Genomic DNA, 121,869 nt, shown 5'->3' on the forward strand with positions numbered 1-121,869 from the left:
GTAAAACTCCGCTAACCGAAAATAAATAATTTTAGGAGTATGTTGGGCTGAGTAACCGGGTGGGGTGCTTGGGTTGTCATCTCTCTTCGCGTCAAAAGGTTTAATATATTCCTAAGTAAATAAATAATAATAAAATTTAAAAAAATCAAAAAATCAAAAAAGGAAAAAAAAAGAAGAAAAAAATAAGTACTAATAAAGTTGCACTTCGGGGACTAAAGGAGGAAATAATTAAGGTGTCTTAGTAGGTTTGGTAATTTACCTAAATGGCATAACTCAAGTCGATCTTAATTTTTGTGTGAAATAATTGGAATACTTTTTCTGTTTTACTTAAAGCAAGCTTAGAGGTCTCTTTATTTTTCATATGCGTTTTTAACTAATTTTTATGCAACTTTGGAGTGATATTTCTTTTATGGCAGAATCTAGCTTTCACAGTCGATAGGAACCATACTTGAGGGCAAGCATGGGCTAAGTAGGGGGAATTTAATAATACTCTAAAATGACGTGTTTTTATATATTAATCATGTGTTTATTTTGAGCTTGAGCCTACTAATTTGAGCTATTTATGTCTTTTTATCTTTTAGGGACTAAATTGGAGGTGAAAAGTAAATTCAAGGGAAAAAGCGTCAATTTGGAGATTAAATGGTCCAATATGCAACGTGGGACAAATATGGTGCCAAAAGTCCGAACATGGAAGGCACAAGGACTTAAAAGCAAATAGAAGAGATTTTATTTTGGAAGACTCTATTTTCTTTTATTCTATTAGGATAATTAATATTAAGATAATTATTAGGATTATTCAAATTTAGGATTTTATTTTAATTATCTTTGTTTATCTTTAATTAAATGTATTTATCTTTTTAGAATTTAAGTTCAATTAGACTATCTCCCTAGCACTATAAATAGGGGGTGAAGTGACTCTATTAGGAGGATCTTTTTCTGAAAACATTCTCCCCCAAAAGTCTTTTGTTCTTTCATATTTCTTTTCAATAAAATTTCTTTTTCCATATTTTTATTTATTTTCTTTCCCACAATTATCATGAGCCACTAAAATCCTTCTAGCCAAAAGTTGTCAATATTTCCCCAAAAAAGGTTCTTGAGGCCTAGAATCCGTACTTAGCCTTCTCGCCAAGTATTCATCGTTTCTCCGCACTACGGGCTGACGCTTCCGTCCATGGCCCTTAAGAAGTAAGCTTTTCAGCATATGCAAAGGCGGCCGCTTTGTATGTTTTGGAAGGATTGCATAGTCGGTTCGTTAACTTACTGCGTCAGAGGTTGGCGAGCCAAAGAGACAAAATGGCGTGGGATTCGCCATTGAGAAGCGTTGATCTAGCATAGATTACTGGCTAGAGTCAGGTTCCCTAAAAATCATAAGTCTAATCTTTGGAGCTGGTGGTCGTAAGCGTCCTCTTCCACTATAACTGGCTTACTCGAGTCGAGAAGGATCATCCGAAAGCCAAGGATTGAGCCCAAGGCAGAATGAGACAACCGGAGGTTGGAACTTTCCCATAAGAATTTCTTTTCACTTAAAACTCTCTTTATTATTTTTATTATTTTCGTAATCATAATTTCAGTAAACTTTAAAATCTGTTTTAATTTTATTTTCGCTTCCAAAATCAATTCTTAAAATCTTTTTATTTTTATTTTTTCCAGGAACGCAGGTTTTCTTGGCACAATTTTGCCCAGGATTTCGAGAAACAAGCATTCGTATAATCCGGTCCCTGAGGATTCGACCCTACTTTCCTTTTACTATTCTTTTTCTATTTTTATTATTTTACAGGGAATAGGTTATTTTTGGTGCTCTCAACGACCGCATCAAAACATCATATAATTCAACATATAACTCAATTAAAGCTTAACTAAGTTCATAAAGTTAACAAAATGATCAAGATTCATTAAGAATTTTCTCTAGAAATCTTGTACACATACTTTGTTTTAACCTATGTACATGCCATAACCTATACTCTCTTCCAAGCTTTGGAATGTGATGTGATGAGTTGATGTAATATCTTCACTCTAAAGCTTCAATTTGAGTCTCTACCTACGTGTTGAAAAAAATAACACGTTAAACTTATAAAAGTTTAGTAAGTACATCAAAAATTAAACTTACCATTGAAAGCAACTGTGGGGTGTGCCTTGTATTTTTTCTCCCAATTAAACTCTGTTATATTTTCCCATTTAAACTCTGATTATTCCAGGGATATTTTAGTATGATTAGAACTCTAATCTTAGCCTATTTAAAGGGGCCTTCTATCCCTGTTTCAAGATGCCTGTAACAACCCGATTTAGACCCTAATTGGAACGGTGGTTTCAGGACCACGAATTTGAGTTATAAAAATATTTAAATATTATTTTTTGTGTTTATTATATGTGAATTTTCATGTGTGAAAGTTTCGTATGAAAATTTGATTGTTTGTGTGCTTAATTTAATAAAATGACTTAATCGCGTAAAATGAAAATTTAGTGGTTATTTGTGAAAGGGCCGAATAGTGGTTGTTCTTTTAATATGGAGGCTTTAAGTTGCAATTTTCCCTTGATATAATATGATGGACGGTAAAATACAACCATTATATGGTTTTCTAATTATATTATAAAGGTTAAATTAGTAAAATGTAAAATAATATGTATTATAATAAAACATAAAATAAAACATCCATGCATTTGTTCATCCATTTGACCGAATATAACAAAGAAAAAGATAAAGAAAGAGTTTTCAAAGTTCGACCCTTGTGTTCTTCAAATTAGGTATGTAATTTGTTCGATTTTTGATAATTTTTATGTTTTTCAGATCGTTGCTTCGAATACTATCCGACCCATGCTATAATTTCTGATTTTGATGAATGTTTTGAGTTATTCCATTGATGAACATTTGTGTTTTGTGATGTTTGATGATGAAATATTAAAGATATGTTTTAGATTAACATGTTTTGTATTGGAGTTTTTGATGATTTTGAGTAATTAGGATTAAATTGTAAAAATAATAAATTGAGGGAATAAAATGTGAAATAAATGAAATATATGTACTAGTATGAGTATAAGGAATATTCGGCCAAACTATGTTGTTGTGAGATTTTGCATATTTTGTGTTTTATGCAATTTGGATTAAATTGTGAAAAATGTGAAATATCAGGGGTAAAAGTGTAATTTGCTCGTTTGTATGTTTTTGGATGAATTTGGTTGAATATTTGATTTAATAAATTTAATTTATATTAATTTAGATCAAGAAAAGAGAAAATCAAATTTAGATCGGGAGAAAAGTAAAGTTGTCTACTAGCTGATCCGTATCGGTTTTTCATCGTCCGAGGTAAGTCTTTAAGAAATTAAACATCGTTAATTTTGAATGTAACTTAGTTTAATATGCTGAATTGGAATTAATGGATTTATAGTTGAGTTAGCCGTATGTAATAAAGTATAGAAATAACGTATTTAAGTTTAACTCGATTGAGTTATAACATTTGAAAGTCCGTATGAATTATATGCAATATCTGAAATGTTCGATATATGAATTGTTTATGAGACAGCTTTATAATGGAGATATTCGGGCTTTGAGCCTGCAAGCCTTGTGCTGGTGAATTAAATCGGGCTTTATGCCTAGCAGGCTTATTACTGGTGTATAAAATCAGACTTTGAGTCTAGCAGGCCTCATGCCGGTGTGTGATACGGGCTTTATGCCTAGCAGGCTTTATGCCGGTGAATTACTATAAGCTTATGCCTAAATTATTTTATGCTGATGTGGTAATTGAATACGTTAAACGAGCTAAACATTCAGGTATGAGTTAGTTTGTTGTTTACTTAAAACAAGGTAAGTGTATTAGACCTTAAGATTATCATTGATATGAAACTTAGTAATATGCGTGCATGATTACATGTATTCTATTTCATATCTAATATATGAATATGAAACTATGCTGTAACACACAAGCTTATATGTTTATGAGCATTCGGTCAAGGTGATTATTTGAGAATGAAGGTAAATACAAATATATATATAATATGAACTTCATACGTTTGGACTTAATGTGTTATGATATTATAATTTGGCTTGGTTTAATTAAGTTGATAATATTATTGGAATGTTCATTTGCTTATGACTTACTGAGCTAAGTTAGCTTACTCTGTGTGTTATGTTTGTTCTGTTTTATAAATTTTGGGTTCATATTACAAGCTCGGGGATCATCAGCAAAGTTCATCACACTATCTACAGCTTTGGTATTTAAATTTTTTAACTTGAACTATGGCATGTATAGGCTAGAAAGTGTTTTGGAAATGTTTGATTTTGGTTTGTATAATAGCCATGCGAAAATAGCTTGATGTTAAATTCAGTTATGTTAAGTTTGGTCCGTGTTCACCCTAATTATGTAGTTATGTGCCTTGTATGTGTAATGTTGTGTTAGGGACTGTAACACCCCTCATCCGTATCTAACGTCTGGACAGGGTTTGAGATGTTACCAGACTTCAACATTCACAACATGCAAAATTGGGCCACAAAATTTTTCGCCTAAAATTAAAACATCTCAAACACATGCATATCGTCCCTTATATAGGCCTTCGAAGCCTATAACATACATCGGAGTGGTTCAGGATTAAACCGAGAACTTTGAAAATCTTTAGGCAACTTAACCAAATTTTCTTTCTTTGTAGAGTCACACGCTCGTGTAGGTTGGGCCGTGTGGTCACACACGTCTGTGTGGCTTGGGACACACCCGTGTCTTCAGCCCGTGTAACTCTCTATTTGTGACATTAACAACCATTTAAAGGCACACGACCAAGGTACACGCTCGTGGTGAGAGGCCGTGTCCTCCATACGGATGAGATAAACAGCCGTGTCTCTACCCGTGTGGTCAAAACTTAGGTTAATTTTCAAGCCTTTTTGTCATTTTCACATGCGCACACATACTTTTGACCTTTTTATCTTATTAATCACTTATACCATTATATTATGGTTATTAACTTATACATCGACATCCATGTTCAGGGCACTAATAACTTATTACCATATCACACAATCATTCTATGACCATGACCGCCTCGAACGGTCTTAAGGCCTTCATCGTGTACATATGCCATATACTCCTCATACATAGTGAACGAGCACAATCACAAGACATTAACACTTATCATAGATAAATAGGCTTACAAGCCAAAATCATTATAAGCCACATATCATGACTATAAATAACAAATCAATATAAGCCAATACCTTTGGCTAATCACAACAATATTCATCATAGAAAAACTAGGTCCCTATACATGCCACTCACTTGAAAATATTTAACTTACGCATGTCAATACTCCAAGGGTAATGGCTCGATAGTGTGATACTGCCTCCGACGATCTCCAACCCGAAGCTAACCTGAAAAAACTAAAAGAAATAGAAAGGAGTGAGTAAGCTTTACGCTTATTAAGCTCACATGAAAATAATAAGCAATATGATAACATGTTATTTTCAAATTCTTTCTATTTATTCAAATTCCAGCTCAACCATTTTCTCGAGTCACAGTCATTAAATTATTTATATCTGGAGTTATGAGACTCCAAATCAAGATACGTTAACTTCACCAGAAACGAGACTCATATAGCTTATTACCATAAAATTTTCAGAATTTATGGCCTAGCCAATAAATACATTTTATTATTAAAATTCTCCCTTGTTTTGCTATTTGACAGCTTCGACCTTTCTTCACTAAAGTTTATTTATCTTATAGTACGACACTCGGATAATGTTCCTGTCTCTTTATACTAAAAGTAGACTCATTAAATATTTCGTTCATATGATTCCTATCTCATAATTATTTCTGTACAATTTCTAATGATTTTCCCAAGTCAGAACAGGGGATTCTGAACTCATTCTGACTCTGTCTCACAAGAATTCAAATATATCTTAATACAAAATTCTTTTGCTTGCACCATTTCCTTTATTTGAAACTAGACTCATTAAGCTTTAACTGCATATCTTATTCAGCCTCTAACTCAATTTCCAATATTTTTAGTGGATTTTCAAATTCAAACCACTGCTAATGTCCTAATCTGTCTGAGTGCAACATAATGATAACCATCACAAGTTTGTCATAGAAATTATTTTCATAAATATCACTCATTCATTTGCACTCTTATCACAAGTCCATTTCACTTCCCATGTCAAACACATACTCATGAGTTGCGAGTACGTACCTATGCTATCTCTTAGCATAACTATTCATCCAAACAGAACAATCATATGCATCATACAAAAATCAACTAAGCATAGATGAGTTTATCATGCCACTTTTCTTTATATCACTATATATGTCATTACCGTTGAATTATTGAATTTCTGATGGACCTTTCCTTTTCCAGTTGTACACTCGAGGTGTACGTTTCTTTCTGAGTGGTACATACAAAGTATACCTTTCCTTTTCTAGTGGTATACACAAAGTATACCTAACCTTTCCAAGTGTACACACAAAGTGTACATAACCTTTTCAAATGGTATACACAAAGTATACCTTTCCTTTTCTAGTGGTATGCACAAAGTATACCTTTCCTTTTCACATTTGATAACTGAAACTATCCCTTTTCACATTCAATAGCCGAAGCTATCCCTTTTCACATTCGATAGCTGAAGGTATCCCTTTTCACATTCAATAGCCGAAGCTATCCCTTTTTATATTCGATAGCTGAAGCTATCCCTTTTCACATTCGATAGCCGAAGCTATCCCTTTTCACATTTGATAGCCGAAGCTATCCCTTTTCACATTGTACACACAAGGTGTGCATTTCCTTTTCATAATAAGATAAAAGGATTACCCTTCGGGACAACCTTTTTGCAACACATGCAGGACCTCATTTACACGGTAACCAATCATTTCATTTAAAATATCATATTCCACCAAATTTCTATTTACATCAAATTCAATACAATTATAAAAATATATATTTCATGTATAACAATAATAACGTGAATAATAGCCTTATTAAATCACGCGAACTTACCTCGGATCCAGAAACGACAATTTACCATTTTAGATTTAAGCCTGAATCTCAATTTCCTTGATCTATAATATCACATTTAGCCTAATAATTAGTCACATTATTCACATGGGTCTAAAAATCATACTTTTACAAATTTTCATTTTGACCTCTAAACTTTCATATATTTGCACTTTTTCCCCAATGCTCGTAAAATGATTTTTATTCAATTTCCTTACATCTTAAGTCTAGATGAATCATTTTAATAACTATGGTAGCCTCCAATTCCCACTAAATCACCCTTTTATGATCAATTTTACAACTTTTACAAAAAGGTCCTTTCGGACGATTTCATCGAAAATCGCTTAGTAAAAGTCGTTTATTACACGCTGAGCCTTCATATTCTACCATTAAACATAAAAATACATGCATATCATTCATGGGTAAATTTTTAAACACAAACCCTAGCTCAAATAAATGGAGGAAATAGTTAGAACATGTTACTGAGACTTCAAAAATGCATAGAACGTTAAAAATAGAGCTCGGAATCACTTACTATTGAGCTTGGTAGCTTGGCCAAACCCTAACCATGGCTGCTCTTGGTATATTCTCCTGAAGCAAGAAGAAAAAGACACATTTGGGTTTTAAAATTTGTCTTTTAATTCATTTTACCCCTAAATGACCAAAATGTCCTTTTTACTATTCTTTCAAATTTTACCCAACCAAGGCCATTTTTGTCCAAAAAGTTATAAAATGGTATAATTACCATTTAAGCCCCCCATTTAAAATTTCATAACATTTAGACACCTCTAACATGTAGAACTCAACTTTTGCACTTTTTACAATTTAGTCCTTTTGACCAAATTGAGTGCCCAAACGTCGAAATTTTCAAACGAAATTTTCACAAAATCATTCCGTGAAATTTTAGACCATAAAAATATAGTAAAAAAATGAAAATTTCCTCATCTGATTTGTGGTCCTGAAACCACTGTTCCGACTAGACCCAAAATCGGGATGTTACAGGGACCATGTGCTTTGAAAATGGTTTGCTTATTATGCTAAAATTTAGTATTATATGATCTTAGTTAAAATGTTTAATGAGTTATGTTTTGGTAATTCGATGATGGGAATTTTGAATGTATGTGTGGTTTTAAGTAACATGATTCGGTTATGAAAGTTAATAAGTATAATATGTATTTAGTATAATAGATGTTAATGATGGGATTATGAAATGTGATATAATTAAAGTGATGGATGGTTGTTAAATGGTAAGTAATTAATGTGTTCCATGATTATTTTGGTTGATTGTTTTAGTTTGTATTCAAATGTTAAGTTTGGCCTTTAGCTTTAGGGTAGGTTACGTACTATATATATATATATATATGAAATATTAGTATATTTGGCCATGTTATAGTGTGCTCAAGTTCTATGTGTAATTGTATATTAAATTATGCAATATGATTTCATTTGGTTTTAATATGAGTTTGTGCAGATGTTGATAATTGATTTGCCTGATACACAAATAACGAAATGGAAATTGACATATAATTGATGTATGCAGTGATGTGCTATGATGGAATATGATTTATTTATAAAAATGGCATCAAGGTGATTGATATAGAGAAACGAACTTTGAGAATTTTTAAATATGTGAACATGCTTTTATATATATATAAATACAAGTTTTGGTTCAAAATTGATAATTATGGAACATGATCATTTAAGTTTTGATATTGTTTGAATTGAATTAGTTGAAATTTTGAATGTGCTTATTTGCAATATCCGTTCAGCAAAGTATGATCATTTCTGCATGGGAATTATGATTAATGTATTTTAAATTGTAAATAGTAAATTGCGGTAATTTGAGTTTGATAAGTTTTTAATGCTTTGATATAGAAAAGCCAGTTTAATTTGTATTTATTTGGTAATGCCTCGTAACCCCATTTTGGCGACGAATATGGGTTAGGTGTGTTACATTTTATTGGTATCAGAGCTACAGTTTAGTCGATTCTAGGACTAACGTAGTATGTGTGAATCTAGCTATACATGCCATAATATTTACTGCGATAGTGTGATGACTTCTGACATTTGAAAATGTGTTTTTGTATAGTAAATGGATCCGACAGAGCTGTAGCTGATGATGTAAAGAGTGTAGCGCTTGCTTCCGCGCATGGGACAACGCCAGTTGAATCTCGGCCGATCTCGAGTAGTTATGAGGGGGAGGCTAAACAAGCCTTCTATCAAATGGTGAATGAGTGGTTCACTCAATATATCTGAACTAACCTGGCTAGACAACAACCTCCACCCTGAATAATCCATCCCTGATACCTGTGGTACCTCCGATGATTGATCCGATGAGATTTAGCAAGCCTCCTGTTGATAAAATCAGAAAACACGAGGCTAAAGAATTCAGAACAACTAATGATGATGATGCTGATGAGTTATCTTGTATCCTGGATGAGTGCTTCAAATGTGCTATATCCTTGCTACGAGACACTGCAGATCACTGGTGGAATACACTAGTATCAGTGGTTCCGAAGGAGCGAATGACCTGGGTATTCTTTCAGACTGAGTTCTGTAAGAAATATATCAGTTAGAGATTCAATGACTAGAAATGCAAGGAATTTCTCAAACTAAAACAGGGTCGTATGATTGTGACAAAATACGAGCGAAAATTTGTGAGGCTCAGTCGATATGCCCGTGAGTGTGTTTCAACTGAAGCTATCATGTGTAAAAGATTCGAAGACGGTTTGAACAAATACATTAAATTGCTGGTTGGCATACTTGAAATCAAAGAGTTCGCGGTACTTGTCGAGTAAGCTTGCAAAGCTGAAGAGCTCGGGAAAGAAAAAAGTAAAGCTGATTTTGAAGCTAGAGATTCCCGTAAAAGATCATCGGGTAAGACTTTTCACTCAACATTGAAGAAGTTCAGAGATGATTCCAGTCGATCTAGTGATACTGCGGGGTTTTCTAGACGAGATCGAGACCGACCCTTTGTGAGTTCACGAACCACTTCGATAGCTAGTGTTGGCAATGTTCGACAGAATAGAGTCGAGTGCAAGCATTGTGGTAAATGGCATTCTGGAGATTGTAGATTGCATGATCGGTCTTGTTTTAAGTGTAGATCGATGGATCACTTTATCCGAAATTGTCCGATGTTAGCCGAACAAAACACTGTTCAGAATGCAAGACCGAGTAATATGTTAGCGCGAGGTAGACCACCCAGGCATTCGGGTAATGTAGGTGGTAGTCAGAGAGGGAAGAAAGATACAACAGTTCGATTTGAGGCTCGAGCACCTGCCAGAGCATATGCTATACGCACTCGTGAGGATATTTCTTCCCCTGATGTTATTACCGATACTTTCACTCTTTATGATACTAGTGTTATTGCATTGATTGATCCTGGTTTGACTCATTCTTATTTGTGTGAAACATTAGTATCCAGTAAGACTTTGCCCGTTGAATCTACTGAGTTTGTGATTCGAGTATCAAATCCCCTGGGCCAGTGTGTTCTGGTTGATAAAGTATGTAAAAATTTCCCGTTGATAATTCGAGATTTATGCTTTCTGACCGGTTTGATGTTTTTACCTTTCGACAAGTTCGATATAATTCACGGTATGGATTGGTTAACTTTACACGATGCTGTTGTTAATTGCAAAAGATAGGCCATTGATTTGAGATGTCAGAACAACGAGATTATTCGAATTGAATCTAATGATTTGAGTGGTTTACCAGCAGTAATATCTTCGATGTTAGCTCGGAAGTATGTGAGAAAAGGTTGTGAAGCTTACTTTGCTTATGTGCTTGATAGTAAAGTAACTGAAAAGAAGATTGAATCCGTACCAGTTGTGTGCGAGTATCCGGATGTGTTTCTTGAAGAATTGTCGGGTTTGCCACGTATCCGAGAGGTAGAATTTGGTATTGAGTTAGTACCGGGAATGACTCCGATTTCAATAGCTCCATGTCGGATGGCACGTACTGAATTAAAAGAGTTGAAAGCACAGTTTCAAGAGTTAATAGATAGAGGTTTTGTACGATCGAGTTTCTCTCACTAAGGTGCGCCAGTTCTATTTGTGAAAAAGAAAGACGGAACTATGAGAATGTGTATTGATTACCAACAACTAAATAAGGTGACTATAAAGAATAAATACTCATTGCCACGGATTGACGATCTGTTTGATCAGTTGAAAGGGCCTTCAGTGTTTTCGAAGATAGATTTAAGATCGGGTTATTATCAGTTACAAGTCAGAGACTCCGATGTGCCAAAAACTATTTTTCGAAAGAGGTACGAACATTATGAGTTTTTGGTTATGCCGTTCAGACTTACTAATGCACCTTCTGTTTTTATGGATTTGATGAATCAGATCTTCAGGCAGTATTTAGATCGATTTGTGGTTGTGTTCATTGATGATATATTGATTTACTCCCGTGATGAAACCGAACATGCTGAGCATTTGAGACTTGTGTTACAGAATTTGCGAGAAAAATAATTGTATGTGAAGTTTAGTAAATATGAGTTCTGGTAACATGAAGTTAGCTTTCTGGGACATGTTGTTTCAGCATCAGGTATTCGGGTTGATCCGAGCAAAATTTCAGCAATACTTGACTGGAAACCTCCAAGAAACGTTTCTAAAGTCCGAAGTTTTCTAGGACTTGCTAGTTATTATAAACGATTTATGAAAGGGTTTTCGATGATTACAACCTCGATGACCAAACTATTGCAAAAAGATGTTAAGTTTGAGTGGTCAGAAATGTGCCAGAAAAGCTTTGATCAGTTGAAAGCCCTTTTAACGGAAGCTCCAGTGCTAGTTTAGCCAGAATCGGGGTAAAGATTTTGTTATCTATAGTGATGCATCTTTAAATGGTTTGGGTTGTGTATTGATGCAGGAGGGAAAAGTTATAGCTTATGCCTCGAGACAGTTAAAGCCACATGAAAAGAACTATTTGACACACGACCTAGAGTTGGCAGCTATTGTATTTGCATTGAAAATTTGGCGTCACTATCTGTTTGGTGAAAAATGTCATATTTATTATTATCACAAAAGCCTAAAATACTTGATGACTCAGAAAGATCTGAATCTGAGACAACGCCGATGGTTAGAATTATTAAAAAACTACGAGCTTATAATTGACTATCATCCGAGAAAGGATAATGTTGTTGTTGATGCTCTAAGTCAAAAATCCCTATTTGCTTTGCGTGCAATGAATGTGCATATGGCTATGTCTGATGATGGTTCGATAATAGCTGAATTGAAAGCAAGACCGCTATTTGTTCAACAAACTTGTGATGCCCAGAGGGTTTATAACGAGTTGATAGCAAAACGAGCTCAGTGTGATTCAAATGCGGATTCAGAGTTTCGAGTTGATGCAGATGACTGTTTGAGATTTAGAAACTAAATATGTGTTCCGATGAGTTCAGAATTGATCCAAAAGATTTTGAACGAAGCTAATAACAGTCCGCTATCTTTTCACCTGGGTAGTACGAAGATGTATAATAATCTGAAACAACACTATTGGTGGCAAGCCGATCATGATACCTGAATGGAAATGGGACAGAGTTATGATGGATTTTGTATCTGGTTTACCTATGACATCGAGCAAGAAAGATGTAATCTGGGTTATTGTGGATAGATTGACTAAATCGGCTCACTTTGTTCCAATAGAGATTCGAGGTTTACATCGCGGTTTTGGAAGAAACTGCAAGATGCATTAGGTACCAAATTGAATTTTAGGACTGCTTTCCATCCCCAGACAGACGGTCAGTCTGAGCGAATCATTCAGATACTTGAGGATATGTTGAGATGTTGCATTCTCGAGTTTGAAGGTACATGGGAACGATACCTACCTTTGATTGAATTTGTGTATAATAACAGCTTTCACAGCTTTCAATCAAGTATCAAAATGGCACCTTATGAGGCTTTGTACGGTCGTAAATGTTGTAAACCATTGTACTGGACTGAGCTTAGTGAAAATAAGAGATACGAGGTCAATTTGATCAGAGAAACTGAAGGTGATCCGTGAAAGTCTGAAAGTAGCACCAGATCGTCAGAAGTCATATGCGGATTTGAAACGGAAAGATATAAAGTTTCAGATTGGAGATAAAGTCTTCTTGAAAGTCTCATTGTGGAAGAAAATACTCAGATTTGGTCGTAAAGGCAAATTGAGTCTGAGATTTATTGGGCCGTATGAGATTATCGAACGAATTGGGCCAGTTGCGTACAGATTGTTGTTGCCACCTGAGTTAGAAAAGATCCATAATGTAATTCATGTTTCGATGCTTCGGAGATATAGATCCGACCCCTCGCATGTGATTAGTCTATTAGAGATTGAGATTCAGTCAAATTTGACTTACGAGGAAGAACCGATTCGTATTCTGGCTCGCGAGATTAAAGAATTACGAAATAAGAAAATTCCGTTAGTGAAAGTGCTATGGCACAAACATGGGGTTGACGGAGCAACTTGGGAGTTAGAGGATACAATGAAAGAGTGTTACCCGAACCTATTCACTGGTAAGATTTTCGGGGACGAAAATTCCTAAGGAAGGAGAGTTGTAACAACCCGATTTAGACACTAATTGGAACAGTGGTTTCGGGACCATGAATCTGAGTCAGAAAAATATTTGAATATTATTTTTCGTGTTTATTATATGTGAATTTGTATGTGTGAAAGTTTCATACGAAAATTTAATTGTTTGTGTGTTTAATTTAATAAAAGGACTTAATCGCGTAAAATGAAAATTTAGTGGTTATTTGTGAAAGGGCTGAATAGTGGTTGTTCTTTTAATATGGAAGCTTTAAGTTGCAATTTTACCATGATATAATATGATGGACGGTAAAAGACAACTATTATATGGTTTTCTAATTGTATTATAAAGGTTAAATTAGTCAAATGTAAAATAATATGTATTATAATAAAACATAAAATAAAACATCCATGCATTTGTTCATCCATTTGACAGAATATAACAAAGAAAAAGATAAAGAAAGAGTTTTCAAAGTTCGGCCCTTGTGTTCTTCAAATTAGGTATGTAATTTGTTCAGTTTTTGATAATTTTTACGTTTTTGAGATCGTTGCTTCGAATACTATCCGACCCATGCTAGAATTTTTGATTTTGATGAATGTTTTGAGTTATGCCATAGATGAATATTTGTGTTTTGTGATGTTTGATGATGAAATATTAAAGATATGTTTTAGATTAACATGTTTTATATTGGAGTTTTTGATGATTTTGAGTAATTAGGACTAAATTGTAAAAATAATAAATTGAGGGACAAAAATGTGAAATAAATGAAATATATGGACTATTATGAGTATAAGGAATATTCGGCCTAACTATGTTGTTGTGAGATTTTGCATATTTTGTATTTTATGCAATTAGGATTAAATTGTGAAAAATGTGAAATATCAAGGGTAAAAGTGTAATTTACCCGTTTGTGTGTTTTTGGATGAATTTGGTTGAATATTTGATTTAATAAATTTAATTTATATTAATTTAGATCAAGAAAAGAGAAAATTAGATTTAGATCGGGGGAAAAGTAAAGTTGTCAATTAGCTGATCCGTACCGGTTTTTCATCGTCCGAGGTAAGTCTTTAAGCAATTAAACACCGTTAATTTTGAATGTAACTTAGTTTAATATGCTGATTTGGAATTAATGGATTTATGGTTGAGTTAGCCGTATGTAATAAAGTATAGAAATAACGTATTTGAGTTTAACTCGATTGAGTTATAACATTTGAAAGTCCGTATGAATTATATGCAATATTTGAAATGTTCGATATATGAATTGTTTATGAGACAGATTTATAATGGTGATATTCGGGCTTTGAGCCTAGCAAGGCTTGTGTTGGTGAATTAAATTGGGCTTAATGCCTAGCAGGCTTATTACGGATGTATAAAATCAGATTTTGAGTCTAGCAGGCCTCATGCTGGTGTGTGATACGGGCTTTATGCCTACCAGACTTTATGCCGGTGAATTGCTATAAGCTTATGCCTAAATGATTTTATGCTGATGTGGTAATTGAATACGTTAAACGAGCTAAACGTTCAAGTATGAGTTAGTTTGAAAATCTTTGAAAATCTTTAGGCAAATTAACAAAATTTTCTTGCTTTAAAAATCTTTGAAAATCTTTGAAAATCAGGGTGGTTCCGGATTAAACCGAGAACTTTGAAAATCTTTAGGCAACTTAACAAAATTTTCTTGCTTTTAAGAGTCACACGCCCGTGTGGGTTGGGCCGTGTGGTCACACACGTCAGTGTGGCTTGGGACATGCCCGTGTCCTCAGCCTGTGTGACTCTCTGTTTGTGAGATCAACAACCGTTTAAAGGCACATGACCAAGGTATACGCCCATGGCGAGAGGCCGTGTCCTCTACACGGATGAGACACACGGCCGTGTCTCTACTCGTGTGGTCAAAACTTAGGTTAATTTCCAAGCCTTTTTGTCATTTTCACATGCGCACACATACTTTTGACCTTTTTATCTTATTAATCACTTATACCATTATATTATGGTTATTAACTTATACATCGACATCCATGTTCAGGGCACTAATAACTTATTACCATATCACACAATCATTCTATGACCATGACCACCTCGAACGGTCCTAAGGCCTTCATCATGTACATATGCCATATACTCCTCATAAATAGTGAACGAGCACAATCACAAGACATTAACACATATCATGGATAAATAGGCTTACAAGCCAAAATCATTATAAGCCAAATCTCATGGCTATAAACAACAAATCAATATAAGCCAATACCTTTGGCTAATCATAATAATATTAATCATAGAAAAACTAAGTCCCTATACATGCCACTTACTTGAAAACATTTAACTTACGCATGTCAATACTCCAAGGGTAATGGCTCGATAGTGTGATGCTGCCTCCGACGATCTCCAACCCCGAGCTAACCTGAAAAAACTAAAAGAAATGGAAAGGAGTAAGCTTTACGCTTATTAAGCTCACATGAAAATAATAAGCAATATGATAACATGTTATTTTCAAATTCTTTCTATTTATTCAAATTTCAGCTAAGCTGTTTTCTCGAGTCATAGTCATTAAATTTTTTTATATCTAGAATTATGAGACTCCAAATCAAGATCCGTTAATTTTCCCTAAAACTAGACTTATATATATTATTACCATAAAATTTTAAGAATTTTGGCCTAGCCAATAAATACAGTTTATTATTCAAAATCTCCCATGTTTTGTTGCTTGACAGCTTCAACCTTTCTTCACTAAAATTTATTTATCACATAGTACGAGACTCGGATAATGTTTTCGTCTCTATATCCTGAAAGTAAACTCATTAATGATTTGATTCATATTATTTATAACTCATAATTATTTTTTTAAAATTTCTAGTGATTTTCCCAAGTCAAAACAGGGGATTCCGAGCTCATTCTGACTCTGTCTCACAAGAATTAAAATATCTCCTAATAACAAATTCTTTTGCATACACCTATTCCTTTATGTGAAACTAGACTCATTAAGCTTTAATTCCATATTTTATTCAGCCTCTAACTCAATTTCCAATATTTTTAGTGGATTTTCAAATTCATACCACTGCTATTGTCCTAATCTGTCTTAGTGCAACATAATGATAACCATCACAAGTTTGTCAAAGAAATTATTTTCATAAATATCAATCATTCATTTGCACTCTTAGCACAAGTCCATTTCACTTCACATGTTAAGCACATACTCATGAGTTACGAGTACGTACCTGTGCTATCTCTTAGCACAACTACTCATCCAAATAGGACAACCATATGCATCATACAAAAATCAACTAAGCATAGATGCGTTTATCATGCCATTTTTCTTTATATCACTATATATGTCATTACCGCTGAATTATTGAATTTCTGATGGACGTTTCCTTTTCCAGTTGTACACTCGAGGTGTACGTTTCTTTCCGAGTGGTACACACAAAGTATACCTTTTCTTTTCAAATGGTATACACAAAGTATACCTAACCTTTCCAAGTGTACATAACCTTTTTAAATGGTATACCAAAGTATACCTTTCCTTTTCTAGTGGTATACACAAAGTATAACTAACCTTTCCAAGTGTACACACAAAGTGTACATAACCTTTGCAAATGGTATATACAAAGTATACCTTTCCTTTTCTAGTGGTATACACAAAGTATACCTTTCCTTTTCACATTCGATAGCTGAAGGTATCCCTTTTCACATTCAATAGCCGAAGCTATCCCTTTTTATATTCGATAGCTGAAGCTATCCCTTTTCACATTCGATAGCCGAAGCTATCCCTTTTCACATTCGATAGCCGAAGCTATCCCTTTTCACATTGTACACACAAGGTGTTCATTTCCTTTTCATAAAGAGATAAAAGGATTACCCTTCGGGACAAGCTTTTTGCAACACATGCAGGACCTCATTCACACGGTAACCAATCATTTCATTTAAAATATCATATTCCACCAAATTTCTATTTCCATCAAATTCAATACAATTATAAAAATATATATTTCATGTATAACAATAATAACATGAATAATAGCCTTATTAAATCACGCGAACTTACCTCGGATCCAGAAACGGTAATTTACCATTTTAGTCCATAACCTTGTATTTTCTTGATTTAAGCCTGAATCTCAATTTCCTTGATCTATAATATCACATTTAGCCTAATAATTAGTCACATTATTCATATGGATCTAAAAATCATACTTTTGCAAATTTTCATTTTGACCCCTAAACTTTCACATATTTTCACTTTTTCCCCAATGCTCGTAAAATGATTTTATCCAATTTCCTTACATTTTAAGTCTAGATGAATCATTTTCATAACTATGGCATCCTCCAATTCCCACTAAATCACCCTTTTATGACCAATTTTACAACTTTTACAAAACGGTCCTTTCGGACGTTTTCATCGAAAATCGCTTAGTAAAAGTCATTTATTACATGCCGAGACTTCATATTCTACCATTAAACATCAAAATACATGCATATAATTCATGTTTAAATTTTTAAACACAAACCCTAGCTCAAATAAATGGTAGAAATAGCTAGAACATGTTACCGAGACTTCAAAAATGCATAGAACGTTAAAAACGGAGCTCAGAATCACTTACTATTGAGCTTGGTAGATTGGACAAAACCTATCCATGGCTGCTCTTGGTATATTATACTGAAGCAAGAAGAAAGGGACACATTTGGGTTTTAAAATTTGTCTTTTAATTCATTTTACCCCTAATTGACCAAAATGTATTTTTTACTATTCTTTCAAATTTTACCCAACCAAGGTCATTTTTGTACAAAAAGTTATAAAATGTTCTAATTACCATTTAAGGACATCCAATTTAAAATTTAATAACAATTAGACACCTCTAACATGTAGAACTCAACTTTTGCACTTTTTACAATTTAGTCCTTTTGACCAAATTGAGTGCCCAAACATTGAAATTTTTGAACGAAATTTTCATGAAATCATTTCGTGAAATTGTATACCATAAAAATATAGTCAAAATGAAATTTTCCTGATCGTATTTATGATCCCGAAACCACTGTTCCGACTAGGCCCAAAATCGGGATGTTACAGGTACCATGTGCTTTGAAAATGGTTTGCTTATTATGCTAAAATTTAGTCTTCTATGATCTTAGTTAAAATTTTTAATGAGTTATGTTTTGGAAATTCGGTGATGGGAATTTTGAATGTATGTGTAGTTTTAAGTAACATGATTTGGCTATGAAAGTTAATAAGTATAATATGTATTTAGTATAATATATGTTAATGATGGGATTATGAAATGTGATATAATTAAAGTGACGGATGGTTGTATATTAGTTTGATAAGTTCGATTGTTAAATGGTAAGTAATTAATGTGTTTCATGATTATTTTGGTTGATTGTTTTAGTTTGTATTCAAATGTTAAGTTTGGCCTTTAACTTTAAGGTAGGTTACATACTATATATATATATGAAATATCAGTATATTCAGCCATGTTATAGTGTGCTCAAGTTGGATGTGTAATTGTATATTAAATTATGCAATATGATTTCATTTGGTTTTAATATGAGTTTGTGCAGATGTTGATAATTGATTTGCTTGATACAAAAATAAAAAAAATAGAAATTGACATATAATTGATGTATGCAGTGATGTGTTATTATGAAATATAATTTATTTATAAAAATGGCATCAAGGTGATTGATATAGAGAAACAAACTTTGAGAATTTTTAAATATGTGAACATGGTTTTATATATATATATAAAAAATACAAGTTTTGGTTCGAAATTGATAATTATGGAACATGATCATGACAGCCCTAAATTGACCCTAGTCGAAAAGTGGTTTTGGGACCGCTAAACCGAGTCACCGAAGTATTTGAATATAATATTTATTGTAAAAAATATGTGAATATGAATGTGTGAAGGTTTTAAGCTTCGATTTAGTCGATTGCATGTGAATTTAGTTAATAGGACTTATGTGTGACACTTTTGAAATGTGATAGGTTAATCTATAAGGATCTATTAATGCATGTTAGAAAATGCTTGTACTTGCATGTCAAATTACCCAAAATGTTAGGTAGTGGCCGGCCATGCTATGGGCTAAAACATATTATAAACATTTTGTGTTAATATTTTGTGTTAGAAATAATAAAATAAAAGGTTAGTAATAAAGTAATGGAAATTGGGGGGTGATGAAAACAAAGGGAGAGTTTGGTTCTTCTTGGCCGAAAAACCAAGTAAAAGAAAGAAAGAAAGGTTTGAAGAAGTTCGGCCATGCTTGTAACTAGGTTGAGCTCAAGAGCAAAGGGGAACTAAATCTGATAAAGGAAAGGAAAAAGTAATTGAATAGCCGTTGAAGTCGTTCGACAACATTCGAGGTAAGTCTTCGAGTAATGGAACTTAGTTTATGATTTGATTAAGTCATGACATATAAGCATAACAAATAAACGGTGATATAATGATTCTACTTGAATTATATATTGAGGTAATTGGTTTATACTTATGACGGGCAGCCGAATGCGTATAGTGATCATGTTATAAAGCAAATCAAAATCATGCCCTTTGTATGTGTCTATTGAGCCGAAAATGGTAATGGTTGATAAGTGTCTTGTGTTTGAATTCTAGTAATGAAAATGAAATATAGATGTGTTATGATTTATTGATATATGTGCATGATTATTTGGGTGATAACCGGACTAATATCCGAAGGCATTTGTGCTAGTGACTATATCCGGGCTAAGTCCCGAAGGCATTTGTGCGAGTTACTATATCCGGGCTAAGTCCTGAAGGCATTTGTACGAGTTACTATATCCGAGCTAAGTCCCGAAGGCATTTGTGCGAGTTACTATATCCGGGCTAAGTCCCGAAGGCATTTGTGCGAGTTGTTATATCCGGCTAAATCCCGAAGGTACTTGGGTTTGGAAATGAGTGATCTTGCTATAATAATTTCAATTAATACGCTCATAAAATCCAAACGATAAGGTATGTTTCGTTTATGCATCGAAAAGTTGACTCCTTTTAAATAGTATTCGCTCAATTGATTAACAAACTTCCGGCCTTAGTTAGGTTTGATCCCCTGTGTATGAATGTACTGGTGGAAGCGTGAAGTAAGTATGATTTTGGGAACATGCGAATATGCAATTATTCATTTAGTCATATGAACGCTATACTTTAGTCGTAAATAATTTCATTACTTAAACTTACTAAGCATTAAGATGCTTATTTTGTTGCTTTGATTCTCTGTTTTATAGATTTTGTTCGTCAGCTATCGGACTCGGGAGTGTCAAAGTCGAAGTCGTCCACACTATCAAAGCCCTTTTGGTACTCTTTTAGTTGAACTTTGATAATGGCATGTATAGGACTGACCTTTGTTGTTAATCAAGTACCTTTTGGTAATGTATATATTCGGATAGCCATGCGAAAATGGCTTATATATATTTTGAGCATAGCATTATAATCATTTTGTATATTGTTCATTGAGTGGTATGGAAATGCTTGGTAATGATTAGCCATTGGAATGGTTAATCACGATCATTTTGGTGCTATGTATGACAAATGGCTAGTTGATTCATGGAAAACTATGAAATAGGTGAAATTTACCTTAAACTAGATGCTGACAGCAGCAGTGATGTGAGTTTTAAAATTCACTAAAAATAGTAGAAATGTAATTAAATAATGAATAAATTATGTAATCTAATCTTGATGAGTCTATTTTCATATGAAAGAAACGGAACTACCATATGAGCTGTAATTTATGAGATGTTTAAGTTTTCGTGAAACAGGGGCAGAGCGATTTCTGGATCCCCTGTTCTGACTTTGGAAATTCACTATAAATTAACCAGAGATAATTATAAGTCATGATTTATATGTAAAGATTCCTTTTTGAGTCTAGTTTCATTAGAAATAAATGGCATAAGTATTGAAGCCCTGTACAGGGAGATATCTAAGTCGTAATGCATGAAGGTCAGAGTAGTCGAACCCTGAAACAGGGGAGACTTTAACTAATAAACTGTACTAATTGGCCCGACCAAAAATTCTAGAAATTTTTTTTAGATGGATATATGAGTCTAGTTTCAGGAAAAATTTACGGAATCGGTTTTCGAGTTTTGGAACTCGAGACATGATTTTTAAAGTGACTGTGATGCAGTTAGTCGGCTTGTCTGGAAATTTTAAAATGAACTGTGTAAGCAAATGAATTAAGTCCGTTAACACCCCGTGTTCGACTCCGGTAACGGTCTCAGGTACGGGGCGTTACAATGATCATTTGAGTTTTGATATTGTTTGAATTGAATTAGTTGAAATTTTGAATGTGCTTATTTGCAATATCCATTCAGTAAAGTATGATCATTTCTATATGGGAATTATGATTAATGTATTTTAAATTGTAAATAGTAAATTGCGGTAATTTGAGTTTGATAAGTTTTTAATGCTTTGATATTCTTGATGATATGAAATGTAAGAAAAGTCAGTTTAATTTGTATTTATTTTGTAATGCCTCGTAACCTCATTCTGGTGATGGATATGGGTTAGGGGTGTTACAATGCCAATTAGGAAAAAATGATTTTTCTTTGAAGGTGATAAGATGTAGCCGCATATGAGTTTTGGTGAGAGTTTTGTGGTAATTATGGAGAGTATTTATACCCTTTTTGTGAATGCCTATGAGATTTAGGGTTTTGTTTACAAGTGTTCTCTTTGGGATTTTGAGCTTCGTATTCGAGGTTTTGGGTAATGTACATTTGGTACATTTATGTTAATTTTCTCCATATTTTACTCTCATTTGTTTGCTCATTTAGTTAAAAGCTGAAGCCTCCTTTACCTATGGTTTTTGTGAATGCCTATGAGATTTAGAGTTTTGTTTACCAGTTTTCTCTTTGGGATTTTGAGCTTCGTATTCGAGGTTTTAGGTAATGTACATTTAGTACATTTATGTTAATTTTCTCCTTATTTTACTCTCATTTGTTTGCTCATTTAGTTAAAAGCCGAAGCCTCCTTTACCTATGGTTTTTCCTTCTTTGAGGGTTTTTCACATAAAATATTTACGTTCGTTACTCTCGACTTTTTTTATCTCCTAATTTATACGAGTCGATTTCCAATAAATTGGTATAAGAGCTATAGTTTAGCTTTCGTAGATCGACTTGTTCGGTGGCACAACAATGTCTTTGGATATCGAGAAATTCGATGGACCACAAATTTTTAGTTTTTGGTAGTTTTAGATAATTACAGAGGTAGCTGATGTCGCAGAAGACAAGGGTGATGATTTGTTACTCTCCACATAATATGATTGAAGGTGGAGTCATGCCAAATGTTAAGCATGTGCCTGATTTAGAGAAAAATCTCATTCTTTTTTATTTTAAGGACCCAGATAGTTCGCAGAATGTTTTGACGCAATGTTGGTTGCAGAGGGTTACAGTTAAATGGTGAGAGTTGATGTTTTCTCTCTTGTTCAAGTATTATTGGCCCTTGTTGCATTATAAAACTTTTATTTGAAGACTAAGAGTCTTTCAGTTTCTAATTTCAAACACGATTTAGACTTGGTTGACATTATCCAAAATTTGAGTTAAGCTTATGACGGGGAATGAAAAAAGAGGCGTGATAAATAAGACTCAATGTGGAGATTTGTGGGGTGTGCCTCGTATTTTTCTCCCAATTAAACTCTACTATATTTTCCTAGTTAAACTCTAATTATTCTAATGATATTTTAGTATGATTAGAACCCTAATCTTAGCCTATTTAAAGGGGCCTTGTATCTATGTTTCAAGATGCCAATTAGAAAAAATTATTTTTCTTTGGAGGCGACAAGATGTAGCTGCATATAAGTTTTGATGAGAGTTTCGTTGTAATTGTGGAGAGTATTTTATACCTCTTTTGTGAGTGCCTATGAGATTTAGAGTTTTATTTACTGGTTTATTCTTTGGGATTTTGAGCTTTGTATTCGAGGTTTTAGGTAATATACGTTTAGTACATTTAGGTTAATTTGTTCCATATTGTAGTCTTGTTTGCTTGCGCATTTAGTGAAAAGCCGAAGCCTTCTTTGCCTATGGTTTTTCCCTCTTTGAAGGATTTCCAAGTAAAATATTTCTGTTCGTTATTCTCCACTTTTATTGTCTCATTGTTTATACGAGTCGATCCCCAATAACAACCAATGTTAACATATAAATTTATGAATTAATAATAACATACAATGAAGTTAAATAGAGAATAACAATAGTAAAATCTCGAACTAACATTTTATAAGTCACTTATTTCCTTATTAAGTCCACTTACCATTAAATTTTTAGCCCAATTGTAAGCTTAATAGACCACGTAGGATATGTGGAATGAACACTGAATCATTAGCACAAATGTACATATGTCATGGGGCTAGAACTTTATGGCCCGTGACACATACACTATCTTACACCGAAGTGTAGAGTTAATGAAATGTACTAAATGCCATTGTCACTAGCATCGAAGTACGGAATCACTGAATTGCACCAAAGTGCCACTATCACTAACGCGTATAAAAGATTCCTAATGATATGTCATTTATATTCAACTAGTTCACATCTTGCCTACATATGCAAAATATCACTTGACATTTAATTTATTATTGTTTAAAAATTCATTTAATTTTTATATCTAATTATTTTATTCCACTTACCTAACTTTTATGCACTTTTGAGTTTAGTCCTTTTTACTTCAAATACACTACACATAAGTTATTCACTTTGTTATTTAAATTCAACTTCTATCTCCTTTACTTTTAAATAAATTCCATAATAGCTATCAAAATTTTCTTATATAGATTAATCCCATAAGTATTACTATAACTATTTTAACAAATTTTTACTTAGGTTTTTTTTATAGGTACTGTAAAATTCTTGAAGTACTTACTATCAAGTGCTTAATTGCGTTTCTTTCTTCTTCTTCACTCTTTTGCTACTTCTTTCCCCTTATCAAGACCTTGTTGATCACCTTTCTTATCTTTCTCTTCATTAACATATCAGACATATACAAGATTTAATATCAAAACAATAATCACATATCACTTCCATGCATTTTTAATGAAATAAACTTGAAAATCTTAAGGATATCTTCTCATCCTTACCTTGAACTTTTCCCCAAATCCCTAACTTTGCTTTTCTCTCTTCTTCAATATGATTACTAGTTAACTTTACAAGAAACAAAACTTGCTATGAGATTGCGCTATTGATTTCATTAAAAATTCATAGAAAATTTTAAAGTTTTTAAAGTTGAGGTGCTTGGAAAAGGTGGAAAGGACTAAAATGAAATAAAATGAAATTTTGTTCAAATAAGAAACAAGGGTGACGTGAACATGGAGAGAAAAAAATTGTGATATTCTACATCCTTCTTTTGAATTATCTAATTAACTTAATAAATAAAATATTAAATGTTATATAAAAAATTCTATCCATCATCATTACAAGTTTAACAGCCCCAATTTATTCCAAATTTCCAACATCATTTAAAGGTTCATCATTTTCCGATAAATATAAGTATTTTTTCTTAGTTATCTATTATGAAAAGACCATTTTACCCCTTATCAATCTCTATGATTTTATCTTTGCTTCATGACACTTTTATGGTATAGTTACACTTCTAGTCCTTCTTCTTTCTCACTTTAATTTAATAATTCTTATTTTTAATGCTCAAACTTTTTCCCCAACACTTTTCACACTACTACAATTTAGGCTTCCTTTGGATTCATCGCGCACACAGTGCGTTGGAATCTTCCATATAATTTTGTCTTGGTTTTCAATCTCACTGCACCACAGTGATTTGGATGGCTGTTTGGGACACTTGCAGTGGCACAAACGTGCTATACTGGATAGAGATATCTTGACTAGTGCTAAAAGCTCCAGTCTACCTACTGGGGCAATAAGTATTTTTGGCAGACAAAAAATACCCATACTTTTATTTATTATTTTACCATTTTATCCTTGAAAGTTAAACTAATTTCTTTCCCAACCTTATTTGTTTTCAGATTTGAGAACAAAACAGCCGTTTTGTTTTTCATATTTGAGAACTAAAACAATGATTATTGCTGGTTTCTCCCCTCTTTTTTGCTTTGTTCTTGGTTGTGGCTGCTACATTTTATCCTTTACTTTTCTTAAAGACTGCTTTTTGAAGGTATTTTTCATTAATTTCTTGTCATAGACTTCTGCATAGAACATGCAAACAAAGCTCTAACGATGATTTCTTTGACAGCTGAATTCTGCTGATGTTACTGACGGTAATACAAAGAGTCAGGAAGGAAGGCGCCCTCAGAAAACCAATTATGTAATCTCTCATTCAATTTCGCTTCAAGCAGTACAACGATGGTTGCTTCTTGAATCTGCTAGTGATTCTTGTCTCTTCTTTATTTATCCTAATGTTTATTTATCCAATTATTTCCCCTTTTTGATTTTAATATCTGCAGCGACAAAAGCAGCTATCTAAATCCATCCAAAAGCAAGATGTAGTTTAATGTCTCTAAAAAAGCTTTTATTCATTTTGAAAAGATAGTCATAATCAATTATCCTTTCTATATCCTCGTTATTGTTTACCATGGATCTTTGAGAATTTTTTCTTTAATGTTCATCTTATGGCTTTTATCCATTCGTGATGTATTATTCTTATTTTTTATGAAACTATATTATTATATCTAATTATATATTTATGGTTTTATGTTGGTTGACATTTAAAATCAAAATAATAATAATAGATGGCAAAGACACGAAAATTTGTGGAGGGAGACAATGCCTTAGCAATAAAAGCTATTTGGGATGATGAGTTGACGTTGATATTTTGTGAAATTTGCGTGAATGAAGTCAATGCTGGTAATAGACCGACAACTCACCTAAACTCAAAAGGATGGGAAAATGTCATTGCTCTTTTTCAAGCAAAAACACAAAAAAATTATGGAAAACCTCAATTGAAAAATAAGTGGGATACATTAAAAAAGGAATGGAAATTATGGAGGGAGTTGCTTAAGGAATCTACAGGTATTGGATGGTGTCCATCTAAAAAGACGGTCGATGCTACTGAATAATGGTGGGATGAAAAAATATAGGTTAGTGTTAACTTTATCATTATTTTAATGCATAAAGTTTATTGAAATTAATAATTTACAATTTTAATGAAAAAATATATTTTAACATGTTATGTAGGAAAATCCTGATTTTAAAGGATTTAAGAATAAAGGAATTGAACCACGATTGAATGAGTTAACGTGGCAAATGTTTGGTGGCATTGTAGCCACTGGAGAGAATGCATGGGCACCTTCGTCTGGTGTTCTTCCAAGTAGGGTTCCTATGGGAGATGATACACCTAATGAGGGACCTAATAAGGTACCATCAAACGCTTCTTATGAAACTTCTAATCGAAGAAAGCAAACACTTGGGGTTGTACACGGTAAATGAAAAAAGCCAAGTTCAAGTAAAAAATCGCCAAGAAATACATTAACTACTCAAATTGAGAAATTGTGTAAGAGTATGCCTAGTCCAAGGAAGTCAGTGAATGAAATTATTTTTCCTCAATCTCAATATACTATTTCAAATGCAATGGATGCTTTGCGTGCTTTGGGAGATGAAATTCCAAAAAAAGATGAACTATACTATTTTGCCATCAAAATGTTCCAAATACCGGTGAAACGAGAAGTGTTTTTGAATTAGATCCAGATGTTAGGGTTTGGTGGCTTCGACGTGAGTATGCTGAACAAAATCCAATTGCATCATTTTCATCCTTGGTAGCAACATCCTCATTTCCTTTCCAACCATACCCTCAACCACCTCCACCATAAGTTCCTTAGAATTATTATTGTAATATAACTATACTACTTTTTTATATGTAAAACTAATGTATGATATTTTTTATGTTTGGTATTTTTATGCTATGCTTTTATTCAAGTTTCGGTGTTGTATAGAATGTCATAAAATATTAATTTATTTTCATTTGATTACTTTTTCAGGTTATGGATGAATTTAACAATACGTATAATAGTTTTGATATGAATTATGATACCCCTGAATTAAGTGAAAAAGCTCAACGAAGAATAGCCACAATTATTACCCAAGTTGAGCATAACAATTATCATGAAGAGGAAGAATATATGTTAAGCAGTGTATGGGTACACCATGAAACTTATTTCACTATACAACCACGTATGGATTCAAATTGTACAGGTCAAATGTGGGTGGACGAAGTATTCAATGGGCATGATGATCGTTGCATGAATAGTTTTAGGATGCGAAAAAATATATTTCACAGCTTGTTGCATGATTTGCAAATAAATTATGGCTTAAAGTATGGGAAAGTATCGGCGATGGAGAAGTTAGCATTATCATTGTACATTCTTGGAAATAGAGAATCAAATTCATATGCAACAGAGTGATTTCAACAATTTGGGAAAACTATTAGTCAAATTTTTACTGATATGTTGCATATATTTGCTCGAATGGGACTAGACACGATTAAACCCACTGAAGGTCAATTCGAGGAAGTACTGAACCATATTCGACATGATACAAGATATTGGCCTCATTTTAAGGTAAAATTTACACAATCTTTATATTTTTAAAATATAAATTATTTCTAACTTTTATCTCATTACTTGTATTTATTTTAAAGGATTGTATTGGGGCCATAGATGGAACACACATAAAAGCATGCATTTCACCTTCTTGTCAAATACTTTATATCGGACGGAAATGTGAACACACATAAAACCATTGCAACTAGTTTAATGAATCCATATTTATAAAAACATTTTGTATCATAACCAAATTTCTAGTAATAATGAAACTTGTTATGTTTTATGTTACTATATTTTTTTATTAAAAATCATCCTTTTAGATACTTCAAAATTTGATCCAAATATAATGTTACTATTTGTGAAAATAATTTTTGTCATTGTTATAAAATAATATTTAACTATAAAAAAATTAAAAAATTATCATTTTATCTAATAAATAATTTAAATTGATTATATAATTCATTAAAATATTTATAATAAAATATTAGAAGATACATTTTAATATTTTATTAAATGAATTTATAAATTCACATATTTTAATAATTTTAAAAATGTAAAATAATTTAAAAAACTTCTATTATATATCAATTCTAATTTGATGTCCTTAATAGTCATTTTTTTATTCTCACCTCACCGCTACAACTACGTTTGAATCCAAACACACACTCCACCATTGTTTCTAATATCACTCTACAGTATCTAATCTCACCGCTACAGTAACTAATCTCACCGCCACCGCTGTTTTTAACCTCACCGGAGGTAAACACACTGCCCATCCAAACTAGGTCTTAGTCAATAACTCAAATAATTTCTCTAAATGTAAAAGTCTTTTTAATTTCCTTACAGTATCGAACTACCTTCTCTACTAGCACCCATGATTCCTATATTTATTTACTTCGAAGATTCTAACATATGCAAATCTTGAAATAACAATATTCTCATCTCAAGGGGTGTTAGGGATGTTACAGAATCGAGCTAAAAAAACTAGTTGAACTAGTAGTTGAACCAATTATTATTTTTAAATATTGTGATGTTTGGTTTCTTTTATATATAATTTATTTACTTTGAACTGGTCAGATCATTTGTTCTAGGAACCAATTGGTTAGACTAGTTCAAATAGGTTCAATCGTCGGTTCAATCAAATTTTTAGTAGAATTTAGCCAGTCCATGCCAATTTGTGGGTCAATTGGTCTTTTACCTCTCATTGGACCGATACCCAACCAATTCTCAGTCCAATTGGCCAACCCGATTCGGTTTAAATAACATCAAATTTTAGAAATTTTTTTATATTTTAAAAATAGTTTTTATTTTTTAAATTTTAAAGAGTTATTTTTCATAATTTTTATTTTTAAAAATAAATTTTTATGTTTTTTATTTAAAATATAAAAAGAATTATTTTTAAAATATTTTATTGACTTTTGAAAGGTAATGACAAATTGACAAAAAACAGGAAATGTTGAGAGCTAAAAAATTTTGATTGATGAGAGATAATTTTCTATACATTTTAACCTACTAAATTACATAGTATATATTATAAATTATTTATACTAAATTAGATGATATTTATTATTAATTATTTATACTTAATCAATAACCAATAGATAATAACAAATAATACATGTTAAATGTAAAAGAGTGAATAACCTCACAAATATGTAATGCTAGAGTAACTCAATAAAATTGCATAGTATGTTTATTTTTCTTATTAGTTTTATTAGTAATCATATTGCATAATACTTTCTCCAACTATCGCATTATATAAGATGATTCGATTTTATGTTTTGTTACTTGGTTGGAGAATCTCTTTCTCGAGTATTATTGATAATTTTATAATAATTAGTGTTTGATAAATTACATCAAAGGTCCTTAGACTTTAAAATGTTTTAATTACATCCCTAAACTTTTAAAGTTATGTCAATTAAGTCATTCTATTATTGAAATTATTAAATTTACCGTTAAATAATATATCAAATCCTACATTACATAATTTAAAATTAGAAAAAGTAAAAAAAAGTCTTAATATATATATTTATATATAAAAGTAAAACAGCAAATTTTGCTAGTATAATTTCATATGCAATTATATTATAATTATGGATTTTGAGTTTTAGAGTATATCAATTGTGTGAGATCTAATATATTGACATTTGGGTTAAAATTTTAAAAAGTCTCAATTGCTTATTAGTTCCAACAAATGAGAACTTCGTATGAGCTTGCTTAAATCATGGCAGTGGACACTCTTTTTTTTTTTCTTTTTTACTTTTAACCATTTTTTATTTTAAAATTTCATTTTTTTAATTTCAAATTTAAATTATCCCACATACAAACTAATGTGTCACTAATGTAATGGCTTAATTGATATACTTTTAAAATTTTAAGAATGTAATTAAAATATTTTAAAATTTTAAGACCATTTTAAAATAAAAGTCATAATTTAAAAAATTATAATTTAAGATAAATTACACATATGATCAATAATTTTAAAAGTTTTTATTTTAAACACTTGAAATAAAAATATAATTTAAACACTCATATTAGTTGAATTATTTTTTTTATTTTCGTTAAAATTATAAACCAGAGAATTATCTGCTACCGCGCCGGTGGTGGTTTCTCCTCCTCCCCTGCTGTCATCCCAATTGCCCCTAACATCTCTTACTCCGCCGTCGCTGGTGGCGAACCAGCTTTTGCGCACTCTGGTCCGGCGGTTACAGCCTTCTCTGTTGTCTTTACCCGGTAAACGCCTCTACAATAACGATATCGTCCTCCTCCAATCCCTCTTTGTCAGCGACGAACTGATTTGCGCTACGGAGACGAACAATACACCGCCGGTAACCTGCTGGAGAACGGAGAATAGCACTGAAGAGTTACCCAACGATAATCTCAGAATGGGTAAAATCACATCCGAGTTCGGGTTTTCATGTGGGATTGTTGAGGAAGTAACTCAATGGTTGAAACCACAGAAAGACAATTTGGGAACTTTTCAATGGTGAACATCGAAGCTAGGGGAAACCATGTTAATGGGGTTAACTCAGATGGTGAGTTAGTTTACAGAGGAGATAGCATATCAACTTGATGTTTATACACTTAAAATTACAATATAACTACCATTTATAAATTAAACATGTTCAGTGGATGGTTTGTAAAGGGAAAATGTGTTTATATTTAGGGGAACTCACCACCATGAGACTATTTGATCATCTCCTTAGATTTGATGGGAATATATATTTAGATACATCCAACGGTTAATATCACACTTCAGCAGTACCCTCTCAAAGGCAAAAGTGCGGACAATCGCCACTGTTGAACGTTTGATTGTTGAAGAATAAGAATCTGGATAAGATTGATAGCACCTCTCTCATGCCAAACCATAAAAATCTATCCAACCCACCGTTTTTGGTTCTCAACACAAAGAAAAGGTTATGGCTACCACAATCAAATCAAAGAATTTTATTGTTTTATATTGTATAATATTCAAAATTTATATAAAAAAAAACTCAATTCAACCTCTCTCGTTATCTGCATGTGTCGCCAAAACCTCGTCGAGTTATATATAGCAGATACAAAGCGTATTCCGACTCAAAAACCAGAAATTAGTTAGCCAGCCAATACTTTTAAGGTTTAAAGGCCGACAGCTTGCAAAATTTAGAGGCTGTCTCCAACAAGGGAAAGTAGATCAAATTGTACATGGAGTTGGCTGGGGTGTACTGTTGTTGTTGGCCTTTTTTACTTTAATATATGTCTACACAGCCCTACCTACCTACCTACCTGCTGCCTGCCTCCACAGCCAATGAATGGTGCATGGACTCCCTCAACCCTGCACCTGCACGTATACGCTCATATATTTTTTAAGGTTAAAATGTGCCTATAGTCCCTGTATTTTTTGAAAATTAAGAATTTAGTTCCTATACTCGTATTTCTAATAATTGAGTCCCTCTTCTTTTTAGATTTTAAAATTCAAGTCCAACTGTTAACACTTCTTAAAAATAGAAGACCGAATTCCTAATCTTCAAAAATTACAAGGACTATAAGTATGTTATAACCATGTATGTTATAACCATATTTAATTTTACTTCGTAGTTGCACTGTTGCAGTTACATTTACTCAAAGATTGGGTTATTTCTTTAACCCACTTGATATTTAGAAAACTTTCACGATATGAGGCTGCTTTTAAACTATCTTAAATTACTTTCACATTTTCTTCAGTTTCACAAACTAAATCAACCCCGTGTATTTTTTTCTCACTGAGCTTTATCCAATACAATGGAGTTCTACATTTCCGGCCATACAAAGCTTCGTACGGTGTCATTTTAATGCTGGACTCTGTTATTATAAGAAAATTCAACAAAGGTAGATACTTTCCTAGTTACCTTCAAATTCAAGCACACAACACCGAAACATATCTTTTAAAATCTGTATAACACTTTCTGATTGTTCATCAGTCTGAGGATGGAATGCAGTACTGAAATGCAACTGTGTACCCAAAGCTTCTTGCAACTTATTCCAGAATCGGGATGTAAATCGAGGAACTCTATCTGAAATAATAGAAATTGGCATTCCATGCAATCTGATAATATTAGAAACATATAATTCAGCCAATCTATCCAAGAAAAAATCCATACGTACCGGAATAAAGTGTGTAGACTTTGTCAATCGGTCGGAAATTACCCAAATAACATCTTTCTTCTTTGGAGACAGGGGTAACCCTGATACAAAATCCATGGTAATTCTTTCCCATTTCCATTGGAGATCAAGAAAGTTGTGGATCTGCCTTTCACCCTGATACAAAATCCATGGTAATATATCGTTTCATTCCCGGCCACAAGTACATTTTTTTCATATCATTGTGCATTTTATTACTACTAGGATCAATAGACATATTACAATAATGAGCTTCAAGTAGAATCTTCTGTATCAGTTCTGAATTCTTAGATACACATATTCTGCCTCTGAATAATAAATAATCATCAGACCCAATCTGAAATTCTGAATCAGAAGTTGATTCACACTGTATCCGTTTTGCTTGTAACTTCCTATCATCTTTTCGAGCTTCACAAATCTATTGCAGAAATGTCGGTTTAGCTTTTAACTCAGCTATAACTGAACCATCATCAGATAAAGACAACCGGGTGTTAATCACTCGCAAAGAAAATAGGGATTTTCTAGTCAAAGTATCTGCAACCACATTAGCTTTTCCCGGATGATAGTCAATAACCAGATCATAATCTTTTAATAACTTAAGCCACATGCGCTGTCTCAAGTTCAAGTCTTTTTGTGACATTAGATATTTCAAACTTTTATGATCAATAAAGATGTGACATTTTTCACCAAACAGGTAATGCCGCCAAATTTTTAGTGCAAAAACAGTGGCTGTTAATTTAAAATCACGTATCGGGTAATTCTTTTCATGTGGTTTTAGTTGTCTTGATGCATAGGCTATTACTTTACCTTCTTGCATCAATACACAACCTAACCATTTAACGATGCATCACTGTAAATTATAAATTCTTTACCCGATTCAGGCTGAACTAACGCTGGTACTTCCGTCAATAAGACTTTCAATCTGTCAAAACTCTACTAACATTTATTAGACCACTCGAATTTCACATCTTTCTGCAACAATCGAGTAATCAGGGAAGCTATCATTGAGAATCCTTTAACAAATCTCCGATAATATCCAGTCAATCCCACGGAACTTCTAACAATAGCTGAAATTTTATTCAGATCCACTCGGATACCTTCTGCAAATACTATGTGTCCGAGGAAACCAACTTCCCTTAGTCAAAATTCACATTTACTAAATTTGGTATACAATTGCTTTTCACACAGAGTTTGCAACACTATTCTTAAATGATCAACATGTTCAATTTCATCTCGAGAATATACTAGAATATCATCAATAAATGCCACTACAAACCAGTCTAGATATGGTCTAAAAATTTTGTTCATCAGATCCATAAATACCGCAGGTGCATTTGTCAAACCAAACGGCATTACAAGAAACTCATAATGCCTATACCTAGTTTTGAAAGCTGTCTTTGGCACATTTGATTCCTTCACCCGTAGCTGATAATAGCCAGAACGAATATCAATTTTTGAAAATATAGTGGCACCTTTCAACTGATCAAATAGATCATTAATTTGAGGTAGTGGATACTTGTTCTTTATGGTGACTTTGTTAAGTTGTCTGTAATCTATACACAATATCAATAATCCATCTTTCTTCTTTACAAATAGAACCGGTGTATCCCAAGGTGAAAAACTGGGTCGAGCAAAGCCTCTGTCAATCAATTCTTGCAACCGTGCTTTCAACTTTTTCAATTCAGTAGGAGCCATTCTGTAAGGTGCTATAGATATCGGTGTTGTCCCCAGAAAAAAATCTAGTATTTAACACATATGCAAAATAAACATCATATCCCTTTTTGATATATTTTTTAGTCGATATAGCTGAAATCACATTAGATAACCCATCCAATTTATCAGAGTCAACATGGAGTAACTCACCATTCTAACACTTTAACACAATGTATTTCTGTTTACAATTTATCACTGCATCATGTTAGGTTAGCCAATCCATTCTCAAAATCACATCAAATTCATCAAATGGTAATAGCATCAAATCAACCAAGAAATAATAATCTTTTACCATCAACGGGCAATTTTTACAAACTTTATCCACCATAACATACTGGCCCAGGGGATTTGAAACTTTAACCACAAATTCAGTGAATTCAACAGGTAAATTTTTAACAGACACTAAGTTCATGCATATGTGTGAATGCGTTGAATCAGGATCAATCAAAGCAGTAATATCAGTATCAAGTAGAGAAAATGTACCAGTAATGACGTCTGGTGCAGAGGCATCCTCTCTTGCACGTATAGTATATGTCCTAGCCGGTGATCGTGCCTCAGATTTAACTGTTGAATCTTTTGTAGCACTTCGACTACCACTGACATTTCCAGGATATCGAGGAGGTCTACCTCTCGCACTAGGGTTGCTTGGCTTTAAAGTCTGATCAGTATCTTTTTCAATCCTTTCCGAACAATCTTTAAGAAAACGATCAAGAGAACCACATTTATAACATGCTCCAGTTCTCAAATAGCATTCCCTAAAATAAAATTTATTATAGTGTTTACACCTCAATTTGGGGTTACCGACACTTCCCATACTTGTTACAAATAGAGACCAAGATCTCGGGTTAGAACGTTGAGAGCTTCGCTTTTTCCCAAAATATCCCGTAAAGGTGGTAGAACGATCATGGTACTTCTTTGATTTCTTTGAAATAGATGATTGTGACTTTAACCACAAATTCAGTGAATTCAACAGGTAAATTTTTAACAGACACTAAGTTCATGCATATGTATGAATGCGTTGAATTAGGATCAATCAAAGTAGTAATATCAGTATCAAGTAGAGAAAATATACCAGTAATGACGTCTGGTGCAGAGGCATCCTCTCTTGCACGTATAGCATATGTCCTAGCCGGTGTTCGTGCCTCAGATTTAACTGTTGAATCTTTTGTAGCACTTCAACTATCACTGACATTTCCAGGATATCGAGGAGGTCTACCTCTCGCACTAGGGTTGCTTGGCTTTAAAGTCTGATCAGTATCTTTTTCAATCCTTTCCGAACAATCTTTAAGAAAATGATTAAGAGAACCACATTTATAACATGCTCCAGTTCTCAAACAGCATTCCCCAAAATAAAATTTATTGCAGTGTTTACACCTCAATTTGGGGTTACCGACACTTCTTACACTTGTTACAAATGGAGACGAAGATCTCGGGTTAGAACGTTGAGAGCCTCGCTTTTTCCCAAAATATCCCGTAAAGGTGGTAGAACGATCATGGTACTTCTTTGATTTCTTTGAAATAGATGATTGTGACTTATCCATAAATCTTTTACTAGAAATCCGGGCTTCTCTCTCTGCTTGTTTCTTTTCTTTCCTTAATTCTTCAGCTTTGTGTGCTCGATTATCTAGTACCAAAAATTCCATTAATTCAAGGATTCCAATCAACAACTTAATATCTTCATTTAATCCTTCTTCAAAATGTTTACAAATGTCAGCCTCGGTCGGAACCCATTCTCTAGCATACTTGCTCAATCTAATGAATTCTCATTCATATTCAGATACAATCATGTTTCCCTGTTTGAGCTCTAGAAATACTTTATTTTTCTGATCCAGAAATCTTTGACCAATGTACTTCTTTCTAAATTCAGTCTGGAAGAATTATCATGTAACATTTCTCTCGGTACAACTAAAATCAGGGTATTCCACCAATGATAGGCTGTGTCTTTTAATAAAAAAAAATTGCACATTTCAAACATTCAGCGAGTGTACATGATAATTCATCTAGAACCCTGATGGTATTTTCCAACCAAAACTCAGCCCTCTCTGGATCATCATTGGCAGTAGCCCTAAATTTTTCTGCCTCATACTTACGGATTTTATTTACAGGAGGCTTACTGATTCTAACAGGTTCAGCAGCCTGTGGCATCTCAGGAACCGGTTGAGGAGCAAGTGGGGGAGGTTGTTGTACAACAGGATTTCAAAGAAGGCTTCTTTTGTTTCCTCACCTCGGTCCTCAGATACGGGCCTTCTACTACTACTCGATACAGCTCGTTGAATGAAAGCTTAAGCAGTGCTCTCATCTTCCTCGGATTCAGCTCCAACTCGGTTGGATGATATTACTATATGAAAAACACATTTAAAAAATGGTCAGGAGATATCACACTATCAAAAATTATATAATGGCGTGTATAGCTAAGCTCATACCTACTACGTTAGTCCGAGAATTGACTAAATCGTAGCTCTGATATCAATAAATATAACACCCCTAACCCGTATCTGTCTCCAGAATAGGGTTACGGAGCATTACCAAATTTTATAGAATAATTTCATGTAATTCATGTCATTTACTATTCATATCCTAAACTAATCATATTGTCCTTTAAATAGACCCTCGAAGCCCAATTTAAAACATTAGAAACTAGTCGGGACTAAATCGGGATCTTAGAGAATTTTTCGCGAAATTTAAAATATTTTTATATACAGAGCACACACATCCGTGTAGTCAAGGCACCCACCCGTATGACCATAGGATACGTCCCTGCAGCAGGCCGTGTCTGACCCAGTGTAACTTTCTAACTTGTGCCACATAATCTGTCACATACCCGTGTGTTAGACCGTGTGATCAATTTAATTTTCACAAATTAGGTGCAAGTTTCACACGGCCAAAACACATGCCCGTGTTCTTGGCTATGTATCTCACACGGCTGAAACACATGCCTGTGTCTCTGCCTGTGTGCCCAATTCTGAACATTCTATTTCTAAAGTTTAGGTTGCACGGGACACACGACCAAACCACATGCCTATGTGCCAAGCTGTATGTCACATACAGTCAAGACACACGCCCGTGTGTCTACCCGTATGGACAAATTAAGTTCATTTCTTAGCCTTATTTCTCACCCAAAATTTACTTTAACCTACAATGACAATTGCATACATTTGTCAACCAATTCAAGTCATATAAATCAAGCAAACATCATTAACATATGTGAAATAATATCACATATTCATATTATCAAACTTACTTTCTTGTAATGACTTATATTTTACCCTAATTCAATATAACTAAACCACATACATTTAAGTTTATCATAATATATAACCTTATAATAATATATCGAAACAAACATTATTAGTCATTCCAATGGCTAAGTTACAAACAATTATTTATATGCCAAAATTGGCCAAGTTAACCTATACATGCCATTATACCAAAATAAGATAGCTTTTTATACCAAAATGACTTGGTGGATAGTGTGATGATACTCCGACCGATCTCCAACCTTTATGAGCTTTACAAGTACTATAAAACAGAGAAAATAAAACCTAGTAAGCATTTTATGCTTAGTAAATTCGTATAACATGAATTAAACTTACCAATCATACTTTTTTAAATAAGCATAATAATATCATGCTTTCAAACAAATTAACAAATTTACCTAATCGCATACACTCAAATAAGCAAGTTAGTTACATAATTCATATATACATCAAGTAAGCATAGATAAGCTCATCATGTTACAAACTTTCAGGTATTTCGGGAACATTTCAGAAATTTATCCGTTGAATTATTGAAATTTCGATAGATACTCAAGTAGTACACATAAGGTGTACAAAAATATAAGCCATCAATTCATAATCAAGGGTACCCATTTGGGCACTTAATCAGGGAGCACACTCTCAAGCTACATTTTAGGATGCTCATTTGAGCCATGTAACAGGACACTTATCCAAGCTAAACAGGAAACTTATAAGAGCTCTCAAGCTACATTTCAGGATGCTCATTTGAGCCATGTAACAGGACAAATAACTTCGAAGAGTTAATATCAGGGAGCACTGGATAAGGTACGAAGGAGTTCAAGTGAGCCATGTTAGGAAGCCCAAAAGAGCTTATATCAGGATGCTCACGTAGAGTTGCATTTGTGTCTGTATTATATGCTGGATCACAATCGATCGATTCTTGTAATAGGACATTCACACAGAGCTGCAGTAGTATGCAACACATGAAAAATCATTACCGATCAGGATACTCGCAAGAATTATAAAACAGGATGCTCGAAAGGGCTATATCAAGATTGCTCTCCGAGCTATGTTCTGTCCACAACATATGCAGAACCACATTTAATAAGGGGAATCACATAGATCCATCGAATTTCATTATTCAAACGGAACCTAACATCTTATGAAGATTTCCGAGTATGTGATCATTTCATGTATTTATAACATTCATATAATTCACATAAGTACATATCATACTCAATCCAAATATAACATTCATTCAATTGAAACATATTAACATGTATAATTAAGTTACACAAACTTACTCAACACTTATTTGTATATAAAAATCTACTAATTCGAAACTTTTTCTTTTCATCGATCTAGCTTCAAATTTGAGTTGTCCGGATCTATATAAATGAATTTAATCATCAATTTATCACATTTCATATTCAATTAGATTCAATTTACATCCTATAAAAATTACCATTTTGTCCCTAAACTTTTCATATATGACAATGTAACACCCCTAACCCATATCCGTCGTCGAAACAGAGCTACAAAGCATTACTAAAGTTTACAGAATAACTATAGATATTTCACATCATTTACTATTCATGTCCGATACTAATCACATTGTCCTTTGAACAGGCCCTTGAGGTCCAATATAAACATTAGAATCAAATCGGGACTTAATCAGGATCTCAGAAAATTTTTCATGAAATTTCAAAATTTTTCCTAGATGCAAGGCATGACCTTATGACACGCCCGTACAATAGGCCATGTCCTGCCCCGTGTAAGTCTCTGACTTACATCACACGACCAAGTCACACGCCCATGTGGTAAGCCGTGTGGACACGGCTGAGACACACGCCCGTGTCTCTACCCGTGTAGTCAATTGTGAGCATTCTTTTCCTAAAATTTAAGATGCAGGGGACACACGGCCAGACCACATGCCCATTTGCTAAGCTGTGTGTCACACACGGTCAAGACACACACTTGTGTCTACCCGTGTGGACAAAATAAAGCCATTTCTTAGCTTTATTTTTCACCCCTTTTAACCTGGCACCTACACCAATACTTATACACAATTTATTACATTCACCAACCACATTTTCATACCAAAATTTAAGTCTTATTCATGTCAATTTATACTCATATTTATCTAAATACCATGTTCACATTTGTGCATATTGTACCAAATTTGCTAATTTAATTTATTCATACATATCTCATTGTAATTTCTATTAATCAATCATTTTCAAACATATACCATGATATAGTCTTCTATACATAAACACCAAAACATGTTCGTAACTAACCATTCCAATAGCTAGTTATTAACAAATATTTACATGCCATTTCTTGGCCAATTTAACCTATACATGCCATTATAACCATAATTGTTTTACCTTATATATCAAATTGAGTCGATGGATAGTGTAAGTGATCTCTGTCGAGCTTCCAATCCAACGAGCTTCCGATTTATTATAGTACAGGGAAAAATAAAATAAAGTAAGCATATAATGCTTAGTAAGTCTGTATAACTTGGTAATTAACTTACCAACTATTCATATTAAAGATAAACATGTAAATCATAATCAACCATTCGGTCCCAAACCCTAACACATATTCTCATCACCCTTGTTAGTAACTTAATTCATATAACCATCAAGAAACATATATATGAGCTCAACAATATTCAGATTCTCATACACATATGTTTTCTACATCATGTATTCATATAACATATATACAAATTATTTCCATATTTTTCGGGTACATTCTATACTAATTCATCTCGAGTTTTAGTATATTTCATGTCAAAACTTTGCTCATTATTCAACTGAAATATTAATAATCACACAGATAATACACTATAGATGTACAAATCTATTCTCATAGATGAATGATTTCATCAAACAAATTTCCATGTTTGTATATCATAATTTCATACTTCCATATTTCATATAACATCATTTTCATGTACTTCAGGCAGATATATGTAAAAACTCATTTCTTTTCATGTCAGGATTTTACTAGTTGAATTATTGAAAATATCGATGGATACTCAGTTAGTACACACAAAGTTTACAAATTAGCAAATCCTTCAATTCATATTCAGGAATACTCATTAGGGCATTTAATCAGGAAACACACTCTCGAGCCACACATCATATAACAGGATTACCAATCCAGGCTAGATACTGTCTCCAACATATGCTCAGAAAAGCTCAATTGGGATTACTAGTCCAGGCTAAATCCTAATTGTAACATATGCTCGAGAGGGATTATATCAGGAAGACCCATCCGGGCTAAATCCTATCTGTAATAAGTTCAATAGGATTACTCGTCCGAGCTAAATCCCGTCAGCAATAAATGTAAGACCTCATTCATTTCTGGAAATCATATATCCATCGATTTTTTATTTATTCAAATGGAATTTGACATTTATTAGGAAATTGTCGTGTATGTGATCAATCTCATATATTTATACATTTATGCAATTCAAATGTTCACATTCAACTCAAGCATAAAAATAACATTTTTATCATTTATCACTTATCGGGTATTATCATTTATTTCAGGCACTTTCATTTATCGGGCTTTAACGAATATGTGATCATTTCAAATATTTATGGCATTTATACAATTTACATACACAACATTCAATTCAAGCATATAAACATATACAATTTAGTTATACGAACTTACCTCAATAAGTGTTCGTGTACATAAAGTCTACTAATCCAATATTTTCTCCTTTCCTTGTTCTAACTCCATATTCGGTTTATCTAGATCTATATGAGTAAATTCAACATCAATTTAATGTAATTCATACTCAATTTAGTCCAATTTATGCTTTAAGCAAAATTACCAATTTGCCCCTAAACTTTTAATAAATAACGATTTTGTCCCTAGACTTGGAAAATAAAATTCATGCAATTTAATCCTTATTCTAAGCCTAACTGAATTTTTCATGTAATATTTACAGCCCATATGTTTCATAAAAATCAAAATTTTTCCTTGGATTTCTCATTTTTTACAATTTAGTCCTTAAATCAAGTTTTCATCAAAATTCACTTTGTAAAAGTTGTTTATTTATCAACAACCTTTCATTTTCTACCATAAATTTCATAATTTCAGCATATTAATCGATGGTAAAAATTCTATACTTTGATATCGTTTCAAATTGATTCCCAAAATAAACAGATTAAGCTACCCCGATCTCAAAAATATAAAAATTACTAAAAATGGGGCTTGAATACTTACCTAATTTGACCAAGAAAGCTTGCTTTCTCTTTCCTAATGTTTCCATGCAAAATATTTGGGGAAGGTGATGATAAATGATGATATTTTCATCTTTTATTATTTATCACCTTTATTTTTTTTATTCCTCCAATTTTATCCTTTCTTTAATTTTATTTTCCATGGATGAATAATCATCCTTTATGACTAACCATTTTTAATTATCTAATTATCATATAAGGACCTTCAATTTAAATTTCTATAGCTATTTAATCCCTTTAGCTATTAGAACTCAACTTTTTGCACCTTGTGCAATTTAGCCCTTTATCGACTTAAGCATGTAATCGATAAAATTTATTTACGAACACAACATTATTATCATATTATAGACCATAAAATAATATTAAAATAAATTTTCTTTCAGGAATCGAATTTTTGGGTTGTTACAACTATTGTTCCAATTTCTCTAAAAATGGGTTGTTACAACTCTTTCCCCTTTAATGATTTTTGTCCACGAAAATATTACCAGGAAAGAGATTTGGGAACTAGTTTGTCATGGTATCCTCTGGTTCTCAGGTAGCTTCTTTTATTTCTCAGTTTTCTCACTTCACGTGCTAGAATTCTGATCAATTCTTCACTATAGCTTATGTCAAGCTGAATTTCAATATCCATTGGAGGAATAACTGATAATGTATCTGATTAATACCATCCGATAAGCAACACTTCCAACTCTTTCAGTAAATTCATGTAATTCAATAAATTAAGGGACTTAATTTGCCTTTATAGTCAAACTGGAAAACTTTCTTCCATGGCAAATTTTTCGAAACAATTTGTCACCAGCTTGAAACTCTATTTCTTTTCATTTAAAATTCATATAAAATCTCTGACAATCAGAAGCTGCTTTAAACCTATCTCGGATCTCTTCCACATTTTCTTCTATTTCACGAATCATGTTAACTCCATGTATCTTTTCTTAACAAGCTTAGTCCAATAATATGTAGTTTTGACTAACAGCAATTATTTATTTTTCGTTTGCCATCAAATTCTAAAATACAGCATCAAAACATATCTTCAAGAATCAGAATAACACACTCGGACTGACCATCAGTCTGAAAGTGAAATACGATATCAAAAATTTGTAACTGCTTACCCAGAGCTTATAATTTATTCCAAAATCAGGAGGTGAACCATAAACTGTGGATCCCTATCAAATATATTGAAGACTGACATTCTATATAACTTGACAATTTTTAGAAACTTATATCTCACTCAATCTATCAAGTAAATAATTCATTCATACTGAGATAAAATGTATGAACTTTGTCAAACAATTGGTGATTAGCCAAATAACATCTTTCTTTTTCTGAGACAGGGGTAATCCCGATATAAAATTCATAATAACTTTATCTTATTTTCGTTCCAGTATCATCACTAACTGTAACAATTCTAAAAGTATCAGTACCTGATATTCAGCTTTAATCTGCTGACATATTAAACATTTAAACATAATTTCAGAGACATTACATTTCATTTTGGTTTACCAATACATCTTTTTCAATTTATCATACTTCCCGAATGACAGATATATTACCATTGTGAGTTTCGTATAAAATTTTCTGTACAAGCTTTAAATTCTTCAGTACACAGGCTCTATTTCGGAATAATAGACAATCATCATATTCAAATCTGATATCCAGGATTAGTAATTATTTCACCCTATACTCATTTAACTTACATCTCATTATTACTTTTTTAGGCTTCACAGATCTATTGTAGAAACATCAACTTAGCTTCAAGCTCAACTAAAATTATCTTTCATCAGACAATAGCAATCAAGTATTTATTGCTCAAAAAGCAAACAAAGATTTTCTACTTAAAATATCAGCAACTATATTTACTTTTCCTGAATGATAATCAATTACCAAATCAGGGTCTTTCAATAATTCAAACCATCTACTTTGTTTTAGATTCAAATATTTCTATAGCATTGAGTGTTCTAAAGTTTTATGATCAATACATATATGATATTTTCACCATACAAATACTATTACCAAATTCTCAGTGCAAACACAATAATTGTGAATTCAAGATCATATATCAGGTAATTCTTTTCCTGTAGCTTTATCTGGCTGGAATTATAGACCATTACTTTTCCTTTCTTCATCAAAATATAGTCTAATCCATTCAATGAAGTATTACTGTAATAATAAATTCCTTACCGGATTCAGACTGAACAAGAACTGATGATTCAGTCATCAGGGCTTCCAACTGGTTAAAACTTTACTAACATTTATCAGTCCATTCAAATCTTACATCTTTCTGTAATATCCATATCATTGATGTAGCTATCATAGAAAACACTTTCACAAAAATTAAAATGGATATCGAAGCTTTAAATTATTCCGAGGCCACAATCATTAGATAGGTTAAAACCATAATAGTATAGTAGATCTGACGTTTCAACAATATAATTGGAACAATACCTCAACTTCAATAATATTTTTCCAATAGAAGAGGAAAACTGAGAGTGGATCCAATATCAACCAGTGCAATAATACAATTTCTATAATCTGTGATCCATATTACCAAATTCTCATGATCAAGTCAGAATTCATAATAGTAGTAAGTATAATTACCACTGACCAATGAACATCTTTTCAATCAGACCATAAAATAACAAGAAAACCGAGATAACAAAATCCAAATTGCAAAGCTATACTAAATTTATGAGAAGATAATCCATGTTGAATAATAAAAAAGATTGATGACATCTCAAAGAAAGTCCAGAAGAGTAATATTGCACATTCACACTATAAATAGTTATAATAGAGACAGTGTAATTTTCACATTTGCCATTCAGAACTTCAACCAACAAAAGTAGAAAATAGTATCATACGAATCTTATCATCAAGTCTTCTATCACCTATAATGGCTTGGAAAACCAAAGAAAAATAAAGCAATACCACTCATGAATTAATCAAACTTGCAATAATTTCCGTCTATTATCATGTTTAGCCAAACTTTCTATATAACAATTATGGCATCCGAACACGAACAGTTACATATATCTCTGAGAATAACAGTACATATAAAATACCTATATAAAATACCAGAAGAGATTGCTGTAAAATACCCGATTATAATAGCTATATTCAAATATTTTTACAATTTCATCACTAATCCACTAACATATAAAACCATCAATAATCTCACATCATTCAGTTCACTCACGAAGCTTACTTGGAAGAAATTTTCAGTTAACCCATTCTGTAGATACCATATCTGAATAAATCGATTTCTCATAAATAACTTCTTTTTTTAATAATGGCATTGCATATCCCAAATAATTTTCAGAAAAATCTAATATCTCTCTTCAGAACCCATCTTTATTTACTAACCCACTCTCAGTTTTAACTGCTTTATTTATCATTCAGCCACTGAACTCTTCAGTTCCGCACTTTTGAACTAAATCAATATAAATCTTATGAATTTCAATACATATAACTGTACTAATAAGGGGGTGGAGATCGTAAAGCCTCACAATTTAACTTTCAAGTATATAGTCATATAACAAAACATTTTTCATTCTCATGTACTACAAAACATTTATCCGTACCTTTTCAAAATTTGTTTCATCATAAGTAACATTTTACTCATGAGTATCTCTTTCAAAATTAGCTCGATTGGAAAACATCTCTCTCTATTTGTGAAACAATACTCATCAGAGTTGGGAGATATCACACTATCACAGGTTATATAATGGCGTGTATTTCTAAACTTCATATATGCTATGTTCAGTCCAAAAACCGTCTAAACCGTAGCTCTGATACCAATAAATTTAACACTCCTAACCTATATCCATCACTGGAACAGGGTTAGGGAGCATTACTAAAGTTTACAGAATAATTACAGATATTTCACATCATTTACTATTCATGTCTGATACTAATCATATTGCCCCTTGAATAGGCCATCAATGTCCAATATAAACATTAGAATCAAATCGAAACTTAATCGGGATCTCAAAAAAATTTTCATGAAATTTTAAAATTTCTCCTAAATACAGGGCTCACACGCCCGTGTGGCCAAGGGACACGCCCATGGGACTTATGACACGCCTGTACAACAGGCCGTGTCCTACCCGTGTAACTCTCTGACTTACATCACACGGCCAAGTCACATGCCCGTGCGCTAGGCCATGTTACCCACACAGTTGAGACACAAGCCCGTGTCTCTGCTCGTGTACTCAATTCTGAGCATACTGTTTCTAAAATTTACGGTGCAAGGGACAAACGGCTAGACCTCACGCCCGTGTGCTAAGCCGTGTGTCACACACGGTTAAGACACACGCTAGTGTCTACCCATATGGATAAAATAAAGCATTTCTTAGCTTTATTTTTCACCCCTTTTAGCCTTGTACCTACACCAATACTTATACACAATTTATAACATTAACCAACCACATTTTCATACCAAAATTTAAGTCTTATACATGTCAATTTATACTCATATTTATCTAGATACCATGTTCACATTTGTGCATAGTGTATCAAATATGCTAATTTAATTCATTCATACATATCTCATTGTAATTTCTATTAATCAATCATTTCCAAACATATACCATGATATAGTCCTCTATACATAAACACCAAAACATGTTCATAACTAACCATTCCAATAGCTAGTCATTAACAAATATTTACATGTCATTCCTTGGCCAATTTAACCTATACATGCCATTACAATCACAATTATTTTACCTTATATATCAAATTGAGTCGATGGATAGTGTGAGTGATCTCCATCGAGCTTTCAATCCAACGAGCTTTTGATTTACTATAGTACAGGGAAAAATAAAATAAAGTAAGCATATAATGCTTAGTAAGTCTATATAACTTGGTAATTAGCTTACCAACTATTCATATTAAAGATAAACATGTAAATCACAATCAATCATTTGATCCCAAGCCCTGACACATATTCTCATCACCCTTGTTAGTAACTTAATTCATATAAACATCAAGAAACACATATATGAGCTCAACAATATTTGGATTCTCATACACATATGTTTTCCACATCATGTATTCATATAACATATATACAAATTATTTCCATATTTTTCGAGTACATTCTATAATAATTTATCTCGAGTTTTAGTATATTTCATGTCAGAACTTTATTCATTATTCAACTGAAATATTAATAATCACACAGATAATACACTCGAGATGTACAAATCTATTCTCATAGGTAAATGATTTCATCAAACAAATTTCCATGTTCGTATTTCATAATTTCATACTTCCATATTTCATATAACATCATTTTGATGTACTTCAGGCAGATACATGTAAAAACCCATTTCTTTTCATGTCAGGATTTTACCTGTTGAATTATTGAAAATATCGATGGATACTCAGGTAGTACACACAAAGTGTAAAAATCAGTAAATCCGTCAATTCATATTCAGGAATACTCACTAGGGCATTTAATCAGGGAACACACTCTCGAACCACATATCAAATAACAGGATTACCAGTCCAGGCTAAATCCTGTCTCCAACATATGCTCACAAGAGCTTAATTAGGATTACCAATCCAAGCTGAATCCTTTCTGTAACATATGCTCAGAAAAGCTCAATTAGGATTACTAGTCCAGGCTAAATCCTAATTGTAGCATATGCTCGAGAGGGATTATATCAGGATTACCCATCCGAGCTAAATCCTATCTGCAATGAGGTCAATAGGATTACTCGTCCGAGCGAAATCCCATCAGCAATAAATGCAGGACCTCATTCATTTCTAGAAATCACATATCCATCGATTTTTCATTTATTCAAAAGGAATTTGACATTTATTAGGAAATTGTCATGTATGTGATCAATCTCATATATTTATACATTTATACAATTTAAATGTTCACATTCAACTCAAGCATAAAAATAACATTTTTATCATTTATCACTTATCGGGTATTATCATTTATTTCAGGCACTTTCATTTATCGGGCTTTAACGAATATGTGATCATTTCATATATTTATGGCATTTATACAATTTACAGACACAACATTCAATTCAAGCATATAAACATATACAATTTAGTTATACGAACTTACATCAATAAGTGTTCGTGTACATAAAGTCTACTAATCCAACATTTTCTCCTTTCCTCGTTCTAATTCCATATTCGGTTTATCTGGACCTATACGAGTAAATTTAACATCAATTTAATTTAATTCATACTCAATTTAGTCCAATTTACACTTTAAGCAAAATTACCAATTTGCCCCTAAACTTTTAATAAATGATGATTTCGTCCCTAGACTCGGAAAATAAAATTCATGCAATTTAATCCTCGTTCCAAGCCTAACTGAATTTTTCATGTAATATTTACAGCCCATATGTTTCATAACAATAGAATTTTTCCATGGATTTCTCATTTTTTACAATTTAGTCCCTAAATCAAGTTTTCATCAAAATTCACTTTGTAAAAGTTGTTTATTTATCAACAACCTTTCATTTTCTACCATAAATTTCATAATTTCAGCATATTAACCGATGGTAAAAATTATATACTTTGATATCTTTTCAAATTGATCCCCAAAATAAATAGATTAAGCTACCCCAATCTCAAAAATATAAAAATTACTAAAAACGAGGCTTGAATACTTACCTAATTTGACCAAGAAAAGTTGCTTTCTCTTTCCTAATGTTACCATGCAAAATATTTGAGGAAGATGATGATAAATGATGATATTTTTATCTTTTATTATTTATCACCTTTATTTTTTTATTTCTTCCAATTTTATCCTTTCTTTAATTTTATTTTCCATGGATGAATCATCATCCTTAATGACTAACCATTTTTAATTGTCTAATTACCATATAAGGACCTTCAGTTTAAAGTTCTATAGTTATTTAATCCCTTTAGCTATTAGAACTCAACTTTTACACCTTGTGCAATTTGGTCCTTTATCGATTTAAACATGTAATCGATAAAATTTATTTACAAAATTTTCACACAACATTATTATCATATTATAGACCATAAACTAATATTAAAATAAATTTTCTTTCCGGAATCAGATTTGTGGTCCCAAAACCACTGTTCTTAACGAATATGATAAATATTCGTTTTTTTATTTGTTTATTTTTTAACGAATTAAACATGTTTTTAACATAGTGAGTACAAACAAGTCTTAAGATCTCGTTCGCGCTCACGAAGATTACAACATCGCGAGATTAATAGGTTATTCACAGAATCTTTTCATGAATGGTTAAGCCAAATTGTATGCAACTCAACATTTGATTGACAAATAATAATGTTTTCTCATAACATTTACAATTACTCAATTTACTTTTGATTCAATAGGTTTGGAGTGGGAATGTCGTTAATGACGAAGTTAAATGGCTTTCCTAAGGTCCGAATCAAGTAGTAAAAAGATATAGTGGCTTCATCATGAATGGATTCAGATTTCATACCAAATATCGCGAGAGATTGAGGAGAACTCAAAATTGTGGAGTAGTTGTTAATTCTTTAATTACAAGTTACACTAGTGCTAGGGACAGTAATCCTGTCGAGGGAAATATGGAGTATTACGAACTTCTAATCGACATTATTGAGTTGGATAACTATGGAAAATGGAAAGTTGTCTTATTTCGATGTGATTGGGCTGATGCTAATACTGCTCGCGGAATTAAAAATGATCAATTTGGTTTTACAATGGTGAATTTCTCTCGATTAATTCACACTGGAGAACATTTGATGACGAGCCGTATGTATTTTCTTCTCAAGTTAAACAAGTTTTTTACTCGAAAGATCCATTGATGAGGGTTGGTACGTTGTACTCCGAAACATCCCTAGAGACTTGTTTGACATGGGGAATGGAAGTAGAGATGAAATCGTTGAAAGATCAGAAACTTTGCCTTTTCCAGAACAAAACTGAAATGAAAATATCCCTAATACTAGTACACAATTTCAATGGGTTCGTCAGGATGTTGACGAAGATATTTTCGATTTATGATGTAGTAAGATTTTGTGATTTTTTTATATGTAATGTTATAATTTTAACATTGGTCATGTTATATAATTTAACTATTTTATATTTACTATTGTTGTTATTTCTTACTAAAATTTTAACTATTTTATGTGTTGCAGGAAAAATGCCTAGAAGAAGATTAAGAGATCTTAGTATTGTACAGAATACTACAAATTCGGAAGAAGTAAGTACTGAACAGCAGACAGTTGTTGGATCTTCAAGCGTGCCGGAGACACTTGACGAGTCTGTGGAATTTCAAAGTAATGTTAAGTTTATTTTACAAATTGTATTAAATTTTATTACTGATTTATTTTTAAATTTCAATATAGTAATAATATATTATTTTTCAGCTAAAAATGGTGGGACGCGCAGAGGTCGAGGATGTACGCTCCTAACAGATTTATATAACTTAAATTCTGTCGAGCGTGTCCAAGTAACTAGAAATAGCCATGGTCAGCCTGTTGGACAAGAAGCTCGACTTTTAGCAGGCTATTTGGGCAGTATAGCACGAAATGCCAATATGTTGCCCATCAACTACGAATCATGGCATAACATGCCTGATAGCAATAAAAATCAAGCTCTCTCTAATATTAAGGTAACAAAACGTTAATGTAATTTATAATACTTTGGTTTAAGTTTCATTTATATTTAATTCCTAAACTTGTATTTTTTAGGAGAGGTTTGCTTTAAAGGTCTCTGATGCCTATATCAAGAAGGCATTAGGTAAAAAATGGAGAGACCATAAAAGCAGTTTGAAAAAAGAATATTTTAAAAAACCCATAAGCCTCGAAGAAAAATTGCAAAATGTCCCACCGAGAATGTTGAGGTACCAATGGGAAGATGCGGTTCGATTTTGGAATTCGAAGAAAGGAGAGGTATTATGTACTTGCAAACTCTTATAAATTTTTCGGTTTATAGTATTTACTATATACGTAATAATAATTTCATTATGTAGGACCGTGAGCGAGTTGGAACAAGCAGCAGGCAAAAACAAAAATTTACGCACACGGCAGGGTCGAGAAGTTTTGCTTGTGTAGCTCAGGCCGCAGTACTATGGATTTATTAATTCTATCAAGTATTAATGACTTTTTACTATTAAATAATATTTTTACTACTATATTGTAGGAAGCCTCGTCTGGTCAAAAAGTTGGACGCCTTCAGCTTTTTGACATTATGCATAGGAAAAAAGATGGAACTCCGATGACATCTGAGGCTGCAGAAATTATGGTATATTTACTTAATAAATTTGATTCATTATAAATATTTATAATATTTAATTATAATGTTTTAATTCATCGTTTTTATTAGTTTAATTTTAAATAATGCTATGTTGTATTCATTTTTATTGTATATTTTGTTTCTAACTCTTTGACTGATTTATTAGGAGAAACTAAAAGATAAGAAGGCAAAGTATGAAGCGACTGCTTCGATTGATAGTTTTGTTAATTTTGAGGATATTGATAACAGAATTATTAATGAAGTTTTGGGTCCTGAAAGGTATGGTCGGGTTAGATTTCAAGGATCTGGTGTTAACACGACCCAATATTTTGGATCCACCTCGCACCAATACATGCCTTCCAGGAGTAAAAGTCAAGCTGAAGTTCAGAAGCTAAAAGATCAGATAGTTCAGATACAAGTTAGCACAGATGAGCAAATTTCTCAACTTAGAGCGAAGGCAGCAGCGAGGGAGGCGGAGGCAGCAGAGAGGGAGGCGGAGCAGAACAGAAAATACAATGAACTCCAGCTACAGCTTCAGTCTATGATGACTATGTTCCAGCAATTTCAAAATCCGCCATCTTAGACATTTGTTCTCTTGTAACTTTTAACATTATTGTAAGAATATTTTGAATATTCATTTACAATTTATATAATATATTTCTCGTATAATTTTGTATTATTTAAATTTGCGGGTTTTGGTTGGATTTCATAGTATATTTGCTGTTTTTGGTTGAATTTCTTGCAGGAGGGTTGGATATAGGTGCAAAATACATATTGCAAAACTGGGCAAATTAGCGGCGTTTTTTATATAAGCGCCGCTATAAGTCCTGGTCTTTAGCGGCATTTTTTTCAACAAAACGCCGCTAATTTTAGTGGCGTTACATATAGCGACGTTTTTTGCGGCTCTTTGTAAAGCACCACTAAAAGTTTTAGCAACGCTTAAAAATGCCGCTAAAGGCAAAAAAAAAACGCCGCTAAAAGTCTATTTTCCTGTAGTGAGCTCGTGTGAGCAGGCATATTTCACATATTGTGTGAACATTGGTGTAAAGGAAAGGTTACGGTTATATGTAAAGGCACACTATGTATGAGCTTTTCTGAGTATTCGATGTAATTCTAGATGGTTCAATGGATAAGAAAATGAAATGAAATGGAAAGTATTCAAATGGAATGAATCATGATCTTATGAAAAGATTTATGAGCTAAATGATGTAGTTACATATGAAAATCTACATATCTTATGGTTGAATTCATTTGTATCATGAACAAGTGTATGTATAAGTTAATACTAACCTTATGGTATTGGTAATAATTTATGCCTAATCTATGAATTGTATTAATGAAATGGTAAGTTATGTTTAAAGTTTATACGAGCTTACTAAGCACTCGTTGCTTACATAGTTATTTTCCTTTATTTTTTAGATTATCAGAAGCTCGATTAGTTTGAAGCTCGTCGGAGACCTATCTCACTATCCAATAATCATTTCGGTAGATTTGGTGTATTTTGGCCAAGGTTAATAATGGCATGTATAGGATTTTTATAATGTATGTTTTGGTATGTTTAAGCTTTTGAGGTTATGCTGGTTTGGTGCACTTTAGTGCCTTGCCAAGTTATGTCATATTGGTAACTTTTAAATGCTTGTAATTAAGGTTCTTTTGGTATGTTTTGATAGCTTGCAAACGGTTGTGTATGGTAGTTAAGTGAACTAGGTTGTGTGTTTGAGATATGGTCAAATTTCTTTGGTTTGATTCATAATGTTTGATGCAAGTGTGGTGACTTAGGTGATTTAGGATGTGTGAAATGGTATGTTTATGTGTGTTTGAATGATGTTTGAATCCCTTGAATGTGTGCCCAAATGGTTTGAATGGTTAGGTATGAAGTAGACTTGAAATAGCTTGATTTTGGGTAAATTTTTGGGTCCACACAACCTAGGACACAGGCTGTCACATGGTCGTGTGATACACATAGCCTGGAGACACGGTCATGTGTCATTTGTAAAATTTTAATATTTCAAGTCAGTGAGTTACACAGCCTAGCACGCAGCCTGGAACACGACCGTGTGTGGCAACTCAGAGAGTTACACGGCTTACGACATGATTGTATGATCAGTGAGTTACATGGGTGAGGACACGAGCTGAGACACTGCCGTGTGTCCTTTGTTCTAATCTTACACAGCGTAGGCTATGTCACACGGTCGTGTGACCCTTCTTAAATTTTTATAGCTTTTTCTTAAAACTTTTATTTTGTTTCAATTTATTCCCAAATTACTTCTAAGCTATTTTTAGGGCCTTAAAGGCTCGATTTAGAGACAAAATGCATATAATTGAAAGGTTTATAATATGTTTAAGTTATTCAATGTTATGATGTTAAATGTTTTTTGATTGTACGGTAATGCTCCATAACCTTAATCTAGTGACAGAGACGGGTTAGGGGTGTTACACTAGGGACCTTGGGTGAGTACCATTTCATAGTCTTCCCTACTTTGGAATTTGACAAGGAAATAATTGTTCTCAACGTCCATGAGATGGAAAAAGTGCGAAGGTTTCCAAAGATTGAAGATCCGGTTTGAATCATGGAGTACGCTAAATTTCAACCCAACAATTTCATCGCCACCGTGGTCGCCATGTCCCTTACTGGGATCTTCTAAATCCTCTCAAAAAAATTAATCGCAGGGACACCATTAATAGTAGTCCTCGTGATGTCTCCCTCCAAGAATTCAAGATCCTCTTCACAACCAGAAATAAGAGATCCCCTCCCCAGAGCTTTAGCCTATCGTGACTCCACTTGTTTCTCCTTCACAGATAAGTCCATCTTGTTTGCATTTTTAACCTTGCCATCGTTCATTGCTGATTCATTGTAAGGACATAGATCTCGAAAGTGGCCATAACAACCACACGAGAAACAAACAGCCAGGACCGATTCATATTCAACTCGTTGCACTATACCATTAACCAAAATGTAAGGGACTAGTGGTCTATCTAAATTGATAAACACTGTTGTAAACAGGCCAATTTACCCGGCCCATTAAAAACCCAAAATAAAATATAAAATTAATAAATAACCCACAGTCCATTTAACGTCCTTTTCCAAACCAATACCTATTACAATCCCAAAGTAATATTAAAACCCAAATCAGAGTAAGCCCAATAGGCTTATTTCCCCAACAGTTTCGGAAACCCTAATTCACCCCCCTTTTCCTCTTGCGCTGCACCCACGTTCAGCCTCAGCGCCTCAGTATGACAGCCACGCGCGCCTTCGTACGCCTCACGCCAAGCGCCAGCGTATCCTGTACCTGCAAAAGAAAGGACGAACACACAGCGAGAAAGAAACAAAAACAAAGAATATTGTATTTTTTATTTTTTCTATCATTTTATTTCTCCGGCTATATAGCCAATGGATCGGTTCATTGTAGTTTTTTTTTACTCAATATATGCACACTGAAATACAAACATTGAGAAGGTAAAGAAGTTATCAAAAGGTGATTTTCAAGCACCTTACATTTTATTCTTCGAATCCGTTTCACCTTTCTTTCTTTTCATTTTGATTTTTTTTGTATAATGAAACAAAGTAGTCGATTTACCTTGCGAAGAGGCCGCGAACTTCTTCTTTCGCTTCGTTGAAATCGAAGCTGTGAGGGGTCTCAAGGCTGAAAAGCTATCCTTCCAAGGCTCGAACATACCGATCACCGATGGTGATGGCAGATCGACGTTTGGGCAATAGGGGGTTAAGAAAAAGGGGAGGGCTTAACCTTTTTGTTTCGGTTCCTAAGTGACTAATACATTATTAGTTTCAATAATGGAGGCAGAACGACACCGTTTAGGCCGTTTCAGTGGCACTAAAATTGTAACCCTTTTACTGTCTTTGTAGGGGAAGACTGCAGGTCTTTGGATTATGACCCTCGGTGGCATTTGTATTCCAGCCTCATTACTTTTCGGTCGTGATATGATGACCACAGGATAGTTAGCTGTTTGATTCTGCGCCTTTAATTCTCCCTCTGATGCACATTTATCTCCCTCTCCGGGGTTTTTAGCTTCTTCATAAAACTCCATCTCCTTATTATTTATCATGTCCTGCATAAGGGCCCTGAATTCCACACACTTTTGAATTTTATGCCCCACCGTATTGTGAAACTCGCAGTAGGACTTCTTTTCCTCAGATTCTTTTCTTGAATCCAACGCAATCAATCCTCTCTTAACCATCTCCTTCCACACTCGTCTTAATGGGGTCCTGACTTCTGCAACCTCACTTTTGATCCTCTTGTTCTTGCCTTCGCTTATCCTGTTCACTCCTTGGTCGGAATGATTGGGGAGTGGGTTTCCTGCTACATTGAGTACAGCTGGACTGTCAAACCTCACGATCCCCATTTTAATGAGTCTCTCGACTACTTTCTTGAACACAGTGCAGTTTTCGATTGAGTACCCGGTGATTCCCGTGTGGTATTCACATTGGGCGTTTGTGCTATACCATTTGGGATACGGGGGCTGTAGTGGCTTCAGGTAAAAAGGGGACACTACATGAGCGTTGAACAGGTTCTAGTACAGCTCCTTATACGTCATGGGTATAGGGGTGAACTGTGGCCTTTCTGTGTTTTCCCTCGCGTTGGATTCTTGTCTCACGAGGCTATGTTGATTGGAGGTCACCGTCTTTGGCTAATTTACGATAAGTGACTTGGACTGACCCTTGTTGAATGTGCTTGTATTGTTCACTTCATTATCTCATTTCCTCGGGGCCGACTTTCTTTTACTTTCTCCCGCTTCTATCTTTCCACTCCTCATAGCATTTTCAATCATTTCACCGTCACCACTATGTCTGAGAAGCTCTTGGTGGCACTTCCCAACATATGAGTGATAAAATAGGCCTTTAAGGTGTTGATAAAGAGCATCGTCATTTCTTTTTCTAAAAGCGGCGGCTGAACTTGTATGGCCACTTCTCTCCACCTTTGTGCGTACTGTCTGAAACTTTCATTTGACTTCTTCTCCATGTTCTGGAGAGTGATTCTGTCGGGGGTCATGTCCGTCACATGATTGTATTACTTCATAAAGGCCTGAGCCAGGTCCTTCCATGAGTTAATTTTAGCGCCGCTTAATTGGTTATACCACTTAGATGCCGCCCCAATCAGACTATCTTGAAAGCAGTGAATTAATAGCTGGTCGTTGTTAACGTATCCCGTTATTCGCCTGTAAAACATAGTGATGTGAGCTTCAGGGCAGCTCGTTCCATTGTATTTCTCGAATTCGGGCATTTTGAATTTGGGGGGAAGGACCAAATATGGGACCAAACTCAGGTCCTTAGCATCAATTCCTTGATGATTATCTGCGCTTTCCATAGCTCTGAATTTCTCCTCGAGCCATCTACACCATTCTTCCAATTGTTTTGTGGATTTATCCTTGCCTTTTCTTCTTCAGCAACTTTATCCAAATCGGGAATGGGCAGATAGTTCGGGTTGTTGACAAAGTTAGAGCCTGAGCCGTCTTGGAAATTCATCGGTATTGAAGCTCCAGCCTAAACCTATTGGGGCATGATCGTAACAGATGGCCTTGCTAGATTAATCTCAAGCTTCATTGGTACATGTGTCGGAGTGAAGCCAGGGGGTATTGAGGATCTTCGTTAGTTTCCTCAATATTGTTCATGGGGCCCTTTCCCTTATCCGTTCTTCCTATCAGCAGCTGGGATAACTGACTCATCATTTCCCTTTGGGATTCCATCATTTGTTCCTTCATCTCTCGCTGAATCTTGGCTAGCTACTCATGCATCTGAGACTACATTTGTTCCTGCATGTCCTTTTGCATTTGCTTCAATTTCTCAAGTCTTTTATCCATTGACTTTTTCCTTGTACCGTAAGGGTGCGTAGTTGGTTGGTTTTCATTGGTTTCCAGGTTACTGAAATGATTTTTAATTAATTAATTAGAAACCTCTCATGACCTTTAATGCATAATGATATGATGTAATGCAAATGCATGAATGCAAAGGAGGCATCAATTTTTTATTCAATTCCCTTTAGAAAACTTCACTAGAAAATAAAATTATTTTACATAAAGTTGAGTTACAAATAAAACTTTACTCTAATGCTTAAAGTCTTAATTTTCCTAAGCAACGAGGCCAGCTCCTACTCGCAATCTGACTCCAACTCGTATTTCACGCTCAGTGTGTCCGCCTGTACTGCTAAAGTTTGCAAGTAGTCAGCTACCTCCCGAATCTGGGTTATGGCTTCCCCCATAAGGAAATCTCTATTTCTGACTTGGTCTTGCGCATGTTGAAGCTGCTCTTTCCAACGGTCCTCATTTGCCTCGAAAAACTGAATTCGCATCTCACAGTTTTGCAGTGACGCTTCAAATTCTTCTATTTTTCCTTTCATTTCTTCTATCTTGTTCAAGAAATCTTGCTCAAGCTTGCCCTTAATTCCATTGCAGTGTTGCGGTTTCGGTACTGATGAAGAGACTTATCGAGTTCTTCCACTCTAGCCTTTAGTTCACCTCGCTCATTTCTGCTTTCTGACAAACTCTTCTCTAGATCTTCATTTCGTGCCTAAGCTTCTCGGAATTTCCTTTCCCATCGGTCAGCCTTGGTCTTTTCTTCTCGAATTTCATGGCGCCATTGTTCAGAAGTCTTACCTAACCCCGCAGTCCTCATAGACAGGCGCAGCTTCTTATAGTCAATCTTTAAGCTGTCTAGATCTTCTTCAGACTTAGTTTTACCCTTTCTCCGCTTTTCAGCCTCTGACATCTGGACATCAGTGTCTAATCTTAGGTGCATCTTCTTTTCCTCCAATTGTTCGATCTTTTTCCCCAGCTCTGAACTCTTCTTCTTGAAATCTTGCTTTGTAACTTCTAACTCTGGCGGGGAGACTTGTAGTTGTTCCATCATAGGCCGAGTATTCTCCAAGCTTGGCCTAGGAATATTATCATTAACCCTCTCCCTAAACCATCCATCATACTCAGGCGTCACCATAGAACCGATGCCAACCTTTTCATCCAACGAGTTTGCTTCCAAGCATCTGATAGCTCCCGACCTTTCTTCTTATAGTGGGCGCCCTTAAAGGAGAATTCACACTGAACAAGTCCGTAGGTCGTGGGTACAAACTGCCTCGACTTATATTGCCTCAACGCAGGCAATGGAGTACACCCGGTAGCTCCCCAAATTCCTAACAATGGCACCCACTCAAAGTCACCGCATCGATACATGATCTCATCAGGTACCATCCGATAAGCTCTCCACTCTATATACCCCTCCTTGAGGTTTTGGAGGATTTCCATCCACTTCTCCTCTGAGATATCTTCTTTCCTTTGTATGGTTGCCTCCTCTTTTAACGGGGAATAACCTTCGGAAAAGACCCAATAAGAAACATTGTCTACTTTTCAAAAGTGCCCATGAAACCATACCATCAATAATTGTGCACATCCAATAAACCGCCCCTCTCCTGTCTTCCGACACGTGCTCAAGGATCTGAATGTCTCAGCCAATATTGCTGGTACAGGTGTGATTCCCTTCTCAATACGATCGAATAAGTCAATGACTGCCTGTCCACGTGCCTCAAAGCCTTAGGAAAAATTACCAAGCCGTAGATGCTTAAGGCGAAGATATCAACCCTTTTTCTTTCATCTGAATGCGTTAAAATCAAATCTCGCAAGTTCTTTTAAGGGATACATTTACTATCTCCCTTTTGTTGAATCCGAGCAGTGACCCAAGGCTCACTCATCCCTGAAATGCTCATTAATTTCTTCACGAAAGTCTAACCACTAAAAACCCGGGCATAAGTCTTTCTGACCTGAATTTTTGGACACCTGAGCAGAGTAGTGTATTCCTCCATGGTAGGTACCAAATTCACTTCTCCAAGAGTGAAACACTTGTAAGCAGAATTCCAAAACTGCACCATAACTGGGAACAGATGTTTATCCACTCTAATGTCTAGCAAGTAGGATATATCACCATAGCTTTGATAAAACAACTGCTTGGTCCCTTCATCCCAACTAGCCCAAATATCTCTCAACTTTTGCAGCTCATTCTGTGCTACATTGACGCTAGTGAATTCCTGCAACTCTGATATATATCCTTCTACCCGGCTATCCCCTTTTTTTGATTGTAGCTTCTCTGACCATGCACGAACAGCCGCATTATCCTCGACTTTACTAAGAAATTCATTCTCCATGTCAAACTTTCTAACTTAGTAATTGAATACGAATCAACACCTCCTTTAGTATGCAATGTCATGCAAAAAAACAATCAAAATAAAACACAAGTTAGTATCAAATAATAGTGATAAAATGCAAGCACATAAACAATGATTACAACGCATATACGGGTAAATACTAAGGCTGAACGCGGCTCCACCCACGGATAGCTCCTAAGGTTCACTATATGTGGTTCGGTTCTAGAGATAAGGTACTCGAACCAGCAGATTCCTCAATCCTCACCCATTATAGGCTCATATAGATCGAGTTCGGTTCAGGGGGATACATTTCCCTATGATCATGCGGAGATGAAAATCTCACGACATCATAGGTACGGATGTACCCCGGAAGCAATCCACTAGCCCATGCGGAGGTGAAAACCTCACGAAAGTGTAGTTTTATACTCCCACTTAGAAGCTGTGACCACAGCAGTCATGCAATTAAATACAGTGTTATTCTACGAGACCTGAACCGTAATAACCATACAAACAAATGCATTTGAAAGACACATGATTTTTAAAGCAAATTTTCAGTTTTTGACAAAAGGACAGCAAACAATCAATTTTATGGCTCGACTCTCACATCCCCAGTGGAGTCGCCAAGCTGTCGAAACCATCTTTTTTTGTTAATTAATAAAAAAATAGGGAATCGACTTTTTGAAAAATAGAAATGGAGTCACCACCGATCCTTTTGTTTTGGTGTGATCGGATCACCTAAAAATTTAGTTATTTTAATAAAATATTTCTTTTTACTAAAACAGCGATTTTGGTCTTACGAAAATATGAGAAAATGGGTTCGGGAGTCGGTTACGCATGAGGAAGGATTAGCACCCTCATTACGCCCAAAATTGGTACCAAATCGATTAGATACTATCCTTATGTCTAAGATTAAAAAATGTTTTTGAAATGTCTAAGTTTATATGTTGAAAACCGCAAAAGGATGCCCAATTGTTTAGTCCAACGAGAAAATCGAAACCCAGCACAGTAGGGCACGACTCCTTGAATTTCTAAACATTCGACATTGCCTTATTTTAGGATTTGAAGAACATGAGTGAAATTCTAAAGGAATATTCGATTATTTTGAACAAACAGGAGATCGCAACCCAGCACGATAGGGCACGATTCCCCGAATTGCTAAACATCGAACATTACCTTCATTTTAGAGAATTTTTAAAGACATGGGTGAAATTCCAAAGGAATACTCAATTGTTTAGAGCGAATGGGAAATTGAAACCCAGCACGATAGGGCACGATTCCCTAATTTCCAAACATTGAGTATCACTTTCGTTTTGAAGAATTTTTAGAAAACATGGATGAAATTCTAAAGGGACATTCGATTATTTGAGCAAATGAGAAATTGCAACCCAGCACATTAGGGCACGATTCCGCGAATTTCCAAATATCGAACATCGTCTTTGTTTTAAAGAATTTTTAAAAGAATGATTATAAAAATAGCTTAAAACGCGTTAATTCAACTCGAAATAAGATGAAACTAATCATAAAAATTTGAATTTTATAAAACCACATTTCATACACCAAGTGGAAAACAATGATATGGGATAATATATGCATAAAAGTACGAGAATGGAAGAATGAAAATAATGCAATTTATTTAATCAACTAACAAGCACTTAAGCAACTAAGTATAACTAACTTGAAAATATAACTCAACTTCGACCATGCATGGAGAATAATTTACATAACAATATCAAAACAAAAATTATAATAACAATGCATCGCACAAAATAAAATTAAACAATACATGATAGTATGTCATAATAATATACAAAACCTAATATGGTATGATCAATGCAAGATATACGAAATAAGATAAGAATAAAAAAATGTGGTATACAACTAGTTTGAAATAATAATAAACACGTAATGTATAATACATGAATTGATGGATTAAAAAACTAGAGATATATACTTGATTATTAAAATATATAAAGTGGAATGAATATCTTGATCGAACAATATACCAAACATTAAAAAATATTTTTTTTAAATTGACAATTTATATGTAATAAAGGAAATTTTAGATTTATACATAGGATATAAAAATATAATAATAACAAAAATGTACAATGAAATATAATTCTTAAAACATAATAGATTTACAAATCAAGCATATGTATACATAAATAACTTTTTTTTTTAAAATAATTATTTGTAAAAACATAGAAATACATGCAAGCTTAAATTAATTTTATTATAAATTATATGATAGATTTAAGAGCATACCTATATATAAAGAAAACTATATGTGTAAAATACGCGGGTTTAGTGATGTATAGATTAAATACGGGTGTCCAAAAATGTATATACATATAATGATAATAGCTAAAAAAAATATTACATAGGATTATACGATATAATACAAGAATAAGTTTAAAAGAAACCACGTACATAAAATGATATAAGGTTAATAATGTATATATAATAAAATTAACTTTAATATAAAGTGTACGTATATATATATTAATATTTAAACAAAAGGTTATATAAGAATATTAAAATAGCTTAATGCAAAAAGAAATTCAAAGTGATGACTTTACAAAACAAAACAAAATTATGCATGTACAAATATATGTACATAGAAAATAAAATATATAAAAAAAAATACAAAATATTAACATAATAAAAAAACTTCAAAACAATTGTACAAATGAGCAATTAAGAATGGAAGTTATAGACTAAAAGGATTTAATTAGAATCAATCCAAAACCAAAGGGAGAATTTGAAAATAAAGTAATAATAATAAAAGAGACCGATAAGTAAAGCGCGCAAATGCACAGGGGCTCAAACTGGAAATAATCCAGGCCCTAAAATGATGCGTTTAAGCGCTAATTCGATTGCAAATTAGCACGAATTATAAGTCCAAATTGAAAAATGAAACAAAAACAACTGGACGCGATTGACTATACGTGCGAAGGGGGAGGACTTTTCGCGCAATTATCCCCCTCCGCCGAAATACGCGGATCCCAGAGGGTTACAGGGTCGGGTCAAATCGATTTGCCTTAGACGGCACCGTTTTAGTGCCATTGAAACGGCCTAAACGGTGTCGTTCTGCCTCCATTATTAAAACTAAAAAAAACCTAAATCTAATGTCTTAGTCACTTAGGAACCGAAACAAGAAGGTTAAGCCCTCTCCTTTTTCTTAACCCCCTATTGCCCAAACGCCAATCTGCCATCACCATCGGTGATTGGTATGTTCGAGCCTTGGAAGGATAGCTTTTCAGCCTTGAGACCCCTCTCAGCTTCGATTTCAATGGAGTGAAAGAAGAAGTTCGTGGCCTCTTCGCAAGGTAAATCGACTACTTTGTTTCGTTGTACAAAAAAAAATCAAAATGAAAAGAAAGAAAGGTGAAACGGATTCGAAGAATAAAATGTAAGGTGCTTGAAAATCACCTTTTGATAACTTCTTTGCCTTCTCAATGTTTGTATTTCAGTGTGCATATATTGCGTAAAAAAAACTACAATGAACCGATCCATTGGCTTTATAGCCGGAGAAATAAAATGATAGAAAAAATGAAAAATACAATATTCTTTGTTTTTGTTTCTTTCTCGCTGTGTGTTCGTCCTTTATTTTACAGGTACGGGATAGACTGGCGCTTGGCATGAAGCGTACGGAGGCGCATGTGGCTATCGTACGGAGGCGTTGAGGCTGAACGTGGGTGCGGTGCAAGAGGAAAAGGGGGTGACCTAGGGTTTCCGAAACTATTGGGGAAATGGGCCTATTGGGCTTGCTCTGATTTGGGTTTTAATATTAGTTTGGGTTTGTAATAGGTATTAGTTTGTAAAAGGACGTTAAATGGACTGTGGGTTATTTATTTATTTATTTATTTATTTTATATTTTATTTTGGGTTCCCAATGGGCCGGGCAAATTGGCTTGTTTACAACTGCCCCTCTTTACTCATTGTCGTTAACGAGAATAGAGCAAAGACTTCAAAGAGGGCCAATTTTGCCCGATTTCGCGAGATCATGACTTCTTTGGTGCTTCTTTTCTTCAAGTAACTTCAATATGCTTCACTGCAACTTCAGGGAGACTTGGTTCGCGTGTTTTATCCTACTTTACTGCAACTTTAGAGAGATAAGGATTGTGACTTCGATCTGCTCCACTGCAACTTCAGGGAGACAAGATCCTGCAATCTTCGGCCTGTTGCCCTACTACTTAGGCGGTTAAGGCTTGTTTTCTTCGATCTGCTCGCCTGGAGACCAGATTTGTAATCTTTAGCCTACTCTACTACAACTTTAGGGAGATAGGATGCTGGCTTATATCTGCTTCACTGCAACTTCAGGAAGACAAGATCTACCGTCTTCGATCTGCTCCACTGCAACTTCAGGGAAACAAGATCTACAATATTCAGCCTACTCTACTACAACTTTAGGGAGATATGATAATGGCTTAAGCCTGCTTCGCTGCAATCTTCAGGAAGACAAGATTCGTCGTCTTCAATCTGCTTCACTGCAACTTCAAGGAGACTTGATCTGTAGAATCGGTTTCATAGGTCTATGCGTATGTCCCATAATTAGGATGCTGTGATCGAAATGAAACAAATGTTCCTAACTAGATATGGTGCTTATGTCAAATAATTAAGATCCTATGATCAAACTGAATCAAGTGTTCCTAACTAAATGCATGATTATGAATGTAGAAATGCCATGAGCGTAATTCCTTTTTCAAAGCTTAAGGCATCATTGCTCATAGTTCATCAGGGTTCTATCGTTGATGTGCTATCGCGTTTTCTTGCTTAGCCGTTATCTTTGACAGAGAATTTAAAGAAATAGTCACCATTTGGACTATTTTTTTTCCAATGTTTCTAACCTTTGAACCTAGTTAGTCCTGACTAGTGGCCCTGTTTCAGGTCCTTGTACTATTTAGAGTCTTTCTAGAGTAATATGCATAACATCTTTTGTGTGAGTGTTATAAGTCCAAAAATCATGATTTCAACAAAATGCTCGAAAGAAACTATTATAATGGACAAGATGGAATTTTATTGAGCAAAACTCGAAGTGAATACATTAAACAGGATAGCAAATCTGCTAAGGCACGAAATAAAATGAAAATGACGGTGCCCTAGATATCGCAGCACGAGATTCACTATTCCAATTTCTCAAAGGCTCTTTCAAACTAAATGTATGTTCAGAAGATCTTGCGTATTTTGTTGATGCTCCAAGATGTATTGATCTTTCCTCTTGTTAATGTGGGAGGACGAGGTTACCACATGCCCCATATTCAAAATTTGAGCTGCCTGTTTTCGGGTTTTCAACTCAAAAACCCCTTTGGTTTTAAAGCGCCCTTTGCGGGTTTTCGCCTTGGCCTCTCCCTCTTTAGGTAAAAGACCTCTTGACGGAATCTGAATTTACAGGATTGGGCAAGCTTCTACCATCCATCTCGACTAGAATCAATGCTCCTCTGGAGAAAGCTTTCTTCACCACGTAAGGCCCCTCCCAATTAGGCATCCATTTTCCTCGAAAATCCTTCTGTATGGAAAGGATCTTTTTCAAAACCAGGTCTTCCTCATGGAATTCCCTCGGGCGAACATTTTTATCATAGGCTTACATCATTCGTTTTTGGTACATCTGACCATGTCGGATAGCTCTTAGCCTCTTTTCTCCAATCAGGTTCAATTGATCGTATCGGGACTGGATCCATTATGCTTCATCTAATTTTAACTCTGAAAACACTCGGAGGGATAGGATCTCGACTTCGATCGGCAAAACCGCTTTCATTTCGTAGACCAAAGACAAAGACGTTGCCCCAGTTGAGGTTCTGACTGATGTTCGATAAGCAAATAGGGCAAATGGTAACTTCTCATGCCAATCTTTGTAGGTCTCGGTCATCTTCTCCACAATCTTCTTAATGTTTTTATTGGCCGCTTCCACTGCCCCATTCATTTTCGGGCGATATGGGGACGAATTGTGATGTCTGATCTTGAATTAACTGCAGACTTCCGTTATCGTACTATTGTTCAAGTTTAATGCATTGTCAGATACAATCCTCTTCGGCATCCCATACCGATATATGATCTCTTTTTTCAGAAATTTGCTCACTGTTGACTTTGTAACATTGGCATATGAAGCGGCTTCTACCCATTTGATGAAGTAGTCGATAACCACAAAGATAAACCGATGCCCATTGGAAGCCTTCAGCGATATCGGTCCAATCACATCTATACCCCACATAGAGAAAGGCCATGGGGAAGTCATGACATGCAGCGGCGAATGAGGCACATGAATTTTGTCTCCATAGATTTGGCATTTATGACATCTCTTGGCGTAATTGACACAATCTCCTTCCATAGTGGTCCAATAATACCCGAATCTCATAATTTTCCTGGCCATCATAAAGCCATTAGCGTGTGTCCTACAGACGCCCTCATGGACTTCTTCCAGGATTTTCTTAGTCTCCACAGCGTCTACACATCTTAATAACACTTGATCCTTTCTTCTTTTGTATAGGATCTCCCCATCTAAGATATAGTTGATGGCCAACCTTTTCAGCGTCCTTTTGTCATTCTCATTTACCTGGTCCAGGTACTCACGATTCTTCACGTATCGCAATATATCGTGATACCAAGGGTGGTCATCTTTTTCTTCTTCTTCTTCAATATTGTAACAGTGAGCAGAAGTTTCATAAATGCTCATTCGGATGGGTTTGACATCTTCTTGTTTGTTCACCTTGATCATGGAAGCTAAGGTAGCCAAAGCATCGGCCATCTGATTTTTGTCTCGTGGAAGGTAGCAGAAGGTAATGTCATCGAACTCTTTAACCAATTTAAGGACCAGTTTTCGATAATCGATTAGTTTGGGATCTCTGGTCTCCCATTCTCTCTTGAGTTGATAAATCACTAGCGCAGAATCTCCATATACCTCCAGCACTTTAATCTTGCGTTCTATAGCTGTACGGATTCCCATAATGCACGCTTCGTATTCTGCCATGTTATTCATACAATCAAAATCCAATTTGCTGGTAAATGGATAATGATCTCCATTTAGGGATACCCAGACTGCCCCAACTCCATTACCCACGGCATTTGATGCCCTATCAAAGTTTAGTTTCCAGGGAAGTTCTTCTGGAGCACCTTCTTCAGTGGTCGCAACACACATCAGGTCTTCATTCGAGAAACCGAAGTTCAAGGGCTCGTAGTCTTCCAAAGCTCTACTGGCCAAAAAATCTGCTATTGCACTCCCTTTTACTACTTTCTAGTTCACATAAATTATGTCGAATTCAGATAGCAGAATCTACCATCGGGCCATCCTTCCATTCAAAGCTGTTGACTCCATCATGTACTTTAAAGGATCCAGTTTTGAGATGAGCCAAGTAGTGTAATACAACATATACTGCCTCAACTTTCGGGTTGTCCAAACTAGGGCGCAACACAACTTTTCTATCGGCGGATACATTGTCTCACATTCAGTAAACTTTTTACTGAGATAGTAAATAGCTTTTTCTTTCCTCCCTGACTCATCATGCTGACCCAGTACGCATCCCATGGAATTCTCAAATACAGCCAAATACAGTATCAATGGCTTATTAGGGTTAGGTGGCGTTAGCACCGGAGCGTTGAATAAATACTGTTTGACCTTGTCGATAGCCCTTTGGCATTCTTCATCCCATTCACCTGGGTTGTGTTTCTTGAGGAGGCGAAAGATAGGGTCACATTTCTTGGTCAGTTGTGAAATGAACCGAGCAATGTAATTTAATCTTCCTATAAAGCCTCGAACCTCTTTCTGAGTATGCGGCGGAGATAACTCTTGTATGGCTTTGACTTTGTCTGGATCGATCTCGATCCTTTTCTCACTGGCCACGAATCCGAGAAGCTTTCCAGACTTGGCTCCGAAGGTACATTTGGCTAGGTTGAGTTTTAGCTGAAACTTCCTCAACCTCAAGAACAATTTTTTTAGGACTTGTATATGCTCCTTCTCTGTTCGAGACTTTGCGATCATATCATCAACATAAACCTCGATTTCTTTATACATCATGTCGTGAAACAGGGTTACCATGGCTCTTTGATATGTTGCCCCCGTATTCTTCAGTCCAAACGGCATCACCTTGTAGCAGAACGTGCCACACATGGTTACAAATGTGGTCTTCTCCATGTCTTCAGGGTGCATCTTGATCTGGTTATATCCGGAGAAACCGTTCATGAATGAAAACAGTGAGTGTCCTGCCGTGTTGTCCACTAGGGTGTCAATATGAGGCAGTGGGAAATTGTCCTTCTTGTTGGCTTTGTTCAAATCTCTGTAGTCCATACACATTCGTACTTTTCCATCTTTCTTAGGGACGGGGACGATGTTGGCTACCCAATCTGAGTATTTTACCACTTTCAGGAATCCAGCGTCGAACTATTTTCGAACCTCTTCTTTTATTTTTAGCAAGACGTCGGGCCTCATTCTTCAGAGTTTTTGCTGAACTGGCTTACATTCTTGTTTTATGGGGAGTCGGTGCACCACGATATCAGTGCCCAACCCGAACATATCTTGGTATGGCCATGCGAAGACATCTTTAAATTCTTAAAGTAATTCAATAAGGTCTCACTTCATCTCCATGGTGATACAAGTTCCGATCTTCACCTCTTGTCCTTCTCCTAAGCTCACAATTTCTACTGATTCTTTGTGAGGTAGGATTTGTTTCTCGTCTTGTTCTACCATCCTCAACAAATCAGAAGATAGGTTACAGCCTTAGTCATCTTCGAAATCCTGAGAATCCTCCATACACACATCTCGCTCAAAAGGAGATTCTAAGCTACTAACAGTGTCACTCGTATCATTGATAACTAGGGACTTGTTATGAGGATGAAGGAAGATACAAAGAATCAAAAGAATACAATAACACTTATCTGTATGGTATGATTATGAATAACGAATGAAAGAATATTTAGAAGAATGTTTAAAGAATAAAAGAATCCGAAAGTAATCGTTTGTATAATATGATTATGAATAAAATTGAAAGAATGAGAGAACATTTGTTCGAAAATGATAATAACCATGCATTTCATTGAAATAACGTTTTTAAACATCAGCCTATTTCACCAAAGATTCTTATTACTCCTAGGCCTAAAGCAATAAGTGTGATTTGGACATTACTCTGAATTAGTTCGAAAAACTACAGAAATCTCTTCCGCAGTCCAATTATCCAAAACACTTCCAGGTAGGTAGGGGCAAAAGCCCGATAAATTTTCTCTTCCAATCTCTTCGTCATATGTGGCATTGATGTCCAAGCTTTCCAACCTTTCTTTTATGGCTTCTTTTCTTGGCGTGCCTCTCTCGGGATGAATGATTCCTTCGGACACAAAGTTTTTGATATATGGGGGAATATCATTGGCTCTCATTTGATTTTCTCCCCCGTTAATCGTGCTCTCCTTCTCTCTTGCTTCTTTTCCAACTCTTTTTTCCTTTGTCTTGCATCTGGTTTAAATCCTAAGCCAAAGCGGTCTCTCTTATCCTTCAACGCTGGCGTTTCAACCCTTCCTTAGAGATGTCTCCCAAGTCCTCTTCGGGGTAGGGCCCTTTTTCCAACCATCAACTGTAGGCTCATCCTTGTAGTTTTGGACAATTTCGGCACCAGAATCTTGCTTCCCTTGGTGGTGAACGTCACATTAACAAATTCTAAAGATCGAAATGAGCATTCGATTGCTTCTTCATCTGTCTCCAGATAGGGCATATTATTGTTTACAGTTGCAATGATATCCTCTTCAGGATTGATCATTATCAACCGCCCCTCTGATACCAACTTCAACTTTTGATGCAACAATGAAGGCACTGCCCCAGCTGAATGTATCCAGGGCCTCTCCAATAAGCAATTGTATGAGGGCTTGATATCCATTACTAGGAAATCCACCTCATATGTGTTTGGCTCGATCTGAAGAGGTACCTCGATTCTGCAGGTCTTTGTAGGGGAAGACTGCAGGTCTTTGGATTATGACCTTGGTGGCATTTGTATTCCAGCCTCATTACTTAGTTATATTTTATATGCATGGTCAAAGTTGAGTTATATTTTCAAGTTAGTTATACTTAGTTGCTTAAGTGCTTGTTAGTTGATTAAATAAATTGCATTATCTTCATTCTTCCATTCTCGTACTTTTATGCATATATTATCCCATATCATTATTTTCCACTTGGTGTATGAAATGTGGTTTTATAAAATCCAATTTTTTATGATTAGTTTCGTCTTATTTCGAGTCGAATTAACATGTTTTAAGCTATTTTTATAATCATTCTTTTAAAAATTCTTTAAAACGAAGACGATGTTTGATATTTGGCAATTCGTAGAATCGTGCCCTAACGTGCTAGGTTGCAATTTCTCATTTGCTCAAAATAATCGAATGTCCCTTTAGAATTTCATCCATGTTTTCTAAAAATTCTTCAAAACGAAGGTGATACTCGATGTTTGTCAATTCGGGAATCGTGCCCTATCGTGTTGGGTTGCGATTTCTCATTCTTTCAAAACAATCGAATATTCCTTTGAAATTTCACCCATGTCTTTAAAAATTCTCTAAAACGAAGGTAATGTTCGATGTTTGGCAATTCGGGGAATCGTGCCCTATCGTGCTGGATTGCGATCTCTTGTTTATTTAAAATAATCGAATATTCCTTTAGAATTTCACCCATGTTCTTCAAATCCTAAAATAAGGCAATGTCCAATGTCTAGAAATTCAATGAGTCGTGCCCTACTGTGCTGGGTTTCGATTTTCTCGTTGGACTAAACAATTAGGCATCCTTTTGCGGTTTTCAACATATAAACTTAGACATTTCAAAAACATTTTTTAATCTTAGACATAAGGACAGTATCTAATCGATTTGGTACCAATTTTGGGCGTAATGAGGGTGCTAATCCTTCCTCATGCGTAACCGACTCCCGAACCCGTTTTCTCATATTTTCGTAAGACCAAAATCGTTGTTTTAGTAAAAAGAAATATTTTATTAAAATAACCAAATTTTTAGGTGATCCGATCACACCAAAACAAAAGGGTCGGTGGCGACTCCATTTTCGTTTTTCAAAAAGTCGATTCCTTTTTTTATTAATTAAAAAAAAGATGGTTTCGACAACTGTCATTTGTGCAAAACGCCCCCTTGACCCAAATCTATCTTAAAATCAAGCTTAGCAACCTTACCAATTAAATTGTCGATCTCTTCCTAGATTTATCATTTGTATAGGACCCCTGGCAATTGAGGTAAACGAACCCAAGCCATAACAGTATTTGGGAAAGGCTGAAGATGGTTGAATTTTGGAGACCACGATTGAACCATGAGGTATTATCCAAAGACAATCCAGGGACCTTGGGTGAGTACCATTTCATAGTCTTCCCTACTTTGGAATTTGACAAGGAAATAACTGTTCTCAATGTCTATAAGATGGAAAGAGTGTGAAGGTTTCCAAATATTGAAGATTCGATTTTAAAGGATGGAGTACACTAAATTTCGACCCAGCAATTTCACCACCACCGTGGTCGCTATGACCCTTACTAGGATCTTCTGGATCCTCTCGAAAAAATTAATTGCAGGGACACCATTAATAGTAGTCCTCGTGATGTCTCCCTCCAAGAATTCAAAATCCTATTCACAACCAGAAATAGGAGATCCCCTCCCTAGAGCTTTATCTTTCCAGGACACCATCGGTGTTGGAGACAAGTCTACAACCATATTATTGTTGGTTATTGTTTCCAAATCCTTAAAATAAACTTTTTTAATGTTAATGCTAGAATTAAGTGATCCGAATCCTTATTTAAATAAAATACAGTGGTAAAATAAAATAAAAATAAAATTCATATAGAACTACTCTTCTTTTATTTTATTTTATAATAAGGTTTTTTAAACCTTATTAAACTCTATCTATTTTATATTGCTCAGAATAAGGTGTTTCAATCTTACTACACTCCTATTAGAATATGGCTTTACAAGCCTATAAATAGACATAGTCTATTCCTCTTGTAATTATTTGAATTTGACATAGTAAATTTTCTTCTCCTCTGCCCGTGGTTTTTTCCCGAAAGGGTTTCCATGTAAAATCTGTGTGTTCTTTATTTTTATTTCTCTTTTCTTTGCGATATATTATCATTACTGACATTCTATTTTTTTACAGTTACAATCTTCATTCAATTTGTTACCGTCGCCACCCTGAACCAAGTTTTACGACATGTTTTTCAGAGAAAAATTTTTGTAAGATACATTTTTCATATATGGTTTTATGGGTTTAAATGTTTAAAAGAAAACAATTGGTTGGAACACATAAAACACATACCCGAATTGCATGGCCCCATGTAATAGAAAGGATGACTAATGACCAAAGTGGAAGGTGGAAAAAAAAGATAAAAGAAAGAGAAAAAGAAGAGAAGACTAAGGAAAGGGGAAAGGAAAAGGAGAAAAAAAAAGGAATGATAGGATTAGGATGCACCAAAAGGGTGAAGATGATGGGAGCCACTCCAATTTCAGAAACTGCCCATACCAAATTGATTCCATTAATCAACCTTTTTTTTGTGTGTGTGTGTGTGTGTAAATGTTTGGCCTTATAGCGTCCCGCTTCTTGTTGTAAAAATGTTTGTGTCCCACTTCACTTACCATATAATAATACCCTAATTAAACACATGATTTATTTTAAATATGCCTAAAATCTCGACTTAATTTCCTTTTGTTTTACCAAATTTGTTTCATTTTTATGCTTAGTTTTTGGGTAGAGCTATGGGTGTAGCTGCAGCTGTTATAGCCTATAGGAATAGCATATATTCGTATGGTATAATGAAGTGATAAGGAACAGGTACACCATAGCCTAAAGGTGGACTGACTGACGTATCGACATTTATATATATCGTTGTGCATATTAACCCACGGTCGATTTAAGCCACAGAATATGAGTACTGACTGACTGCAGCCTGGCTGACTGCTGAGATAGCGTTAGTGCACTCCCAATGTGGACCATTTTTTCCAGCTTGGAATAGGAGAACGTAGAAGCGACACATGTTGGTAATATTATTAGTTAGTACTAACTATAGTATCGGTCCTCTTTCCCTATAACAGAAACTAATGACAAAAACATATTGTGAACACACTAGGTTCTATTGTAAGTTTATTATGCTCTCAACCCATAGGCCAAGGGGCGTTGGCCCAAGTTGCACGGTCCTGCTTCAGGCGCGTGGCTGCAGTGTTGTTTCACACACTTTTAAACGACCAATGAAACAAAGCAAAGCCTCAAAACCATTGAGGTCGAGGTCAGCTTTTGTTTTCTTAGTACAAAAATTCTTTCCCATTATCACTCCCTTAGTAACACCTCCCTCTCTTTTATCTCAACTCTGTTCTACTACTTCTACTAGTGGTAAGTTGCATTTAAGCTCGGTTTCACACTGCTTCTCTACAAAGGCTTCTCTGTTTTTTTTTTTTTTAATTATCCATATTGTCATCACCCAACAACAACACACCAACATTCAGCCTAAACACACTGTCCTCAGTATCATCTTCTTCTTCTTCTTCCTCTTCTTCTTCATCATCATCATCATCTTCACCACTCTCTACCCCTTCCCATCTTCACAACCAAACCCATACACCCAAAACTATGGAAGAGGTATGGAAGGAGATTAACCTTGCTTCTCTACATGATAACTCTTCTTCCAGGGAAGGCCTAAATCCCCACAATCCCCATTTTATCCTCCAGGATTTTCTGGCTAGACCTTTCAGCAAAGAACCACCAACAAACAGGGTCTCCGCAAACGGGGACACCACGTTTCTTGATTCTCCACCACCGCCACCTCCTGCCACTCTTTTGAGCCTGAATTCGGGTCCCGGCTTTGATTTCCTTGATAACTCGTGTCCTCTCAGGTCTAAGCCGCGTTTGCAAATGCAAAACAACCCCATCTCGGATCTGTCCAATATGAATTGCCCATTTGACGCTCTAGCTTCGCCTTCTGGTTTGGCTTGTTTTGATAAGAAAAGGTTCCAAGATCCTGATAACAATTCTGGGGATCGACGCCACAAGCGTATGATCAAGAACCGGGAGTCTGCAGCTCGATCAAGAGCTAGGAAACAGGTATGTACTAGTGTGTTTCCCCGGTCATGGATTTCAATAAAAAGGGACGTTAACATTGAGATACTCTATTTTTTTTATATTGCAGGTTTACACTAATGAGTTAGAGCTTGAAGTTGCCCATCTTATGGAAGAGAATGCAAGACTCAAGAGACAGCAAGAACAGGTAAGGTAACTTGTATAGGCTGAGAACCCAAAAAAGAAAGAGAAATTAAAGAACCATTTAGTTTGTGATATTTGACCCAAATCTAGTAATGCAAACAATAAAGCATTGGTATATGGACTGATTGTAGTCACTGTACCAGTCCAGTAGTGGTAGGACAAGCCCGTAGAAGAAGAAAAAAAAAGCATTTGGTAAGATATAGTATGAAGAGTATTGACATTGTGCTGGTATTTTTGTGTGTTTGGGGCATGCAAATGGAAACAGTTACGTGTAGCTGCTGCCACTCCACTTTCTAGAAAGCGAACGCTTCAGCGAACGTCAACGGCTCCATTTTGAGGAAAAGATGGATCGAACCCTGCCTTCCGTCCTTGCTTGCCTGCCTTTTAACAATTAACTTAATATTATTTTGGCTTCTTATTATAACAGCTGCAGAGTGCATTGGAGGAGGGGTTATGTATGTATGTGTGGGTGGGTGAGTGAGTGAGTGAGAAGACAATTTGGCTTGGGTAAAATAAGGAAAGAAAGAAAGGGAAAGGGCTGACATATGCAGCTGGGACATAGGTGTTGGATTGTGTATGTTGTTATGGTTGGACTTAGTCAAAATGTCGTAATTTGGTGGTTCCAAAAGCATTCATGATCCATCTTTAGTTTTTTAATGTTAGCATAACCAATAAAGTGGTGAAATAAAAAGGGCAGTAGAAAGAAAACAGGATGTGACAACTCCCCGTACCCTAGCCGCCTCACTCAACACCCTATCTTAACAAGCCTAGATTTTATGTTACATTATCCTTTGAATTTTGTTTACATTTTCTAATTTTGGTTATCATTTCATTTAATATAATACGAAAACAAAAAATCATTAAAAAAAAGAAAATTACAATTAAACCAGTTTCAAGTTTAGCCTTGGAAGAATTATATTTTTAGTCTTAAAAAGAGAGACCTATTCATGTTCACATTTTTTTTTAATTTAAAATGAATTATGTTTATGTTTATTTTTTAAAATTAAATTAATTTATTTGAAAATAGTCATAACCAAACATAATTGCATGTGTCTCTTAAGTCCTAACAATTAAAAATCTAATCATGGATAATAATATATATAACCAAATCTCATCATTTTTAGATATAAATAATAAATTTTAAACATTATTAATTATATTATAAATAAAATAAACACATAATTAATCATAATATTAATAATTAAAAGAAAGATCCAGTTACAAGTGCCCTTTCATATATTTCTTTGTATTACTAATATTTTAACGATTCAACCGTTTTATTAATATAATTATACTTTTTATGTATGTAAAATTTCGAACCAATTTGATATAATATCTTTATCATAGTGATCTAAAATTGAACGATTAAAAATTATTTTTATATTTAAAAAATAGTTAAAAATTTTAATTTAGATCAAATTTAACATATATAATCTATATAAATAAAATAAAAAATACAAAAATACAAAAGAGTATGAAAATGAATCCCTATTGATATTGAGATTGCCATAGGAATGGGAATATTTATAATTCAATTTATTCAACAAAAATTATTCGTGTTGATTTATTTAAATTAATAAACGAACCTGTTCATTGTTCCGTATACGCCATTGCCATTGCCATTGCCATTACCTTATTATTTATTCCACTTTATCTGCTTCATGTTTGGACCTGATTGAATTTCCATCCAATAGAGAAATGGCAGCTTTCATTGTTCATGTGTTTGATTCCCTTTTGAATCAATTCAATTTTTTTTCACAGCATCCATCCGGTCAAAAAGGTGATTATGATCATGATTTTTAGAATTAAATTATCTTCCCTTAGTTTTAATTTAATAAATTATTATAAAATTTGAAAATTAACAAATTTAATTTAACCTGATTGTATTAATTTTTTTGAGTCAATTGATCTTATGATTTTTTTCCAAACTGATCTCCTAACTGTTTTCAAATCTAATTGATTAATCTAATCTGATTCAAATAATGTTAATTATGAGTAATTACATAAGAACTAATTATAATATTATAAACAAAAGAGAAATTCCGAGTAACAACAAATTATAATAGAAAAATATAAGACATGAGAAAAGATGATAATTATTCCTTTTGTTTGAATTCATAAGTTTATAAATTATTTTTATTTATAAGAATTTAATTTTTCTTTTTTAAAAAACGAGCATTTAATTTTACTTTAAGATAATACTAGAATGTTTTGCACCTTTTGTTGGGATTCAAGTTTTTAATTATAATTATATTTATTTATTAAATATTACTAAATTTGTAATATATATTTATTAAAATAATTAACATGGATTAAATCTTAAAATTTTAGTAAAGTAGAGGGATTAAGACTAAAATTTTATCTTATCTTATATGAAAAAAAAAAAGAGGGAGGTTTGTGTGCGCTTAGGAACTTTTTATATAAATAGCTAATGAAATTATAAACATTTAGGTAGCAAATCATGTAAAAAAAAATATGAAACTTAAATTTTAAATTTGAATATAGTATAGAGATTAAAATTAAAAGTGATTTGTTTTTATGTACTTTAAATAAAATAAAGGGAGTAGAATTGAAAATTATTTTTATAATGAAAAGAAAAAACATGGGAGAAGATGTGAAATAAGGAAGGGCTTGGGGGTTCCTTTGTAGGGAATTGGTATGACCCAAAATTGGATTATCTTTAGAAAAACAATGTCCAAACCTTTTGTGTGTTGAAATATCTTAATCCTACATGGTTGCCAAATAAGGAGAAAAAGATATGGGTATTTAAAAACTTGATATTTTAAATCCAGAAAGAAAGGACTTTGGGGGTTGGGGGGGCTTTCCCCAAGACCAAAAAATATTTGACTTGAGAATTTGTTTATTTGCTTTTGGCTTATTATGCACTAACACTGTGGCTATCATGAAGAATATAATGAAAAAATTGAAATGAAAATATCATGATGGAAGAAGAAAGAACCAGATTACTGGACGGGAGGGAAACAGAAGAAGAGGAGAGGATTGCTACCGATTACTTCAAGTCTCTATTTGAATAGTAAGGGTCCTCGGTTAACGAAGAAGTGCTAGAAGCAGTGGAGAATCGAATCTCTTGGGATTCAAACCATCTTCTTTGCCATGAATTTAAAGTCGAGGAGATTACAGAGGCCCTCAAGCAGATGCACCCAACGAAATCACCAGGACCTCATGGTATGCCTGCCTTATTCTTTCAACGGTATTGGCATATTATTAAAAATGATGTAATCAAGTTTTGAATGAAGGAAATTCCTTAGTCGAAAGAAACTAAACTTGTATCATTCTGATCCCAAAAGTTTCGAATCCTACATAGATGGCTCATTTCCGTCCAATCAGCTTGTGTCATCTACAAACTTCTTGTCAAACCGATTGAAATCTGTGTTGCCTCTTTGCGTTAGTGAGAACCAAGGCACTCATTCACCGTATTCACAAGAATACTAAAGGGAACAATGGTTCCTTTGCCCTGAAGTTTGATATGACAGAGCAGAATGGAACTTTCTCGAAGCTATCATGAAGAAGATGGTTTTGATAAGAGATGGGTAACTTTAGTCATGCACTGTGTCAAATCTGTCTAGTTTTCAGTAATCCTCAACGGGAAGATTTCCGACCGCTTACATCCTAGCAAAAGTCTTGGGCAAGCAGACCCACTATCTCCCTACCTCTTTTTACTTTGTACTGAGGGTTTATCGGCCCATTCTTCCAAAAGCACAAAGAGAAGGGGGTCTAATAGGAGTTAAGGCTTGTCGACATGGTCCTAGAGTTAATCATCTATTTTTCGCTAATGACAGCTTACTTTTCGCAAGCACGAAGAGGAGCGAAGCGGAAAAGATGAAGGGCCCTGTAAGTTCATACGAGGAAAGCTCAGGACAGAAAATCAATTATGACAAATCTACTCTTTTCTTTAGCCCCAATACACCCAACATCCTAAGGAGCAATGTACGAAGCCTCTTTGGCATTCAGGTGGTGATGAACCCAGAAAAAATATCTCAGAATGCCAACGTTGGTAAAAGGAAAAAATGGGCTTTTCAAGATATCATCAACAAAGTTCAACGCAAAATCCAAGAGAGGAGTAAAAAATTCTTTTCATTTGGGGGAAAAGAAATCTTCATCAAAGCAGTTCTCTAATTGCCAACATATGTAATGAATTGCTTTCGGCTTCCAACTACCTTGTGTAACGAAATTACACGAACCGTTAAGAATTATTGGTGGGCTAACAAAGGTGATAAAAGATGTATGTATGGGACTGGTTGGGACAGAATGCGCACTCCAAAATTTATCCCCGGATTAGGATTCCGTGAGTTGAAGCTTTTTAACACAGCTCTTCTCAGGAGACAAGAATGGGGGTTGCTTAGTGGAAAGGAAACCTTGTTTTCTAAGGCTACCGACTCTAAGTACTTTCGCCATGGTTGTTTTCTTGAATCAGAGTTCCTTCCTTTTTATGGAGAAGCTTATGGTCCTCTGAAGAGCTGTTGCAAAAAAGAACCCGATGGAGAGTTGGAAATGGAGAGCATATTAAGATTAAAATCGATGGATGGATACCCATTAATGATTCTTTCCAGGTGCTATCGACAACCTCTAACATCCATCCGAATGATAAAATCAGCCTCCTCATTGACAAAGCTAACAATAGATGGCGGGAGGACTTGATTAGAGTTGAATTCAAATTCTATCATTGAAATGCCCCTTGCAGCGAAACTTTGTGAGGATATGATTGTTTGGCACCATAACAGAGATGGGAAATATTCAACCAAGAGCGGTTACAAACTACTTTCTGTGGATTCTACTCCTTATGGGCCTCATAAGTGCATTTGGAGAACTTTACAGAAAACTAAAGTTAAATTGTTCGCCCGGGAGAGCATGCAACACGGCCTTACCAACAGTTGGGAATATTGCTTATAGGATCCAAAATGTCCAACAAACAATGCAAGCGAAGCGGATGTGACAGGGTGACTGATCTCCATGCCTTACGTGATTGCACCTTGTCAAAAGAAGTCCTCTATTGCCAAATTCCTTCCCCATTATTGAACGATGAATTTGAGACTGCTGTTGACATGGCTTCAAGGATTATGAATCTTAATTTTTTTTTAATATTTTGTGATGATGATTCTTTGGGGTCTTTAGAATGCTTGGAACTTTATGATTCATGCTACCAAATCTTTCTTGGCTTCCAACTATGCTGATGAAATCACGAATCAATTGCAGGAATATAAGAGAATTACCAACTTTGCTTCCTAGGGATATAGTCAGTCCACTCCCGGTTTTTCTTGGCAAGCTCCACCATGTCAACTTATCAAGGTTAATTTCGATGCCAGCTTCGATCATATGTCTAAACAAGGTGCAAGTGGTCTCATCGTTCGAGACAATGACGGTTTCGTTCTTGCATGTGGACAGTCTAAAATGGAGAGAGTTATGGATGCTAGTGTGGCAGAGTCAACTACTGTCGTCAAAGCGATGGAATTTGCCTTACAACTCGGGTATCAAAAGGTTATTTTTGAAGAGGATGCTTTGAATGTTATTATTGGATTACAGGGAAGAAACAAGGACCTCTCTTGTATGGAACTAGTGATTTCAAAAGGAAGATCCCTTGCCCTTCTTTTCCAGATTTGTGTCTTCAAACACACCAAAAGGAAATGCAATGAAGCTGCTCACCATTTAGCTAAAAACTGTTATTTTCTGTGTGATGCTTTTTGGATGGAAGAATGTTTATCTTTTCTCTATGATACTGTAATCAAGGACGCTATTTATGCTTAATCTAATGCGGTCATATTTCTTTCAAAAACAAAAAAAAAGTTTCGAATGAGGAATACCGAAAAAAAAATCTTAAAACTCCGTATCAATTTTGATTTAATATGTAATTTGATATATGAATTTTGATATGGTTCAACTGCATACATGAAATTTTGAATGTGATTCAACTATATACATCACTTATTTTTCATATTAGATAAATATGTTTATTTATTTATGCAATATGTAAACTTAAAATGGTTTTGATAATTATTTTAGTAATTTGTGAAAATTAAGTCAAATTAAAATTTCATATATAAAATTACACAAAATCATAATTCACGTTTACATTTCACATTTAACCAAATTTGACACATTTAACCAAATTTGATGTATGATTTTGAGATTAATCCCAAAAGAAAAGTATTAATTTAATGAGTTTTTAACTTTAGGTTGGCTGCTTATCTTTTTGCGTTTAGGCTATTGTGGAACACTTGAGATTTTATTATAATTAGAATTATCATATTTAATAGTATATATAATTAATAATTAAATATAGAGAGAGATTTATTTACATCGGTATAAAATATTCCGTAATTTTTAATACTATTAATATTTTAATAATCTAACCATCATCTTCATTCATCTAGATCATGATTGTTAAGTTTAACAACCTGATATAAGTGAATCCCTCCACATTAAATATATAATTATAAATTTGGGCAAAGTTCAAACTAATTTTTTTGCCTAAGCCCATTTTTTTAGTCTCATATATTTGCCTAAGCTCTAAATTGAATTTCGCATATAGGGTTGTTAAAGGTTTGACCTCAAGTGATAACATTCACACCGACAATGCTCTTATATAACATAAGGTACAAGTTCAAATACCATAAAGTGAAAACCTTACTAGGCATCCAACAAAGTGTTGTTGCTTGATGAACCCACCATCATCACATATTCAAACCGCCTCTTTAGACACTTCAACTTTTGATAAAAATACTCTATGAACTTGTTTAGGCTCTCAGAAAAATTAGGAGTCAAACCCTCCATCAAAAATACTATAATTTATTGAGGGAATTGACGTATCTGGATAGACAACACTTTGCAAATGCGTCAACAAAATCGACCTTATAAAAGTATACATAAATATAAACATGTTCAAAAATCAAGTATTTCTTTCGACTTCTTATGATATACAAAACCGATTAACCTAGTTCTTCTATCCAATACTTTATATATAATAAATAAATATTACCTATCACATCTAATCCATTGTCGTCCAGTGGTTAGGATGTCTGGCTTTCACCCAGGAGACCCGTGTTCAATTCCCGGCAATGGAATTTTTTTATTTAATCTTTATTTTTTTAAGCTTAGCTATATCGATATCCAAATTATGTACAGTAGGGTTTCTGCGTTCTTTTAGCTATATCCATTGACCAGTTGAAAAGGAAGTATGAAGCATGTCAACTCCCTCCTTCAAAACCTATTTCAACTTGTTCTGAAAGCTTTCACCATTAGCTCACTCTTGCCCGCAACTGCTTTCTCTCGCTCACCCCTAATTGACCTTCTTCCATCTCCACATCGCCCAGCTTTTTTTTGCTTCTACTCTTACACCAATCATGTTGTAGACTACCAACTTCTTGAGAACCATTTGCACCATATATTTAACAAGAGATTTGTTCCCAAAAACTAACATGCCACTTTCTACACCAAATTCCTTTGAAGAAAACAAAAAAGACTGCCCACATGAAACCAGTTGCTTGAGTGCTTGATAAATATAGCTGAAAATGTTTCCATAGCAGTGACATATCACTTGGTTGACCAATAGGATTAAACAGCGCTTCCAGTGATTGGATTCATTCCAAATATTCAAAAAACCCGAACAGCAATCAGGATATCAATCGTGAGTCAAGCATATCCAATAGGTAGTAAGTTAAATATCCCGGAACATCATCATCGTAACATGGATTGGTCAAGCATGCTTCTAAGGAAGCAAGACTGAGAATATAGCACTAAAAGATAGCCCCAAAAGGAATCGCAAATGCATGAATTTAGCAACGCAAATTCTCATGAACAAACAAAATACGTTTATGCTCATTCTTTAAAACCTTCAAAAATAGGAATCATGATTTTATAACCCAAAAACAATTTTCCTTTCTATGCAATCCATGTTTTGGGTTCTAAACTGAACACAGAGGCAGCAAACAAACATAGAACAGGCAGTTTACAAAGATAAATAGGTGAGGTCTTCCTTTTCCATCCATAGCACCATGGAAATAGCAAGATACAAGGATCCCCAACTAGCCATTCGTTACTTGTTGTTAGCTGAATCATCAGCAGCATTATCATGTTTCATTGTATCATCAGTATCAAGTATCTTCCCATCTGTCGGCACCAAACATGGGATCCCATCCTTTATCTAACCAAACCACACACAAACCATAAGCTCCAAAACCCAACTACATACAGATAAGTTGTAAAAGGTTTTCCTTTGGTAAAAACGGTAGAATTGCAACTCCAATGGCAACTTCAGAGGTATAATATTATCATAATCTAATAGCAAATCATTAGGCAACCAATTCCCAAGGAAACTCAACAATTGGAAAGAAACAGCCTAATTAAAAAAGGGGAAATAGAAATGTAACTCACAGGAAAAGAGACACCAATAGAATCGCTGATAAGAGAAGGTGGTTCCTCGCAAACCCTATCCAATAAAAATACAGAAATCAGCAAACGGAAAACATCGTAAAGGAAAGGGAAACCAAAAGAGCGAGCACCTTAAAGCTTGTTTGGAGAGCGGACAAACGAGGATCTCTGAAAGTGTCTTGTTAACTCCGGTTCCTGCTTCTTTTAGAAGCCATTTGGATAATCTCACCATTTTTTTTTCTTTTTCCCTTCAATCTGTTTACCTTTTAACTTTTAGGCTTTATTTTTTTTTCCTCTTCCCTTCAATCTGTTTTGCCCTTTAACTTTTATGCTTTATCCCCATCTGCTACTCGCGATGGTACAATGTAACCCCAGCGCTGGCCCATACACTAGTCCTTTTAGGCTTTTGCAAAAATAAAATCCGTACAAGTACTATTCATTTGAAATTTTGTCTAATTTAAAATTTAGAATTAATTAGTAATGTTTTTAATTATTTTATGTTGGATTTTTTTAATTACTTTTTTTTAAAAGAGTAGAAATAAGCACGTGTCTAATTAACTATCAATCTTGAAAAATTAACCCTTTAATTATTATTATGCAGAATTTTCAACACTTCATTTAGAGATAATTTAAATATACGCTACTTAAATAATTAATACAAATCCATCGTTGCTAGCACATCTGCGACCCTATTCCCTCACGATAAGCATGCACCACCTTTGCTTAAGTAAGGCCAAAATCGAGCGCCAAACCAGATATAATAGAGCAGCCTCAGAACCTCCATAAGTAGCCACACAACCTCAAAGCTATCCATTTCAAGAACAATGCGAAGTTCACCCTCCTCCCATGCACAGCGCAAACCCTCACACAACTCCACTTCCGTTATAGAACAAATGCCAATGCTCCCCACAAGCCAGTGTCCATTGTAGTGTCCCGCACTACACCACCACAAGAAGCCAAGCCGCCATCGGTCCTAAGCACCCCATCCTTGTTCAACTTGCGGCGAGCCTTCCCACCTAATCAACCAACACACCCGATTGTTACTAGAACCCACCTGCCTAGAGCAATCAATCATAGCCCGTCGAGCAATTAAATCTTGGAATGTTAAAATACTACCTATTCAAAATTATCTTTAGTTTATAAATGACGTTTTCCATTAAAATTTATTTTTAAATTACATACATAGATAGAATAAATTTCTAAATTAGAAAAGAAATGACAAATTTCAAATATCTAAAGGGAACAAATATTTGATGCATAACTAAACCCAAATAAAAGGGGTTAATTGCAAGTTAAGGTACATAGAGGTCTCTGTACAATTAGGAGAAATAGTTAAAGATATGCATACTCGATCAGTCCCATTGTAGACAATTTTTATGATCGTTCTTTCATCAAGACAATGAGCTTTATGGTCGTCCTTTCGTTAAAATATTACATGTAAACAAATTTCAAAATAAAAACATCAAACATAAATGATATTCAAAATATAACATAATATTGAAAATAATCATAATCACACTTTTATTTTACCAAAACGAAATAATCGTAAATACTAACATTTTGAAATACTGCATTTTAAAAGATTTTCATTTTAAGCCTCCAAAATTTTAAATTTTTTTTATCCAAAAGCACCCTTGGATTGAATACTTGTTTCCCTAATATCTAAAGAAACAAGTTTAATAAACTAAATCCAAAACTACTATACAGCTAAAAATTAGTGTATAATACAACATGAGGTGAATGAATCTCCTCAAATAATTGGACTAATTTACATATCTATAGGTTCAAAAGCAAAGGGCGCCATATTCTTAGTACAGTTTTAATTTCACAGAGGCCACTAAGGAGGGTTACGCTCTATATATTAAACCTCCAAAAAAAAAAGAAGGGAAAAGCTTTGAATCCTATCCTGTCCTGTTACTCATGATTCCATAAATTGTGATGGTGGCGGGCTTGTTTTAGTCTTCTCTGACCCTGCATGTTCATATGAATTGCACGTTTATAACATGACGAAAACAGTACCACAAATATGAATTGCATCATTCTGGGGGAAAAAGGAAGAATTCAAAAGAAAAGCTACCCCACACGATCAGTAACTAAAACTATCCAATATGTTCTGATTTGGTTGTCATTAGTTACCGATGAATACTTAGAAGAAAACTGAGATTTCAAACCAGATCACGAGGTTCTTGGCAATTGGCATATACTGGACATACCATTAAACCCACGTATCTCTACTTCTCGCCATTCTTGAACAAGGGCGCAACAGCAGCACATCAAATGTGAGAGGAAATCATCAATAAATCCACCCTGCCAAAAGGAGGGAAAAAAAAGTTGCATTTTAAGGAAACCCAATCCGAAGTAAGATAACCCTGAATAACTTAATTATAGCCCTTATACCTAAGACAAGACAGTCTAAAACCATATGCCATTAATTCATGTACTAAAAACAGCACCACATATGAGCAATGAGGACAAGGTCACAGCATCTACGCCATATTATTTCATGGCACTAAAAATAGTAGAAACTTATGATTCAGGGTTTTATAATTTGCACAAGCAGATTACTCTTTCATTGGCAGAGAAAATACCGTGATGTTTAATGCCTTGCGAAGCTTCCTTCTAACACAGCATGTGTAGCAACAGCATGACAATATCAATGAATATGCCATCAATTCATTGCATGCTTCTGCAGAAGCTGAAGAAAGTTTCTATGTGAGCTTCGAAATAATACCAAAACCGAAAACAGAATTCCAAAGGTGTTACAGTTTGTATGACATTTTTCATTAGCAAGACTAGAATGCAATTTCCTTTGCTAAGGAAAGATTATAATCACTTGTTCATACAGGCTAAGCAATATAGAAACACACAGGCGTATTTTAGTAAGAACACATAAAACAATATGATCGGGGTAAATTGAAAACAACACATCACATTCTTGCACAAATGAAGATCACAAACTAGCGATTAAAATATAATTAAGAAATACTTACACATATGCCTGTTTGTTGCCACAGTAGCAATCTTTGAAAGCGTACCACAAGGACAGAAGAATGTCTTTATACCTGCAATGAAAAATGGTGGCTTAAGTGACAAGATAAAACATCAAATTCAGAACGTAAGTTCTGCAAAAGAGATATGTCCTATAAATCTTACTGAAAATCATGTTCCTCATCCCAAGCAAAAGAAACAAATATTCAAATTTAAAATAAATGTTCCTATCCCTTTCTTGGGGCTAAATAATCTCAAGTTGTAAGTTGCAACTTCTATCAAGTCAAATAGAATAGAAAGAAGACATTTCATACAATAACGGAGCAACAATGATGTAAGAAAGACGTACACAAATATGGTTCTGAGCAACAACCAAGCAAATCAGCATGCCATTCATCATATCGATCCAAACCTCTATCAGAGAGCAGATCACATCCTGATGAAACTGAAGATGTGTTTCTGAGCAAAAAGATTAGGCATAAAACTTTTAGAAATCATATTTAGCTCCAGGCACATGAAGTACATAAAGCATGGGTGCATATTCAAAAGCTTAAGGACTTAAAAAGACACCAAGACTGTAACTCAAATGCCAAATTCCATCTAAATGGTAGGTATCACGATGTTGGCATCCTAATACCACAAAGGTTTTAATTCCATTACAGTAATCAAGGTAAATTAGTTATTGTTTTGAATTAAATTGGCAGTTAGAGAAACTAATTGTACTTTCTTAATAATGTCTACATTAGCTTTCAACTTTTTTTAAGGCATAAGGCCAACGGAAGAAAATAGGGAAAGGTTGCACAGGACATTGCTGCATGAAAAGATGTTTATATAGAACTACAGTTAGTTGCATTTTGACAACACAAGACTTATGTATGAAAGGAAAACTAACCTTGAAGTTATGCGTGAACCAGGTTTCTTAGGAGAGATTTCATCATATGAATGACCTTTCTCACTATTGGCATCTGAGTAATTACGCTCTACTTTCTTCGACCTCTTATCTGGAGCCGAAGTTGCAGCAGCAACTTCTGTTACCTCAAGCAAATGCTGGATTACTTCACACTGCTGCACATCATAATTAGATTGAGATCGTTGTAATTCCACTTGGAGCTTTTCATTTTCCTTTCGAAGTGCTTCATTAAAACACAAATTTGGATATGAGCAAGAAAGAGTTTTTTTCAATATTATGGCATCGTTTGTTGACGGTTCTGGTTTCAGTATAACATCTTGCACCCTTCGGTCCTCTTCATCCAATGTGTATTCATGTTGATCTTTCTCTATAACTTCTAGTCTCTCCTGCAGGTTTGGGAGAACAGAAAAATTAGTAAAGCGGGCAAGCTGAATATGATTTGAAATTGGTGCAAACCACTGGGCATTTTAGTCCCTTCAGTTATCCAATTGGTTTGTTATTTTCCAATGAAACATATTCAGATCTTCCAATAGAAAACATCTCTTCTCTGCATGCAACATTTTCTATAATTCAGTGCATTTTCCTGCCAGTAAAGGCTTGGTCTCTATCATCTTTTTGATGAAATCAGAGGCCTTATACAAACTATTTTGGCCAAAGGATTCATCAATAGAGAAGCTGATAGGCCTGAATAGTTTAGATTTTCATTAAATATAGGGACCTCTACTACCTAATAGGAAGGAAAATCGTATATGATTGACCCATCCTTCCAAACAATTAAATATCAAAGGAATTGGTAAGGACATATAACTACAACTGAAGCTATGAAGTTTGTTCCTTCCTTTTGCCTTTCCACCTCCGTCAACTAGACAGGCTGAAAGATGTTCCCTTGTCTTTCTATTCACATTCGCCTTCCCTTCTCCACCACCCACCCCAACCCTCCCAAAGTTAATAAAACAAAATATAAAGAATTAGAGAATAAATGTAACTTAGCTGGTCTTAAACGGTTGGCTAACATAATAAGGAATGAAAGATAATCCTCCATCTATAATGGCCAAGGAAAGGAATATAACCGAGGGAAGAAAGAAGAACCAACTGGTATAGAGAGATCCATACCAGTTTTAACAACTAAAATATATGAAGAGCATTTCTAAGGCTAAGACAAGTACCAGTTCCAAATCCGAATCCGAATATCATTTCAACATTATTTTGGGAGTCATGCAAATAAGGGAAAAAAAATCTAGGTGGGAAATTATTCAAACAGCAACTAGAATAATCAATACCCTGACTCGAGAATTATCCACCAGCGTGATAAGAGGAACAATCTTCAAATACTGGTCGATTTCATTCTGGGCCTTCCTAAACTGATACACGATGTTCCATCCCATGGCCAGGAGATACAGATAGCTCCTATCCTGACAACTATTGACCAAAATGTAAGCCTTCCTTAATGCATCCTCAAATTGCTCCAATGGCTCACGCGTCTCCGGATACCTCTTAAGCTCCGAGATCTTAAGCTGCTCCAGCAAGTTACCGATCAACTTGAGATGCAGCGCGAATTGCCTGCAATTCTTCTTGTGCATTCGAGCTGTGCTTGCAGCTTTACCTATCATAGCTATTAACCGCACTGCATCAAACCCAGCGAGCTGGGCTACATTTGCAACTTCTCCAAAATGTTCCCACGCAGATGCCATCCTTTCCTCTCAATCAAATCTAAAACCTGCTTCTAATATAAATTTCCATGGTATTATATCTTTGGGGAGCCAATATCGAAATTAACGAACAAACAAAAACAAAAAAGCCAGAAAGGTGAGAATTGAGAAATCGTCGGTGGTTTTTACCTCTTCTAAGCTAGAAGCTTCAACAAAATAAATCAGTAAGAGCTTCGGTTCTTCGGTTAGGCCTCTCTAACTGCATTGCGTAACAAAAGTCAGAGCTGATTTCTCTAAAAACATCGACGAAGCGTCACCTCAAACTGGAGAAGGAATATAATATCCGGTTACAAGCTGGATCAAAGATTCCGTCCCAGGATCTGTAAGAAAATTGCATAATCACTTCAGATCTTCCATTATTCAGAGCTAAGAACAGCACAGTATCCGTTTTAACTGCTTAAGGATTAAAAAAATAAATAGATAAATCAGTAAAATACCATAATCTATAAGAGTATGCTTCACGCTTTCTTCGCTCACCTTTTATCGAGTCAAACAAAAAGCATGGCGATTCAATTCTTCGAGCTGGAAAAAAGAGAAGAGCCAAAAAAAAATGAAAATGCAACTTTCTTTTTTGGACTTTAAAAAATGCAACTTATTACTATACAGAAATGAATCGGCGGATGAGCTTTTTCATGAACCGTAATCAAGGCCAAAAATTAAAATACATTGAGAAGAAAAAAAAATCAATGAACTGAGAAGTAATTAGAGAGAATGAAGGAAATAAATGAATGACAGTCACCTGCTTCTCTCTCTCACCGGCAGTTTTCTCTTATTTCTATGCTTTTTCTTCGTTTTTGTTTTATATCTTCAAGGGGGAAAAAAAAAGCGTGGGAGTTTAGGAGAAGAGGTGCATTAAATTGAGGGATTAACGGCGATACCTCTTCTGTCTTCCAGAGTGAGCAGTGCATACCTGAATAAAGTGTTTTTTTTACTCCAAAAATGAGCTGGCAGTGGCAATGTTTTTAGAAGTGGATGGGGTTTTGGGTAATCATAAAATATTTTATAAAAAATTACTGCGATACGTGTTTCATTATTTTAATTAAGGAGAATGGCAGCTATTTTCACGGATGTTAATACATAATGTGAGTGACGACTATAAACAGATTGATGTCCGTCGTAAATAGACAAAGTCCGTTTAATTCTTGTCGGTAGATATTGCTTAGTACATTAGTTCCAACTTTTACTTAAAACCAATATGACACTAATTAACACTATTTTTTTAATTAAATAAGCGAAGGTCACTCACCTCAGTGGACATCAAAACATAGGTCGAGCTTTTGAATCTCCTCAACAAATGTCCCCCTAACAGTCTCATTAAACAATAATAGAATGTTATCCTTTGGACAAACGTTCTGGTTTACACAAATATAAAATTGATATTGTTATGAAAATATATTTATACTTGTGAAAATTTGAAATATAATATAAAACTACTAAACCAAAATTTTTGCAGTTAAATGCAATATTTAAACTCAAATTTTGTATCAATATACTTAAAAAATTATCAATATTTTTCTCTTTTAATATTTTTTATATAATGACTTATTTGGTCCTTCAACTTTATAAAAAATTTATTTTAATCCTCCATTTAATTTTTCACTTCTTTTAGCCCTTGAACTTGCATTATTTATTAAATCACTCCGAAATGAATGGAAAAATTATTGTGTGTTAACTTTGCTGACGTGGATTAATTTTTAAAAATTAAAAATTACATTTTGTAATTTTTATTTTTAATAGTTTTAATAAATTTTAGTTTTTCTTAAACAATTTTTTTAAAATTTTTAAATTTTAAAAAATTAATTAATTATTAATCTAGATCTATTTTGAAATGATTTAACAAATAACACAAGTTTAAAAGGCTAGAAAAAACCAAAAATTAAAATAATTTAAAAAAAAGTTAAATAACTAAATAAATTCTTGTAACTATCTTTTTTTATTTTTATCCTTACAAACATAGAGAGAGGATGAATTACATAAAACTCAAATTAAATTATGATTGTTAACATTTTTACCGCTCTAACTGTGGTTATATTGATTAAAAAAATAACCTGAATTTAATTATAGTAAAATATGTTGTTTTTAATAGTAATATGTAGTAGAAAAATGTAAAATTAATTTTATCATAAGTTATTTTTTAAAAGACTATTTATTCACATTTACTTGTTTTTAAATTAAGTAATGATGTTAATGTAAGTTGATGAGTGGTGGTAAAGCATGATTGAAAGATTTCTCGGTAAAGAAAGGTAGGACATAAGATAGCCATGCATCAACTTGGAGGGGTACCCTTTGCTTGCTTACATTATAAGCCTGCTTTTATCAATTCCAAACTTGATAACAACCATCTTAATTATTAATTACTAAAAGGTTTACAGTTTAGCAACATAAATCAAGGCTTGATTTAAGCACAAGTTACTGATGGCAAAAAAAAAAACTATATAATTTACCCTGGTTTGTTGTTTTAGATTGAGTTTTTACGTGAATTTTTTATTAAGATTTTGATATTGGATTGGGATGAGTTTAGGTGAAATTCTCTCTATCTCACTGTGATATATAATTTTTTATTTTTTTAATATTATTATAATTTATACACATATTATAAAATTAAGATATTTTTACATATTCTGTTATAAGATTTCACAATATATATTTTATTTAATTTTGTAAAAAAAAAGAATTATATCATAAAATATTACTTAATATTTCAAGGTGGGGCAGGGTAATACCAGGTGGGTTGTTCCGTAGTTGGGGAAGGTTTGGATATATAGAAATAAAAGTAAGGTCGAAGCTAGCGCAAACAAAAATTTATCTTACCTTATCTCGTTGTTATCTCTAAAACAAATAAAATTATATTTTTAAAGGTGATGGATTTGGATGATTGCGAATATGTAATTTTGTGAACAAAATATCATTTTTGGTTCAAAAAATTTTCTTTGAAATAGTAAGGTCGTAATCAATAGTCGCAAATTTTGGTAACATAGTAATTTCAATGCCAACTATTCTTTAATGATATTATATTACTTTGATAATGACATTTCACTCCCAATTTTAATGTACTGATTCATTTTACTTAAATCAACATTATACTTTGATATATTGCTTCAACTATAACAGTCCAATGGATAAATTAAACTTTTGTGCATAAATGAAAAAGCTTATTACTAAAATATAAAAAATTGGATAAAAGAGAAATAGGTAAAGTTGAAGAAAAAGAGTGATTGTCGTTGCCTAAAGTGATGGTGACGGGTAAAATAAGCTGAAGGGTTATCTCCAAATTGATGAAAAGACTAGATGTTGTTTGAAGATTGCAGAGGCTTTTCTTTAAAGATGAGCTGTCTAGTTTTGAAGATTATAAGTCGTTGTTATTTAGTTTTCTTAGATTAAAGAATTGGCTTTCCCATAAGAGGTGACGTGATTAAATTACCTGTGTAGTTTGTTCACGTGTCATTTAGTTTGCACGTAAATTGTGAGTGTTTTTCAACTTCTATTACCCTAACATTATACATACATGTGTTTATAATTGTATAAATGTTGATAATCTAAGAAACTTCACTGTCAGTTAGCATGTAATGTGGATTTACTCCAAATACCAACAAAAGACCAAGCTAACCATATAAGACAATTTGCATTTCCTTTTTTTTTCTTTTTTTTTGTACAAGTTATAAATTACAAAAATAAAAACACAAATAAAACAGAGATACATGTTTCTTTATTGTCACGGGGTGGGATTCCACCAAAAAACAATACCCAAATTGAAATAGGTAGAAAAAGTTAAACCCTTTAGTATTATACTAATTTATATGGTTCTAGTGTATACATTGTTGTGGTTAATTGATGCTGTCCATGTGGTTTAGTGGGGAGGTGCAGTAATCCAACTAGATGTGATAGTGAAGTAATGGAATCTGCATGTATATTCTTTTTGTTATATAAAAGGTGGCTATGGAGTTAAAAAAAAGGTAAGCTTGGGAAATGAGTTGGGTCACTAGAAAACAAATGATCCCTAGGCTTTAAGGTTGTAAAACGGACTGAGGGGGCTCCAAAACCAATATCAAGTTCACCAACTTGGAATTGCATTAATTTTACAGGTTGTGGCAACTACGATGCCCATTACTTGATCTTTTTGATATTTTAAGTTATTTATTTATTTTTTATATTTCGAAATATAATATATTCCTTAAGTTAATTTATAACTTTAATTTTTTATATGTATTACTACAAATATATATAGAAAATTTAATTAAAAAACTTATAAACTAAAATCAATAAACGAAAATGCACCAATATTGATGCGTATCATAATGGATATGTACTAATAAATACAAATCGAAGCTACATTTAAGGTGATTAAATTATTAGTAAATTTATATTTTGGTCACTTAACCTCAAAAAGATAAAAATAAAAATCATTGAACTATTCGAAATTTTTCATTCAAGTCATTGGATTGTTAAAATCATTGTTGTATGGCCTTCTTAATTCGCATCGTTTACACCAATTAAAAACTCTCCTTCTCTTCTTTTCTATAATTCAGTTTTTCTTTTTATAAAATAGTTTTGAACATCACAAATCTGTGGACAAAAATCCTAACAACTTTTTTTTCAATCTTCAACATTGACTATTAGATTGACTTGATCTAATGTATGTTTTTCAACTTGTTAATGGGTAACAATCCATCATACTGATCGTTGAATCATTACTTGAAGCTCATTAGTTGAACTTTAAAAAAAAAAAGAAACTAATAGTCTAGTGATTTAAATAAAAATTTTCAAATAATTCAATAATTTAAATTAAATTTTTTGAATAGTTTAATAATTTAAATGAATATTTTTAAATGATCCAATAACCATCTTGTGACTTTTTAAATTAAGTAGCTAAAACAAAATTTTATTAATAATTTAATGATATTGAGTGTTGTTTACCCTAAAAACAAATAGCATGTTTACTGAAATGATAGGAACAACGTTCCAGAAAATGCCAAAAGGAGATGTTATATGGGATTAAAAAAAAACATAAAGGTTTAAGGGTTAAAAAAAAAGAAAGTAATTATGCTTTTTTTTTTTCACTTAATTGAGCACTTGAACTTTTAAAATACTTTAAAAATGTCCTCAAACTTCTTCGAAATTTTTTTTTTCACTCAATTGGGTACTTGAACTTTTAAAATGCATTAAAAAAACCCTAACAAATGTTCAAAAAAATAATTAAACCCTTGCTCTTATTAAAAATTAGAAAAAATATAAAAAAACAAATAATAAATTTTAGAAAATTTATTGAATTTTAATAATAAATTTAAAATTTATAAAAAATTATAAAAAATTAACTACCCCTAGTTTTTTCAATTAAAGTCATCATGTGTAGCAACACAACGTGACATGTGGCAAAAAATGATAAAAAAAGAATAAAAGTCAATAAAAGTTATAGAAAAATTATAAAATGTTTATTTTGGTACGATAATTTTTATAAATTTTTTTACCAAATTTATATTTATTTACATTTTGTATAATTTTCTTACAACTTTATAAAATTTTACAAATTTTTATACTTTTTTTCTAATTTTTAATATTTTTATTAAAATTAATAATATTTATAGCTTTTATTGATTTTAATTTTTATAATTATTTTCTAATTTTTAATAAAAGTAGGGCTTTTTTTGAAAAAGTTTAAGGATTTTTTTATACATTTTAAAAATTTAAATATCTAATTGAGTGAAAAAATAAGGACTTAATTAAATTTTTTAAAATATTTGAGGGCTTTTTTATATATTTTAAAATTTTAAATATCCAAATGAATGAAAAAAACAATGACTTAATTATTATTTTTTAAAAATTTGAGAATCTTTTACATCATAAGACCAAGAAGTTAAAAGGTCGTAGCAATGTTGCACATTTCATTGGTGCCGGTGTCGTCAAAACCACGTTTAAGTGGCGGTCCTTTTGGAGTAGTTGCCCAACAACATAGCTGTCCTTGTCCTAACTTGCATCCATCGCACACTTGTCTCTATTCTCTCTACCCATTAATTCAGGGGGAATGCTTACTTGATAATATAAAGGAATTCTTTTAAGCCACTTTTCCCATTACTTGTATAAAAATGCAATAAAAAAGGATTGTAATATGTAAATGTGCGTTTACTATTGAGTATTAATATTTCAGCTATGGTTTAGATATTGTAGTCGGACAAAATTTAAGATTTAATTTTTGTATTTAAAAAATTTAAAAATTAATTCTTTCAATTGTTTTAATTTTAAATTTTCAGTTTAATAATTAAAATCTTAAGTATAAATATGTTAAGTTGATAAATATTAATAAAAATTAAATTACATTAAGATTTTTAAATTTAAAAAATAAAAGAGTTAAATTTTTAATTTTTAATTTTTTAAGTACAAAAATTAAATCTAAAAGTCTATTGAAGTACATGAACTAATAACATATTTAACCTTTTAAGTATCTAATTCAATACAAGGTAAAGTAGGATGAACTTTCAAGTAGTATACATCTCTTTACCTACATTTAGAAAATAATATTTAATAAGTTTGAAGATTATATCACTAACATTTGCTATATATGTATGTTAATATTTTGACCTTACGTAGTTATATGTATTAATTAAAATTTAATAGAGGTTGAATTAAAAAATAAATAAAAAACTGAAATCAATGGCTTAACAACATAAACCACAGACTATGTAGGACTGAAATTGAAATCATCTCATTTTATACAAGTAACATGAATCAAAGTGAAAATTGTGCTTGACGATGGTTTTAACATAATTTTTAAAAAATATTTTCGTTTATTTATTTATTTCATTTGCTTTGACATAAATTTATTCCATTTGTTTTAATGGTTTTAATTATTTAAATGGTGGTGGCACATGTTAGAATGAGAACTTATCATAAACTAAAACTTATCTTCAGTACTTAACTATCTTATAATGAATGTTATATATATATATATATGATATATAAGATGATAAGTTATTTTATGGACTTTTCTTATCACATTATTTATAGTTTCTTTTTAATTATTTAACGATATTTTGATAAAATTTTTTATATTATTGTCACGTAATTTTGGTAATTTTTTTATCCTAAATCCTAAATCCGAACTCGAACATTGTACCATAAACCTCGAACTTTGGATCATAAACCCTAAATTATGTATCAATGACATGGTTCAGAATTTGAGGTTTGAATTCGGGGTTCAAGGTAAAAAAAAATTATCAAAGTTATGTATCACTGACATAGAAGAAATTCTTGAAATGTCATTAAGTAATTGTAAAATGACCAGGAATAATATAGTGAAAAGAGTCTATAAAATAATTTCATTATATAAAATATACAAGATGCTTAATCTTGAGCTCAGTAATTAGTGGAAATGGATTCTTAATTTGAAAATTATTTCAAATTCCATGTAAATAAATATCTAAAAATGAGATTTCAATTGAGATATGAAATTATCTTTTGAAGAATGTAGAGAACTAAACAATCAAATACATTTCTAGAGAAGAAAACATAAAAACTGATAGAATGGCCAAAATGAAGGGATGCAATTGTTTACAGACAATCCTTTTGGCTTAGTTATTATTTTCTTTTTCATAAAAAATTATGGGGTCAGGGTTCTAATACTCTCCAATACTTTTTCTTCTATTACTCACTGATACGCTAATTATTACCATTTAAATGTTCAATGCAGATTTGTGAAAATTATATTTGTAAATAAATAATAATAATGGACGGAAGGTAATCTGGATAAGAAACAAGGGTGATAGGTCCATCAATCAACCCAATTTTTGTGAAGATAAGAAACAAGGGGGGTAGGTTTTGGGCCTTCAGTTTTCTAAGTTAGACTACAAAAGGTAAATGGAGATTTTGTTGCAGCCCATATGAAAGTAGTACTGTAAACGACTTCAAATTTGAGGTTGAGGGGACTTCGGCTATTCCTGCGTTTCCTAATTTCTTTCCGCTTGCTTTTTGTATTTTTTTTTCTTATTGAACTTAGAGTGAGTTTGGATGGACAGTGATGTACAATATGTTTAGTTTATTTTTTACCTCACATTATAATATCGTTACAATATCTAATCTCACCACCGCCGCTATTTTTATACTAACCGTAGATAAACACACCACCTATCCAAACTCACACTTAGATTTTGTTAAATAATTTAATCTTTAGAAAATGACTAAAATCTTTATGTATAAACATCTTATATTTAGAATACAGATTTATATTTAAAAATAACACACATTATAATAAAATATATGGTTTGAAACTAATTAATAATAACACATGGAATATGTATAATATTAAAATACAAAAAATCAGATTAAATTGTAAGTAAAGTGAAATTTAAACTCATGAATACATCATATTAGGAATACAATTATTTATCATAGTTTTGTCATTAATCATGAGTTGGGTCGAGTTAATTTGTGACACTATCTAAAATTAACAACATTATTAATAAGAAATCCTACCACACGCTTATATGCGTGTAAACAACAAATTTAGAATACAAATGTGTGTTTAAAAATAACATAAAATAAATAATGAAACATACGGTTTGAAATTAATCAATAATAGCACATGAAATGTGTACAATATTAATTTTTTAAAAATTACATTAAATTATTTATCATTGTGTTATCATCAATCTTGAATTAGTGTCGAGTTAAATTGTGACCATCAACTTAATCAAATACATTATTAATATATGTTATTGATGGAAATAATAAAGTGTGAATAATAAAATTAAAATGTATAAAAGTGTTAAAATAAAGCTTTAGTTGAGTAATAAATTAAATGTTTTTATTAATGCAACTGGTTCAACTTCAAATCCTACAATATGCATATTTTTATTTGTTTTGTTAATAAAAAGACTAAAATACCCTCGAATAATATAACTTATTTTAATTACGAAATGACATTTTCGTAATTTACATAACTCAATTAGAAACTTAAATAATAGTATAGATAACACGACATTCCCTAAAAATATCACCTAATGAGTTTTTTTTTAAAAAAAAATTGGATACAAAATCTATAATAGCAATCATTTATTTAGATTGATCTTAGATATTGTTATTTTTTCATATCTTTTCAATTCAAAAATAATAATATTTTCAAAATAAAATTTTCAAATTTTAAACTATTTTTAATTATGATGTTTGTCCTTTCTAAACTTGCATTTTGGAGTATAGCGACGATGATTCTTTGTTGGATCTTTTTAGCACCAGACTTGAGTTGAATCTGGAGATGGACAAGGAATAATTGTATTGGGAATAGAGGGCTCGAGTTAATTGGCTACAGTTGCGGGATCGAAATACAGGGTTCTTCCATCGGTCGGCCACCTAGAGAAAGCAAACAATTAGAGTTGGGTGTTTATTTCATGAGGATGGTCGAGTGGTTTCGGATAGGGAGGCTATGCTTGATGTGGCAACTATGTACTTTGATGATTTGTTCTATTCACAGGGACAGGATGATTCCCACCGTATCTTAGAGGGGATTGCTCCTTGTATTATAGATGATATGAAGCTGCATTTTTGGCCCGGTTCACGATGGACGATATCTTTTCTACTCTGAAATCCATGGCCCCGACGAAGGCATCTAGACTATATGGACTTCTTTCTTTGTTTTATCAGAAATTTTGGCACATTGTTGGACTTGTTGTTAGTGATTATTGTTTTGGTGTTTCAAACGAAGGCATGCCTATTGCGGCAATTAATAATACTCACCTTGTTTTGATTGGCGAAAGTTCCGCCCTATTAATCTTTGTGTTGCCTTATACAAGATCATTTTGAATGCCCTGGTTAATAGGTTTCAGTTAGTGCTCCATTTGTGTGTGGATAAGGTTCAGAATGCGTTTGTTCCTGGGAGGTTGATTACAGATAATATTATTTTGGCCTATGAGATCTTCGATCTGTTTTGACGCAAGTGGCGGAAGAGAAAATGGCACTTTGCCTTAAAGTTGGATATGAGCAAGGGCTACGATAGAGTGGAGTAGGTTTTTCTTGAGCAGATGATGTTGCAAATGGTATTTTCAGACTGTTAGGTGAGTCTCTTTCTCCATTTTGTTCGATCTGTCTCTTACTCAATAACCATGAATGGGGAGGTCAATTATCTATTCTCACCAGGTCGGGGTCATCGACAAGGTGACCCACTTAGCTCGTATCTTTTCCTTATATGTTGTGCATGGTTGTCTTCCCTTTTGCGACAAGCACTCTGTGATAATTTGATTCGTAGGGCTTGTCTTAAACATGGAGGCCCGTTTATTTTGCACCTACTATTCGCCAATGACTGTTACTTTTTTGGGAGGCTATGATTGGAGGTTCTTTGGTGTTAAAACAAATCCTTTTCGATTATGAGTGCTCACTGGGGGAGTGTGTTAATTTTGACAAGTCTGTTACTTATTTTAGTTCAAACGTTGAGGACACTCTTGCCACCTCTATCTCGAATTGCTTAGGAGCCCGCATCTCTACTAAAACCTGAGAGATATTTTGGATTTTGCCAAATATGGTTGGGCGTGTGAAGAAGCAAACTTTTCAGGGTTTGAAGAACTACATGCATTCCCAGATAGAGAATTTGTGTGTTCATCCTTTGTCTCAAGATGGGAAGGAAGTGTTTATTAAAAGTGTTTTACAGGCTATTCATATATTTACTATGCCGTGTTTTCTTTTACCAACAACTTTCTATGTTGATCTGGAGAAAATCATTAAACGTTTTTTGTGGAAGCGACAAGGGGGTCAGGGAGGTATGCACTGGTGCAATTGGTAATCTTTATGTGCTCTGAAGTTTGAGAGTGGTTTGGGTTTCCGTGATTTGGCAAAATTCAACTTTGCTTTGTTGGCTAAGCAAGGTTGGCATTTGATTAATAACTCGGGTTCGTTGTTAGTGCATGCCCTTAAAGCTAAGTATTACCCATGTTGTGATTTCATGAGTTCAGGTTTGGGAACTTACCCTTCTTACCTATGAAGGAGTATCTGGTCTGTGAAGGGGTTGTTCAATATGCGGCTTTATCGGTGTGTGGATACGGGGTCGAATATACGTGTCTGGGATAATAATTGGATCTTAGGTTTACCTAAGAGACATTTGCAGAACACTGGTGTTATGTCTCCAGATTTACTTGTTTCAAAATTCATTAACCCTTATTCGAGACAATGGGAAGAAAACCGACTCACCAGCGTTCTGGGCTGTGCCCTGGTTAATCGTGTGCTCTGTATTTTTTTTTCTCGAATGGTCCACGATGACTTATTGATCTGAGGTGTTGAGCCTTAGAGTGAATTCTCTGTTCGTAGTGGTTACAGACTCCTTATTTCTTCGGGTTACACGGCGATTCCAAACTCTTACAAACTTTTCTATACTACTCTATAGAAGTTGAAACTACTAGAAAAAGTTAAAATTACAGTTTGAAGAAATTTTCACAATTACATTCCTAGCTATTATACTCTATATCACAAATGTTTTGGAACCTTTTCTTTGTGTCCACGATCCCTTATTGCTAATGAGACTTTAGAACATATCTTCCGAGATTGCCAGTCAGTTTTTGCTATTAGGGGTCCCTGCACATCACATGGCCAAGTGAAGCACCAAATGCATCTCTACAAGATTGGCTACTATCCATTTTTACAGTATCTACTAGTGATATAATCTGGAAAGTAATGTGCGCGTTGTGGTTTATTTGACATGCGAGAAATAGAAGGGTTCATAATAATGGTGTTGTTCAAATGCATGTTGTGGTGCACAGAGTTTAGGCTTACCTTTTGAAATTGGATGTGATAAATTAGCAGTTACATGGTCGCTTGATGGGTGTTGAGCGGTGGCGGCCTTCGGATCTTCTTTTTGTAAAGGTAAATTTTGACGCAACTTATAGCGGGTCTGATCTTTTTCCTATGCATATATTGTCATTAGATATCACACAGGTATGGCGTTAGGTTCTCAATCAGTACGCAGTGTGCACGTACCTTCGCCTTTCGCTACCGAGGCACTGGCTTGTTATCATGCAGTCCACTTGGCTCTGGATTTGGGATTTTAGTTGGTCATTTTTTAAGGTGATTCTTTAACGGTGATCTACAAACTCCTCTCTCCTCGACCTGATGTGTCTGTTCTGGGTCCTTACATCAGGGACATTATTGCCATGGTAACGCATCTCTGCGGATTTCACTTTCTGCATGTCCCTCGCATTGCAAATCAGGTGGTCTATTGGTTGGCATCAACGGGTCTTCGAGATGGGGGTTTTGTTTCCAGGGTAGGCACGGTGCCTCTATTTATTTCAACAGTGGTGAACCATGATAGGGATGTTATCGGGTCGATTTGTCGGGGCAATTGAGGAGTTCTTGTGACCTAGATCGGGGGATCTGGAAGGTGGGGGGAGCTTAAGGGTTTTCATGGTTTCTGCATGACTGGCTTGGGATTTGGGATCTCTCTGCTAGAACACAAGCTTCAAAATCAGTGGTTGCCCGTTCATCAGTTTTAATAGCTGCTTCTCTGGTTTTCCACGGTCGCTGGATCATCTCTTTTGTCTCGTCATCAGTGGCATCCCTTCAGCTTTGGTTTTCTCTGGAAGGTTTGGATAACAGCTCGTTTAAGGTTCCAAATTTTGATATTGTTTTGCTTCCAGAGCTGTTTATTATCGGCTTATTTTATTAGGGCTTTCGCTTTTTTTTTGGGTCTTGTTTGTTTTGGATTGGTTGCTATTATGTTTTGTTTTATTTATCAAGTCTAGTTTCTTTTAAAAAAATTCAAAAAATAGTTTTAAAAATATCAATTCTATATTTTTAATGGTTTTTTAAATTTTTAAATATATTTTATATTTTTTTTATAAATTTCCTATAATTTTGATAATATTTTATATATTTTTATAATTATTATAAAATTATAATTATATATATTTTAATTTTTATATTTATATTTATTTATAATTCCTATATTTTATGTATTTTTTATTTTTTAAATTAAAAAAATATATATTTAAAATCTAGTCGTTGATATAACATTTTAAGAGAGGAATATAAAAATCACACCACTGCGTTAAAAAAGTGTACGGAAATTCAAATTCGAAAATTAAAATGAAAAAAAATAAAAAATGAATAAATTTAGAGAGTAGATACTTCTTTAAACCTTTATAAAATTAATTGTTTCACATCAAGGGACTGATAAGAAGGCTGCCACATTTATTCAAATACACTTTATCCATGTGGCATTTCATTAGGAAAATGATAAATGTTTATCCATTATTTAACCATTCAATTCATGTTTTAACTTTCCCTATTTTTTACATTTCAATTTTATTGTAAAATATTTAGTGATTTAATTTTTTAATTAAAAATGAAAGTTTAATTGTTAATTAGATAATTTTTTTATTTTTGAATTTAATATAAAAATTGTAACGATGTTAATAGTTAAATAATATTTTTAAATTCAAAAAAATAGAGGAGTTTAATTTTTAAACATAAAATAAAAAAATTAAATTTCAAATATCTTTAAGTTGGGCGAATCAGCTCTTCTCATTTCTTCAAGTAGATGTTAAGGGTAGTTTTAAATCTACCTTTGAAGGGAAATCTTTTGAAGATCTGTTTTTTCTTAATACGGATGGGGCAGTTCAAATAGAATCTGGAAATGCTGCTGCTGGTGGAGTTGTTCATAATGCTAATGGAGATTGGATCCTTGGGTACAATTGTCACCTTGGAAAATGTTCTATTTTTAATGCGGAACTATGAGGCATCCTGGAAGGTCTCAAGTTAATTCAATGAATGAGCCACGATGAAGTTATCATTCAGTCAGACAGTTTGAAAGTTGTCAATGCTATACTTGATAGTAACTTTACTGAGGCAAATTCAGCGTTAATTAGGCGCATTCAAAGCATTTTATCTCAAGAGAAATAGTGGTGCTTGCGGTACATTCTGAGAGATCAAAATCAAATTGTAGACTGTCTTGCTAAACAAGCCTTGTCTGGATCTGGTAATTTGCAAGTATTCGATGATCCTCATCCGATGACACACACGTTAGTGGATTTGGATAAGAATAAGAATATTTTTTTCTCTTAAGAATACTATTTTATAATTAGTTTTGTTTTCTATTATCACCAAAAAAAATTCAAATATCTAAAAATCACATGAATTTAAAGTATATTTTAACATATTAATTTCTATGAAATTCATAAACACTTTAATTATAATTGAATTCGTAATATTAATTCAATCGAGCATTTAAATATAAAAAAAACCTCTAATTTAAAATTTAAAATAGTATTTATGAAAAAATGAAAACGCCAATTAAATCGCTAGAATTAAGTAATTAAACGGGATCTTTGCCCTCCCATTGAATGCCTTGACTTAAGACATAAAGTCACTATCTTTGGCCAATGTTAAGTGGCCACGTGTAAGTATATCAGTATCTACCCGCATCTCGTTTTTTTCAGTTTTTATTTATTTTCCTCCAAATTTCCAAAAAAATAAAATATAAACTGATGATTGAAAATTTTGGCGGGCAAATAAGAGAAATTCAAATAAAGAGCCAACCCTAGCCACCCATTCTCTTCCCTCTCTCTCACCGCTGTCTCTGAGTCTCTCTCTCTACACGCTTCTCACTGGAAATTCCTCTCTTTAATCTTTATGAGTTTTCACGCGGATATCTTTGCTAATTTAAGGCTGGTGAGTTTCACTGTTGACTTGATTTAATTTAGGTTTTTTTTCCCAGTCATTCTTAGCTTCGTTTTACTGATGAAGTAGCTGCTGTCTTCGTTTGGCTGATTTATTTTCAGTTTTGAACTGAAGGGGAGATCATTGACGACGATTTCGACGCCTCAAATCTTTAATCACTGTGAGTTTTGTGTGTTTAGCAGACATAGTGTTTTCTTTTCCTGATTGTTTGTTGCCCTCATTTTGCATCTCTGGTTTTCTAGTTTTGATGGTTTTTTTTTATTTGGAAAAAGGAACCAAATGCTGTTACAGTGTAAAAGGAAAATTCTCATTCTTGCATTCGATTCCAGGCTTTAAAATTTCAATTGTTGGATTGATTATTTAGGAAAAAAGGGGATACAAGTCAGTTAAGGGATTCGAATAGAAGAGTGACACAAATATGGGAAAAGTGTCTCCTAAAGATAGGGATTTAAAGACAGCTAAAAAGAACAGGCGATTGAAGAGTTCGAGCAGTAAGTATCTCAAACCAGGTACTCTTGCTCAGCTTCGGCATAGTAAAGTTTCAGCTGCCAAGTTGTGTACCGATCTTGGGAAGAAAAGGGTGGCTGTATTAAGTTCTAAGAAACCGGAGGATGATAATCTTTTGATCGAAAATATGGTTGCTGAGAAAATCCCTTTGATGTTATCACCCATGGATTTGCATAAGCAGAGTTGTATGACGCGGACTCCGAAGACACCTCGGCCTGAAGACTTCGAATCAGAGTCAAGGCTTGAGTCTCTTCCAATGGATTTACTGGTATTTATTTGTACCCTTGATTAATCTGTTTGACTGGCCTGGCTTAAAAATGCTTTATGCCTACTGCATTCAATAGCTTCAAAAATGCTTTATCTCGACTGTAGGACAATACGAGGTTGAAAAGTATTTAAAAACCACTAGTTTGGCAGAATTTACTTAATTGTATTTTAAATTTTTTGGTTGCAGGTATGATGTTTGTTTGAAGGTTCCTTACTTTCATATAGGATAGGCATCTTTCATACAGCATATATCATGTTGCATGTTATATATTTTTATAGACTTTGCTTCTATTTTGTGCTCAGAACCTCTTATTACTGCAGTGTTGAGAATGTTAAACTAGTAAATGAATTTATTCAAATAAAAGTGTAACGTATATTGGTTCTTTTTGTCTCTAACTAAATCTAGTTATTGTTAGAGAAAACTTGATTGCAAGCAAGTGGAATTTAACAGAAGCTGAATTTCTTGAATCAAATGAGAATTTGCATTCGGCATGTAGTTTTCTTCCCAAAGTTTCTTTCTCTTTACTTTACCATCTTGTCCTTTATGGCCTTTGAAAAAACAATCCTTTGGATATAAAACCAATGTGCATTCAAGGGCATTATCTTCTATAATTTAGTGATTGTGATTTGTAGAAGAATTCACTTGTTATATATGCATATAAATCTATGCTAATCTGCATGATCGTTGTTTGCCTTGGTAATCAGGGATTATTGCCATATGATAGTTGGGAAATTTTTTCTATAAGCTAGGAATGGATATATGTCTCTAATTTTTATATATAAAGAAATACAGAGGCCAAAATTCTGATATTCAAGTTCAAAATTACGTTATATACCCGCCCCCTTTTGGATGATTGGTGTTACTTGAAATGACTTGCATTCCACTTTTTAGAGATCATGCTCCTTCCTTTGGTATTGATTCCTTTCTCTTTTGATATATTGAGGTTAAAATACTCTGTCACTTGCATCACGACCAACTAAGGGCAGTTTTTCATGTTTCTCAAAGGATAAGAAGAGCTGTAAGTCTCTCTCTCACTCCCTTTGTTTGCGTTTCCATATTTGTATGCGGACCTAGTTGTAGAAACGTTAATTATTGTTGAATACAGGTTTGTCTTGCAAGGCAATTTCATTTCAATTATACAACACCTGACCGCTCAAGACAGGAGATGCTAAGCACTATGACACCTAGGGTGACAGAACACTGGCCCTTTCTGAGGTAGGCATTAACTGTTTTAGGTCTCCAAGATTCTGTAAAAACATGAAGCAAAAGTTCATCATTTCGTTTACAATGTTTTGGTGGTTGTTTCCAGCAAGCGTGATGGCAAAAGTAATTTGATAGGAAGCCCACACACCCCGAAAGCTCCCAGGCAGGGTCCTCGACCCCCTTCTCGCATTAAAGTAACTGAGTTGAGGCAAATTGCTGCAGTGCTATTCCAGGATTCAGGATTCCCATCGAGATGCATGGTGCCATCTGTTCTCCCCAAGCCATTATGCAAATCTTTGGCTTCAAACCGAGTGCTATTCTATGAGGATGAGTTATGCCAGGCTGTTGCTCAGAATAAGCTTCGCTGATTCTTCTGTGTTACTCTCTTATGCGTTGGTTCCTCTGTGTATAGTTTATTTGTCTTCCTATAGGAGATTGTAGTTAGATTAGATAAGTATCAAGTATGCAATTTTGTAGCTTTGCATGGGCAGTATTAGGTTATAAGAAGTTTGTTTATGAATGTGGGGTTTCTCAAATACTTAGTGGCTCTTGAACTGGTTGGTTGGTTGCTTGCTTGTATATCTTATTCTCATATAGGTATGTTTGAAAGTGTATCAATGGTTGCTTTGTCAATGAAGCTTGTGTTGGGTCCTTATGATACATTTGTTCAAGTAGTACAGTTACCTTAAATGCTTAGTCCAAGGACATGCGACTTTAGATGATGGTTGGAGTATAGATAGGGTCATTTGTTGTAGTCTATAGACAGGTCACACAGGTAGTACGTGGCAAATTTCGTTTTATGTTAGGGATTTGGACCTCAATTGCCACTTTCTCTTTTTTAGTCTTTTACCTTGGTGAAAAGAGTATCTGATGTATCGCGTGTAATTAGCAACTTTTGAAAGTGTCTTCTCTACGTTAAATGGTGTTTTAAAAAATTATATAGTTTTTATGAGTTAACTATTCATTTTATTAAAATGTTGGCATGTTGGTGTATTTAGTGAACAATTATTGAGAAAGGCCAAGGAGTGAAATGCAAAGAGCTAAAAAACAAGAAGAGAATAGGAAGATAAGGGAGAATCAAGATCGAAGTAAGTAAACTAATTGCTGACAGTAGCATCGACGTTGTATTTGTGTCATATCTTTGGAGAAAAATGAGCATTCTTCTTCTTTGATGATCATGTTGCTCTTCTGTTAAATGGAAACCCATTTTCCTACTATTATTGTGTTATATGATACGATTCCCCTTTTTCCTTTTTAAAAAACAATATATTTTTTTAATGGTTGTTTTTCTTTTATCATTCTGCTTTGATTCCACGCTATCATCAAATTTTTCCTTTTTGTATTTTATTTATTCAATATAAATTTAAGGTATCACCAAATTGCAAAAGATTTGAGCAGATACAGGAGTGATATCAACTAGAAAGATATTCATTTATTTAGGTTTAGATTGAAGTAGTGGAAGCCGATGATGGTTGTTAAATGGCAATTTGTCTAAAGCTAAACAAACAAACAAGCTGTCGTGGGGGAGAGTAGAGTGACAACAAAATTACACGGGCAAGTGTGGGTCAACCCATTGCATACTTGTAAGTCCAGCTACGAGCAATCGTTTCGTACTTGACTTTGTCAGTCTTGTATATATGAGCAATCTCAGGAACAAGTGGATCATCTGCATTTGGGTCCGTCAGCAGCGAACATATCGATAGCAAAACCTGCATTTTTCATTTTTTTTCACCAAATTTAGCCTCAGTTTCACTAGTAAATTTTCCCCCCTTTTTTTGGTTCAAAATTTAATACTATTATCTATGCATCACCTTCGAAATGGTGAGTGCAGGACTCCACTGCTCTTTAAGAATATCTAAACAAATATTCCCATTGCTGTTTATGTTTGGGTGGAACACTTTGGTTCTAAACACGACCTGCATGCCCAATGTTAACTTATTTATTCATCATTAATATCTATATATCTACTAGGCAAAAAGGTAAAGAAATCATAACCCTTTATCAAGTGTGTGTGTGTTTTCCAGTGTGTTATAGTTAATAATATTACCTTTGGAGGCTTGAAAGGGTAGTCCGTAGGGAAGTGGATGTTAACAATAAAAACCCCACCGCAATAGGGGCTGTCGCCAGGGCCGAGTATTGTCGCTTGCCACTGGAACATGTCTTCTGCCACCGGACCTATAAATTCACCACAAATAATAAAACTATACTATAAGTTCACACATTGTGTTGCATCAAATTAAACTCTCTATATACCTGCACTGCATGAAGTTGGAGGGTCTCTTTGCAGTTCCCTCAGCTCCTTGAGAATTCTCTTTGATGCCATAAGGCCTTATGTCTTTTAAAGTCTTTGATTGCTTGATGTCCCTACGAGGTATACTATAACATTGGTTTATATAGTGAGAGGGGGAAGAGCTTTGCTTGCTGAGCCTGACAGTGCAATTCCAACTGGAGTATAAATTCCCAGAAAAAAGTTTGTGAACTAAGAACCGTCCATTTTTTGCCACCTCAGTTTTTGTTCGTTTGTTTCCTTTTTTTCATATAAAGTAACCACAGAATTGTAATTCCCAGTCCTTGTTTATTTGTAATAATTCAATGGCTTTGAAGGTCAAGTCGAATCGTTTTGATGCTTTGAAAGTCTTTGAGCTCATAGGGAAGGTTGATAATTGAATTCAAGTTTTAAAATGCAAAGCAAAGGCATCTAGATTCCATATGCAACTGGAAAATAATGCCTTTTGACACAAGGAAAAAGGATGAGCCCCATTACGCCAATGACATCAAAGAATCAAACATCATACCAGAATAATTAGAAAATTCAGGCAAAATAAACCCTCCTTTACAGTATGAACCATGGAGATTAATATGATAAAAAAACTTAACTGATAGCTTGCATGAAACATCCAACCACAAAGAGGGCGAAAAAGAAAAACAGGGATGGTTAGATTGTCACCTCAAGAAAAGCCCTTTTCTCTGGCTTTATCCGACTTTTAATTTACTTCATGTGAAGTTGGGATATGGAGATCAAGTGGAGGTGTTGATGGCTACTGTGGTTGGTTAAGTATTTAAGCTGTTTGAATACATATATTAGAATGCGGAAGAAGACGGATTTGAGTTTCGTACCCTTTGTAGCAGGACACTTGTCCACTTGGAAGATCCCACATGAATCCCAATGATCAAAGTTCCGAATCGGTAAGAGAAATGGTAATAGAACAGGATGAAAACGAATATTGTCCAATCCATCACTCTTCTACTTTTTCATTTGCGCCACTTCATTATGAATGTATAATTTTAAAAATTATTATCTTCACGATAATTTCATATACGAGAACAAGATAGGTGAATCAAACAATTACCACAATCAACCGATATCCACAATTAAAAAAAAAATCATCCTGTTTCATCCCACATCTACTTTCAAAAAGAAAAAAAAAATCCACCATTCAAAGCAAATTGTTTTGAAATCCACAGGGCAGTTCACGTTTTGGCGTAGCATCCTTGGCCTTCACCATGTTTGTCGAGTGCCTTCATCTTTGGCTATCTATCTAGGTGTTCCTTGAGCAAGGCTTTGGTGGTTTTCACTTTTCAGACTTGATTCTAGGCCTAACATTCACTTATAACAAATTTGGACCATGTCTGGACCTGGACGTTACTTTTGTGAATGAACAAAGAGTGAAGGTTAAGAATTGTACAAAGCAGATCAATGATATGCGGGCAATAGGACCCAAAGAAAGGATCTATCAATCAGCAGAAAATATAAAAATACAAGATGCAAGAAGCTAAGCACAAAAGTATGAAACAACAAACACGCCAAGCCTTTAAACACAACTAAGCAATAAATTTAAGGTTGTCCCTGCAATTTCCTAACTGTGATGTTCCAGTGCATTATAATACATCAAACATGTCAACAACAGAGACAAGAGGAGGAGGCTGGCATATATGAACTTCGTTTCATCAAGTAAACATCATAACAGCTGCATTTAAAGTAATAGTACCAAATTGCCAGTTGTCAGTTGAAAGATTACGACCCAAGGTTTCTAATATCTTCACGAGAAAATGAAAGGGTCAAGTCGAGGCACCGTGAACAGGATAGAAGGCCCTAATCTTTTTACATTTCCTATTCCCAGTCACAATATGGTGCAGGCCTTTTGTGCTTTGCTCTTCTTTTTCTTCTGCTTGGGTGGTTGAAGAACGACTTTGATGGCTGCATCAAACACTGCCTTCACATTCTGCAGTGAAGTTAATAAATCCCTTAAATAGATGCCCTCTTCCTTTATATAAATTATACAAACATATTTAGAAAACAACATATACCTCCTGCGTTTTTGCACTGCACTCAATATAAGCTGGTGATCCGATCAGCTTTTGCAGCTCCTCCCCCTTACGGATTCAGAAAGAAAGGGAAAGAAGTGTAAGGCTAGATAATTGCAAATAGTAGAAGTCCATGCAACAAGAAAACAAGTAATAACTGCATAATATTTCAGGAAATTATGGACTAATACAAATATCTTTACCTGGGCTGTAGATATGGGTACAGCTCCGGGATGATCAATAAAGAACTGCTTATCCTCCCGAAGATCTGGCCCATTTCAAAACACAAAACATAGTGAGTGCTAAAATGTACGCATGATTATTTGTACAAAGACAGAAGCAAAGCTATTTGAAAGAAAATGTGTTAACTTACCAAGCTTTGTTCCAACAAGAATTATTGGTACACCAGGGGCGTAATGTTTTAGCTCCGGAATCCACTGGAAACAAGCAGAAAATAATTATCAGCATGCGATAAATTAAATGTCAATGTAAAAAGCATTCTCTTTGTTTGAATTTTTCTTGAAAAAGAAAAAGAAACTTGACCTAACCTTTTTGGAGACATTTTCATAACTGGCCTTGCTAATGAGGGAAAATGCCAATATGAACAAATCCGCTCCGCGATAACTCAAAGGTCTTAACCTGTTATAATCCTCCTGTCCTGTTGCCCAAAGCTATAGAACTTAAACCCACAAAAAGGAAGTGAACCACTATAATGGTTCTAACAATGATATTAAAAGAAAAATGCAAACCAAAGGGTCAGTTAGGGAAGAGAAGTACCAGCAGTATCCCACAACCCCAGATTAACAGTGCTCCCATTGACAACAACATTTGCACTGAAATTGTCAAAAACGGTCGGGACATAATCCTGTTTTTCCCCAACATGAAAAATGTAAGACAAAGGGTGAACACATTCTTAGCATCATGAGCTTCCAAATGTCAAAAATCCTAAGCTTTGTATCAAGACGAACTACATGAATATGGAATCACAAAGACCCTGAAGCCTAGTTTATTGCAATTAAAACACTAGAATCATGTAACAGATTAAAGATACATAGCAAAGCAAGAGAGTATTCATATTTGCTTATTGAATATTGAATTAGCTATTTCCATAAATTCCCTTTTTCTTCCTTTTTTTTTTTGTCAAAGATACAAATCTGAAATCCCATAAAGGTATACAACTTAGTACGCTTTTTTTCAAATCGATTTCATAAGTGAAATCAGCTTATCAAACATTTTCAACACAAATAGTTGCATACAGAAAACCAATCTTTAATGAGTAAATCGTCATTCAATCCCAAAGCCAGACAGCAAAACAGAAACAAAACAAAAAATGCCTAATTTTTCATCACCATTTCAAAAAAGTTAATCATTCGAGGAGGGGAAAAAACCAAATGTTATTTTTTCTTAATAGAATAAGTAAAATTCAAACTTAAACATGAAATTACCCAAAAGATAGTTAAAAGAAGGGGGAAAAATAAAGAAAGAAAGGAGAAGATTACCGTAGGAAAAGTGTTGCTAGTGTATGAAATCAACAAACAAGTTTTACCAACAGCACCATCACCAACAGTTACGCACTTTATGAACTTCACAGCGCTCATTTTCTTTCTTTTTGGCACTTGAAAGAAAAGATTGGCCTCAGATCTTAACACCTGAGGACAAAGCTCGAAACCCCTAAAAATTCCCCTCAATGTATTCCTTTTCTTCTTCAATTAACCACCTGTATTCCGGTAGGAAAATAAATGGAGGGGAAATCAAAAGAGGAAACTTTTTACACAATGGGCTAAACTCCACGGAAAAAAAAAGAGATGAAAAAAAGCAAACAGATTTCCTTTTTAAAAAAAAAATGCTTTTTGAGTTTAGGTTTTGATTTGCTGGGCAGGGAAATTACGCCGTTTGGAACGTTTGTTGGATTCAGGTTTTTTATTATCGGATCTTGAATCGGACTTCATTCAAATTAGTGTGTGTATGATATAATTAATTTTTTAAAACCCGGAGTTGATGTTTGGCTTAGGACAATGGCACAATGCATGGGAGTCAAAAGTTGTTGCTTAGTTGTTTGTCTTTAAACATCATGAAACAGCCAGAAAGAAAAAAAAATCATATTACAATGTAACCAAGCACCAACATTAGTTGGATTAAGTAATAAAGAAGTCGACTTTTCATCAAATTTAATTGAGTTTTATACTATGTACCAAAAAAAGATATATATACTTCAAAACAGTGCCAACAATCGTGTTGATGGGAAATCTTTGAACATTAGCTTTAGTTTTCCAACTTGTAGCAAGTGCAGATTCAACATTTGAAAATCTTTTTTGGGAAATTAAACATAAACAACCCATGGAACTTGCAGTCTTCCTGTGGCAACTTCTATTCTGCAAACAAGGCTAATAATGGGCACCATTGCAAATTTTAAACTCATATTTGACAAGTTTCAAGCCATTCATGTCAATGACTTCATCTTCTTGGTTTAGCCCTAAAACTATCCTTTTTACTTGTGCTGACAGTTTCTCTTTTCCTTTCAAACAACTCCATTCTGCAACAAAGTTTTTTTCTTTTTTTCTTTTAGTCCATACACAGAGTATGCCAAGCTACATTGGACATAAAACTAATCCGTGTTGAATCGGGTGCGTTTAAAGTAAAGCCATAAGACTTGAAATCTATTAAATGTCGCTACATAAACCAACTAGGTTAAACTCCACGTATAACAAAATTGTTCTTCTACATTCCTCAAAACGGTAACATTCAATTTGACTGTCCTTTCCTTCGAAAAACCTTCGGAATTAAAGGAATTTGAAGCATCTACAAAGAGATCTAACAAATAAGAGAAACAGAGTAACCACCTTTTTATAAATTAGTTTTATTGGCTTATTCACGAAATTCCTGTTATGATATACAAACAGATTGTAGCACAACATAGTTCAATAACCTTCAATATATGTGCTTTATTTTTATTGGCTTGTCATAAATGCTAACATTGCAACTTGGTACAAGGCTTCGGCAATGGACCTCAATAAGTAAGAATCCTAGAGTACAACATAGAGTACTAGCAACACATTAGGATACATGATCCAAGGATCTTGAAGAATAACTGTGTAAAGCTTAAAAAAGCAATAGATAAGACCTGGAACTAAGACTTGCAAAATGCAGAAAGTGTATCATCCAGGGCCTTTCTATCATACTCACCTGTGAAAACACAGTTGCCAAGAGGACCTTTGAGAAGGATAAGCCTTAGCAGCCCATCAGCTACCTTCTTATCTACCTGCCATTACAAAATAATACGTATTTGTCAAGTGTTGGAGATAGCGGTTCAAGATTGACAGAACAAGGAAAACTTGGAGCTCTTACCGCCATCACAGACTTGAACATTTCCACAGTCATGGTTTCAGGAGGAGCAGTGGGTAACTTAGTGTGTAGTAAAATGTCATCAACTCGTTTGACAATTGAACTGTCAATCCAACCAAGGCGATATGACATGTCAACAGCCATGACCTGAGGTTAGCACACGTAATCAATGTTTATCACAGATAGAGGGAAGAGGATAAAAAGTAAATCCATTAACAAACATGAGACCATGCCAGCTGCAACAGCTTCTCCATGAAGCCACTGTCCATATCCAAACCCAGTTTCTATTGCCTGGAAAGAAACAAACCAGGGAAAAGAATTATGGCAATCTGGTGTAAATACAGACCCCTTTTAAGTCTTTAAACCAAGTACAATATCCAAATAAACACAAAATCCCACCCACCCAAACAATCTAAAAGAAAAAGATTATAATAGTTACAGTTTAACACTTCTGAATTTCAAGTTGCCGGTAAATTCAATTTTGTAACGTTTTATAGCCATTTTACAATTACCTTCTGGGTATTTCAAGTCATGCAGTCACAACATAAAATTCCAAATAAGCTCAAGGACACTTTATAAAACTTCAATTCAGAAAGTTACACTCAGAAGCAAAAAATCAAGCTTACCAATGTACTCATGAAACATTCCTTGTCCTCATGCTAAACAGTAAATATAAGCAGTAGCACAAATAAGAAACTTACATGACCAAATGTATGACCCAAGTTCAGTGTAGCCCTCAGCCCACTCTCCTTCTCATCAAATGACACAACCTCAGCCTTATTTTCACATGATCGCTTTATAGCATAAGCCAGCGCATTCGGATTCCTACAATTAACAACACCAGATTGCATATAGGCTTGAAGAAATATACCTTGCAATAATGAGGAAAGTACCACAGTACTAGTATATGATATATTGTTGTAGTAGACAAGAGAGGCATAAGCATCCACAATACTAAAGCACAAAAGTTAAGGATAAAAAATGTATGTCCCTAAAAGCTTCAAACAGAAAATTGACAACCACCTTTTTGAATTTCAGTTGTTATCAAAAGTCCTCTCAGTTTCAGATTTCAAAAGAAGTTACTTATTCTAATGTTTAACTACGGTTCTTTTGATAAGTTTTGCATACCTTGCAATCAGTTTCTCCATATTTTTTTCCTGCCACTCAAAAAACTCAGCATCTCTGATGAGCCCGTATTTTATAACCTCTGCAAGACCTGATGCCAGTTCCCTATCTGGCAAGGTGTCCAATGTGTCTGTGTCTATGAGAACACATTGAGGTTGGTAGAAAGCACCAATCAAGTTCTTCCCAAGAGGATGGTTTATGCCAGTTTTTCCCCCAACCGAAGAATCCACCTGTGTGTAATAACAAGAAACATGAAACGTTTGCGCACAATGTGATGATTCTATATAAATGATCCATCAGCATCAAAAGACCTGTGCCATAACAGTAGTAGGAATCTGAATAAAATTAACACCGCGAAGAAAAGAGGCAGCAGCGAACCCACACATGTCACCGATGACACCACCTCCAAGGGCGACAAAGGTACATCTCCTGTCCAATCGCGACTCAATGGCCTTGTCAAAAACTTTCATGAGAGTGTCCTATAAGCACAACGCCACAACCATTGCTATTACTTCCATTGAGTTTTATCAACAATAATACCTCAAAACCAAAATGTTAATTTAAAAAAAACAAAAAACAAAATGGACCTACCATGTCTTTGAACTTCTCTCCATCAGGTAAAATCACATATTCCACAGAAACAGCGGTGTTTCCTTTTGTTAGGGCCTCAACGACTTTATCCAAATATAAAGGAGCAATTGTAGTATTAGTTACCACAATAACTTTCTTCCCATGAACATGCCTATCGAAACTACAACCCATTAACACTAAATACGACGATCTTTGCGAAAATCTAAAAACTAATCTTAGTGAATAAACTAACTTTTGAAGAAGTTCAGGTTGATCAAACAATCCGGACCCAATGTAGATTGGGTAGCTCCGATTTCCCAAATCCACCTCGACAATAGTGGGAGCTCCGGAGCTCTTTTCACCAACTGGTTGATCCATCACCGGAGTTGCATTGGCGCAAATCCTCCCCCCGATTCCACTCGGTTTCGACACAGCAACTCGTCCCGGACTGAACTCACCGGAATCCAAACCGGAAAGGGCGGAGGTGATGGGGTTGAAGTCAGATGAGGAGTTGGCAATGCGGTTGCAAGGGAGGGAAAGGGAGAAAGCGTTGGAGATGGATGCCATGGGTCGGGTTTTGGGTGAGGGACAATGCGAGCGAGAAAGAGGGAGGCTCTGGTTTATAGTAAGGGGTAGGCAGAAACATTCGTTTGAAGAAGAAAAAGGAGGGGAGGGGGTTAGGTGAAAGGGGAAGGGGAAGAGCTGTTGAAGGAAACGACGCTTTTTTGTTAGTTGGTCATTTTACCCAGACTCGATGGTGATAAAATATGGGTCCGGGTAGACCCGTTCAAATGCCCCGACCCGTCTGTTATTGGCTTTGCCTTTTTAGACCTTCTTTAAAAATAAATAAATAAATCAGTAATCACTTAAATTTTGGGTTTGAGGAATTTTTTTCCCTGATTATACTGTTTGTTACTTAACTTTGACTTTAATGTTGACTGTTTAATATGGTTTTTAACTTTTTTTTTCTCAATTTCATGCTTAACTTTGGTTTTCACGTTGACTTGCTTGAAATTTTCAGTTTTTCTATAAAAATATTTTCAAGATATAAAATTCTTTCTACATTTAACTTGTATAGTTGGGCTTCCCCTTCGATTACTTATTTTTTTTACTAAATTATAGAGTACAAAATGAAAAGTGTCATGCTTTAAATTTATGTATTCTTCGTGTATTTAAAATTTAATTTTTATATTTTTATTTTGAAAAATTTATTATTTATTTTTTAAATTTAAAAAATTAAGTTTAGGTTGTTGAACTCATTTGGAGTGAAATTTTTTAAATTAAAAAAAAATTGACTTGGTAACCACGAAAAAAAAGAGTATTGTAATGAATTTAAATTTAATAGAAAATTTTAACATTGTTAAAAAGTCTTAAAAATTCACTCAATATTTTAATTAGTATAAAGTATTTAAACTATTTAATGACGTTAAAAAATTAAGGTACCAAATTAAGTAAAAAATATTTAAACTATTTAATGATGTTAAAAAATTAAGGTACCAAATTAAGTAAAAAAAATAAAGTATAGTGATTAAATCTCAAATTTAAGCGTGGTATAAAGGTCAAAAACTAAAATTTAAACATTGTTATATATATATACATTTAAAAATAAAAGGATCAAAATTGAAACTTAACCATATAAAAAGAAAGCAATGGACAAGTAGGAAAAACTCAAGGCCTTTAGTAGGAGTGTTCAAACGATTAACTGAACCGTATTAGTATTAATCAAATTTTTTAACCTTTTTTTCAAAAAAAATTAACTGAACTGAAATATTTCAGTTAATTCGATTGGTTAACCAAATTAACCTAAATTTATATATTTTTATTTTTTGGTTAAAACAAGTATAAATCATACAAAAAAAATTAGTAATATTTATTTGACTGAATTAAAGCTATATATAATTTGTATTAGTAATTATTATGTTCGGTTAATTTAATTAATTACCTAATTTTAAATTGAATTAATCGATAATCGAACTTTTAAAAAGTCATTACCCAATTTTTGACTGAATTAGATCAATTAACTAAATTTAATCGATTTAGCCAATTAATTTAATTTTAACCGACTCCAAATCTTTAGAATAAGTAAATCCATTAATAAAGAGAGGATTAGTTCCCATTAATAAAAGGATAAAAAACGATTACAATGCATCATAATAACTGAAGTTGGTTATTAAAAGCACCTACGATCCAAATAAGCAAAAAAATAAAGTCTCAAATTGTCTAAAACTTTCTCACCCCCATCCACTTTTTCATTTCTTTGTATTAGTCTAGCGTCTCCGTCAAACCTCAAAATCTTCCCAAAGACTTATCATTGAATTATGAATCGATATTAACATACAGCAAAGCGAGGTGGTGAAATTATCCATTCTTGAAGCTGCTCGATCTGGGGGTTAACCCACCTCAAATTCCACTACTGACGAGGAAACTTCTTCAACCCAAAAGGTACTTTCTGATCTCTAAAACCCCTCTTTTGCAAGACGGTGTGCTACTATGTCGCTATTTCTTTGAACATACTAAAATCCACATCATGAAAATATATTAGAAATGATTTAGCATCCCAAATATAATCACTGACCAATGAGCTGTCTTCTTCTATTGAGGTGAATTTGTTGATGGTCGACAATGAATCTTCCATTTTGACAAATTTGAAATCCATTTCTACCATAAACTGAATCACATGAAGGCTAATTTGGGCTTTAACTGCAAATGAATCAAGTAAATTTTTATTTACATGACTGCATTCTTCCATTACTTACTCATCATTATTTCTAATAATCACCCGTGTACTCCATTCTTTAGACCAAAAAGGATAAATAAATCTTAATGGAAAAACAATTTCATTTAATATTATATGTACAGAAAATGAAGGTTTTTAATAATCAAATCAATAATCTAATTATTCATACTATTAGTTCATGAATCAACTGATGGTCCAACAATAATTAAATAAATAATTAAAAATTCATAAAATCAGTTCAACAATTAATTTTTTATTTTGATATTTTATTAGTTACAAATAGTTTACTTAGAGGCTAATACAACTACGATATATTAATAAATTCTCAATCCAATCAATCCAACATATTAATTCGATTCAGTTCAAATAACACAGAGACCAACTTAAACTACACTTACCTAAAATAATTTTTAAAAAAATTGATCGCAATTTAGTTATCAAAAATTAATCTAATATCATATTTACTTCACTCTATAATTAAAAGTCACTGAGAAAAAAAATTCAGAAGTAAAATTAAGATAGTGACATGTATCCTTTACACATATTTAAAATTAAAAAAAATAATTAAATTAGATACATGTGATCATCCCAATCCAATTTGAGAAATTTTTTCTTTTCCATTGACCGTATACATGATAATAATTTATTTTAATATTCGTCTGTTATTATTTTTATGTTTTTGTTATAAGTATTATTATTTTTATTAAATTTCATGAGTTGCATTAATCGTATGTAATTTTATATGCAATTTATTTTTATATTCGTATGATGCACAAATTGATTATGTATATTTATTTTAGTATGCTATATTTTATAGAAAAAATTTCATTGTTTAAAAATTAGAACCATTTTTAAAATGAAAAACAATTAATATAATTTTGTAGAAAAATGTAACAAAATTAAAAAATTATTAAAAATCCAAAAACTAATAACAATAAAAGTCAAAATAGGATGTTTTTGTTCCCAGGAAACGTATGGATATACAGTTTTCAATGTAGCAAAAATTAATTCTTTCTTTTTTATTTTAAATAACAGTTTTAGAAAATAAGTAATTTTTCTTTTATAAGTTAATGTCATTTTAGGGTTTGATGGGTTATTTTTAACTTGAATTATTAAGTTTTGAAAGGCGAATATGTGGTTTAAATATATAAAAAATCTTTATATTTAAAAGATGTTTTTATAAGAATTAAAAAAGATATTGTTATATCTTATTGTTGCATTCAATTATATTATTTTGTGATTTTTGTTGATGTTTTAGTTTTAAATTTTAAATATAATTTAATGCACCTTCAAAAAAATATAATTTAATGCATGATGTTTTTGAGAATGTATGCTGAAATTTTATTCAATAAGTTTAAACGATGGCGCCAAAACAAAACAAACATAAAAATTGGGCCAAGACAAAACCCAAACACCAGCCAAATATCGAAGATTGCTTAATGTCACGGGCCGCCCCGTGACATTAGAAGCATCTAAGCCTCAGCCAGGGAAATTAATACATTAAATCTCCTGAAAAGCAACGGATGATTTTAAAGCCCATCAGTAATGTTTCATTTCCTTTCCCAACAACTTTAACCCACCCAACTTCTCTTTCTACTCTCTTACCCAGACTCTTCCCCTACCCTATCTCACCAAAAATTGAACAGAGAGAAATCAGAAACCCTCTCCCATTCGATCCCTTTCCACTTCCTCTCTTGCAAATATAGGAACCCTATCTTGCAGACAACATTGATCCCATCTCTTTAGGCTTTCAGTAGCCAACAAGTGAGCAATGCTATTCATCGATCTATGGATGTATTTGAACTTACAGGTATGAAATATTTTGCTTAACCATTTCCCATCTCTAATGTAAGCCCCAATTTCGAATTTGCCATAATCTTCTCTCCGTAGTTTTTTGATAATAGAGAGGGAATCACCTTCAATTTCAACCTTCATAAGCCCTAGATCCAGGCCCAGATGAACACTTTTAATGTATGCAAGTGCTTCTGCAGTAAACACAGAGGGTATATTTTTATTTATCACAACTTTAGAACACAATGCTCCATGCTCAACCAATGCACAAATATTTGTAAGGTACATTTTCATTTATCACAACTTTAGAACACAATGCTCCATGCTCAACCAATGCACAAATATTTATAAATTAATCCAAAACAACACCAATAAAAATCTCAAATCGAAAATAATTCACTCTAATAGAAGTATGAGAAAAGCATTTAAACACAACAAATAATTCAGAGATTTTCTAATAATTATATAAACAACCTCTCCACAAATGTACAAAAAACATACAAGAACAAAATAAACATAATATCATAAGAGAGGGAGAAAACTGAAACTGCCCTAAATATGATTAAATCGCCAGAATAGTGAAACCTGAAATTGTAGGCAAAACTAAATGTAGTGCATGGTGCCAAAAAAACTAATTAGAAAATAAACACAAATAATGAATAAGATTAAGAGGTTACAAAATCAAATAAAAACAAGGGCGATGAAGTAGGTAAGATTGAAGGTGTGCCCTGTCGCCATGCTCCAAAGGAAGTAAGCGTCGAATGTACCAATGACCTCGATGCTCTCCCTCTGACCAGTCAACCTGTGGGATAAGATGGCATGGATATACGTAAAGCCGGAGGTAGTGAAGTCGCCTTCGACCGACTCTGGTCATAGGGTGTTGTACTGGTAGTCAGCTCTGTTCAGCATAAAGATGGTGAGTAATGGATGTGCGGGTATAAAGTGAGGAACCCTTCGGCACTCATGAACTCCTTAGTATAGAGTCTTAAAGTAATTCCGAATTCTAGGATGCTCATATGATGCGTTGTACCGATGAGTTGAAAAGTAATAGTGCATGGCTCATCGTGGATCAACATCACGTGCTGTAAGAGGAATGTCGAACAAAACTCGAGGGTAAGATCCGAGTAGGTGGGCTCAATGATGGAGAAGAACCGGTTCCAAGGAGTTGTAACAATCAGTGCATGGACTCGATCAACTAATTGAATCTGCTCTAAGGCCGTTCAATCAATAGAACGACTTAATCCTAGTGGCCGCTGTTTGAGATGCTGATATAGATCCTCTTGGGGACCCTGTAAAAATCGGAGACATGGATGGCGTGTATCGGTGGAAGCGCCCGATGTTGAGGTCGCGCCCAGAGTCTTTTGCTTTTTTGAAGTGGAAATAGCGAGTCATGATGCACCTGAAAAATAGATAACCAAACAACTATTTCAGCATTCAACGTAAAAGCACGAATCGACATAATAGAACAGTTCAAATAACAACAGAATGAAAGTTGAATCCAACTAAAATCCAGAATCACAAGATCGAACATTCAGCTAAAAATATTTGAATCCAAAATTCGTGTAAAAGTAGCATCAAGAATATAAAAATAATAAATAAATAAGAATAATAGTAGAAAACACAATTCTAAAAGAAGAGTAACAATGATCACAACTTCCTAAAAACTAATACCACTTAAAAGCATAACAAGAATAAAACTCAGTTTTAATAATTAAAATTATGAATGAAAATAATAAAAACAATATGAAAAGGAACCAAAAGAAAATAAATAAAACGATAACTAAAATCACAATAAAAAGGAAATAAAAAATTACTAAAACAAATAATAATAAGAATACTAGTAAAAATAATAAAAGAAAGAAAAAGAAAAAGAAAAATAAATAAATAAATAAAATAAGTGAATTGGCAAACGATGGTGGTAGGGGGGCGCATGCGACGGTTAATGGGGATGGTAGTGGTCGACGGTGAAAGGACAATGATGGGGACGTGCGGGGCGGGGGATAGACTTGGCGAGAGGTGGATAAGGGTGGCGGTTTGTCGTCGAGGGAGAGAAAGGAAGGGGGAAAGGATGGAGGGGTGATGGGCGGTGGCTTGGGCGTGTTTTTCGAAGGAAGAAGGGAGATGGGGGCTGGTGGTAGACGGTGGAAAAAGGGGAAAAGAAATGGGAAAAAGAAGAGGAAGGGATGAATGAGAAAGAATGGGGGAAAAGTAAGGGGGAAAAGAAAAGAGGGGAGGGGATCGCTGTAGTATTGTGAGGGGGAATGGAGGGGAAGCCATGGATGGTGATCGGACTGGTAAAGGGACGACGACGACTGGTCTTTGTAAGGAGTGGCGGCTAGGGTTTGTTTTTAAAAGGTTGGGAGGAAGAAGACAAAACAAAAGAATGGGGGAATTAGGGTTTTAAAAGGGGACTCGATCGTGTTTAGGCTCTTGTTGGACTATACAGCCGTGTCATAAGCCCGTGTGGGGCTTTTTTAGCCCTTGAGCAATTCAAAATTTAAGCCCAATTTTCACATGGCCTCGGACACACCCGTGTGTCCAGGCCGTGCGTGATCTTTCTTCACTTCTCCCATGCTCATGTGCGAGGCTGCGTGAAGCACACGGTCTTTCACATGCTATTGTGACAGGCCGTGTTTCACACACGACCGTGTCTAAGGCCCGTGTAACTCATTAAATTGTAAATAAATTTAAAAATTAACTCCAGTATTCACATGGCTGTGGACACGCCCGTATGTCCAGGCCGTGTAACTCACTGTAGAATACCCTGTCGTGCACGCAGCTTGGGATATGCCCGTGTGGGTCAATTTTTTTTAAAAAGTAATTAATTTAATTTTAAATTAACGTGTAATAAAATTAAAAGAATTAACAAATTTTAAACACTCGGGTTGCCTCCCAAAAAGTACTTATTTAGAGTCTAAGCTCGACTCTACTTTGTACACGCACGGTTACGGTAGTTTTCGGAGCTGAAACTCCTCTTTCTTGTTATCAATTTTACTACCGAGATAAGGTTTGATCAAGTATTGTTTACCTTAAATGTGCCGAACTTAGAATGTGTTACCTCGACTGTACTGTAGGCGAAGACATTCAGTACCATGAATGAGTTCGATCCGTTTGGCTTAAGCTCTGAAGGGGAAATTAATGGATCCGATTTGTCTAGCAGTACTTTGTCTCTAACCTTAATTTGGTTTGTTCTCATCACATACTCATCATGGCGTCGCTTTGTGTCTCTATCATGTTTTTTCGATTTCTCCTCAGCATGCACTTGCCGTTCATCTAGTTCACCGAGTTGTACCATTCACTCTTCAAATGTTGTTCTGTTTCTGTTACATTGACTGAAACATGGCTCCAGCATGTTTTCCCGAGGAGTTTCTTATAGGGAAGGTTGAGCCACGTGATTACTAACATTAACAGAACATTTAATCTCATCTCGCTCACTAGAGACTCTCACAAAATTGCCTGCTTGGAGAATAATCTTATCGTCACCTACACGAAGCATAAGTTCACCTATACCAACATTGATAATAGTCCTAGCAGTGACTAACAAGGGTCGACCTAAGATCAAAGGTACCTCATATCCTCATCCATGCCTGACACAATAAAGTCAATACGGAATATGAATTTATCAATTTTCACAAGTACATCCTTAATAATACCCCTAAGATATCTGATAGTTCTATCCGCTAATTGTATACTCATCCTAGTGTGTTTGGATTTTCCAAGACCTAGCTGTTTAAATATTTTGTAAGGCATGACATTAATACTGGCCCTTAAATCAGCCAAAGCATTATCAAATTTATACTACCAATGAGACAAGGAATAGTAAAACTCCCTAGATCTTTTAATTTGTTAGGTAGTTTATTTTGGAGAATGGCCGAGCAAACTGCATTGAGCTCTACAGTTGACGAGTCGTCTAACTTTCTCTTATTTGTTAATAGTTCCTTTAAGAATTTAACGTAATTTGGCATCTGCGAAAGAGCATCAACAAATGATAAGTTAATGTGTAATTTT

General features: G+C 33.9%; 9 protein-coding genes, 1 long non-coding RNA gene and 1 other non-coding gene across 23 annotated transcripts; 5 read left to right on the forward strand and 6 right to left on the reverse strand.

The window, feature by feature from the left end:
- Window positions 1–50,915: 50,915 nt before the first annotated feature.
- Window positions 50,916–51,613, forward strand: LOC107905328 (uncharacterized). Its single transcript, XM_016831964.2, has 2 exons — window positions 50,916–51,039; window positions 51,197–51,613. The coding sequence occupies exons 1-2, from the start codon at window positions 50,986–50,988 to the stop codon at window positions 51,611–51,613; spliced, it is 471 nt and encodes a 156-aa protein (XP_016687453.1). The 5' UTR covers window positions 50,916–50,985.
- Window positions 51,614–72,580: 20,967 nt separating this feature from the next.
- On the forward strand, window positions 72,581–73,729 carry LOC107958362 (protein FD; the record flags this gene model as incomplete). The annotated part of the gene is made up of 3 exons (XM_016894118.2): window positions 72,581–73,219; window positions 73,305–73,382; window positions 73,644–73,729. Coding segments are annotated over 3 exons (789 nt in total), but the record flags the coding sequence as incomplete, so codon positions are not given.
- Window positions 73,730–78,712: 4,983 nt separating this feature from the next.
- Window positions 78,713–79,141, forward strand: LOC107958372 (uncharacterized). The gene has a single exon (XM_016894130.1). It carries the CDS (start codon window positions 78,713–78,715, stop codon window positions 79,139–79,141), a length of 429 nt encoding a protein of 142 aa, XP_016749619.1.
- A 1,244-nt stretch (window positions 79,142–80,385) lies between these two features.
- On the forward strand, window positions 80,386–80,457 carry TRNAE-UUC (transfer RNA glutamic acid (anticodon UUC)). Its single transcript has one exon. It is a non-coding gene; the product is annotated as a tRNA-Glu (tRNA).
- Window positions 80,458–81,187: 730 nt separating this feature from the next.
- On the reverse strand, window positions 81,188–82,128 carry LOC107895752 (UPF0434 protein Mmwyl1_2153). Its single transcript, XM_016820984.2, has 3 exons — window positions 81,895–82,128; window positions 81,767–81,821; window positions 81,188–81,536 (listed from the first exon to the last, which is right to left on the reverse strand). The coding sequence occupies exons 1-3, from the start codon at window positions 81,993–81,995 to the stop codon at window positions 81,429–81,431; spliced, it is 264 nt and encodes an 87-aa protein (XP_016676473.1). The 5' UTR covers window positions 81,996–82,128; the 3' UTR covers window positions 81,188–81,428.
- Window positions 82,129–83,404: 1,276 nt separating this feature from the next.
- On the reverse strand, window positions 83,405–88,323 carry LOC107895710 (protein MID1-COMPLEMENTING ACTIVITY 1). Of its 7 annotated transcripts, none has more exons than XM_041081415.1 (10): window positions 88,110–88,323; window positions 87,848–87,892; window positions 87,500–87,690; window positions 86,942–87,378; window positions 85,644–86,047; window positions 85,101–85,210; window positions 84,754–84,825; window positions 84,352–84,458; window positions 83,977–84,070; window positions 83,405–83,734 (listed from the first exon to the last, which is right to left on the reverse strand). In XM_041081415.1, the coding sequence occupies exons 4-10, from the start codon at window positions 87,350–87,352 to the stop codon at window positions 83,682–83,684; spliced, it is 1,251 nt and encodes a 416-aa protein (XP_040937349.1). In that variant the 5' UTR covers window positions 87,353–87,378; window positions 87,500–87,690; window positions 87,848–87,892; window positions 88,110–88,323; the 3' UTR covers window positions 83,405–83,681. The 7 variants fall into 7 exon arrangements, with proteins under 7 accessions (XP_040937349.1, XP_040937350.1, XP_040937348.1 ...); XM_041081416.1 differs by having other exon boundaries at window positions 87,808–87,892; window positions 88,110–88,295; XM_041081414.1 differs by having other exon boundaries at window positions 86,942–87,384; window positions 87,808–87,892; window positions 88,110–88,295.
- Window positions 88,324–98,553: 10,230 nt separating this feature from the next.
- LOC107895761 (uncharacterized) lies at window positions 98,554–100,044 on the reverse strand. The gene is made up of 3 exons (XR_001683510.2): window positions 99,317–100,044; window positions 99,113–99,242; window positions 98,554–98,914 (listed from the first exon to the last, which is right to left on the reverse strand). It is a non-coding gene; the product is annotated as an uncharacterized lncRNA (long non-coding RNA).
- Window positions 100,045–101,819: 1,775 nt separating this feature from the next.
- Window positions 101,820–104,651, forward strand: LOC107912834 (F-box protein At4g35930). Of its 3 annotated transcripts, none has more exons than XM_041081420.1 (6): window positions 101,820–102,004; window positions 102,115–102,173; window positions 102,378–102,788; window positions 103,732–103,806; window positions 103,894–104,003; window positions 104,098–104,651. In XM_041081420.1, exons 3-6 carry the CDS (start codon window positions 102,432–102,434, stop codon window positions 104,357–104,359), a joined length of 804 nt encoding a protein of 267 aa, XP_040937354.1. In that variant the 5' UTR covers window positions 101,820–102,004; window positions 102,115–102,173; window positions 102,378–102,431; the 3' UTR covers window positions 104,360–104,651. The 3 variants fall into 3 exon arrangements, with proteins under 3 accessions (XP_040937354.1, XP_040937355.1, XP_016696669.2); XM_041081421.1 differs by having other exon boundaries at window positions 101,844–102,004; window positions 102,286–102,788; XM_016841180.2 differs by having other exon boundaries at window positions 101,844–102,004; window positions 102,343–102,788.
- A 752-nt stretch (window positions 104,652–105,403) lies between these two features.
- On the reverse strand, window positions 105,404–106,391 carry LOC107895793 (ubiquitin-conjugating enzyme E2-17 kDa). The gene is made up of 4 exons (XM_016821020.2): window positions 106,245–106,391; window positions 106,039–106,166; window positions 105,803–105,907; window positions 105,404–105,700 (listed from the first exon to the last, which is right to left on the reverse strand). Exons 1-4 carry the CDS (start codon window positions 106,312–106,314, stop codon window positions 105,557–105,559), a joined length of 447 nt encoding a protein of 148 aa, XP_016676509.1. The 5' UTR covers window positions 106,315–106,391; the 3' UTR covers window positions 105,404–105,556.
- A 1,423-nt stretch (window positions 106,392–107,814) lies between these two features.
- Window positions 107,815–111,497, reverse strand: LOC107895787 (rac-like GTP-binding protein ARAC1). Of its 2 annotated transcripts, XM_041081422.1 has the most exons (8): window positions 111,480–111,497; window positions 109,796–110,013; window positions 109,074–109,161; window positions 108,845–108,954; window positions 108,670–108,733; window positions 108,500–108,564; window positions 108,300–108,365; window positions 107,815–108,214 (listed from the first exon to the last, which is right to left on the reverse strand). In XM_041081422.1, exons 2-8 carry the CDS (start codon window positions 109,892–109,894, stop codon window positions 108,113–108,115), a joined length of 594 nt encoding a protein of 197 aa, XP_040937356.1. In that variant the 5' UTR covers window positions 109,895–110,013; window positions 111,480–111,497; the 3' UTR covers window positions 107,815–108,112. The 2 variants fall into 2 exon arrangements, with proteins under 2 accessions (XP_040937356.1, XP_016676504.1); XM_016821015.2 differs by lacking the exon at window positions 111,480–111,497 and having other exon boundaries at window positions 109,796–110,465.
- Window positions 111,219–114,066, reverse strand: LOC107895768 (3-dehydroquinate synthase, chloroplastic). Of its 4 annotated transcripts, none has more exons than XM_016821002.2 (8): window positions 113,587–114,066; window positions 113,355–113,505; window positions 113,075–113,242; window positions 112,767–112,993; window positions 112,340–112,463; window positions 111,867–111,929; window positions 111,642–111,785; window positions 111,219–111,555 (listed from the first exon to the last, which is right to left on the reverse strand). In XM_016821002.2, the coding sequence occupies exons 1-8, from the start codon at window positions 113,898–113,900 to the stop codon at window positions 111,424–111,426; spliced, it is 1,323 nt and encodes a 440-aa protein (XP_016676491.1). In that variant the 5' UTR covers window positions 113,901–114,066; the 3' UTR covers window positions 111,219–111,423. The 4 variants fall into 4 exon arrangements, 3 of the variants coding, with proteins under 3 accessions (XP_016676491.1, XP_040937353.1, XP_016676484.1); XM_041081419.1 differs by having other exon boundaries at window positions 113,355–113,514; window positions 113,587–114,062; XM_016820995.2 differs by having other exon boundaries at window positions 113,355–114,066.
- Window positions 114,067–121,869: the final 7,803 nt, after the last annotated feature.

Source organism: Gossypium hirsutum, chromosome A11 (assembly GCF_007990345.1).
Source record: "Gossypium hirsutum isolate 1008001.06 chromosome A11, Gossypium_hirsutum_v2.1, whole genome shotgun sequence".
NCBI classification, from domain to species: domain Eukaryota; kingdom Viridiplantae; phylum Streptophyta; class Magnoliopsida; order Malvales; family Malvaceae; genus Gossypium; species Gossypium hirsutum.

Excerpts from the sequence above, each read along its gene's own strand:
- LOC107905328 (XM_016831964.2), top strand. The coding sequence starts at position 50,986 with ATGCATAGGAAAAAAGATGGAACTCCGATGACATCTGAGGCTGCAGAA. Across the intron at positions 51,040-51,196 it reads CTGAGGCTGCAGAAATTATG|GAGAAACTAAAAGATAAGAA; the intron begins GTATATTTACTT and ends CTGATTTATTAG.
- LOC107958372 (XM_016894130.1), top strand. The coding sequence starts at position 78,713 with ATGTCTAAACAAGGTGCAAGTGGTCTCATCGTTCGAGACAATGACGGT.
- LOC107895752 (XM_016820984.2), bottom strand. The coding sequence starts at position 81,995 with ATGGTGAGATTATCCAAATGGCTTCTAAAAGAAGCAGGAACCGGAGTT. Across the intron at positions 81,822-81,894 it reads CTCTCCAAACAAGCTTTAAG|GGTTTGCGAGGAACCACCTT; the intron begins GTGCTCGCTCTT and ends TTTATTGGATAG. Across the intron at positions 81,537-81,766 it reads CTATTGGTGTCTCTTTTCCT|ATAAAGGATGGGATCCCATG; the intron begins GTGAGTTACATT and ends TGGTTTGGTTAG.
- LOC107895710 (XM_041081415.1), bottom strand. The coding sequence starts at position 87,352 with ATGGCATCTGCGTGGGAACATTTTGGAGAAGTTGCAAATGTAGCCCAG. Across the intron at positions 84,071-84,351 it reads GCAAGGCATTAAACATCACG|GGTGGATTTATTGATGATTT; the intron begins GTATTTTCTCTG and ends TCCTTTTGGCAG. Across the intron at positions 83,735-83,976 it reads AGAGATACGTGGGTTTAATG|GGTCAGAGAAGACTAAAACA; the intron begins GTATGTCCAGTA and ends ATGAACATGCAG.
- LOC107912834 (XM_041081420.1), top strand. The coding sequence starts at position 102,432 with ATGGGAAAAGTGTCTCCTAAAGATAGGGATTTAAAGACAGCTAAAAAG. Across the intron at positions 102,789-103,731 it reads CTCTTCCAATGGATTTACTG|GTTAAAATACTCTGTCACTT; the intron begins GTATTTATTTGT and ends TGATATATTGAG. Across the intron at positions 104,004-104,097 it reads GAACACTGGCCCTTTCTGAG|CAAGCGTGATGGCAAAAGTA; the intron begins GTAGGCATTAAC and ends GGTTGTTTCCAG.
- LOC107895793 (XM_016821020.2), bottom strand. The coding sequence starts at position 106,314 with ATGGCATCAAAGAGAATTCTCAAGGAGCTGAGGGAACTGCAAAGAGAC. Across the intron at positions 105,908-106,038 it reads ACCCTTTCAAGCCTCCAAAG|GTCGTGTTTAGAACCAAAGT; the intron begins GTAATATTATTA and ends TTGGGCATGCAG. Across the intron at positions 105,701-105,802 it reads CTGCACTCACCATTTCGAAG|GTTTTGCTATCGATATGTTC; the intron begins GTGATGCATAGA and ends TGAAAAATGCAG.
- LOC107895787 (XM_041081422.1), bottom strand. The coding sequence starts at position 109,894 with ATGAGCGCTGTGAAGTTCATAAAGTGCGTAACTGTTGGTGATGGTGCT. Across the intron at positions 108,366-108,499 it reads TACCCATATCTACAGCCCAG|GGGGAGGAGCTGCAAAAGCT; the intron begins GTAAAGATATTT and ends TGAATCCGTAAG. Across the intron at positions 108,215-108,299 it reads GCAGTGCAAAAACGCAGGAG|AATGTGAAGGCAGTGTTTGA; the intron begins GTATATGTTGTT and ends ACTTCACTGCAG.
- LOC107895768 (XM_016820995.2), bottom strand. The coding sequence starts at position 113,900 with ATGGCATCCATCTCCAACGCTTTCTCCCTTTCCCTCCCTTGCAACCGC. Across the intron at positions 112,464-112,766 it reads ATGGAGAAACTGATTGCAAG|GAATCCGAATGCGCTGGCTT; the intron begins GTATGCAAAACT and ends TGTTAATTGTAG. Across the intron at positions 111,556-111,641 it reads TGTTCAAGTCTGTGATGGCG|GTAGATAAGAAGGTAGCTGA; the intron begins GTAAGAGCTCCA and ends TTGTAATGGCAG.